Source organism: Trichomycterus rosablanca, chromosome 10 (genome assembly GCF_030014385.1).
Source record: "Trichomycterus rosablanca isolate fTriRos1 chromosome 10, fTriRos1.hap1, whole genome shotgun sequence".
Lineage (NCBI taxonomy): Eukaryota > Metazoa > Chordata > Actinopteri > Siluriformes > Trichomycteridae > Trichomycterus > Trichomycterus rosablanca.
In genome coordinates, this window is record NC_085997.1 from 30,065,863 (window position 1) to 30,185,586 (window position 119,724).

Below are 119,724 nucleotides of genomic sequence, written 5' to 3' on the forward strand. Positions count from 1 at the left end.
GAGGCCTCAGCGAGCTGATCCAAGCAAATGGTTCCGTGTCTCAGAGTAAGCAATCGATAAAAATTGAACTGCGAATCAAACAAAAATTAAGCAAGATTAGGATGTTGCTCTAAAGCACTATCGACGACCTGAACAAAACAACTAGACAAGCTTAGTTTTTGCTTTAACCAAAGAAACGAGCAAGGAATAACATCCACTTTAGTAATCCTTTGCACAAATACGAGCTTTCAATCTCAAAACAGATGTTTTAAAATTAATAAATTTTTCAGGGTTTTAACACATTATATGATAATTATTCTGCTATCATAGATTTTAATGTATTGTCTTGTTCGTATGTTTAACACAAAGATTTATGTTGCACTATGACTATGCACTATGGGGTTTTTTTCGCCAACAAGCAAACATTGTATAACCTCTCAGGCTTATTCATTAAGTTTGTTAATCTGTAGGTTCCTTTGGTTTAATTATTTAACACTGCAAAACATTGCCAGTTAAATAAGCTTTCATTTTAGATTTACTTTAAGATGTTTAATTAAATATCAAATAGTCACCTAACATACAGTCTTTCAGGCTTGTCATTGCTCTGTTTCATACATTCTTTTGTACGTATTTCTGTAAAATGATTCAGGTGAACGTAAAATGAACCAATTGCAGAACTTACAGCACGATTTATACGTTGAAAGTCATTAAAGACAAACAAGTGTGTATCATTACAGTGAGATGGCATCAGTTTATGCATCATTTCAGTGAGTCGAGTTTAAGCTTCACAAAAAATCTCAAAAACAAATAGAGACGATCTGGTTTTGTTATCTAAAAAAATTACACTATAGTCCTGGCTCATAGTCTACCCCTAATTTATTGCTTCAAATGAGAATGTAACACACTTTTAACAATATGCCACAAAACGTTACATATAAAAAAAAAAACTACTCACAGCATAATCATTTCTGTTTTAAATACTTAATTACCTATTGTGCTTCATCATAAAGTTCAACACTTTTTATTAAGCATATAACAAATTGTCAGTTGTCCTTAAAAATGTTTTATCAACACAACCTGATGTAAATATTAATCTTACCCTTTATTAATTAAATAAATCAGTTAAATAAATTACAGTTTGATGTTAATAACAATCAGAACCGTCACTTATTTCCAGTTGGTCTGATCTCTCCAAAGCTGTCCTGTTGAAAAATTACAACTGACTCAAATAATTTATTACTACAGTTATCATTTGCAACAAATGCGTAACACCTAAATCAGTCAATATTGTGTAGATGTTCTGAACCAAACATCTCGGTTTCATAGTCTATTGTAATTGCTGTCTACTGACTGTCTTTGGATCGATACCCTATTGGACTGGGGGCCTTTGATCTCTCAAGTTGATCAGCTATGTTCCATTCTCTTGCTCCAGTCTACACAGAGGGGTTAATATCTAACTTAGGCAACCCTTACTTCACGTCACGTGTAAGTAAAAGTCCCTTTTTATGTCATATATTGCAAAACTGCAACTTAACCACTCCGAGCGCCCGTTACACTTACTGTCAATCAATGACATTTGATCTTTCTGTAATTCTCATTTGAGTAGTACCATTTTTTTTATTTAAAGCTCAATATGGTCTATTTCTGCAGCTATTATTATTATTATTATTATTATTATCATCATCATCATCATCAGACGGCTAACATCTTCAAGATTGCTGAAAAAAATAAAAGGCTTCCGAGATTACTAAAAGCTAACGCATGGTGAAAGCACTGTAATCCGTATGGTTATTTGTATGGTTATTTCAGTTAATTGCAGTTTTTCAGTTATAAAATTGAATGCATCTGTTGTTTTAATAGGGATATATATAATGCCTATTACTTAAACGACCTGTCAGCACTGTTATCTCGCATCAGACGATCAAAACATGCCTGCTTAATAATTTCCTCGAATCCCCGCAAAAGATTTTTTTTCATATTTTTTGCAAAGGAAGACGATGAATAATATATATATATATATTAGATAACTGGCCGAAACTGTATGGGTGTTCTTTTGGTGTCCTATGCACCACGAGTGTCCTATGGTGTTTCTAAAGATCAATTTAGTCATCATTAATTAAGATTTTATAGTGTTTAAAACATTTATTGTTTAATGAAGTTATTATTTTTATGTAGAGGGGATTCCCAGAACACCGGGTGCTCCTAACTCTCCTGTCCTTAATCATGTGATATAACAATGACAACTTCTTTCAATCACATACATTCTTCTCTGATACACTTAGTCACAATCTTATTAGCTTGCCTATTTGCAGTAAACGTACTGTATGTATTTTGATTAAGATAACAAATACCTGTGCTGCTTAATATTCGTATATTGTTTTCAGAAATTTGTCAAGAAAACGCCCTTGAAACTACAGTCTCCGCCTGATACTGATGCTTTACATACATTTGCTGCTGTTTAAAAAACACAGAGGTGTGATGTAAATAAGGTGGCTTTCTAAATATCTTCATAATCACATCCAATTGTTTATACTAAAATTACTCACACCCGTACAATTACAAATTGTAAAAAAAAAAATTGTATTTTTTTTACAAATACAAAAAAATTCATATAAAAAAGGAAGACGATGAATTATGACAATCCAATATGAAGGGGGCACAAATGTAAAAGTTTCATAAAGATTTAATCTAAAGTTTATCTAAATCAAAATTGTCTTGACAGCCAATGCGCAAACTATGTACTACATCTACAGCCACTTGTTATTTATGGACAGTCCATACTGCCATCTGACCTTTATTTGGTTTTCGCTTGCATTCTAGTGTCCACCAAGAAAGCACGTGAAGTGTGTCTGGTAGGAAAGCAAAAAGGCCATAAATGACATATTTAGTAGGTCTATGTCAGATCGACGCTGCGCTTACATCAACTACACATTCCCCAAGACACGAATTTGCGAATAAACATGTTTTTACACAAATTCGGATCTACAGGGTATATATAGATGACAGATATCACAATCCATATGATCAAAGTAAAATTACTAAAAAGATGCTGATCAATTGTATCACTGAGTGAAAAAAAGCAAACGAACAAAACACAGTTTTGTTACACAGCACCTGAGTAAACCAAGAATGTAGTGGCAATGGATTATTCCACCATTAATACGGGTTTAGTATGGGCTCTTAGTCAACACATACAGAATAGCTACAAAACAAAGCAGTATGTGTTAATTCAATTCAAACAATATCAAACAAATACTTCATGTTACTTACCAGTCAACATTTACCCAGATGTGTTGGTAGATGATACAATTATAACTAATTAATATATAAATTAATATAACGTCATTGTTTATAAAGTAATGTGTAGTATGTTTTGTGCACACAATCCATGAAAATGTCCCTATATTTTTGGCCATGACACGTTTAAACGCTTTAAGTCTCAGCTTTAAAAACCTAGTGTACACAATGAACGATCCCTTTCGTGGTGCATCGATTCGTTTTTATGGGAATAGGAATGCACACAGTTGCTTTGGAGATACCACAGATGCTTTTGGACGCATCGATTGACAATAAAAAATTAAAGATATCCCTAAGCACGACGCAACTGAGGTATCCCGCCACCGCCATATTTCACACATTATAAATCGCAACACTACACAAATAAGGCTTAATGTTTAAGATTTGCGATGATGGTTACTATCAGATAACCGTTTAGTACACAAAATAGCCTACATAACACGAACAGAAGCAGTTACAAAATATTTTACTTTGCCATTAATTTACTAGTATCAAAGCATGCGTTTCCGATATGGTAAATAAATATTACACATTTGTTGTGAACCGGCATTAATGAGAATTTAGTGCTTTGGTGACCCCGCGATGAACCCACCTCCATGCGCAGAAGAGTGTGCGGCGTCTTAGACTCAGTTTTAAGAGCACAAAAAATATATGCTTTGGTTTAGTAAATGTGGAGGCATTGTGACTGGTTCAACGCAAGGGCAATGTTTCTACAATGTGATAAGATTATAAAACATGCAAAATACTTTTGTACATGTACAAATACCTATATCATTTCACTTATCAGTTCTTGTGAACTGTTCTCTGTCTGTCGGCCCAGATAGCTGGACCCGTTGGTTCTGGATATGGTTAGATGAATAGAATTAATTTGCAAAAATCCCAGTTTTTCAGAAGTAAAGGAGTTTTGTTGATCCAAAGAATGACAAAGCTATTAGGAGGTCGGCTTAAGGCGGGCTCTGCTGGTCAAGTAGCAGCGTTACATCAGTCAACGCCAAAAAGACTTGTCCACACAGATTTAACCTGCCTTACACAATACCGTAAATATTGTGCAGTACACAAGGCTATATAAACATATATAAAATTCAGGAATTGTGTAATGCAGGCTAAATCTGTGTTGGCCAGTCTTGTGGCATTGACTTATTTTAGCATTGAATGATTTTTTTTTCCTAAAAATAATCCAAGAGTCCTTGTGCTTACAAAATAAAAATTTCCCATTTCAGTTTCAAAAAATTGTACATAAATTTGGACAAACTCGAAGGTTTAACTTGAGTGTAAGAGGTAAAATATTTTGGGATAGGCTATATATGTCTAACTGACAGTTTGGCACTGTGCTTGTGCCTCTCTGCGTTAAGCACTAGTCTCCTGACCTTAAAGTGATCCCTTCTCCATGAATAATTGATGAGAACAGCGCACAGATTACCCCTATCAATATGCAAAACACATTATAGAAGTACAATGAGACTTTAATAGTTATAAATCACAGATCTGTGTTTATCAAAAGAGATTTGGCAAAGTTGCATCATGTTTTTGGTCACTCAATTTCAACAGCTTTTTCTAAATATTGCCACACGACATCAATCAACCTTTCCATATTCACGAAATACCAAACAAAAAAATGTAAACAGAAACATAATCTTGTCCTTATTATCTGATACTGGTTTGAGATCAACGTTAAGGTTTCCACTTTGTTACTAACAAATCAACTTCCAGGTTGGACAAAAGATATTTGCACCTGCTATAATGGCATTCAGATAAAAAAACAAGGACAGCTGTATTGACAAGGATATGGAAGTAATCTGTTGACAAGAATGAATTGTTTACGAGCAAATCTGCATCTATTAGCTCGTCAAATGAGCTACACAGTTTAATATTTAAAAATTTAAAAGGCAACAACATATCTGCATTTTATGAATATGTTTGGAACCTAATTAATAATTTTCTGTGGTGTCCAATGCAGCCCAGTAATTTAAAAACAATACAATCATTTTCAAAGTTATTAGAAATGAATATAGAGGGAAAAAACTTACTCTGATAAGTCGGTCTTGCCCAAAGTAAGGATAAAACAAAACATTGAGTTGCCAGGTCAGTGTATGACATGATGTGTCCGAAGGTAACTAAGAGCACTCCACATGCTGTCCACAACCTTTAGAATCCCGCTGAAGCAGTGAAACCGTCACTTTCATTCAAGAATGTGAATTATGCCTTACATTGTCAACCCCCAAAACCATAAAACTAACTTTATGGACCTCACGTGACTGTTTTAGCACTACATAGAACTACAAGTGTGTTTTATATGAAGTGGACTTCGCGAAGAAATAATTACAGTGGATGCGGTATTTTAATGCAATCAAGTAATCATACAGTAATTTATGTAAACAATTCGTAAGATTTCCAGTTTCTCTGATTTGTCATTTCACAAGGTAAGTAAACAGGTTTAGTAATTGTTGTTTACAAGCCTTCAGCAGTTTTTCATATTAAATTTGATGTCCTTTTCAGTGCATAAATTAAACCACAGTACAACAAAGAGGGTGAATTAATTTTAAATGTATTAAAATACTGCGCCCCATGACTCCATGTCAAGGTTGGGAATTATATGTCTATGTAAAGCCTTTTGCAGGCCTCCATAGACTTTAAAAAGGATTAAATAACTTCCATTTCCATTAGTGTTTACAAACTAAACAAGGATGGTACTTCTAAAACTAAACCAAAGGTTACCAGTCATACAGGTGTAATGCTGTGTAAACAGACACAGAAACATGTTAAGACTAAAAAGAACTTTATTTTTTAAAATTAGATTATCCAACAATTTTCGAGACAGAAATGGAAAAAATGCACGCTGGCAAAATTTCCAGCATGTCAACGCCAAAACATTTTTAATTTTTTAACACTGCACGTTCACCACTTGTATTGTACAAATAAAATATTGGTCACAATTGTACACCAAACATATTTCACTCGCCATGGACACATACGAGCGCTAAAACGTTTAAAATGCAACATAAAGTACACAAATGTTGCATAAGTGCGAATATAGAGTTTTTTTCTTTTTCTCAATGTAACAATCAAGAGCAAAAAAGTAATAAACGCGGCACAAGCATTAATGGCCTGAAATACTGGAAAGCAGTTTACACTGACGTCTTTTTACAGGTTCATAAGAATACAACAAAATTTTTTGACTACACGATATAGGTAGTTTGGGTTTATACTGTACATTACTCCTGTTACAGGTCCAAAGTTGCGCACAAAGAGCTTACATGGAACATGCTTTCTTCCACGAAAGTATAAACATGATACGTAGCATTTACACTTATTTTACGGCAGCTGTTAACTAGGCTACCAGTAGCCCTATAGCATATGTGATATGACAGTATTCAACGGTTTACAATTTGAGTTACACCAGTCACACAGAGAAATGACATCTGATAATGGCAAGCAAGAAGGTGCAGTGCTGTAACAGTAGTCGCAATAAATGCGGTCAATTCTGAAAGGCGCTTCCTGCCGTGGCTAGACTCATGCTTTTCAGCTTATTGTCCTTTTTCCATTTCATCCTCCGATTCTGGAACCAAATTTTAATTTGCCTTTCAGTGAGACAGAGAGCATGGGCTATTTCTATCCTCCTCCTCCGGGTCAGATACCTATTGAAATGAAACTCTTTCTCCAGCTCTAGCGTCTGATAGCGAGTGTAGGCTGTTCGAGCCCGTTTTCCATCTGGTCCAGTCATATCTATGGCACGAACAGGAGCAAAAAACAGAGCAGTAAATATCTGTTATAATAGGAATCGAGAAAATTGACTGACAGCTCTAGACTTTAAAAGCTACAGTCACTATTATACCACAGGCATTGAAAAGATTGTTAAGTCTAAAACAATCTTAGCAATATATCTAAACAATATGTCTAAAATAGTCCATCTAAATGTTCTGGTCTATTTTGCCTCTGTAAGTGTTGCCTTTAATCAAATGCATTGCATGTGTGAAGGTTTTTTTTTTTTTTTTTTTGCAATTGTACCTAGTATTCCATAACCCTGTTGTTTTTGTTTTAATGCCAAAGCCAAAATTCTCCAGTTTTCGCCTGTGTGCGTTTAGTGATTTTTTCTTATTATATTAATTCAAAAGCGGTAACCATGCTTAAGTAAAAATTAAACGATTTATACCGTGACTAATGTGAAGCTTCCTCATCCATGGAAAGATTTGCGGCGTTTGGCCATCCCCGGGTGTTGTGGTGGAAGGCGCAGAGGGCTCTTGTTTCTGCGGGCGTTGAGTAGCATGGTTCGGCTGCGCGCCTTCCTCTGGCTCGGAAGAGATGTTGGTATCGTCTGTTTCTGCGAAGTGTGTGTTGTTGCTGCTGGTAAGATTGGTGCTGCTGTTGGCGAGTGTGCTGTTGGTGCTCTGGTCAGTGGAGGCAGAAGTGCCTTTTAGATTCAGAGTGTCGGTGTTAGTGCATGGCAGGGCGTCTGGAGAGGCAAGCGAGCAGCTCGTTTGCCGGTACCTGGTGTTGGTGCCTGGATCCTGGAAAGCACGGCTGTTGTCCCCAACATCGCCAAAGTGGGCATTGTTGTTGGAACGGTTTACACTAAGGTCGATCCCATTGTAGGTGTAACCGAAAGACCCGGAATGCATGCCGGTAGAGTCCCGGTACGAGCCGTTCATTGCACCGTTAGTCCCATAATTTAGTAACTGATAGTCGGACCCATTCGGATAGCGCCCTGAGAAGGAGTTTAGAAAATAGGAGCTCATTTGGATATTCTTTAAAAACGGTCGGAACTAGCAGATCTCAGTCGTTAAAATCCCGCGCAGCCCAATTTATGATGTAAAAATGAATTATAGCAATGCACTGTACTTCGTTTTTGCCATGTATGCGGCCAAATATGGGAGCGCGTTAGGGCATCACGTGCCTTTGTTGACCAGTCGTAAATTCTCTCTGATGACTTCAAGAGGTAATTCATGCTCTGTGGTTACAAATGATGACGAAATGATGATCGTTAGGTTCAACTCAATAGTGCCTCCCTGCTGCGCGCCGCATCCCAACTTAGCAGAGGGCGTCACCTACTGGGAGAACTGCAAAATGCCCAAACACCTGCTTTACTGTTGAAGTTCTCAGTCGAGAAGCACGGTACTGAGATGACCTTTTTTTATCGTCGCTAAAGCATAATTTGCTTTTGTTTTTAGGTATATGACGGTAGATGTATCCGTTATATCGGTCAAAAATATCAGACAAAACAGAAATGATTTATTGGCAGATGCAACAGAATCATATCGACAGACTGTGCTGGGCTGTTCTGCCACATGTTCAGTAATAATTCTTAATAAAATAAAACTAAATTTATATGTAATGCACACGTCTTAAGTCGTTGCATTTGCTGTATAAATAAAACTAATTGTAAACATTGCTATAAAAATTCAGGTTATATAAATATATGAATATATATAAATATTACCATACCGTGAAATACCGCTAATACGTAAATTTTATGTCAACAGAAAGCCTTCACGTTTTTCCCTAACATATTAAATACTCAAATGACTATGTGTTTATTTATTTATTTGACAACATAACACACATGCAAGCACTGTTGTGGTTGAACATGTATTTTATTGGCAATATGGCACCGCTAACAAAGTTTTCTATTGCATTTTTGTCAATGCACCAACATACACAAACGTAACAAACAAAATAAATTACACATAAGAGCATTTGACCACACAAATATCAAATATGACAGTCAATAAGACATATCACCGTATGCTTAACTGCTCACCAGCTTTAGGCTTTATGCTGTAGAATTAAAAAAAAAACAGTGCGGGTTATTTATCCACGTTTTCTACCAAACAATAAAACGAGCTTGGCGGATGTCACACAGTGGGCGAATATTTTTGTTTCCAGCTTTCGCACTTAAACAAAGCCTTAATTAGGTAGCTGTTTTGTTTGGGTACATTTTAATATTTACAGGAAAATGCTATAGGTTACGCATTGTGAGTAAAGTTTTAACCTTGGTCAATATATACAGTACAGTGCATATCTAAGGCGTTTATTCCGCCTTGCCACCGTCCTCCTCTTCGCTGGTCTTTGCAGAGTTTATTACTTTATTCTCCTTCTTCCACTTCATTCTTCGATTCTGAAACCAGATCTTTATCTGTCGCTCTGTTAGACACAGAGCATGTGAGATTTCAATCCTGCGTCTTCTAGTCAGGTATCTATTGAAGTGAAACTCTTTTTCCAACTCAAGCGTCTGAAATCGAGTGTAAGTCTGACGACCCCTGCGGCCAGTGCTGCCTGGAATACCTGTCAAAAAAGAAGATGAAGGATACGGTTACAATACAGATGGGTATTATTATTATTATTATTATTATTATTATTATTATTATTATGATGATTATTATTATGCCGTTAATAAAATTTAACTGCACAAAAAAAATTAAATTAGTAAAGACAGACACGTGTTAGAAGTTTAGAAGTAAGAAACAAAATCGACGATGCCGGCCTATAAATGTGTGTATGTGTGTATATATATATACATGCATCTATAATATGTATGTGTATAAATATACATATATGTGTTTATATGTGCATTACACACACACACACACCATTATACACACACACACACACATATATATATATATATATATACCATTGTATACAAATGTGTGTATGTGTACATCAAATTACATACACACATACACAAATATATATATATATATATATATATATATATATTATATATATACACACACATATATACTATACATATATACATATACACACATGCATACTATACATACATTTTATATATATATATATATATATATATATATATATATATATATATATATATACATACACACACACACACACACACACACACACACACACACACACTCATACATACATACATACACGCATGCATGCATATACTTTTCTGTCATAACACCACACTGCGCTATGTATTTAAGATGCAGACAACTCTTACCGTTGCACGAGTTCATCCTTTGCATCCACGGATAAACTGGAGTACATGGCTTGTTCTCGCTGTAGGTGTATGTGTCTGAAATGTGCTCTGAACTCTCTGTCTTGCTGTGATCCTGTGTAAGAGCCAACGACTCCTCCAGCCCTCCGAGCGGACACGATGAGCGCTCAGTCTCCCTGTATAAACTGGACGCAGCGTAATCACATGCAGAGGCTGAACTGCTTCTCCCGAACACTCCACCAGCTTGTGGGTAGTACGAGCTGGCGTACACCTTCTCCTGGACATTGTTTGCTCCGAAAGTGGTGCTTGGATATTGTCTCAAAGTCTCGGTATATCCAGAGGAATATAATGGTATCTGACCCAGAAAGGACTCTTGTCCCCCGGCTAAAGACACGGGAAAAGTTGAGTTGACGAAGTAGGAACTCATTGGGTGGCCTCTGTTATTGTGCGAGTGTTATGATTTGTTGTGTTTTATAGTCCAAGTGTGTTTTGCCATTACTTTATGTGAGGTTTGGTTTTAGCCGAAGGGGGGTGGCGAGGTGCCAATGTGAGCGAGCAGGGGAACGCACCAGCTGATCATTGTCTGACCAATCGTGAGCATCTCTGCCAACAGAATAGCTTTAAGGGAGGGATATTCTTGTTGCACGGGATGGAATCCCCAAGGCATATAAAACCCCCTTAGATTAAAGAGTTTCTTAGCGGCTTCTAGATAACGTAGAATTATAAGAATTGTTCTATGAATAATAATGAATAATACATTTAGAGGTTAGTTTTATAAGGCTTAGTTTCGTTCACGTAACTTAATAAACATCCCTTATGATATGTAACTTTTTTGCTGTATGCATATATATATATATATATATATATATATATATATATATATATATATATATATATATATGTGTGTGTATATATACATACATACATACATGTATAATGATTATAGATTTGCAAAAACCACACAGGTGGAGACTTAATCTTAATCTCCACGTTTCCACGTTTCTCTCCTGATTTCTCAACATTTCTCAACGTTATGTAGGCTTATATATACACCATGCGTAAGCAAATGCTGATTTCGATATTCGTTCGAATTATTTTACAAGGTCACAACGAATGTTTTCCATAATTTTTGGTGATATATGTTAATTCAAGGTCTTTCATACACACACACTCGCGTGATTTTATTTACCAAAGACAATCGACCAGTCTTTGTTTTCAAGAAAACAAGTACATAAAAAGTTAATGTCTTTAAATGATTCTACCTTTATACCAGAAAAAGCATGCTTGTGTCTTTTTAAAAATCAGTTTCTGACTTTAATTTTAGTTTTATCTTGATGCTTTAATAAACTATTCAATTCACTCCAGAACAAACCTTTTAAATAAACATTTATAGTGGAAAAATGATTTAAACAGTTCTTATAACGCCATAAAAAACATGTAAGTGAGTGGTCGATTGGTTTCTTTAGGAAACCAAACATGGCGCTTTTATGTCATATGTTGTAATGTACTTTTTCTGGCACCTTTATTTTGAAACCGTAGACTATCTTCTGAGAATTTAATTAAACAATTATAACATTTAAAAAAGATCTTGAACTAATCTACATGTGCAACAGAATCGTCTCGTCACAAGTGGCATTGGAATTCGATAACCTAATTTGTTTAAGAAGCATTAAGAATAATGAATCACCCAAGTTAAACCAGTCTTGCAATTTATATTTTTAACTTAATATATGAATCCGAGTCTCTCTAGAAAATATTTTACGGCTAATTAGACAGTTTGCCAAAAAAAATGTTAGACTCCTTTTGCCAAAACATAAAACAATATGTTGATTTCTTGAGTACATTAGCTATTTTAAAAAATGATTAAATCAAAAGTATAAATATAAATTATAATTATAAATGAACAATAGCTTGACATTTAATAAACAGCGAGTTTTAAGTCTTGTTCTCATTGGTTGTTGTCATTATCCATTAGCAAACCATTTAATAAAAAAAACTTACGAGTGGTTTTATACAACGTAAAAGACGAGCAAATGCAAAAACAAAACACTCAACAAAGGTGTCTTTCAGTGGCACAGACTTACAAGGCAAGGGTGCACTGTGCACGGTTAATAAAAAAGGAAATAGGCATCCATACGTCGTCTATCGCATTTACTATACTTCTAACTAACAAGAAACTGATACGTAAATATAGAAACAGTAATACACCAGGCATCGTGACGTAGTTTAATTAACTCTTACTTACAAATGAGGCCTAAATCCTATCTTAAGACATCCCAAAACCTAAACTTATCCTAGGAACAAATTTCCGTCACTAGATGGCATCACAGAGCAAGAAATGAGATGTTATTTTGCCATTGAAGATAAAACGACGTAATTAGATGTTTAACAAGAAGTAATAACACATTTATCTACATCAAATGGTGGCCAAAACAACAGCATAACTCAACAACCTAAATATTAGAACGTAAAGAAAAAAAAATGCAAAATAATATACAGTAATTTCACTGAATATTTAGGATAGCATGTCTGACTTGTGTTTAAACTGTGCCAGAAATTAGACAAAGAGACACTACTAAGAATTTACAAATGAATTTGGATAAATCTTGATAAATACTGTAATTCTCAGACGAACCCACGGGGCCGCAAATGCAGATAACATCGAAATCCTGAATAGCCAAAAACTATGGTCATAAGTTACCTTCTGATATAATATATAAATATGCATGCAGTGTGGAGGTCTATATGCTAAAACAAGAAAGTAACAAATCAACCAAAATGTTTAAAGAAAAGGACAGCGTTGCCCTGATCACACTAATTGTTAAACAGGCATCGTTCACTCTGGTTATATAACCAGCCATATGAAAAATGACAGACTTAATTTTACTGAAATGATATGTCTAAAATGTTTCTTCTTAATAGTGGCCCAATTTAACTCACTAAATTCTATGCAATTCTTATTTAGAGTTTGTGACTACAAAGCCTCAGTTTACGCTATTTTGTTTGTAATTTGACCAGTGACTACAGCCACAAATTCTCAGTCCATAAAAATAATAAAATTATCGTGTGTAGCTTCGCTATGAACAAACTATAAACATAAACACATACAACCACATGCATTCAACTACCTATACCCAATGTCCTTCATGCCAACAACGGCTGTCGAGGGTAATTCAAGAGAACCTCTGGTCTCCGCTTAAAAAGATATGCTACAAATTCACTTCGATTTTGACCGTATAAACATTTAATTCAATATATATCTAATAAGAGGCATGTCTGCACAAGGTGTAGGCCTATCGTCATGTAGTAGGTTAGCAAAACACACTCGCATACATGCACTGTTTAACATCACAAGAAAGAAGAATGGGGTATGTCCTACCTTTCTCGTTTATCACGGACTCGAAGGACTTTTCAAATTAATCAGGCTGCTTCTTCAGTTCTTCAAGTGCCCAGCTGTAACTGAGTGATCCAGTAGAAAAGCAAAATACGTCCAAAAAACGACTTCTCAGATGAAACCACGAACAAATCCACATTAGCATTGTGTTTGATGTGGTAGGCTCCAGCCATATTTAGGGACAATTCGGCGAGTCCAGGTAAAATTTCTGAAATAAAAATTAACATTAACAACAGGGGAAAAAATAATCACGAGAACTGAGGTGCTACTGACTGCGCCTTGACCAAAAGAATGCTGCATTATAACCACTTGGGAAATCATAAAAAGTTCATGTTCAGATGGAGCTGATCACGTGACCATATTGGGCCAATCACAGTGCGTATCCACACATAAAGTTCTGCCAGAAAGTTGTAAATTTTCATAAACAACCGTGAGTTTATTGCTTTGCTGAAGCAGTGGCTTGTTAGCCGCCATCTTTTTCGTTAAAATAAAAAGAAACTTTGGCATATTTTAAATACATTTCTTTACAGAATGTCAACTTTTCCAAGAAAATAACATGAAATATATCAATAACACCTGGAGCCCGTGTTGTGCGCATATTTGTTTCCATTATATGTAGCTTACAGTCTTCGTATTAATAATTACACTATCTATACTATCTGTTATATCTATTATACTATCTGTAGATATTCTTGTACTAACCTTCGAGCATTTCGCCACAAATGTAGCCACGTCTGGTTTTGATTAATCAATTAAAAGAAGAAAATTAATGTTTAATCCTTCTCAGTGGTGCATCCTTTTGTCGGGTGTGCAGACTGCTATACAAAGGGAATAGACAAACGGAAAGTGTAAAGCTTTTACAACACTAAACATGCCTGGCGGAAACAAAGACTTCCTGTAAGAATAAACGCTTAGACTATTTCCGACATTTATTGGGGCAATAAAGCAGTATAACCCAAAAGCGACCTATGGGTTATCTGATCTCTCCCAAAACCAGGCATTATCCATGTGTCCCAAAAGTGCAAACTGACCAAAAGTAAGGCAAAGAAGTAAGACTCTTGTTTGGCGTATTTAAGCCTTTTAACAAAATATATATAAATTAATGAACTGAACTATGCATCTGAGCGAAATAAATAATACAGTTATTTAAATCAATATTTACTAAATGTATATCTAAAGATTCCAAATTGTTCGTCGTTTTAAATAAGTTAAATAAAAAGACTTACTTTTTTTTAACGAGTGTCAAACATGTGCTTAAATGTTTTTTACGAAATAGAACTTCAGAAGGTCTGTTTTATATTGGTTTAAATCGGCTTCTACTATTGTGACTACGAGGAAAAAACCGACAATGTGGTAAGTGTGGCTATTTCTTGTAGTAATATAAAATATTAAAATATAAATATGTTACACAGCATAATGTTTTGTTTAATTGTTTCTAAATACATATATATTAACATATATATTAACTTAAATATCATAAATATTTAAAATATAATCTGACTTACATGCACGTTGTGTATCTTCTTTAAGCTGTTGCAAAAATTTAGTATATTTAAGTTTCACCCTTTTTTACAGTAACAAAAATGTATTTCCTTGGGATACAGATGAACACTTAAAAACGATTTTGGTGTCTGAATTTACTAAAGGAAAGGTTTAAATGCTTATGCACCTCTTTTCACTTAGTTTCTGTTGTTGGTTGTAAAATTTTAGTGGCACGTAAAAAAACAATCCTCAAACCTTTTTCTCAAACAAAAAAATGTGTAACATTTAGGTTCTAGTCTAAATGTATATTTAAAATACCTGAATCCTAATTTAGAATAATTTTGTTTAGATTCCGCTGTTTTGGTTTAGTGTAATTGCTACTTTTTATAAACATGGATGATTTTGTCAAATATAGGCTGCAAGACATCTAAAAAAATTGTGAAGTCATGTATACAAGAGAGCACATTTAAGAACTATATTAAGAACTATATTTTCTCAAAGAATAATATGTAGGCGCATCATCTTGTTATTAAAAAATAATTTTTTTGGTAACTAAAGAAAGTTTTTTTTACAGTTTGAAGCCTAAACAATATCAGTAAAATTAATTTTTAAAATAAGCCCTAAAAAACAGGCGTAGATGTTGGACCATAAACAGCACATACCTTATGTAAATACATAATATGTTAATAGCATAAAGTTTTGTATACATTTATGAACATTCTTTGTTGTTGTTGTGCTGCTAGTACTTTGCCATTCACGTTATTGGTGAGCTAGTTACGTTTCCAGATGCTCATGTAAAAAGAAACCTACTTAAATTAAAATATAATGTAAGTTTATTAGGAAAAACCAAATGTATATGTTGAACGTATTAAAGTAAAAGTATCTAGGCGTTTTCCCACGTTACTAGAACCGTTTCTTTTGTTCTTTATTGGGTAGTCTCTAAAAGGGATTCAGAGGAATATAGTAGAATAAATGAAATAACTTTCAGAATAAAACACACTGTTTTAAACTCTGTGCATATCTGTACATAAATGTATGTATGTATGTATGTATGTATGCATGTATGTGCAAAAGTGCACCTCATATATGTATATGCATAGATGAGTGTGTATATATAATACACACACGTATATATATATATATATATATATATATATATATATATATATATATATATATATATATATATATATACGTGTGTGTGTATTATATATACACACTCATCTATGTATGTACATATATGAGGTGCACTTGTTTTATAATTATATAATATATATATATATATATATATGTGTGTGTGTGTGTGTGTGTGTGTGTGTGTGTGTGTGTGTGTGTGTGTGTGTGTATGAGGTATAAATGCACTTGTTTCCTGTATTCGTATTGTTGCATTTTCCTCAGTATTAAATGAGCCAATGGCCAATGACTGGAAATGTGTAAATATGAGTTGCCTAACGCCTACTTCACATATTTAAAATGTATATGTATTATTACAAAATGTATATGTAAGTATATAAACATATATATATATATATATATATATATATATATACAATTATATGACGTAAACTGGGTATCATTTCATTGCTTTATTATTATTGGAAATAATACATTCTGAATATTTGGCGTTACCGAATACACTTAAGAAACGATACAGAAATGTAGCTGTACAAATACAATTATATACAATATTTAATATTTATAATATTTACTAGTAGTAGTATTAGTAATGATGGCGATTTCATTAATATATTTTTTAGACTGAAAATACAGCTTTGACACAAAAGCAAATGCACAAACGCCTTTTTCTAAACACACCTTTCATACGTGCTGCTCACACACGTCCAAACTCTTAATAAGCTATAACAAATGCATTCTTGGCTATTTTAACCATCTAATGCAATTAAGTCATAACTTCAGCTAATAAAACTATGACACTCAAAGTTAAAGCTATAGTTTGGAATGTACCACATAAAACAACTATCATCACCATGAAAAGACAACTCGCTGAAGTGCACATAGAATGTCTTATTTCTCATTTAAGGTAGACCTAGAGGTTTCAGCTAAGAATCTAAGCTTGTAATGGGGCAAAATACTAGATTACACTGACTCTAAGATATGAAAACAGTCTTTTATAACTGGTTAACAGGACAGCCAATAAATGAAAAAACCCAAAACAATTGAAGGTTGAAGCTATTTACATTTTCCGTTATGTACTAAATAATGTCCAATGGGTAATCATAAGATCTGTAAAACAATTTTATAAAATCACTTATCCCAGCTGTCGATGCATGCCTTCACTCTTATAATTTTAAGGTAAATATTGAGGCGCAACCGAGAAGCTAAGCTGTGAGGGATCAGAACACTAGATTACACTGTTTTTAATGTGTGATGATTGGTGCACAGAAAAAAAGCCGTTTGGTCGCAACCAGACAAGAGATGGCATTTAAAATGGGGAAAATGGAAAAAATAATTGAAATAAAAAGTTTTTATTGTAACATTATTACATACATATCCAACTAGAAGCAACACAAAAAACATCATTTACATACAGGTATATTTACAGCAGCATAATATAAACCAAACCAAACGGATAGTTTATGAAAAGTATGGTAGTTCTGGTCTTTTTTGCCATTTAATAAAACTGCAGTTTATGCAGACTGTACTGTCACTGATTATAGTTTCACTATTATCAGATACAGTTCATACTGTTATTGAACTTCTTTCATTTAAACACAAGGTGATGGTTTTACTGCGCAGTGAAGAAGCAGGTGAGAACACAGTTCTTGAAAAAAAATTCACGTTAATCTGTAGCAGAAAAGGGGTGAGAAACACACTTTAGAGAACTTCAAAAGGAAAGTAAGCTAAAAAAAATTTCAAATATTTTAAGTTAAATATGTTTTAAAACATTGCAATTTGCACTTGCTTAGCTTTTTGTTGATAGTATGAGAGCTCATGTTTGTTACAAATCTCATCAAATGTATACACACTTTAACAAAAGAAAAACCTGACATCTATGAATGAGTATAAGTCACCTCTGAACATCATACTACACAATTAGTACCATAATTCGATTCGAAAAGAAAATATCTATTGAAGTGTGTATCCATTTTGGCTCTATATATATATACATATGATGTAAATAATTGATCAGAGCGATTTTTTATTTACAATGCTCCTGACAGGGTTGCCATTACACAAAGTTTTTGATTAGTTAAGATCTCCTAAATGGTTTTATCCATTTCTGTCTACAGATTGGAGCGTTGACGTTTGGTATACATCAAATTCCTCACCATTTTATACTATGTTGTTTTAATTCAAGTCTCATGAGCAAAACTGATCTGCTAATTACACTAAACAGTGTGACTTTTAGTTATTCATGAGTCTTTCAAAATACAACACATTACGTCTATGCCTTTAAGTATACCGAAGACACACACATAGAGGTCTGAGATATTTATAGTGAACTACTATCTTACTGATTTAGATGCTTACAAATTATTGTTGTATGGTTTTGAATATTTAAACACATTATTATTATTATTAATATTATTATTATTATTATTAATATTATTATTATTATTATTACAGGAATATGAAAGTTACTGTCTAGCAGTGCTTAATTGCAGCTCAAGTCTAGGTACGACATAATACATACACGATGTTTTTTTTTTAATCAGCTGACAAAAAAACATTCATTTCACTTATAAAAGTCACAAGTCACTAAACCAGTCTGAACACGTTTGGCTCTGAACGAGATTTGAGGTTTTAAAAAGTCCAGTTCTTCCTGAAGTTAAGTTTTCTCTTCTCCATGAGAGTCCTCCTCTCTTGGCGAAGCTTTTTCTAAATCCTCTGCTTGTTCTCTCCTCTGTCTCTCGATCTCTTCCTGCTCGGCCCTGTTGCTGGGAAACTTGTCTTTGTTGTTCTCCTTTTTCCATTTCATGCGCCTGTTCTGAAACCATATCTTCACCTGGCGTTCGGTCAGGCAGAGAGCTCGTGACACCTCCACACGCCGTTTGCGAGTCAGGTACGGGTTAAACAGGAACTCCTTCTCCAGCTCAAGCGTCTGGTAGCGACTGTACGTCTGTCTGCCCCTTCTCCGGCCGGCAGCTATAAAACAAACAAAAACACCCATCATGGATTAATAATAATGAATGTGAGCATACAACTGATTTGTTCAGCAACCAAAATACTCTCATTGTAGTCGCTGGTTTCCCTTCTCTTCACAAAGCGCTAAAACGAAGCAGAAGCCCCAGATGGATGTTATTGCCTTTTTGCCTGTCATAAAAGGTTTAATTGGGGGCAATAAGGCCTGCAAGTGTTCAAAGTGTGGTCAAAGAAGATGGGGGGTTGCCTTTATATTACCGTACCTTGCGGTCGCATCCAGGGGAAAAGCTGGGTTGTACAAGCATCTGTGCTCTCCAGATCCTCACTGATGCAGTTTGCTTTGAAGCCATAATCCCCAAATTGAACCAAATCCGGATCCTGGGTGCCAAAAAGGGTCTGTCTCTGTAACGCGTCCTGTAGATTTGAGGCCGCCTCTCCGGTATACTGGCGCTGTTGGTATGTTGAATGGGGAAATGTGGAGGTTCCATGGTGGTAAAATTCAGGCAGCTGAGCTGTGTGTTGAAATGATCCTGCGCTGTGTCCGTACAGCACAGACGGTCTGGTCGCTAACTCCTGTGTGTATCCCGTACACTCGTAGTAGCTGGGATGTAACGACTCGTTTCCTTTGAATTTAGTGAATAGAGAATTGACAAAATATGAGCTCATTTTAATTCCACTCAGATCAATCTTTTCAAAGTAACTATTTTTGGATGTATAAAGTTCAACAGTCCCCAGCTTATAATTGTCTTAAATCATTAAGTCTAACCAACATTTAACATCAGCATGATTTAAGCGCAAAATGTAAATATCCGGTCATTTTAAAAATCACATGGCATTTTAGTTTTGACGTTTAATGAAATTGTTTTTTCTTCTATCCTTTAAAGCTCTGTAATATGTTGCTGCATTTTCATGCTTTTTGATCCCCTTTTCAGGCTTATTGACCCCCCTCATTTCCGAACTGGCTCCAGCACGCTCCTGATGGAAAGACAGCAAGAGAGTGAATAGAAAAAAGGAGAGGAGCTGCTAATGTGTGGGTAGAGGGGAGGTAGAGGGAGGGATGACAGTCTGCTGGAAAGCCAACCAACACAATGCATAACCAACGAAGCTGGAGTAGTCCATTATTTAACGGAATTTTATATTTTACTTTACAAATATTAGATAATTTAAACAAAAATACAGTTTAATATCCACTGATGTATGTGCTGTTTGAAACTAATATTAAACATAACATGGTAAAATACCTCTTGCTGCTGCTTTCTTGCATTTATTGTAAACTCTCTTACCGTATTTACTTAGTCTAGATTACAAGCAAAATGGTTTGATTTCTCGTGTGGTAAACAAAGAGCTAAAATCAGATTGCCATTGTCTTAAACAGTTTTATATTAAGCCTAATATAAGTAAAACAAAATTCAACAACTAAAGCCAATTGTATAGAACACCGTGACTCTTGATGCACTTACTGCCAATAAACAGCTTAAGATAATTTGCTAGTCGTCGCCGATTAGGACTCAGTTAGCTGGTTTTGGAGCCTGGAAAAGTGGGTGTTATTTGTTTAGGTAGATGTCCAGCTGGTCTACCAGACTGACAAGCTAATATCAGCTAGCATTCAGAACACTTCATAAGCCATTTTCCAGTCTGTAAAAGGTGGCGTTAGTCTATTCTGGCTGTTCGTATAGCCTGACCAGTTACAACCAACTTGGTCAATATTCACACACCTTAATAAAAGCCATGCATTTACCCAAATGTAATGCATTTACCAATGAAACCCAATTGCATAGTACTGAGGCATTCGAAAAATGATCATACACATAAACCAGACCAACGTATATTTAATATTGCTTGTTTTAAACCTAATACAAGCTGACGACAATAATGTTTTTTTTTTTATTATATTGGTCTAATTAGGAATATTTATTTTTGCATGTACCATTGTCATAACCTATCCTCTAATTAAAAAAAAGTATTTAGGGGTGTTAAGTGCATCAGTCACTGGGCATGGTATATTAAATAAAAACTAATACATCTTATAAATATTCGCTTAAAATAATTTTAAAAATATCCGCCTTTAATGTACAGTATTTGCAGTTGTAAACAATTGGTCATTGGTTTTCAAATAGTTTATGGCCAGAGAATTTAACGCTGCGTTATCCTGGATCAACGCTGCCGCTGTGCGGTGAAAACTAGTAGTGCAAGCAGTCCGGTTAAAGGACTCAAACAAGGCACCCTCTGAGGATTTTAGCCGATTTATAGACCATGTTTATTCTCAAAGAAATTAATACGAACTATTAAGCTAAATCAAGTATGTAAGTAAACAGGCCAGCCACAAAAATAAATAACAGTGTTTTAAGATATGGTTGTTGTCCACTTGCTGTTTTTGATGATTTGGCATTTAAAAAAGGAATTCACAAACACTCATTGTTTTGTCACCAGCTCGTGAACACCATAGAACTGGTTTGAGACACAATAATGCTTAAATATATAACAATGAAGGAATATCGCGAACCCATTAGGAGATCCGTCTGGTGGAGGTAATTTTACCCTCAATTTAATGACATTTTCATCCACTGCAACATGTTGAGTGAAGTCAGATAAATAGGCCACTTTTTCCTACCTGCTTTTAATAAAGCAATTTTCTTGTATCAGACACATTCTGTTGGGCTTGGAAGTGCGTTATCGTCAAAGGTGTGGGTCAGTGCTGGACCTCTAGTTAGGTCAAAGGTTTACACGTGCAAGAAACATGTTATAATAGTCTTTGAATTTTAATGATATTTGCAAGTGTTTTTTGCATTTCCAAAACAACCCCCCCCCCCCCCCTCCCCAATAAAATAAATAAATAAATAAAATGCAAATAAAAATATTAAGTGCAATTAAGATTATTCAGACTCTTGGCGAACATGTGAATACTGTTTCTCCAGAATATCCTATCTTCTGTTTGAGTGTTCGGGCTTCTTTATGGCTTGTTTATTGTTCTCTAACTGTATCTGTCTATATTGGTATTCATATTTAGTGAATATGAATACAACAACAGTAATAATAATAATAATAATAATAATAATAATAATAATAATAATAATAATACTACGAAGAAGAAATAAAACAACAAAAAAAACAACAATAAAAATGTCTCGATTTTAATATCAAAATTCAAATAACTCAGGAAAACTGCAGAACAAACAGGATTAAAAAGAAACAGTTCGTCACTCCACTGCACGACAATGAGACGAACTTGTGTTAAAATGTATCTCGTTGATTTAGTGTCTGTATGCTATTACAGCAAATTTACTTTAGCAGTAATTTTTAATTTGAAATGAACTTAACGAAAGTAAAAAAAAAAAAACTACAATGCCTCCATAAACATCATAAATGTGTATGCGTGCTTAAGCAACTAGAAATACAGACGATGTATAAAAACAGAGTTAAAAGTCACTTGGAAAAATGAGGCCAGTAGGCTACAAATGATAGACTACACTAAAATTATTACTTCACATATTACTTATTTTAAAAGGAACTACAATGCGTATAACTTGTCTTTGTTGCTTTATAGCAGGTACAAATCTGGGGTGCGTTTCCCAAAACGTTCGTAACGCCAATGCCTTCTTAAGAACATTCTTAACTAACGTACTTAAACTCTTTCGTAAATTTAAGAGTAGTCTGACCCATTCGTAACGCACTAAGTACTTCTTAACTTGAAGTTTGCGTGCACAAAAACGATAAATGCAGCTAATTTGCCTAAAGAAACTCACAGACGCACTGGCAGCAGCACCACTATGAAGAATAAATATTAATTATCATGAATATATAGGTCATTCATTCGTTTCTGAGTATAAATGTGTGCAATATTTATTGTATTTCAGGGTTTCAATAAATTTATTCACGTAAAATTATTAAATAATTTAATTTTATTGAAGTACATGAGATCATTTGTTGTTCAGAAGGCAGTATAAGTGGCACAGAAATAGATGCCTGGCTACCTGAAAATAGAAATCTACTTTGTCATTATATCAAGTTTGACCCTCTTTAATTCCACCAACTCTTTGTGGCGTCTCTCCTTTTGTTGAAGTTCTTTTCCCAACTGAAACCATTCTTTTTCGAGGGCAATTAACTCCTGACTACACCTATATTTTTGTAGTCTGTTGATCAGGTGGAGCTATTTGACTGGGCTGTGCAGAGGAAGGCCCAGGACAGGAGATGACCCAGGACTGCTGCAAAGTAAAGGTTGCACAGGGGATGTAGGCTGAGGTGGGGTAGATGGGAACTCATTTAAACATACATCTACTCCCCTAGATATCCATTCAGTTGCTGTTGGGCCTAGTATTCCCAGTGTTTCTTCCTCTTCCACAGTAAGGCATGTTGCAGATAACCAACCTCCACCCGTCTTAGCCTTCTCTGTCCTGAGTCGTGCCCCATTTCTCATAGCTTGACTAGCAAAGTTATGTCATTTTTTTCATGATCTTGATGCCAGATCTTTTGGTAGCATAACAAGCTGTGATGTTGCTGGCAACACCCCCCATTTATCCTTATTTATTTTTATTTTTTAACTTCCCAGCGCTTTGGAAAAAAGTATGTTTTGGGTTTTTTTTATTTCAGCAAGCATTTGGATAAGTTCAATTTGCAAAAAATTCCATTTGCGATGTAGGCTCGCCATGCTTGTGGATTGATGAAAGGTCAATTGCGCCTATTTATAGGCTTGATATGTGATAGATAGGAATTCTTTACCACTAATTTAAAGACCTATTGGTCATTAGTTTTTTCAAACTTATTTTCTTAATTAATTATTTCCTTTTTGTGATATAATAATGAGAAATTTTTGACTGGTGGTGCCTTTCAAGAGGAGATGCAACAAAGAACTACATAAACCTTGTTCGTAATAACAGGGCTTTTGGGAAACACTTGCAAAACTGGCGTTCTTAAAGTTACGTCGTTCTTAAGGTCGTAAATAGCTAAGATTTTTGTTTTTTAAACACAGACCACAGTAATGATCACGTGTGTAGAGAAGCGCACTTTTACATTGACTATGGAATCCCCAAAAGGAAAAAATGCACTCAATAAGTAAACACAAACATCAAACGTTGTCAGGACACTACACCACAGAAGTCTCTTACACTAACGTAATTATGATGCCGTATAATGATTGACATTACCGCCTCATATTGCACCTCATATTTCATACGCTACCTAAACACATTTCTTAAATTCTGAATTTAATAGCAAAATGCAAATTGCACAGAAAACTGCTCATGTGACGCGATTTTCACGGCCGTGATTTAGGTAGGGCCTTAATTATTATTATGATGGCACAGGTGAAGTCAGTGGCGCAGTTAGCTACGAAGCAGCACAGGTGAGCGTTTAACATAGAAGCATAAAAAGTAGTTTGTTGTTTACATGGGATCAAAGTAGTAACTACATGTCATTTAAGTAAATGTGATTAACCGTAATTATTCTCTTCACTCAATCAAAGGCAAAAGCAGATTACACTAACTTGTTTTGTACTGTTACATCCAACGCTGGACTGTAATATAATATAACAGAATTATTGCATTTTTTACTTTTAAATATGCTGATAAATCCATATTATAAACCAACACGTTTGTCTGAAACCCCTAATACGTTTAACAATATCAAAAAGACCCAAGCAACATTCATCCCTTGCATGTTTTCAGCTAGCTATGGGACATCTAACAAGATGTCTAACAACATGGGATACATTTTAGGAGTAGAAAATCTGAATGAACGTACTTAAAGTTAATTAAAAATTGTTCAACATTATTTAGTACAAACACAAAATTACACACATTTATTTCACTTTTTTTTTGTGATTTTCTTTTTTACTTTTAGCTACTGTATCTATAGTTTTGTTTCAATTGCAATCAGTATGAGTGAGAAAAAACATTAAAGAAAAACAGCAAGGTATACTGTTATTTAATCATTGTGCTTTTGATATATGCTGTTCTTTTACCGGGGCGTGTAAATGTAAAGTGGACTTGTGCTATGTAAATTAATTATTAATTAAATATAATAATAATAATTATTATTATTATTAGATAAAATATTATTATAAAATATTATATTATTATACTTTTTATATTAAGACAGTCATGTAAAATTGTTTGCTTATAATTTTAACTAACATGTTTTGCATTTTAACAAATATTTGTGTAAACAATTAGTTTGTAATTATATTTCACATTGTATAGTTATATCAGCATTTTATTTTTATTTTTATTTCATTTTAATTAACCGCTTTATCCTGGTCAGAGTTGCAGCGGGTCCGGTTCCACTGGGAAACACTGGGTGCGAGACAGGCATGCCCTCGAGGGAGCCAATAATTAATGTATTGGCAATGAGTTTTTACTACCTAGATTTACGTCGTTAGATTTTAATGACCTATTTTATTTCGAAATTAGTTTATTTTTAGGTTTTGTGTTGCTTTTTTCTTGTTAATTGTAAGATATACACAGCAGAGAAAAAAGTGTTTGTTTTGCATTTTTCTGTAATTCAGAACTATGGCTTTCACTGCAAATCATATTCAGCCTAACAAATAAAGTGAAAGGTTAAATCTTAAAAAAACTTACATTTCAGAGGTTCTTAATCAGCCGCACTAAGAAGGCTTATTTGTAAAATCAACCACGCCGATTCCTTTGCACATTATGTCAGATTTCCAGCAGTCTTATCTTATCTAAAACACAAGCTCTGGTGACTTGAAACATGTTAATTTGATTCACTCAGCAGAAGCTCGTTCGAGTTAGTTAAGTTGCAGTCATTGTTTACCTATTATAAATATGGGCATATCAAATACCAATAAATTTTGAAATTCATGCACATTCAACTTTTAACTCAACATTCAAATTTATTCAAATTTTCAAATTAACGTCGAAAATGCACAATAGAAGTATACTGTGTTTATATTATTTAATTTTAAACTTCATGGGTTTGTTAGGTTTTTTATTAGACCTGTTATGTTGCGGTGCATGACTTTTTTATCTCTACACTGCGTTATCGGAGGTTTCAGCAGGAACTTAATACACGGTTAATATTACTACAACCACACTCTTTACTTTTCTTTCATTTTTACACCAAACAGTGCTTATGTGAGTTATGTACATAAACAAAACTGACTGTGTCAAGCATTTTAATAACTTAATAATTCTAAAGTGGAAAAAAGCTACCTGAAAAACTAACAATTTAAATCATCCAGAGGGTATTTGTTGCAAATATCAGTTTTACGGATACGTCCAGGCTTTCAGACAGGATTAATAAGCTGACTATCTACACCATAATGCCAAAAGTAGGTGAACAAATATATAATATTTCTGAAATATTACAGCAAACAGGATACACCTAATCACAATTTGTAGTGCCACAGCAATGACGTTGTGAAAACAATATTTCATTTTCTTATTTTCAGTTAATCAAGACTTAAAATGCTATTCACTTTATCCTCATGGTTGATTCATTGTAGATTGGTAAACACTGCAACTATGTCCATTCAAAATCAAATCCACAGCATAAAGATCCTTTTTGTCTTTGGCAGAGAACTAATTATGCATTTTCCCTAAAACAAGCTGAAACAGGTTTACCTGAGATGAGTCTGGGCCAGTGGACTTGGCAGTGTTTCTGCATAATATTAATGTATGGCTTTTTATTTGCATAATAGTTTCAGAATTCATTTCCTGATGCAGTGGTGGACTGTTTTGTTACAATGGTTTTATTTATGGCTATATTTATTACAGTAGCATGAGTTTCTTATAAGGGTGAGAAGGGCACACATTTAACAATGGTTTCTTGTCTTTGGCTGACATTTCTTTGTATTTCATGAATTGTTTCACAATATTATGAACAGTAGATGGTGAAATTTATTATTATTTGTAATCTTGATTAAGAAATGCTCTTTTTAAACTGATTGGTAAAATTTGGCAATAAGTGATGAGCCATTACCTATTTTCGGACCCTTCATTTGAACACAGTCAAGTTACACTCAACCTGTTCTCCAGCTTATTGTGGAATTCTTCATAACAACCATTCATTTATTGTTTGCTCTACAACTGCTTTATCCTAGTCAGGGTCACGGTGGGTCTGATTCATTGGGTAAAAGACAGGGAATACCCCGGAATTTCAATTTTTTTTTTTTTTATTCAAGAAAAAAGAAATGACAGATTTTTGTTTTTATTGCATTTCCAAACTTTCCCATCACTAAAGACATTCTTTAGTAAGGCCCACACAGAGTTTCAATTAGATTTTGAAAAAAACACGGTTTTATAGTCAATCAGACCAAAACTGGCCTTTGTGGACTAAATTTCAGGCAATATGGTGAAAACCAAATGCAACACAAATTAGGGCACTGGCGACTTTTTTAACACTGTTGTTCTAGCTTTTGTTTTTTTAATAATAATTTCCTATATTTTCTTTTTTTCCATATGTTGTGAGGCAAAATGTATATGATATTTAAATTAAAAAGCAATTTTACTGAATTATTTAGGTGCATAATTATATGATTACAGTTAGAAAACCTTTTTTTCTGACAGTTTTACAAACCATATGTCATTTGCCTTACATAACTATAGGTCTGGAAATATGAATGCATTTTTGCTTATTAAATATTAAAACATTGTTGAACATTGTTTACCAGAATGAAAAAGTTTTTTTTCATGCTGTTGTATGCAAATATTTGATCACCCTGCAGATGACAGATTTTTATATAAATCTTGAGGTAACAATAAGCTAACACAACATCAACAAACAAAAATAGGTAACACATTATTTAAAATATTTGGTAAATATTAATAAGTGGTGAATGCCGATGCAATTTCACCAATGGCTCATAAGTAAGTATTGCTTATATTCAAGTATTTTTGTACATTTGTACATTTATATATTTTCTATACATTTTATATTTTTGTTAAATCTGATAAGGCGAACCTTAATCTTTTTCTTCTTAAGTGTTGTAAACCTACAACAATCATAATTATATGATATAACTTTAATTCTACTTAAAAGATTTTAAAGGGAAGGATGCCAGTTTAAAACATTTTTACTCAGAAGATATTGTAAGATAATTGATTTAGAGATTTACTCCTGGCTTAAAGGATATAAAGCTTTGTATTACATATGTATACTTTACATTCATATCCTTGTACAAATAAACATATCTAACATCTGGAGCAAAACTTGAAAAAATCTTACCTACAGCAGACTCCAGTTAATCTTCTATTCCAAAAGTATTATATAATACTATATAATACTTATACATGAATAAAAAAAAATCCTAGTTCTCATGAGAAAGGTTAGGACATGAAAAGAGAGAAAGAACAGGTAGTACTGGATGGGAAATCCTAGGTTTGGCTTTTTTCAGCAGTGTGCCCCACATCAGTAGCCCTGTCTTTTCTGATTGATTTTTCGTGAGGCCTTGAGAAGGGTGTAGGTAAGATCTGACCGAGGGACCAGGGTTGCTGGAGTGGAGATGATGTACAGATTCGGGATAGTTCCATGCTCAGAAGATACTGGAGCACAGTGCAATTGTCTTGGAAGTTGCACATTTATCTTGGTAGTTCGGGTCCTTGACTCAAGAAAAGATGAGCTAATACTGCCCTGCCTAACCAGAGAGCTAGTACCTGAAAGGACAAAAAACAAGAATGAGATATTTTAAATCAAGGGGAATATTTCCTGCTCTTTTATTATACTGGCAAAACACGGTAAGGGCACAAATGGAGTTCTGAGACAGGTTGATTTCAGTTTAAATGTTCTTACTTTTCCATGGTATGCAGTATGCACTGGTAGTCTTTCTATGATCTTTGATAACTTGCTGCTCCATTTCTGATGCTCCTGTCATTTCAACTGCATCTTTAGAAACCATATGTAAAGGCTTCCAGCCCATTAAGCCTAGTGTTGTGCTCTCCTGCATGTGCCGAGCATGAACATACTGCAGGCATGGCTTTAGTCCTGAAGAAACCTGCCTCTGAATCATAGCACTGGGAAATGTATGCTTCCAAAACTCTGCCATAGACTCCAACTACATAAACAGAAAACAACAGGTTAAAGGACTGTCTGACTTTAATTGTGTGTATGCCATCAACTAGACTGTTGGAAAAAATTAACTTTACCCTAACCGTAGTATAATAACAATAACAATACAATCCTAAAATATACAAAATAACTTTCAAAAGATATTAGTTGGTGTTCCACACAAATTGTTCAGTATAGAACAAACATCACTAAAGACGGTCAATTTGAGTCTCATACCTTGATGGGTCTTTCATGTCTGTTCTTTGAATGACAACATATTTGTTCTTGTGGGTGCATTCCAGGATTAGGAGGTGGCTGGGTACCCTGTAGCAGCCGATGCACCTGATCAACCACACCCAATTTCCGCAAAAGGTTCTCTCTTTGGCAAAGTGCATCGATTCTTTTCACCTCCTCCTCTTCAAACATGTCCACTGGCATGGAAGTCTCTTCTGCTGAAGTCGGAAGTGGGGGCACAGACACCAGCTACAGGAAAGGTCATCAGAGAAATTTACTGAATTATTAACTAGGACTAAAATGGAAAGATTAAAAGTGTTGTCTTATAACACATTTTACTCATTTAATAACTGATTTAATTAATCCCTGAACCTGAAATAGGTCCAAGCACTCTTGATACTGGGCTTCCTTACTACAGTGAGACTTAGTAAAATCACTTTTTATTTTACTCTTAGGGTGACACCTGCAGGTAAAGCATCGGAATTGCATCTCCTTGAAGGGGATTTACAACCTTTTACAACCTTTTGCACCCCCTAGCCTCCCCAACCGGTTACAAACTTAAGGTAAGTACTGTACTATCACAAACATGAGAGGTTATGCAAAACTCAAACTCAAAAGAAGCTTTATTGGCATGACAAATAAGGTCATTCGTATTGCCAAAGCTCAGTTACAGAGAAAAATAAAAATAACAATAAGAACAAATATATACAAAACAGGGTCCTTTCTGTGTGGAGTTTGCACGTTCTCCCCGTGTCCACGTGGGTTTCCTCCGGATGCTCTGGTTTCCTCCCACAGTCCAAAGACATACAAGTGAGGTGAATTGGAGATACAAAATTGTCCATGACTGTGTTTGATATAACCTTGTGAACTAATGAACCTTGTCTAATGAGTAACTACCGTTCCTGTCATGAATGTAACCGAAGTGTAAAACATCACGTTAAAATCCTAATAAACAAACAAACAACAAACCATTCTGAGATAGTGACGGTTGTTTAGAAGCTACCAAATGCTGCATCCTGACAAAGCTTTGGCACAATGTTGAGCTTTTTTTGGTTTTCAGTGGTAAATTAATTAAGAAAAATATTAGGTAAGGATATTCTGATCTAACATAAAGGTCAAGGCTTTATAGGTTCAAGGTTTTATAGAACTGTTTAACAATAAGGCTGTACTCTGGTGAACTTTACCAATATTCACAAATATGTTACATTTTTATGTTTTATGTTTTATATTTTAACTATAACATGATATATTGAGAATATGAGAATAATAATTATGTGTTAGATAATACTCAAGTATAATAAGCTTTTTAGTTTCAAAATGTGTAATTATTTAAAAAATATATTTTTCTAATCTTTAAGAGACAAATCTTTTCCAATTGTTCTGCCAAGTGAAAGACTATAATATTTTCTGACTGCTGAAACCTTTGCTGTTAATGATTGCTCAGAATCTTCTCAGACTAGAAGATAAAAAATTAATCGATGCCTTCTGCCAACAGTTCTAACACAGCCCACTAGGCGGCTGCAAACCCCAGGTTAAAAACCACAAGACGCGAACACAAGTTTCTGTCCAAGAAATAACACTTCACAAAGGGGTCCTACCCATTGTTAGTGTGGTGTTGCTAATAAAGTAAGTGCATACAATCTAAAAAACCATTTACATTCACAAGCTTGTATGCTTGATAAAATATGGAGCTATTTCTACATCAATACCAGAAAATCTGTTAAGGAATTTAGTTAAATTAGTCATTTTACCATTACAACATTAAAAGCTGCACTTGTACACAAACTGTGCTTCCCAGTGTAAAAATAAAAAAAACAAATAAAACAGAGTATTGAAGAGCTTGATTGTTTTTATCTCTCTTTTAACCTTAACTTAATTAAAATAATTACAGGAAACTGCTAAAGGTACTCCAATGAAATGTTACAACTGTTGCAAAAACTGTAGTTGACATGTTTTCTTTAAAAATACGCAACCATTTGTCTTAAAGGTAATTTGTTGTTATGAAAGTTTAAGCCAAACCTGAAATAAAACTGCATTTGATTTGTTTAGGATGATGATGTTTTTTATCATTTACCTAAATAAAAGGCAGGTTTTCCTTTAACACATAGCATTGGCTTGATGAAGACATCAAGGGGATTTATTATTTGCAAAGTGGATATTTTACATATAGAATTAAATTTTGTTATACCACATGCTGCAACATACTGTACCTTTTTCATTTATATTGTACCTAAACTATAATTGCAACCATAACGTGCCTCTGTTACACAATACTCATAGACTGTGACTGTGAACTGCATCTCTTGTTGTAGACATTTTGGCTTTCTCTGGTGGCAGGGCAATATAATGACACCATGTCTAATCCATTTAGGTAAAAAGACCTCGATTTATACTACTAAACAGTAAAAAAGTAAAATATTTCAAAATAAGTTTTAACTACATATATTACATAGTGACAAAGCTAAAAATGTTTTAAGGAATGTTACTCAGTGGTATGATGGAAGATAACTCACGTTGTGTTGTTCAGAGCTCACTTTAGAGAGTGCGAGGTGACTTTGTACTTTGCATGATTTGGCTTTTTCTCCTGCTGATTCTCCCTGTAGATCTTTCTTGTAATTACCTTTCTGCTGTCGTTCCTTCTGGTCTTGCTTCAGGCGAAGCTCCTGTAGCTGCTGCCTAAATGGAATAATGACATGACACTATATCAATATCTTGCTTTAAAATAAGAAATATATATAACATAACTGACATTATTCTACAATAATTAGACTGCAAACAATAAACAATTTTATTCTTAAAATTAATTTAAGTTCAAATCCCAAAAATGTAGTTGCACCAGTGAACATTTTTTGGGTGGTAAAATTGATTAACATACACGTTTTAAAAACTTATATTAAATCAATAACTACAGATAAAAATTTGTTTAAGCATAATGATTTTTCAGTTTACCGTTGATTACTCTTCTGAAACCTAATAAGCCATTGTCCCTTACATAAACCTAACACAATACTTGCATTTTTACAGATGTTGCTTTTAAGAAAGAAAGCATCACTATTAGCATATTTCAGTTATTGTGTGCTTCAGTGCACCAGTGGAGTAATACCTAGAACACTCCTCCCTCGCTTTGGAGGCTGCAGTCTCCTGGAACAGAGAACTGCTGTGTTGAAAGTATTTCTCATATTTTTCAGCTCCCTCTCTGGGGAAGATCTGACGAAACCCCCCAAGGTGTTTAGCTTCATATCTCTGCATCTGCTCCATGCTGGCTGCTTGGCACTGCCGAAGTTCCTCAGTCCTAAACACAGAACAGATAAGTAGCCAAAGCGTTTTTATAAAAATGGTTGGCCATGATGTTTTAGTACTTTTGCTAATGAAATACACAATGTTTAGTTGACTCAGTGCTAGAGCCCAGTAATTTAGTTATATCAGTAAAGTAAAGACTGATATTCACTGGTTGGAAGCCACTGGGTGACAGTTTCCTAGTGCTATAAAAACATCCCTTGCGGGTATGATGTAATGGCGCTGGCACTGAAATAAAAAATCACATTATTCTGTTGTGGATTATTTCTCTCTCCAAAAACCTTATTGTACTGGTATCTAATCGTTACTTTTTAAAATTATAACTCTAAATAAGTCTAAACCAACACCCGATCCATTTCATTATTTCCAAAACTACAAATAAACATAAAGGGCGCTTGGTTGGTGAAGTGGTCTAACACTGCTGAGATCTCTAGCTCTCGAGTTCAAATCTCAGCTCTGCTATCAGCCAGCCAAGCGCCAACACATACATGACTGGTTATGTCTGAGGTAGGGCAGGCCAAAGGAATTCCTTATTACTGTGGCAATTGTGACTTCAAATAGAGGAAAGATACAAGTCGGCACTTGAGTAGTTTGAAAGTAAGGTATTTAGCTTTAGTATTAGCTAGCAGTACCTGTGTGTAACATTAATTAAATTACAAGATTACAGTAAAAAATCTTACAGGTTACTATTATTTCCTATAATACTGATGTATTTTTGAATTATACATTCAGTCGTAATTGTGTATTTACTGTGCACAACCTGGACTCTCTGGAACGATTCTGCTGAAGTCTTTCTTTAACTCTGCGCTTCTCCTCTTCCATAATCTTCTTGCGGTCACATGCACCCAGGTTAATCAGAACCAGTGTGTCATACAGCAAGCTATCTTTCACTTCACGGTCCAGTTGTGAGTCTGTGGTGAAGCTAGGAGAGTGATTGACCTATACAAACACACAAAAAGATTAAAGTCAAGTGTAGTAATGAAAAATTATACACCAACAAAAATAAATATATAAAATGCCATCAGAAGGATGCAAATGGCAAGTGATATAGTGCTTAACCATGTGGCTTTATAAAAGAAAATACTAAATGAAATCTAATAGTCTTTCTATGAAATAAGTTGTTTAATAGTGAATTCACCTCCAGCAACCAGGGTTTAAGTCGATGGTCCAGCAGTACATCAAAGCCCAAGATCTCAAAGCAGGCACTTCCTATCGTATGGTTAGGGAAGCAGGTGTTGTAGTTGTGCTTGAGAACAGGATGAGCTGAGATGAGAGTTTTAATAATGCCATCCTCAATATCTGCCCACACCTTTTCTGGGTTGTAAGACATGTCCTCTAGATGCTTGTTAAATGTAGAAAGCTTCCTGTGAAAGCATTGTTACTTATTAATTGGGAATCCTTGTTCAGGTATTTCATGTCTAATAAAGTGATGTTCATAATCAAGAATTATTACCGTTTACTGCCCCTGTCATCATCGGAAACAAAATTCTTACTGTGCTTGTTGATTGCATAGTTAGTCAAGTGCATGCAAACATCATCCTTTAAAGACAGAGAAAGCTTTTTAATTATTGCCAATGACTCTGTTGTTTAAAAGAAAAACCAAAACAGTTTCAGTTTGTACACTAAATTTAGTTTAAGTAAAAACAATTAATTAATTGTCTGTTTTACCACTGCTTTATCCTATTCAGTGTCACGGTGGGTCTGACTCACTGGGCAAAAGGTAGGAAACATACAGGACCAGCTGCCAGTCCATCACAGGGCATCAAACAAACACACACACACACACACACACACACACAGGGAAATTTTATTTGAATGTTTTCTGCTGCCCCTCACCAAGGTGCTGCTGTTGGGCTCGTTGTACTGGTTCGTGCAGAAACGAGCCAGTCCCTCATTGTACACAAAGATGTGGAATGGGTCACAGCTAGTCACCAAAACGTAAACCCGTAAGTCAAACTTAAATCCATCAATTATAAAGGGCTGTGGAGAGAAAAATGAAATGTTTTAAAATTAGGAACTTAAACAGGTGGAAATTATACAATGGCAGGAAAAAGTGCACAGTTGTACATGTTTTTGTCAATATTGAGTGGACTTTGTTAAGGAACAACAACCTTTTTTGAGTGTTCTGCAGGATTAAATGTAAGTATTATACATTATTGCAAAATACAGTTAAGTTGTGTTCTAGGGTTCACATAATTTTATCCATGATGGGCTATGAAAAATTAATACGTACATTTGGGACATAAAATTGCTTCAGGTCATTCACAAACCTCAACTGTGTATTTGAAATATAAAGGGGAAAATACATGTTGGCCTGTAATGTAAAGTGTGTCTTACCTTGGAAATATACACCTGGCAGATCATGTGTTCACCTGGCCGAATGTCTTTGCTGGACTTAGTGAGAAAGATCCCACGACCTTGGCAACCTGACTCTGGTTTGCAAATATAGGTTTTGTGCTTTTTGGCTCTGGTATAGGCTTGAAAATCACTGTAACTGCAGCATATACATAAAACAGTTAATTAAATAAATAACTTGTCACTCGTTAAGGTAGTGCCATCTATGGTTAGGTCTTTAAATTTTAGAACTGTTGCATTAATATTACATGAAAATGAAATGTACAACACTCACTCTGCAGGAAGGCACCAAGTGCGGGGAAAGACGCTATAGTCTTTGGGAAAGAGTTTCAACATACGGTTTAGGTTTCTTGCAAGAAGATCTTTCCTACAGATCTCACTCATTCCTGGAAAATGGTTGATTTTCTATGTGACAGAAAAAAAAAAAAAAATTAAACACAGAGAAGTAAATTAAAGTTTGGTGAAAACTAAATGTACTCACCTGATATCGCTTCATTTCCATGACTCTATCCAAAGAGACAGAACAGTCTGTCCAAAATAAGGTCCAGTCTTCTCCTTCCCCGGCCTCTCGCAGGCCATATCTGCGAGAAGCACGACGTACTTAAAATAAAAAAAAATAAAAAGCATTTGACTATCACTCAAGATAAAGTCATATTAATTATTTATTAAGGTCAACTATGTAATAATACAGCATTACATATTCTATATACAATAAAAACTAAAAACTTACCACTCTCATATTTACAATTAGTCAAATTAATCAACAATCCTCTGAAAGAAAAGAGACAGACAGAGGGACAGACTTGTCAGTTAGTTGTCAGGAATGAATACAAGCTCCAACTAGATGTATTTCAGTTGCTAAGTTTAAAAACACAGTATTGTCATTGTTCTGCCACTCATGCTTACATCATGGTTACAGTAACAATGCAACACTGCAACTTAAACATTGATGTAAACAACTTACTTTTTCTTCTTCTTCTTTTTCTTCTTGCTTTCAACAGATAAAAAGGTTGAGGTGCAGGATTTGACATGGCCATCACTGCCACAGCCCTCCCCCTCCTCCCCTGCATTAGGCTCATCGTGAACAGAGTTTTGGGGCTCTAGACTGTCTTCAGGAGACCCCATGCTCAGAGACTGAAACAGATATAGAAGTTGACGTTTATCACAATTCCTTATCAAAATTATATTGTACTTGTACAGAAGTTAAAATAAAACTAATTGAACAATTCATCTATTAATACATGTATTAATTTATATGTATTAAAAAAAGCAAAAAAGTGCAGTTGCAAAAATGGGTGTCACACAGCAGCATGCTTCCTTGGGACCTGGGTCTGATCTTCACTTTTGGTCACTGTGTTTCATTCTGTGGTGATGTGAATGCCTTCTGGGTACTCTTGGTTTCCTTCTTCATCCCCTGCTCTAAATTGATCCTAAGTGTAAGTGAGTGAGTAAATGTGTGGTGCCCTATGAATTGGCTCCTGACTCTTGGCAATAAACACCCCGACTTACTTAATCGAGTAAGTATGGGAAAAAAATTCCCTTTCCCAACAACAAGAAATTGATGTAGTTCCCAGACAATAAAACAGTGGTGTAAAAAAAATGATGGAATGAAGTTCTACACATGCCCCGTCCCAGCTTTTTCACAATCTCTTGCAGCTATCAAATCTTTAATTAGCATATATATCGGGAAAAAATTAAAAATCATCCATATGGGGAAAGGTTCTTACATTAAAACATTATTACTTCTTGATTCTGTACTGTTTTCAGTTAAATACATGACAAAAGGGATTTACAAATCATTGCTATCTTTTTTATTTAGAATTTTCTACCGTCCTATTTTTTTCTGAAATTTGGTTTGCAGTCTTTATCCCCTGTATTTCTGTAAATATTTATTTATGAAAATGAATAAAGTAGACACAAAGGCACTTAAATGGATAAATACAACTGCAAACACAAATACATTAATATGTGTCATTGCAGATAGCTTTCTGTCCACCGTTTCCCTCTGATTCTTTTTAAAATGCATGAAAGAGTTGCAATGAGTTCTGGTTATATACTGGGAAATTCAACCCAAGTAGCAAATCATTCTTCATCAACTTTGACTACTGAAACAACTTAAATTGCTGGCATAGTACCTTCTACCTACTGCTTTTCAGGGTTTCGTAGATGTAGTGTATTGTGCCAACTAATTATGCCAAACTGCACTGGCAAATTGTCACATGACATTTTGCCAAAGGTGGAAAGTAATACTACAGCTGATAAAGTCTGGATAAGAGTTACATTATTTTAAATGTATTTCTCATAAACACTGAAATGAAAAGTACACCCCTATGTGATGTCACACCACTGCAATGAAACTTAACCAACCATTTCACTAGTACTGATTTTAACTGCTTTTGTATCTATCAAAATAATTGACTCATCACTGTGTTTCTCTTCATTTACGTGACAATCAAGGGTGTTCATGAACTGAAAAAATTAAATATGCAGCAGATGAGCAGAGACAGACACCTTTCACCTAGCAGGCTGTGGGAGGCCTGGGTGCTAGGTAACCGTATTCTGATCTAGTGGTCTGAATAATCCTTAACACCATTTCTTAGCTCTGAATGTATGTGATTTAACCATGTGATAATATTACCCTTAACATAGTTAATTTTTAAGTCCAGAAATTTGATACCAAGTCCAGGTGTTTCTTCTAACAGGTGTATAAAATAAATTATATAAATAAAATTGTATGTTTTAAATTTGAGGCAACAGGTTGGGAAAGGCCCTTGTATGTTCCAGCACAAAGCGCAGTCTAAAAAGGCATTGGTTTGATGAGTTTGGTGTGCTAGAACTCCAGTGGTCTGCACAAAGCCCTGACATTGATTCAACACCTCAGAGGTAAACTGGAACACTAATTGCAAGCTAGGCTTTGTTATCTAACATCAGTGCCAGACTTTACAAATGAGCACAGTGAGCACAGATTTTATTTACAAACACAATCAAAACACCCCTGAGAACAGCTCAAAAAAGAACCCAAACACTTAAAAAAGCAAAGAAAAATGTTGTACACTTACTTTTGATGTAGCTAGGAACAGACTGACAATGTTGGCAGAGGCCTCTTAAGCATCAGGTGGGATTAAACTCCATCTACATATCTGTTTGGGCTGCTCATTTCTCCTACTGGGCAGACATATGTATGCCATAGAGCTGGCAAGTAGGCATTTGACAAAAAGGAAACAATGAGTCAGTGCAATGTTTACTCATCACGGATACAATGACATGTAAACACACCAAAATCCCTAAGATCAAGTGACCACTTAAAAACTCAAGACACAAATGTGCCAACACAGATAACAGAAAATGACGAAGGTTAACAAAGAAGATTTTGATACATACATAAGCAAAGGGGAGGTTGGTTGACATATTCACTTATCTATATTATAGGCATGTCACAATAGCAGCAAACAAAAGCTAAGCATCTTATTTAATACAATTTCAGTGCAAAAATAGCATTGCAGTTAACTTGGAATATAAAGTGGATATATAGTCACATGAGACAGAAAGCTTTTTGGCAACTAAAGTAGGTTTTGTGTAAAAAAAAAAAAAAAAAAAAAAAAAAAAAAAAAAAAAGGATAGTTATACAAATCAAGAATCTCTATAATTCCCCACTTTCGTGTGTGGTGGGCAATCGGTGATCTATTAAGTTTTGGGGCTCTCTTTCCACTAAAAGCCATGGCATTATGGGCTGCATAAAGTAACACAAGATATTGCCTTTAGTCATCCAGGAACTTCTTACAGACTCTGGCCACATGAGGCCAGGCATTGTCCTGCACCATGAAGAACCCAAAGATATAATGTTTTGGCTGACCAACATGACTGTATTTTGTAAATATACAAACTTTGAATTTGATGCCTGCAACACACTCAAAAAAGTTGAGATGGGGCGAAAGAGTGAAAAGTTTATTAAACGTTTAAGTTACACCACCTCGAAACATTCCACTCAAGCAGGTGAATTCATAACAGGTGAGGGTATCTTGATTACGTATTAAAGAAGGATCCACCAAATGTTCAGTGTTTTGCAAGCAGAAATGGGCCACTTTGTGCCTAACTTTAGATTTGTCAATCAGTAAAAAAACATTTTACAATGCAGGATTGCAAATAGTCTTTTACCATCTACTATACATAACACTATAAAGATATTCAGGGAATCTGCAGACATCTCAGTCTGCCGGAAACCAAAGCGAAAAAAGAGAGAAGCAAATATTAATTCTATGCAGAAACACAGCAAAGTTTTTTGTGTTCGAGCTTATCTCAGACCGAAACACAATGAAAATAAGTGCTGTGGTCATGAGTCCATGTTTTAACTTGTTTTTGGAAAAAAACAAAGAAGAGGTTGGAGATGTTGATGTATGCAAGGCCAAATGGGAGGTTGGTTGACAACTTTGTTATTTAGTTTTACTGCAAAGCAAATCTATTACAATGTGTGGATGCATCAGTGCCCATGGCATGGGTGACTTGTGCGGCATGTGAAGGTACCACTGACGTATATTGGGATTTAAAAGAAGACATGTACTGCCATCAAGGGTGAGTCTTATTAGTAAGTCTATTCTTATTTCAGCAAGATAATACCAGGCCTTATTCTGAACGCACTGTAGCAATAATTGTTTGATAATATTTATAAAAACAAGACGTGGGAAAATTTGAAGTAAATACACGCAGTAAACTTATTAAATATAATATATTAAATAGAAACTGGTTGAACATTTGTTTATCCCCATTGTATATAATCTGTTATACACAATTTGTTATTGTCAAATCCTACAGTTACTAACTGGGTCACTGAAATCAATTAATCCTACACTGGAGAAAAAGTGTGTTAAGTAATGTATGTGTACAGATAATGATGATAATAAACTCCACAAGTATCACAATTTCTTTGCTAGACTAACAGCACTGGTATAATGACCTATGCATGTATTGCGGTTGCTATGGCAACAGTATACTAAGTTATAAATGCACTAGCAACGCTATTTGGCTAACACGAACAAAACATAACTTTTTAAAGTTAAACATACTTATTAACTTATTAAAATGGATAAAATACGCACCTTTTAATAACAAAGACGTGTCTTTATTATAAATGCCGTGAGAGTCCGCTACACTGTTCCCAAGTCGTTTCACACTGAGTAGATTTGCTCACTTCTTTGCGTTGGGCAGAGCCGTCGATAGAGAGAGTTGCGACACTCCTTGATCTCGCCGCTACGCGGTCACGTGGTTCATGTAACCCTCCAATAGTTCCAAACAAACCCGGCGCTGTCATGTTCTCATATGGGACAGGCAGCAGTAAATGAAATATTAAACGGCAAATAATAAACATTTGTACAATTTCTGGGTATTTTCAACTGCGTTTACATTTACTGCATCTGCTTTAATGTCAATTTGGTATATAAAGTGGAAGATTGATGTTTATAATGATTTGTTAATAGGTCGTTCTTGTTAACACACAGTACATTATATTAGCATACATTACATAATGCCATATCATTAAGTAGTAGAGACAATATACAGTACAGAGATTAAAGTTTTTTTATGTTTTGTTTTTTACATAAACTAATCTCCCTTCACTTTCCTGAGGATTCATAATAATAATCATTTTGGCTAAACACTAAGTCATGTGCTGGATTCATAAGGTTTACCTGCACTGAATGAACAGATTGATAAACACACTACCGTACCTTTAACATTATAGTGCAGGTACATGAAATAGCATTCATTCATTTCTTATTTCATGAGTGATTAATAATTGATTCCTACATGTAATACATGAATTAATTCATTATTAATATGCACAAATTCATTTTGTCTAATGTAAGTGGTGGACAAGGTACACAAACCATGTAGTTGAGTTAAAGTAGAGATATCCAAGGTAACATATTACTCCAGTAAAAGTAAAAATACTCTTTACCTCCACTAAAGTACTAAACTAAATTTACCTTAAAATGTACTTAAGTATGAAAGTAAAAGTATAATGATTTATTGTGGTTCTAATGTTTTATGATCATTTCTGTAACAAGACTCTTGATTAATCAACTCATTTTAGGTGAAAAGACTCTAGTGTCATTAATTAAGCTTAACTGACTAAGCTAAATTGGGTTATACCTATTAATTAAGATAAACATGTAACATTTAGTGCTGAGCAAATGCTAAACAATAACAGTATTAAGTATATTAATGACATTAAATTCATTCTTTTTTTAAAACAAAGCACCATACAGCTAAAAATGTTTGATAAGTAGTGGAAATGAATGGGGCTCTATGGGTTGTTTGGAACTATACAGAGCTCCACAACCCGGAAGCTGCGCAGAAAAAATGTCCCGCCCCCTTTCCAACGGTTCCACTCCGTTCACTCTACCGCTCTGGCGTTGGGTCAAGCAGTCCCGGAGCTGTCCAATCACTGATCGCGCTCATGTAACCCGCGCGCTGATTGGCTACTACCTGGTCAATATAAACGATTCTACCATAAATGGATGTACTATATAACATGCATTATAAATTAATATAATTGTTCACCTCGATTATTATTCATTTTTACCAAACCACATTTTGTTCTCTGAAACTTTAAAACACAAGCAAAAACAAAAAAGAAAGTCAGCACATACTGTAATTTCAGTGCAGATACTTAAATTTAAAGTTAAATTAAATTTAAATTAAAGTTAAATTTACCATATTTCTTTACTACTACACACAACTTACCATATTTATTTTCGATTAATCAGTTCACAAGTTTAATGTCAAACACAGACAAGGACAATTTTAGCATCTCCAATTCACATGACTGCATGTCTTTGGACTGTGGGAGGAAACTGGAGCTCCCGCAGGAAACCCACACAGACATGGGGAGAACATGCAAACTCCATACAGAAAGGACCTAGGCCACCCCACCTGGGGATCAAACCCTGGACCTTCTTGCTGTGAGGCGACAGTGCTACTCACCGAGCCACTAAATGTACCATATAAAAACCCAATATGTGGCATGTGCAAAAGTTTTGACACATTTAATATTTTGTTTTTCCTATGTTGCATTAAAAAAAACCTAAAATAAAATCATGAGCTAAATAAGCCTTAATATTTGCTTTCAGTACGTGGAAATGTATCTTCACTTGGGAAATTAACAAAACATATTTGTCAAAGACCAAAAATTTGATAATACAAACCATGATTAAGAATTAGTAAAAATGAAAAATACACATATACAGGGGTTGGACAAAATAACTGAAACACCTGGTTTTAGACCACAATAATTTATTAGTATGGTGTAGGGCCTCCTTTTGCGGCCAATACAGCGTCAATTCGTCTTGGAAATGACATATACAAGTCCTGCACAGTGGTCAGAGGGATTTTAAGCCATTCTTCTTGCAGGATAGTGGCCAGGTCACTACGTGATGCTGGTGGAGGAAAACGTTTCCTGACGCGCTTCTCCAAAACACCCCAAAGTGGCTCAATAATATTTAGATCTGGTGACTGTGCAGGCCATGGGAGATGTTCAACTTCACTTTCATGTTCATCAAACCAATCTTTCACCAGTCTTGCTGTCTGTATTGGTGCATTGTCATCCTGATACACGGCACCGCCATTGGATGCACATGGTCCTCCAGAATGGTTCGGGAGTCCTTGGCAGTGACGCGCCCATCTAGCACAAGTATTGGGCCAAGGGAATGCCATGATATGGCAGCCCAAACCATCACTGATCCACCCCCATGCTTCACTCTGGGCATGCAACAGTCTGGGTGGTACGCTTCTTTGGGGCTTCTCCACACCGTAACTCTCCCGGATGTGGGGAAAACAGTAAAGGTGGACTCATCAGAGAACAATACATGTTTCACATTGTCCACAGCCCAAGATTTGCGCTCCTTGCACCATTGAAACCGACGTTTGGCATTGGCACGAGTGACCAAAGGTTTGGCTATAGCAGCCCGGCCGTGTATATTGACCCTGTGGAGCTCCCGACGGACAGTTCTGGTGGAAACAGGAGAGTTGAGGTGCACATTTAATTCTGCCGTGATTTGGGCAGCCGTGGTTTTATGTTTTTTGGATACAATCCGGGTTAGCACCCGAACATCCCTTTCAGACAGCTTCCTCTTGCGTCCACAGTTAATCCTGTTGGATGTGGTTTGTCCTTCTTGGTGGTATGCTGACATTACCCTGGATACCGTGGCTCTTGATACATCACAAAGACTTGCTGTCTTGGTCACAGATGCGCCAGCAAGACGTGCACCAACAATTTGTCCTCTTTTGAACTCTGGTATGTCACCCATAATGTTGTGTGCATTGCAATATTTTGAGCAAAACTGTGCTCTTACCCTGCTAATTGAACCTTCACACTCTGCTCTTACTGGTGCAATGTGCAATTAATGAAGATTGGCCACCAGACTGGTCCAATTTAGCCATGAAACCTCCCACACTAAAATGACAGGTGTTTCAGTTATTTTGTCCAACCCCTGTATATATTCCACTCATTAGCTTTGCATAATGTTAGGATCCATCATTGTTCCCATCAGTTGTTGCTAGGGCAGAAATGTTTTAAAATGTCAGGAACCACCCTGCACCCTGTTTTTCTCCCATTCCTGTTTAATTATAACACTTCCATTTTCAAAGAACTTGGGCTCTTGTCATATATTGCACCACGTATTTAATAAGAGACATGTCTGAACTTTTTAGATGAATCCCTGCACTCTTTTACTTTAAAGCAATTCTGTTGCAACATGCAGAATGTGGCTTGGTGGTGTCTTGTTGACAAGCAAGAATGTCTTTGAAAAAGACATTATCTAGATTATAGCATGTCTTACGGTACCTTGGCAGATGTCCCGGTTATCAAAGCCACACTAAATGATTTTCATTATGCACAGAAGAGTTTTAACTTGCATTTCTAGGTGCATAAATGTTATTGACTGCAAATAACTGCATGTCACAAAATGCAAACTTAAACCCATCCTTGCTCTTTTCTTTTATACCCCATCAGTTTGGGTGTTTTTTTTTTAAACATTTAATGGCTTTCCTGTTACAGGGTGTTATGTTAATCACATTAAGAAGTACTGTATATTTACAAAAATTAATAAAGTTTGAAGGTAAATAACTAAATATCTTTTTGTTTTAATTTTATACTTGTAAAGTTTAACCTACTGTCCCAACCTTTCGGGAAGTTGGTTTGCAGAGAAGTCTTTAATTGATAAGCACATTTTGTAGCAACACCCTAAACCTCCAGATGTCTCCACAGCTTCCTTACCCACAAAATATTTATTTCAGTATGTATGTCAAAAGTCTATTCAGGATCTAACATGAAGGCCTGTTTCACTATCAACAATTCAGGCCATCCCAAAAGTGTTCAATAGGGTTTGGTTTAGGGCTTCATGCAGACCACTGGAGGTAAACGAGACCATAATATAATAAACTTGCATTGAGCACAAAGGCACAGCAAAGCTGGAACAGAAAAGTTGGAAGCATTTAATTTATGTTAAATAAAATGTGTGGCTGAAACACCTGAACTCAATGCCCAAGTGTATGTGGACGCTCATCTTAATTATTACATGAATATATACAACTTAAAAGCAAATGACAAAATTGTGTATTTTTGGTCTTTTTATTCAACTGACTTCTGTTGTTTCAATCGTTCAAGTAAAACAATATGGAATTACAAGGGAACAAAAGGAATGTAACAAATTAGAAAAGAGACAAACAACAAAAAAATAATACCATCACCACATTCTATCCATTCACTCAAACAAGTCTTTAACCCCACAATGGGACCAAGACAGCAACTTGTCTGCCAAGGATAAGCTGAAAAGGGGGAAGAAAAATAAATTCTTGCTGGAGTCCTGTGATAAAATGACCAATGCAGAGAAACATTGACAACAGCAATTTACACTGAAAAGATGATTTTAGTTTGGTTGCACCGTAACATAGAAGGGTTAGGTTGAAAAAATGTCTTTATTACATTTTAAACACTAAAATGTTTGAAGCCTTAACTTTTCTGAACAAGGCATACAGGGATCCATTCCCATGAGGATTAACAGGCACTCACTTTGTCACAATGACTTGACTGCTTAACGATGAAATTTAATGAAACGTAGACTATACCAATACTTTAGAAAAGGCGAAAATGAAGTTACCTTTCATATCTCCATGTTGCCAAAAAGCAAATGACAAGCAGACTAAGATTTTGTACAAGCTCAAGAGATATACATACATTTTGTGAGGTACCAATAAAGAATTAATTTGATTGAATTGTATTTAAAAAAACAAATTACAATACATTTTAATTCAGGGGGCATTATGTGAGATGTGCAAATGCAGGCTGGACTTAAAAGTAATTGATAGAAAAAAATACACAAAAAGGTCTTAGCAGAGACTAACTCCAGCATAGTGCAGCAAAATCACATTTACAGACCTGCTTTCTTCATACCCTGGAAGAAACCGCAGAATATTCTTAATTTATCAATCATCTTTAACCAAACAATAGTCTACAGTTGGGCAACATTTCGTTGTAAGCCAACTGTTTAAAAGCATCAACAATTGAACTCTCAATCTTACAAATGTAGCATAAATGACTTTGCAATCCTCTGTGCAGCACAAATAAATTCTGTATAAGGGTACAATCTAAGTGACCCATCCTCACAGATACTTCTATTAGTATTCCAGTCTTTAAATGATTACAGTACATAGTGTGATCTAACAGCTCTTGCCCCTTGCCCAGCTGTCCAAACTCCTTGTAGTATATTGAGGTACTGTCCTTGTGATCTCATTTAGGACTGTTTTGCTGTCATTTTAAATGGGTACTTTCCCATCCATTCCCTCAGCACACTGAAGATGGCTTAGTATCTGAAAATGCACCCAAAGCAAGTTAAGCTTCTACCAAAAAGTGCAACAGACTATCCATCCCCTCAACACCGACCAATGGTTAATGACTAGCAAGTTTGATCCCCATTCCTTAAGACCCGTAAAATCTCTTTTCTTATTACTGCAGTTCTAATACATGATTATCCACCAGCTAACAGTTATGTTTCATTTTCTAATCATGTTTTGGTTTGCCGGTGATGACTGGCAGATGAACGGGTGTTACTAGATGGTGGGCGTGCCTGGGCCACTGCCAATGCAGCAACGCTCCGCAGAACTCGGTCAGGAGTTCCCTCACTTGACCCAGCACTCAGTTCCGGCTTATCATGCTTGTGTGAATGCCTTCCTTTCCTGCTTTCACGGCCTCTGCTCTCTCCTGTTTTCTTCAGCTTTCCTTTTCCTCTTTCGGTGTCACTACCCGATGAAGGAGCTCTTGAACGAGAGTACAATCGACCGGTGCTCCGAGAGCTAAGGCTGCGAGTGCACTGGCTGCTGTTGCTACTGCTCCGACTTCTACTGCTGCCTGCCCCTCTTTCGCTGCTAATACTACTGCACGCACTGTGGCCTCTCGAAGATCTCGTCTCCCTCTTTTCATCCTCCACCTCCAAAGTGTTTTTCTTTTCTTCTTTTTTTAATTTTTTTGTTTCAGTGTCTAAGGGAGTGACCAGGTTTCCTGGTCGCTGACGAGTAGAACGAGCAGGAGAGTGACCTACCCCAGGAGCAGTTGGGGAATCTGTTAATCGAGAAAAGCTTTGCTGACCACTACTGATTTTATCACTTGAATTTGTCTTAGGAAAGTCTACTTCAGTCTTGCCTTTAGGTTTAATGTTTTTTACAGAAGCCATTTGTTGTTCTTGTGACATCTTACCCTTGCCACTAGAACTGGGTGAATCTGGTCCCCTTCCCCTCATAGCCAAAAGCTTGGCAGCAGCATTAAGGGCTGAGCAGCGTTTGCTTAGTACCTCAGGCTCAGGTGAGGTTGGAGCTGACAGCTGTAAAGACTTACGAGTTAGTCTAACAGGTGTAGCTCCAGTGCTTTCCTCTTCTGCAGCCACCTTCTTGCCTGACTTTCTTCGTCCTTTCTTGTGCTCGTTATCTTTGTCACACTTGCTCTCCTTTTCCAAGACTTTTTGTGATGAGCGAGTAAGGCGTCTCTCCTGGACAGCTGAGTCTTCTGAGTCTGAGAAAGAGGAAGATGAGTTGGAACACTGTTTTCTAGCAGGTGTCACTGGCTCCTCATCAGTCTCTCTGTCTGCACTTGCTTTTTTTGAGTCCCTTTCCACTCGTTTTCGCTTTGCAGGGACACCACTTTCTTCAGCATTTTTTGACCATGATGAACGAGTATTGCAAGAGGAAACAGAGGACGGAGAGGAGGAGCAGACCGATTCCTGACTACTTTGTCTGCTGATGCTTTGTTTTCTGCACTCATTTTTTCTTTTCTGCCCCTCTGTCACACTCTCCTCCTCTAATGACTTATCTGCTCTATCACTCTCAGACGTAGTTGGCATTTCTGTTTCCAAAACTGTGAGTTCCTCAAACATTTTATCCTCTTGTAAGTTTTCCATTTTCCTTTTTTTTCCTTGTGATTGGCTATTATTTTTCTCTAATTGCTCAAACTTCCCAGAATCCTCCACTTCCATTTCTTCTGTGTTTTTAATCAAACTGCTTTCTGTTGATCCCCTGGGTTCCTGCTGATTCTTAGTTTCAGGCTGTTCCGCAGGGAACTGAATAGATGAAGTTTTCGGGCAAACAGCTGGTAATGGCTGAGACACTTCAGTTGTCATTTTAGGTGATTCTGGGGAAGTTTTAGATGTTAATGTTTGGCTTGAATCTGTAAGAGCTGTTTCTGCTGGTTGACTTGAAGCTGGAACAGTCTTTGGTTGGCTGGAATTACTTGTATTTTGCATCATGTTACTGGGTGCAACAAAAGGTGAAGTCAAGTTATCAATTAGTAATGGCTGTACAGTGGTGTTAATGGGTTCAGATGTGGGCTCATCAGGCATGGTTGGGGACTTTACGGGACTAACAGATGCTTTTATTGAAGAATCTTCAGTTGCCGAGTTTTCAAGGGAGGGCTGTGACGACGATTCGGCAGGTATAGTTGGGACTTTTGGAGGAGCTTCACTCTGATTAGATTGCATTGGAGAGTCTTTTGCTTGGTCATTTGAGGGCGCTGTGGTTACAGAACTACCTTGAGAAACAGATTTTATAGAAGATGTAGGTTGTTGGTCAGGAGTAGACCTTGGGGTTGTATCGGGCTGTAGTGAAAGCTCTGTGTTGGTTTGACTGAAATTGGATGTCTGAAGGTCCTGCGGTAAAGCAGTAGGTGAAACAGCTTGCGAGTTACATTCCAGAGCTGAGACCTTTAGGCTTGCATTTTCAGATGGCAGTTTTGAAGTAGAGGTTTGCATTATGCAAGAGTCACAAGGTGGTGAAGACGGGGAAATGGGTGTAGTGAGTTGATTTTCAGAGTCTGTTTTAGGCTGCTGATGCAAATCCACAGCTTTAGATGAAGCAGAAGAAGCAATCGCTGGAGAGTTTACTACTGGGCTCTCGGAGGGCAAAACTGTAGGCTGAACAGGAAGGACGCTTTCCTCTGAACTGGGTATGGATAAGTTCGTAGGACTGCTTACCCCCTCACCAGATTTACCACTGCCTATATTTGGTGATAAAGTTTTGCGTGGACGACCCCTTTTACGTTTTGGTGACAAGGGAGGACTTTGTGGACTTTCACTTTTTTGCTTCTGGGCCACAGAGGTGTTGTGTTCTGTAGCTTCTGGTGTGGTGGGTTGAATCCTGGGAGGTCTACCCCTTTTACGCTTCAAAGGTGTAGTACTGGTTGCACTTGAACAAGACACAACATTAGGGGTAGCAGTGTCATCCTTGGATGAATTGGGCTCCTGTTTCTTTGGTGACAGAGGAGTGCGTCGGTCATGCCCCCTGCCTCTACCAAGGAACTGTTCACCTAACTGAGCAGCCATTCGAGACTCTGTTTCTAAGCGCCGACGCACTGGTAAGTTCCGAAGAACAGGCATGTCTGGTGAATGATGTGTAGGGGAGTAGGGGTGGTAGCTTCTTCCTGGACTTCGCGATGATGGTGAGACCTGTTCCTGTCCTGGCTGCACCTGTGAGGGGGATCTGGATGGTGATTTAGGTAGAAAGTTATCTTTGACTGACTGGCTTTGTCGATCAGGAGAACAGGGGGTTGCATCTTGGGTGAACTCTGCTTGCTCAGTCTCTTCTGATGAACCTTCGGTATGTACTCCACCACTTCCACTCTCACCCCTCCTCCTCCGCTTTGGTTCCTTATCTTCCACCACAGTGACAAGGCGGCCAGGAAGCTTTCTAAGAACCTTAGCAGATGGTGAATCCTCTGGAAGGTTCTTTAAGACTTCTCCATCAGCAGACTGGCGCTTACGCGGTGAACGTGACTGTGGAGATGCCATTGAAAATATGGGTGAATGCTGGCTGTTCTGCTCTGGCTGAGGTTCAGGTGAGCATACAGAATCAGAAGATAGTGATGCCTTCCTCTCTCTTACCCCCTGTTGAGAGGTGTCTGACTGTGCCCCTGCTTCACGTTTATTGGCAGAAGTTCCACTGGGACTTTTTTCCACTGTTGCAAAAGCAGCAGCTGAAGGCACTAAACTTGGAGAAACGGGGTGCTGATTTTGGGATGGTGCTAAAGTGGGTTTTGAACCAAAGACTTGTTTAGGTGAAACCGATGTTTCTGAATCAGAAGGCTGCTGATCAGTTTGGGGTTTTTTGTGCTCAGTCTGGGGTGGTGTTGCTGAGGTCACTTGTTCCTTGTTTGCCCCTCTTCCTCGCAGAGTACTACGTTGTCTTTCAGGCACTTCTCTGGGTTGAGGAGACTTGCACCTGGAGCTAGACCCAGGAGCATGGCTTGCACTGGTCTCAGAGATCGGCGATTCTTTTTTTCTCCCTTTTTCCCTTTCTGGCGATTGATGTGTTGCAGGCAGATCGTCCAGTTTAGCAGGCGTTCCTCTAAGTCTGCCGCTGACCCTTGTAGAGGGGGCACCTTTCTCTTTGTGTTTGCGTGTGCGACGAGCTGGGTGGTGCTCCTCGGGACTGTGAGGCACAGAATCCTCATCATCGTTATCCGATTGATGCAGTTTTAGACCCTCCTCCTTGGCCTGATCCAGTCCCTTTCTTGCAGCTTCAACTTGCTCCTAATATAAAAACAAAGCAATTATTGTATTGTGTGTAACTATAAGGGATCCATGACACAATTATTCCATTTTATTTGTTACTTATGCAACAGTGCATACACCAATCAGCCATAACATTAAAACCACCTCCTTGTTTCTACACACATTGTCCATTTTATATCAGCTCCACTTACCATATAGGAGCGCTTTGTAGTTCTACAATTACTGACTGTAGTCCATCCATTTCTCTACATACTTTTTAAACCTCCTTTAACTCTAACTGTTCTTCAATGGTCAGGACCCCCACAGGACCACTACAGAGCAGGTATTATTTGGGTGGTGGATAATTCTCAGCACTGCAGTGACACTGACATGGTGGTAGTGTGTTAGTGTGTTGTACTGGTATGAGTGGATAAGACACAGCAGCGCTGATTGAGTTCTTAAACACCTCACTGTCCCTGCTGGACTGAGAATAGTCCACCAACCAAAAATATATCCAGCCAACATCACCCCGTGGGCAGCAGCCTGTGACCACTGATGAAGGTCTACAAGATGACCAACTCAAACAGCAGCAAGAGATGAGCGACCATCTCTGACTTTACATCTACAAGGTGGACCAACTAGGTAGGAGTGTCTAATAGAGTGGACAGTGAGTGGACAAAGTATTTAAAAACTCCAGCAGCACTGCTGTGTCTGATCCACTCATACCAGCACAACACACACTAACACACCACCACCATGTCATTGTCACTGCAGTGCCAAGAATGATCCACCACCTAAATAATACCTACTCTGTGGTCCTGTGGGCAGGGTATCTGCAGGTATTGGGAAATTAAATGTAAGACTTTTCAAGACTTTTTAATACCACTCTGAGACAAAAATTAAGACCACTGTCGCAGTAACAAAGCAGCAAAAAGCACACACCAACATTATGTTTACAGACTTTATTGTAAGCATGCGAGTGCTGTATTTTCTGTTTAACCAATATTTAATGATTTAAACTTAAATGAACAGTTTTGTATAAACCAAAACCATTTATACTTTTATTTTGTATAAACCAGAACCGTCTGTACACTGAAAACTGGGTCTCAGTTCCACAGCTTTTATTCCCATTGTACCAGGCTTGAAGATCTTCTTGCACAGTGTGCAACGCGCTTCGTACGGATTGCCTTGAACTGGATTTAACCATAAAGCAAAATTGGGGTTATCCAACCAGTTATTATTAAATTTACACTTCCCCATGCCAGCAGTTGCGTTTAGCAAGTAATGAGCGCAAGGTTACCTCAAATTAGCGCCCCTCGGAACCATTAAGGCTGCTGTTGGTTCCGCTTAGTTCAGTTTAAACAGTTAAACAACTTGCATACAAAATCTGGAAATTACGAGATACAATCCGCGAAAATAAAACCAAAATTATATTTACACTCTGTGGCATTTTTAAGACCAGTGGCAGATGAATTTAAGACTTTTTAAAACAAATTAAGGTCTTTTTTTTAAGATAAACGAATTTAAGACTTTTTAAGATTTTTTTAAGGATCCGCGGACACCCTGTATGGGAGTCCTGACCATTAAAGAACAGAGTAAAACGAGGTTTAAAAAGAATGTAGAGAAACAGATGGACTACAGGCAGTAATTGTAGAACTACAAAGTGCTTCTATATGGTAAGTGGAGCTGATAAAATGGACAGTAAATGTAGAAACAAGGAGGTGGTTTTAATGTTATGGCTGATCAGTGTATACTACAAAGGCAGAGAGTCTTTAAGTTTTAATGGATGCATATTCAAGTATTCCTATGGTACATGCCAATGCAGAGTACCTACACCAGTTGAAACATTTTTTTTTTTTTTTTTAATTAATAATAATTCTAACAATTATACAATAACACTTTTAAAGTGTTTTATTTATAATATAATATGATTGCTCTAGCTGTATCTGTTGGTGAATTACAGCTATCCACACTATACAGGTGTCTATTCCATTCTTTAGCTTGCAATACTTTTTTCTAGATTTTTCACCTTTCAGCTCTCAGTTGTCATTTCCAATTACTAATTACTAATTGTGAATTCTACAATTCAATCTACCCTCATTTGAATGTAAAATTAATACTGCAGATGTGTACAGGTAATTTAAACTTTGAATAGTTTTACCTCTGCTTGTTTCAGTTCTTCTTTGCAAATATCCTGAAGAGATGCCTCCAGAAAATTCATGGCATATCGTTCAATGGGAGTGAGCTGTTGGGAAAGGAAAAAGGCAAAAAGAATTAAGGGGCAGTGCAGGACAGAAATACATAACTTTACATAACTAAATATTACATATATAATACCTGTTCAACAAGAGCAGCAATTTCCTGTTCAGCCTTGGAAAGCTCCTCCTCCTCCGGGTCTCTGCTCTCACCGTCATCCAGAGGAATATTTTCGTTAAACTCTGCAAGTTCAGCCACCTGCTCTGCTTTGGCTTGGGATGCGGCTACTATGTCCTCCTCATCCTCAGCACGGCATAAAGCCTGGAACGGAAAAGGTAAAAACGTGGTTTTGCCAACCATTAATAGGGTTTAACTGTCTACCATAGTGAAATGTTATTTAATCTTAGCTTTAAACTTGGGATGTCATTGATAATCAGTTAACTGATAATTGACAGAGAAGTCAATGCTCAAGTAATGCTGTGAGTTAAAATGTATTTAAAATTTACTTCATTTAAGAGCGCAGCTACAGTCTAGACAGAGTAAGTATACCAATTTGAAACACACGCCAACCAAACTTATGTGCACATGCGCCAGCTCTGTGTACAGCCACCTATAGAGTTTCTAATCTAAAGGTTTTTTTTAGGCATATAAATAATAAAACATTAAACTGTTTGCTAACGACTCTGTATAAAATCTACACTTATGATGCTGACCTGGTTTTGCTCAGTTTTCATGTTAATCTTACTGTTCAACATTACCACTACATTAACTACATTACTATGTTTTGTTTTTTTTATTAATAAAAGATGCATCTTTTATATTTTAATGGGACAATACATTTACATTTTTAGTATTTAGCAGACGCCTTTATCCAAAGCGACTTACAATTGAGAGTATACATTCCAAGCAATTGAGGGTAAAGTGCCTTGCTAAAGGGCCTAACAGTGACAAGCTGGCAGATGTGGGGCTTGAACCAGCAACTTTACCAACCAGAATTACTAGTCCTGTACCTTAACCGCTGAGCCACCCCTGCTTTAAACATGCACAACTGCAACATTTAGCAGATGTTTTTTTATCCAAAGAGACTTACAATTGTGAATGAATACAGTTTGAGCAATTAAGTGCTGGAGGGCCTTGCTCAGGGGCCCAACAGTAGCAACTAGGCAGTGATGAGGCTTGAACCAGAAACCTTCTAATTACTAGTCCAGTACCTTAATCACTAAGCTACGATTGTCCAAGTTTATTAGTTATCCTGTCGACTAATGGTGTTCGGTTATCAGTTATTTCTATTCCTATTCAAACTGTGCTTAGCAGTGAAAAATCGGCTTGTTTCAAAAAGGGTGAAATGTACCTGCTCTAAAATATTTGTTTGTTGTTTATTAACGGATTCCTCCTCATCCAGCTGTGGGGCAAGTGCTTCCGTTTCCTTTTTTTCTGCCTCACTCACATCAAACAACTCCCGAATGGTTTGCTATTGGTGTATAAAAAAGACACATGAACAATAGATAAACGTTCACATTAAACTTTAAGACTTGAAATACTGAGACAGAAATAAAACACAACAATTTGTACCTCTTTGAAAAATGCAGTTGTGAAGTTACCACCTTCAATTGCCATATCTCCCAACATCCTCTTCTGATTGGCTTTTTTAAGAATGTTCTCCTCCACAGTGCGTTCACTGATTAGTCTAGTTTTTTCACATTAAACAAATTCAGTGTAAAAAATCTAGAACTGCTTTTTAACAAAAACAAGCATTTGACAGTTGCAAAAGGCAAAATAAACTTTTAAGAAATTTCTAATCTCTACCCAATAATTAAGTGTCTGATTATTTATTAGCTGTTTATGGGAGACACCTGTAAATGTGAACATCTCTGGTTTGTCCAATTCGATGGCAACGATCCTGAGCCTGAGCGTCCATGGTAGGGTTCCAATCACTATCATAAAACACCACTGTATCCGCCCCTGTCAGATTTACTCCCACACCTCCACTACGGGTTGACAGGATAAAACAGAAGATCCGGCGGTCTGCATTAAAGCGCTCCATCAGGGCCTAAGCAAGAACAAAATCTTAAATTAATCCAACAAAATTGGGAGTGGTATAAAAACTGTCCTGATTATTGGTAATTGAATAAATTTGCTAAACATAACTACATTATTGGATGGTGTTACGGGTGGGGTTTAACTAATTTCCAGCCAGAAGCATTCAAATGTTTACTCGCCTGTCTCTGCTCCACTCGTGTGCTACCATCCAGTCGTAAGTAAATGTGTCCATGATAGTTGAGAAATTGTTCCAGTATATCCAGCATACGGGTCATCTGAGTGAAGATAAGCACTCTGTGACCCTCAGCCTTCAATTTCCGGAGCAGGAGGTGAAGAGTCTGCAACTTACCTAATTTAATAAAATACAGAATTTTGATATTTATTTAAATGCAGGCTAAAATAAATCTAAAATAAAACTCTTCATAAGAATATCAATCATACTCAGGAGACATTTTATACTAGTTGTAAAAGCTAGCGTGGGTTACGCACCACAGTCATACTGGATGAGTCTTAGGTCAGGGAAGTGGGTCCGCATATTGCATTGGATGTGGTGCATCAGATGCATGAGAGGATAAAGATGAGCTGAGAGAACCGCAGAGACAAGAGTCTGTTGATGGCTGAGGGAAGGTGGAGGATGGCAGCAGTGCATGGTGATGGGCTTGGCCTCCACTGGAGGAATGACAAACGTGAACCTGTAGAAAGATAGAAAGAAAGATATCCTTTATTTGTCATATATACATATACAGGTGTACAGTACAATGAAATTCTTTCTTCGCATATCCCAGCTGGTGTTGGAAGCTGGGGTCAGAGCGCAGGGTCAGCCAACTTACGGCGCCCCTGGAGCAGACAGGGTTAAGGGCCTTGCTCAAGGACCCAACAGTGGCTACATAGCAGAGCCAGGATTTGAACCGCCAATCTTCCGGTTGATAGCCCAAAGCCCTACCCACTAGGCTACCACAGGCCCCCTGTAGGGTGAAGTAAGGCAGTGGTTAGATGTTAAGTCATACACAAGCCATTTACCAGATCACAAACATGTACAATAAGTAAAAAAATCTCCATCTCCAAAAATGCACCACCCTTGTCCTGACAGAGGACAGCTGAAGACTGTTCTGTTCACACGCCAGAGTCTCACAGAGGGTTGTATCATGTACAGAGTGTCTCACTTTGCCCTTCTGTGAATCATCCACCCCTGGTGCAGGTGTCTCGTGCATTCAGCAGAGGTGGCGTTTGCAGTATCAATGAAAGACCCTGCTGAACTTCCTGCCTTAAGAACAGTCAATTTGATTTATACCCCAGCCAGATCGATAGCACAGCAGAGATTCGCAGTGGTGGGCTGATCCATTGGACTAAGCCACCCGAGCACCCCATGAAGAACAGACTTTTTTTTTTATAATGGATTTGCAGGCATACCTGTCTAGGATCTCGCTCATCATCTGCAGTCTTTCCTCAGAGCTGTGAATGACTTTTCTCAAGGTTTTGCAGCTGTCCTGGTGATCATGCTTAAGCTGGGATTGAGAAATGAGGCAAGAGCTGTAGCCTGAATGGCTCCATGTGTTAAGTATGGGACGGGTTGGAGTTGGATTAGGTCCGGGTAGAAAAGTGAGAAAGTCCAAAACCTCTTTTCCATACACAGGTTTGCTGTTACAGTGCAATTCATTGATTCGAAAGATCTGAGATATCCGATCATCCCGGTGAGCCTTAAGCCGGTCCTCAAGCAATGACTGTCAAAAAAAAGCATGTCAATCAAGTAGGCTGAAATTAGGTACTTAAAATATAAGAATGTTTAACTTGATGTACATGCATAATGTAGTTATACCATGTGGAAGGGAGATCGTGGTGGAGGTTGGACTCGGGGGCGCTGACATCTAACTGCATTGCTTTGAGATGATGCCGCAGGCTTCTGATTGCCTACATGCGAGGTGACATTACTACTGCTCTCCTCAGGGCCTGATGAAGCTTTCACCTTAGCTACAAATAAGGAGTAATATATGTTACTATAAATTAATGCAAGTTTGATACACATAGTAAAACTTTTGTACTTTATGTTTATGTCTATGTGGCAAGTTTTACATGCCAAAGCTGGTATATTTCATACTTAAGTGATACACTTCTCAGATCATGGTCTATCATTAATTTAACTGTCTGCTCATACCAAAACATATTCAAGATTTACATTTTTCCAAAATAAATACAGCTGCACATTTCACTTTATTTAAACCAACTATAATAGATATTTTTCTGTTTTATTATTTTCTTCTACACAAAGTATAAAAATTGCTCTTACAAATATAAAACACTGCCCTTTAATTTTAAACAAATATTTGCTTTAAACTTGGATACCAGATTAAATGAAAACTTACCTCAGTATTTTTCTAGTTAACCAATATATCGACTTTTGTTCATACATTAACGATGTGGTATTCACACGGCAATTGTAAAAGCATTTTGATTCTAGGATACCTTTTTACATAATGCCTATCAGATAAATTCTTACTTAATACCTGCGTTAATCCAGGACCCTCTTGCTGTGAGGCAACAATGCTACCCACCGAGCCACCATGCCGCCTCTTTAATAGGTAAATGACCTGCCTGTGCCAACCACAACCCTACAGCTTCCAATGAAACTTGCGTCTATTTATTGCCTACCTAAGTCAGAGCTTGTTGTCGGCTCCTCCTGCACCTTGACCACAGGACGGGTAGGTGGAGGTTGACTAGGGGTTGCGGTAGAGGCTCGAGGTGAAGCAGTGTAAACAGGAGGCCTCTGGGGAGGCGGTTGAGGAGTAGGCAGTCTCAACACAGGGCTTGGAGTACCATGTGGGTGCAGCAAGACAGACTGAGGAGCAGCAACACGAAGAGAAGGAGACACAGCCAGAGTGGGGACCTGCCCACCCTCTTTGCCTGGTGCTTGACGAACAACAATCTTAACAATTCCTGGTCCACTTACTCTGGATGATGGTACTGAATGAAAGAATGGGAGACAATAAGTAATTCAGCATACCAACCTAAGTTTATGCACAGAAAAAGTTTGTTTGTTTTGACTGGGCACCATACTATGGATTACAGTAGCAGAGCTGAGATGTATGCAGGGTCTGCTGAATCCTAGATTAGTACTATAAAAGCTTAAACTACAATCCAAAACGTGTTTTAGGTAAACGTTGGAACATTGTATTTGTTCCTTATTAAGTGTATTTGAAAACAAACATGTTAGATTATATCCGGCACAGCCCACTTACACCTAATATAAGGAAGAAATGAAAAGAAAACCTCATCTCGACAAACAACCAACAAAAATAAATCATCCATGAGCTAAAACAGTCCATTCATCTCTAATATTTCTCCTGTGCTTTTTTAAAAATGTAATAGTCTATGTCTAAGAAAAAAAACCTTATCTATTGTAATATTATTTACACTTTTGGGCAAAACTGATCAATTTTCGACTACCCATGTCTTGCTCTGCTGAGTAACAGGTAGTTTGGTACCCAGACTACAGCACTGCAGCAACCACGGTGACAATGACTGGGAGTATAAACTCAAGGGCAGCACCAGTACCTTGAGCGGCAGTGAGGGGTAACACTAGTCCAGAGCAGGTTGGGGTAGTGCTTGCTGGGTTGGGATTTGCTGAGATGCTACCTGACTGACTAAGTGTATGGAGAACTGCAACCTGAGCTGGCTGACTAATAAGGTGGTGCTGCCCACCGCTGGATACCAGATGAACTACATTTCCTAAAGGGAACACATCCACATGAGAAATTGTTAGGCCATCAACTGAACCAGCACTAGCACAGAGTACAGGCATGCACGAAATCAAACCCAGCCCCAGCTGCTAATCCAAGAGAATGAACTAAAACAATCCAGTAACCCACCTTGAATGGCCTGTGGCTGGGGAGGAGGTGGGGCACCAGAGAGTGTGAGCTTGTTGCCCTGCAACTGAAATGTGACTGGCTTGCTGCCCTGACTGGATGATACTGGACGACCGGCCAAGGAGGCAAGTTGGGCGATACTAACCACCTCTCCAGCTGCATGGAAAAAGACAAAGTTAATTTTTCCCTTAGTTTATCAACACACACCCACACACAAAGAGAGAGAGAGAGAGAGAGAGAGAGAGAGAGAGAGAGAGAGAGAGAGAGAGAGAGAGAGAGAGAGCGAGAGAGCATAAAAGAAGCAATTGGAAATATTCAATCCTCCTAACCTTAAAAGGTATCAAGGTGATTTGCATAGAATTAAACAAAAACAACAATGATCGAACAATATGGCTATACATCCTATAGTCACCACTAAAACATTTGTCTCAGCCTTTATCATATTCAGATTTCAAGTTACTCAATGCATGTATGGTGTGTAGATAGTTAAAATGTGTTTTCAGTCCTGTTTAGGTGTTTTTTTATATTTTATATGTTTATTTGCTGTATCCTTTAACATATTTATAACCTTATTCTTTCAGAGGTTGAATATTTTTTCATTGCATATGCTGTAAATAAAAGAATAAACAATAATAGTTAGGTAAGTTTACATGGCAATCTGGCCTGCATATCAGGGCTGAGAAGGACCCTTTGAGTCACAACATTACTGGCAGGTTGAGTGGAAGCCAGTGGAGCAGGGGCAATGGACGGTGGTGGGGGTCGAACACTCATGATGGGATTTGCAGCTCCTGCTGAAGAGACACTTTGTGACACTGACGGTCTTGGAGTAGCAACTGGAGTAGCAGGACAGACTAAAAAACAAAACCTTGACTTAGGTCATATAGGTAGCATTTAATGTACCAAGTGGTCATATTTTAAAATACAAAAAAAATAAAATAAAAGAAGAATTTAAACAGAATCTAAACTGACCTGGTGGGACTGGCTGTGCAGGAGCAGGACAGACCTCTGTGTTAGGAGGAGGCCTTGGAGGCTGGACAGTAGGCGAGACTGGACATGTGGGCTTTGGGTTGTTTTCTGTCCCTGCTAAACGCCCATCAGACTTAGGGAGTGGCTGAAGCATCCTTTTTCATAAACATAAACAAACACATTGCTCTAATGAACCATTACTAATTATGCTAATTATATTAGTATATTATACTAATATATTAGTAGCACAATTAATTGTTTAGTGTGTTTTTAAATGTAAAAACAAAGTTAGCCTAAAACATCAATAAATCCACAAATATCCGTCAACCACAATTAAAACATTTAAGCTGCTCAAGAGTCCAGGCTCTTTATTGAAGCATACCTGTTGACCTTCATGCGAACAGGTTTGGGTCTGGGTGGAGGCTCGGGGGACTCCATGATCTCCTGAATGAGCTGGCGAGTCACTTTTCTATGAGGAAGGTAAACATCTGCTTGATATCGAGAGACGCATCCCTCCAGATTGACCAGATCAAAGATGGAAATGTCACAGTGCTGTGAGAGAAGATGGGCACAGAGAATTCATAGTACAGCTTAAGACGACAAAGACATGACTAGTTAGTGATATGATTTTAAACCAGGGAAAAACTAGAAAACTAGGCTCCTAATTATACCATACAGACTAACAGTTTGTTTCTAGTTGCACAAATACAAAAAAATATTAAACAATGCACAACATTCTGTTACGTACCTAAAATCTGAGACTCACCTGAAAAGGGGATTTGTCCGAGGCCTGCAGAACCAGGGAGGCAGTGGAGTAGATGATAGGCCTAATGATGAAGGGAGAGTGGATGGGCCGAGGGTCAAACAGGTTGGGGTGGTTACACACTTTACGCAGCTGCATCAGGATGTTGATCACAGACATGAAATGACCACTGGCGAGAGTTTCCTTTGTTCTGGTAAATAAGTTGCACACAAAAATAGTGAAAAACAGACAAACACTACATCTACAAAAATGATTAATCATCAAGAATTCACAAAAGACACTCGGGCCAACTCATACTTAATTATCCGAACACTTACGAAGCCTGTGCCATAAAGTCATCGTAAAGGAAGCGCTGTCGTTTGGAGAGGCGACATCGCACAACATGCTCGTACTTTTTGGGCATTTGTTTTTCCACATCTGCTTTGATTCGTCTGAGAAGAAAGGGCCTCAGCACCTAAAACAGGCAGAATGATGTTTGGAATCTTTGAATTAGTAGGCTGTATGTTATTGCAGGACAACTATCCATGTGCATTTTTTTTTATTTATACATATGTCTGCGTGCACACATTGTGTTTAACCTCTACTAAAGTAAGAGTACCCACCTTATGCAGCCGTTTCACAAGTCCCTCATTGTACTCCTGGCTGCCTTCAATCATACCAGTCAGTGGGTTGGAGAACCACTCCTTGAACTCACGGTGCGACTGGAAGACGTGCGGCATGAGGAAGTGCATGAGTGACCACAACTCCATTAGACTGTTCTGAAGTGGCGTGCCAGTGAGCAGCAGCCTTCGATGACTGGAGTTACAATCACAAAGAAAAGACATATTTTAAAAACAAAAAAAGCTACAGGTCCAGTGAAGTCCACTTAATATGAAAAAGGTCTGGCAACATGAAAATTCTTAAAAATAACTGCATATAATAATACCAAATTTACATAAGCACCTGTTAAAATTCAGCAGGCTTTGCCAACGCTGGGACTTGAAGTTTTTAATGTTCTGTGCCTCGTCCAGAATGAGATATTTCCAGGACTTGCGTCTGAATGCTTGATGGTCTTGCAAAACTAACTTATATGAGGTGATGCACACATGGAAGGCATTTGGTTTGGTCCAGCCCTGTTAAAAACATATGAGGAGAAAAAGTTCACAGCAATCAGGTGATTAAAATGTGTAAATAAAAAAGGTTGCAGCATAAAGCTACATTCACATAATAATTATTAAACTACTTTCCTGCTGCCTGTATAAATGTTTTCTATAAAGTGACGCAGTGCGGCTTACCTTGCCACTTTGATGCTCAGTTTTTACCGGTTGTCAATGATTAAACTCTAACCCAGTTGAGCTCCCATTTAGACAAAGTGTTTATATCAGCGGCCCCAAACCTTTTTTGCACCACGGACCAGTTTTATATAAAATATAATTTCGCGGACCGGCGGGGGCGGGAGGATTTAAAATAGAACAACTATACTGCTCACAAATGAGCTTTTTTCACTGCAACAAGACACTGCTTCCACCCGGGGGTGATATGAGACGATAAACACCCATGTGTTGGAAATGGAAGCAGTCCATTAGGGTGAACTTTATTCTGCTCAGTATTAATGAGATTTTTTTTTTTATTGCCTACATTTTACAGTTCCGATAAGCTGTTACTGCTAAGAGTAGATGTTACAATCAGAAAATGAAAAGCAGTAAAACAGTAAAGCAGTAACTGCTCCAGTCCTGGATGTGTAAAACTTTATAAAAGGTCCGTGTTGGTTTGCAGTTTAGTTAGCGAAGCTTCAGATGTGACGCTCTGCATCATTCAAGTTCTTGTATTTCTCTGTGTTTAGTACCATAACGGCGATATAAACCCTAGATTTACAGCTTAGATTACAGCTTTACACCTGACTTTTGAAGTTCATGTCTTGTTAAAAACTCTATCGTCTCAGTCAGTCGCGCTCAGTTCTGTTCGCCGACACATCACGGTGAAGCTCGATACACTCGCCTCGCACACACATAAATCGAAAGTTGCGGAAATTCAAAGAAATAGCGCTCCCGTGAAAATAAAAACAATCCTGTTATATGGCGTGTGATGTACATTTATTTACGTCTGATTTTTAATTGCCACTGACCTCATGCGGGCCGGTTGGGGATGGCTCGTGGGCCGGATGTGGCCTACATTATTTATTTTTTCTGTGCGGCCCGGTAATAAATTACCCACGGACCGGTACCAGTTCTGCAGCCCGGTGGTTGGGGACCACTGGTTTATATGATGTAGATAGAAGAGAAGCACAAACATGGCAAAGGGAAACCAATTCTCACTGCTTCCCAAAACCCTAAGCTGCTTTAATTCAAGCTTAAATCTTGCAAGGCATTGTGGGGAAAATACAGTTTAGCAACTACTGAGCTGCGAAATACAGAGACTGAGTTTGCATTTTAGAAATGCATCCTAAAATGGCTTGTTGTGGCTTCATAGCTCTTCAATATGAATAACTCACCCTTAGATTTAGGAAACAATAAAATTTCATGAACCGCTTTCTAATCTTGTTTTGGGGACCATCACAAAGCTTTCTTGTGTTAAACTAAAACACATTTCATACAATACTATGCAAATGAAATATTTTAAGCATACCTGTCTTTTAAGTTTGCGCTCTTTCTGGCTACCATAATAAGTGAGAATTTTAAACCCAGGGCACCAGCGCTTCAGCTCCATCTCCCAGTTCAGCATCACACTGGTGGGCACAATGATGAGATGAGGTCCCCAATTACCTGTGCGGATCACAAGATGTTTAGGATTCCCCATGTTTCTAATGTGAAATGCAAATCATGAAAATAATGTATTTAATTTTCTAACCTTTTTCACAAGCAAGATGTGCCAATACAGCAATAGTCTGAATAGTTTTACCAAGACCCATTTCATCCGCCAAGATACCATTAAGTTTTTTTTCATACATTGTGACCAACCAGTCCAGTCCAATGTGCTGGTACTCACGCAGGCTGCCATGAAGTAAGAATGGAATAGGTGTTTTTACCTTTAACAGAAAGGAAGAGAAGTTAAAATGATTACTTACTATACATTGTCAATCCTAAGCAACCTAAACAGTTGTGTATCACAAACAAGATCATCAATTTAATTTTAGGTTAGGGTCTTACCTACTTTAATTAGGCAAGAGTTTATTTGCACAGCATGATTGATCAATCAATGTCTCTTAATCACTCTTAATAGCCAATCATGTCTGTATGCAGACAACAAATTCAAACCCTGGATCCCAGTGACAGTGGGCTAGCATAGTAACAGCTGTAACATTAATATGCAGCTTTTACTTTGTATTAGACCACTGCACTGTAAGGCGTTTTAAGAAGAAATTTATATAGGCTTATATATTCACTCTCACAACCAGGCGTAACATCACTTTTTGAAGTCAACAGTCGGTAATGTGAATAAGATTAATTATATTATTTGTCGAAGCTGCTTTTTTGCACCTACTAATTTGACATGATTTTTTAAATAAAATTTTCCCCTTTTTCATCTGGTACATATTGATAAGTTATTTGTTAAATTTAGGGTAGGTAGGCATCAATGTTTAGAATGGCAGCTGCATGCATAAATGTACAGGGGTTGGACAAAATAACTGAAACACCTGGTTTTAGACCACAATAATTTATTAGTATGGTGTAGGGCCTCCTTTTGCGGCCAATACAGCGTCAATTCGTCTTGGAAATGACATATACAAGTCCTGCACAGTGGTCAGAGGGATTTTAAGCCATTCTTCTTGCAGGATAGTGGCCAGGTCACTACGTGATGCTGGTGGAGGAAAACGTTTCCTGACTCGCTTCTCCAAAACACCCCAAAGTGGCTCAATAATATTTAGATCTGGTGACTGTGCAGGCCATGGGAGATGTTCAACTTCACTTTCATGTTCATCAAACCAATCTTTCACCAGTCTTGCTGTGTGTATTGGTGCATTGTCATCCTGATACACGGCACCGCCTTCAGGATACAATGTTTGAACCATTGGATGCACATGGTCCTCCAGAATGGTTCGGTAGTCCTTGGCAGTGACGCGCCCATCTAGCACAAGTATTGGGCCAAGGGAATGCCATGATATGGCAGCCCAAACCATCACTGATCCACCCCCATGCTTCACTCTGGGCATGCAACAGTCTGGGTGGTACGCTTCTTTGGGGCTTCTCCACACCGTAATTCTCCCGGATGTGGGGAAAACAGTAAAGGTGGACTCATCAGAGAACAATACATGTTTCACATTGTCCACAGCCCAAGATTTGCGCTCCTTGCACCATTGAAACCGACGTTTGGCATTGGCACGAGTGACCAAAGGTTTGGCTATAGCAGCCCGGCCGTGTATATTGACCCTGTGGAGCTCCCGACGGACAGTTCTGGTGGAAACAGGAGAGTCGAGGTGCACATTTAATTCTGCCGTGATTTGGGCAGCCGTGGTTTTATGTTTTTTGGATACAATCCGGGTTAGCACCCGAACATCCCTTTCAGACAGCTTCCTCTTGCGTCCACAGTTAATCCTGTTGGATGTGGTTTGTCCTTCTTGGTGGTATGCTGACATTACCCTGGATACCGTGGCTCTTGATACATCACAAAGACTTGCTGTCTTGGTCACAGATGCGCCAGCAAGACGTGCACCAACAATTTGTCCTCTTTTGAACTCTGGTATGTCACCCATAATGTTGTGTGCATTGCAATATTTTGAGCAAAACTGTGCTCTTACCCTGCTAATTGAACCTTCACACTCTGCTCTTACTGGTGCAATGTGCAATTAATGAAGATTGGCCACCAGACTGGTCCAATTTAGCCATGAAACCTCCCACACTAAAATGACAGGTGTTTCAGTTATTTTGTCCAACCCCTGTACATGTCAAGTACAACTACAGAATTTACTGAGGCGTAAAACTGTGTGGCACTAAGCTTGGCTTTGCTACCATAACAGAGTTACTTACACTAGTTGTGGCGAGTGTGTATCCTTTAGGCTGCAGGCTTTCGGCAGTAGCAGCTATATGGCTGATTTCCTTTTTGGGACGTTGAGATGTGGAGCTAGAGGGGCTTTGATCACCTTCCCTCAGTAAAGCCTCCATTCCTTCTCCTGCATCATCATCCCCATCTTCCTCTTTGCTTTTTTCTGCTTCTGTTACCTCCTCTTCATCAGTGTTTTCAGCTGAAAAAGTAAATTAGAAACATTTTTGTTACATATATGTTTTTAATGTAATAAGTTGAATTTCAGTATTTCAGGAATATAATGACTTGTTTACAGTTGAAGTGACAATTATCCCTAAAACAGCACTAGTATTTCAGACAAAAGTGTAACTACTGAACAATTACACTCGCTTTGTTAGGTGCACTTACATGGTACATACAGTGTATCACAAAAGTGAGTACACCCCTCACATTTCTGCAAATATTTCATTATATCTTTTCATGGGACAACACTATAGACATGAAACTTGGATATAACTTAGAGTAGTCAGTGTACAACTTGTATAGCAGTGTAGATTTACTGTCTTCTGAAAATAACTCCACACACAGCCATTAATGTCTAAATAGCTGGCAACATAAGTGAGTACACCCCACAGTGAACATGTCCAAATTGTGCCCAAATGTGTCGTTGTCCCTCCCTGGTGTCATGTGTCAAGGTCCCAGGTGTAAATGGGGAGCAGGGCTGTTAAATTTGGTGCTTTGGGTACAATTCTCTCATACTGGCCACTGGATATTCAACATGGCACCTCATGGCAAAGAACTCTCTGAGGATGTGAGAAATAGAATTGTTGCTCTCCACAAAGATGGCCTGGGCTATAAGAAGATTGCTAACACCCTGAAACTGAGCTACAGCATGGTGGCCAAGGTCATACAGCGGTTTTCCAGGACAGGTTCCACTCGGAACAGGCTTCGCCAGGGTCGACCAAAGAAGTTGAGTCCACGTGTTCGGCGTCATATCCAGAGGTTGGCTTTAAAAAATAGACACATGAGTGCTGCCAGCATTGCTGCAGAGTTTGAAGAGGTGGGAGGTCAGCCTGTCAGTGCTCAGACCATACGCCGCACACTGCATCAACTCGGTCTGCATGGTCGTCATCCCAGAAGGAAGCTGACGCACAAGAAAGCCCGCAAACAGTTTGCTGAAGACAAGCAGTCCAAGAACATGGATTACTGGAATGCCCTGTGGTCTGACGAGACCAAGATAAACTTGTTAGGCTCAGATGGTGTCCAGCATGTGTGGCGGCACCCTGGTGAGAAGTACCAAGACAACTGTATCTTGCCTACAGTCAAGCATGGTGGTGGTAGCATCATGGTCTTGGGCTGCATGAGTGTTGCTGGCACTGGGGAGCTGCAGTTCATTGAGTGAAACATGAATTCCAACATGTACTGTGACATTCTGAAACAGAGCATGATCCCCTCCCTTCGAAAACTGGGCCTCATGGCAGTTTTCCAACAGGATAACGACCCCAAACACAACCTCCAAGATGACAACTGCCTTGCTGAGGAAGCTGAAGGTAAAGGTGATGGACTAAACCCAATTGAACACCTGTGGCACATCCTCAAGTGGAAGGTGGAGGAGTTCAAGGTGTCTAACATCCACCAGCTCCGTGATGTCATCATGGAGGAGTGGAAGAGGATTCCAGTAGCAACCTGTGCAGCTCTGGTGAATTCCATGCCCAGGAGGGTTAAGGCAGTGCTGGATAATAATGGTGGTCACACAAAATATTGACACTTTGGGCACAATTTGGACATGTTCACTGTGGGGTGTACTCACTTATGTTGCCAGCTATTTAGACATTAATGGCTGTGTGTTGAGTTATTTTCAGAAGACAGTAAATCTACACTGCTATACAAGTTGTACACTGACTACTCTAAGTTATATCCAAGTTTCATGTCTATAGTGTTGTCCCATGAAAAGATATAATGAAATATTTACAGAAATGTGAGGGGTGTACTCACTTTTGTGATACACTGTACATTCATCATTTTATGAACTACATCTACCATACAGATTTGTGTTGATATAAAATTACTGACTGCAGTCTATCTGTTACTCCGAACACTCTGTCACACCCCTGTAGTCTATTTATTAATCAAAAAGATTCACAATGACCAAATGAAGTCTGGGTGGTTAATGATGTTCTCAGCACTGCAGTGACACCAACATGGTAATGATGTGTTGTTCCATGAGAGTATGAGATGCAGCACTGTTTTCAAATACTGTTTAAACTTACTAGACTTTTTTAAGGAACACATGCTGGTGTTAGCACCCAGCTGTACAACTGGTATGCAGTTACGAGACTAGAACAATTTGTTTTCCAAGCACAACGTGTTAATCTGTGTTAATATTCCTTTAGTCTTTTATTAGTGGACAGGATGCTGCTGGCTTTATATTTAGGTTGGAGCAATAATATTCTTCCAGCATTGACACTGAGGTGTTTAAAAATCCCAACAACACTGCTGCACCTGATACACTCATACCAGTACAACACACTACTGTGTTAATCATTGCAGTGCTGAGAGTGGTCCACCACCCAAACATCATTTGGTCATTAAAGGTCCTTCGATGGTCTCTTTCTATTGATAAACGAGGTTAAGGGGATGTGCAACAGATGAGCTAAAATCAGTAATAGTTAACGCACAAAGTTCATCTGCATGGTAGGTAAAGCTTACAAAAAAAACAACGTGCATACCAGAGAGGTGTACCTAATAAAGTGCTCACTAAATGTGTATAACTAACTATACAGCAATTAGTGCAGTAAAGAAAAGCACATTCTTGATTGTTGTTTTAAGGTCATATATAGAATCACTTATGCATATATTAACAGCAATGCCCAGTCATTAATTTCATCTGTATATTCTCGTGGCTATTTTAGAAACAGGCAAATCCGAAAAGGCTACACTGTCAAGAACCTGAAGATGCGGCACTTTCGTCCTCACTGTCATCCCTCTCAGTCTGTTCCTCTTCCTCATCATCTGTTCCATCAGAGTCTTCTGAGGGCTCTGGTGATACTGAGGGCTCTTCAAAATCGGAAGCATACGCTCCCGTGTACTTCTCCAGCAACTCTTCAATACTGATTTCACCTAAAGACAATATATTACCAAGATATTACATAAAGAAATTAAACTTATTCAGCTTGGCTGTAAGAAACAATTAGAACTACATGTAAACACAATTTACCCTCTCTGGCCAAGTCATCAAGTTCATCTGCATGGTTTTCATCTCCCTCAATCACCTCCTGGGCTGCTATGGTGTCTTCAACATCTTCAGCTTTAATTTTAATTGAGAATGATTACTAAAGTTGTATTTTCAATAAACAAAAAAAACATATTTGAGCGGTACACTTATTCTTTACAAGAACAATTCAGTGTTTTATGGCTTATTTGACTTCTAAATAATATGAACGTATCCATATACTCACAAACCATTTATAACTTAAGTCTAAGGCTGCATTCATACTATAAGATGTTTTTTGCGCTTCATTTACCACAAGGCTAGGCGCATATTAGCGCTTACCAGCACATTTGCCTTTTGCATGATACACAGCAAAAACCACTGTCTGGTGGCTGTGCCACTGCGCGGTAAGCCTTAAAACAATACATAATATTGACGAAAGTATTGACAGGTTTGTGAATAAACAGTTTTTGTGCATTCAAATGTGTTTTAGTTTAAAACAAAGATGCTCTGCAGTGTTGTCATTTGAAGACATGCAAAGATAAAAAAGTGGGTTCATGATAAGCTTTTTGATTTAAACAATAAAATGATAGGAAGCCACAACAAATTATTCCAGTAAATGAGGGATTGCCATATGTATTGCAAACCCAGTCTCAACATTTTACAGTTCACTAGTCACCATGTTGTATTTTTTGCACACTGTTATGTTAAATACAACAATTTAGGAAACAGTGATACCCCTTTTCCACCGACACGGAATGGTTCCGGTTCCGGTTTGCGAACTTGATTTTGAATCGGTTCCGCGTGTTTCCCCCGAAAAAAAAGAGGTTCCAGACAGCGAACTAGCGGGCCAATGTGGCACCACAGAATACTTGATTTTTCAGCGCGAACCGTGACGTCATTGGTGGGCGTGTCAAAGTGTAAAGGTTTGGGTGCTTTGCTAAACCACTGTGCTGGTGTCTCGTATGGAGCTTGTCGCTGCATTGTTTATCTTTTAAAGTTCACTTGATTGGATTTTGATCCAGTTTGCCGCTGATATTTTCAAAGAGCCTTAAAAAAAGATGAATTGTGTGATATGACGTGGTAAAAGTGACCCGGACAGTACGAACAACGCTTAATGTCAAAAATAAAGCATAACGTGGCTTGTTGTACTAAAACAACGACCGATGAATTTGTGCATTACAGAGCGCTTATAACCAGTAATAACAGAAATTTAGTGTTTGTGTCGTACTTTTAGTACATTCAGCCACGTTACGTTTTATGTTTTACGTTACGCTTTTTCGACTCTCCCAATAAGATTCAGCCACACGCATAAACACCACACGTGAAGTAAATCCAGCTAAACACAGATACATGTGTTGTATTTTAGAGTAGATTTGATGGTTATTTCACACAAACGAATGTTCGTGTCGTGGAACTATTTGCGCCGAGGGTCGCGGTGAGAGCGAAGCGCAAAACGCTTCTCACGTCAGTGAACTAAAGAAAACAACAACTGCGACAAACACATCTACGTCTTCTTATCACCAATAGCTGAGTGATGCTTTTCACATAAAATCGAACATCTGTAACAACAGCACAAATGCTCACACATAATCTACACACTCCGCCATGATATTACTACTCTTTACATTCGTTAAGCAATGCCCATCTTTGATGACGCTGCTTGGTTCTCAAAAACTGGTGGAAACGCGGGTCGGTTCTCTACAGAACACCAAAGTTCTAAGAAACCTGAACAGAACTGGTTCAAGAACCATGGTTCTTCTGGTGGAAAGGCGCTATGAGAGTCAGTTTCTCTGTGCCATGTCTGTGCTAGGCTTCTGACCGCGGCATTTGTCTCATAACAATTGGTCTCATTAGTGGTGCTTTAAAAAGGTCAGTGGCAAACTAGGTCAAAGTTCAATTAGACTGAACTTTAAGCGTGTTGGCCAGCAGTAAAAACAGTGTCTGGGCTATCTGAGACATTAAGGGAAGAGCAGTGGTAAGATGTAAGCGGCACCACCTCACTACGTAGGACACAATGGCACAGCCAGCAAGCCACTGCAGTGTATCATAAGAATGCAGTCAATGGACAGTCTATAAATCCTAACACATTTTATTGTAAAATGTTTAAATAAACTATTAAGTCAGCAGAATAAATTCTGTGCTCTTTCAAAAATGGGGATAGATTACCACAACAACTTACAAAATGCATAAGTGCCAATAATTATTTTTATTGATTTAGTGTTAGAAGGTTAAATAAAACTAAACTAAAATACACTAAAATAATTACACCTAGACCTTGTATTTTGAGTACACAGCTGTTTTACATTTTACATATTACATGGTAATGGTGGATAGAAATTATAGTCAATGCTGCTGGATGCTTGTGAATTATTGTTTAGTGATTAATGCTACATAAAAACGTAATTGTTACTTACAATCCTCCTCATTAGCTGAAAACTCCTTGTCATCATCTTCAACAGCTAAGCAGGAATCATCCGAAAGCTCTTCCTCTGTCAGTGAGCCCTATGAGAAAAGTGCGTTTTAACATAAAAGGTTTAGTAAGTTTAGCCCCGACCACGCAGTAAAAGCGTTTGAGCTAGACAGTGTTTACTTATGTAGACAAGTCTGCAATACCTGGGGAAGAGTGAGGGTACTGAGGAGCTCATCCAACGGAAGCATGCTCTCCTGCTTCAGTAACTCGATCTCTTTTCTTTGGGTCTCGGCATCATTTCCATCTTGCTGCTCCTCCACTTCGATTGTCTCCTCGTCATCTTCTTCCTCACATGGTGGTTCGAAGTCTATATCTACAGAAAGAATAATGAAAGAGAGCATTTTGCTGGGCTGGAAAATATCACCAATTTCACAATGCACACAAGCATGGAATCATTTTCTTGAATACTAACATAGAAATGTAAAGTCTGCAGACATACACAACCTGTCTAAGCACTACAAAATCTTATCTACAATAAAACCAGTATCAGGTCAGAGCAACGACCAGTTTTTAGTCTTACCATCCTCATCAGCAACGTTAAGCTGACTGGGTCGGGAAGGAACACTGGAAGCTGCAGGAGTGGCCTGCAAGGACTGGCTGAGCAGATCTGAGTAGCGCTCTGTTTGGCCAACAATGAAGTCCAGCTGGAGATCCAGGGCTTTTTTGCGCTTCTCCTCCAGGCGAGACTGTTGTTTATACTGGACTAACTGCATGGGATCACATGAAGGAGACCAATATTGTAAACATGAACGATAAAATTAACAACAGTACAAATGGGTTTGTTAAAACAAGCGTGACTATAATTTCAAACAGAAGTAAAATGGAATTTCACAATGATAGTTTATTTGTAAATTAATTGTAAACAGGCATATCTGAAGTGATTTTAGTTTTGCATATTAATATGATGTCACCTTTTCTACACTGCTCCAGAACGTGCGAACCTCCTTTGCAATAGATGAAGCAATCCTTCTTAGTTTAGCCTGCTCTTCACGCTTAGCCCTCTCCTCCTTCTGCCTTATCTCTTCATGGTGTCGCATAACCATCCGTACCACCTGCAATTAGAAATGTAAATTTACACTGACTGAACTCTTAATCTTTCATATACACATTACAAAATGAACATAATTATTAAACAGGTAACTGATCTAAAGGAAAACTGAAATTGTTACTTTTCTGGCAACGCCTCTCTTCCAGCGTCTTTCCTGTGCAAAGTCAGCAGAAAGCCATTGCATTTCCTCACAAAGATAGTCCCAGTGCACCTTTGGCCTGACTGGTTCTGCCACACGAGTCAAACGTTTTAGGGACCAAAAGCCCTCTCGTTTCAAAGCGAGTGTCCGATGCTCAATCTCTGCTTCCTAGGATTAAAGAAGACATTTAATAATCTAACCCTAAAACAATTAATCAGTGTGTCGTAACTGACTGACAAGAATGTACAACTTCACTCACATGTTTGGCAAGTTCTGCCATATCACTGTGTTTCTCCAAGCGAGGCCGCTGGTATAATGACTGATCGGACTGGGAGGCTCCACTAGAACTCTGTGAAGTGTGTTTGCCAGGAGAGCTGCAGCTAGGTAAAGCTCTGTCGCTGTAAGGCTGGATCCAGTCACTGCATGATGAAGTAGGAGGTGGTGACGGTGTACGAGAGGTAGAGGGAGTAGAACCTGTTGTACCTCGACCAGCTATCCACCGATGAACCTAAAAACAAAAACAGGTAAAAAGTGAGCAGACTGTATTATGAGAGCATCAAACAATAGGATACAGTAAGAAAGTAAATGAACTCTTAAAAAAAAAGGCTAGTGCTGTTTTCCAAAGATCTGCAGACCTTTGTGGACAAAATGTTCAAGAAAGGTGTTCAGTTTGTTTACAGACTTTGCCAAAAACCTTATTAATGGAATTACATGACATAAAGAATTCTTATAAATTCAACAGTTTGCATGAGTCAGATTTCTGAAAAAGTGTTAAATTACTTTCCAGACTTTCAAACCCCAGCCTCAGTACTTGGTGGAAAATCATTTTGTCTTGATAACATGTAATAATTTATTTCAGTAAGTGCTAGCAAGCTTCCGACACCTCTCCCATAGAATCTCTACTTGTTCCTCTGACGTAAAAGTTTCTAGCGTGTTTTTGTTTTGATGGCTTTCATGCTACAACTGCTTTCCTCAAAGGCCACCAAATATTTTCTTTGGGATTTAAATCTGAAGCCGTAGAAGGCCACTCCCGAATATTCCATGACTGATTCCTTAACACAGCTTTGCTTGACTTGGAAGAGTGCCTGGGATTATTGTCTTCCTGGAAAGTCCAATTTTGGTGCAATGATATAATATCTTCTCTCAGCCTTCGTGACAGCTCCATAGTTTCACCATGCTAACAACACACCTTAAACACTTGAATATCTGGGTGGTGTTCATATAACACATTGCAGCTGAAGCAAATTAAGGGTTGGTATTAAGTTTCGAATGGTTTCATTAGGTTGTAACCAAACGTTTAGGTCATACAGACCAGAAGTCATTTATTATTTTGTTCATTTACTGTATTATTTAAAACTGTCTCTGCAGAACAGGTTAATTTCTTTTAGGAGGCTGAATATTTCTGATTTTCACAGTATACCCTTAATCAAGTATTGGCTTAAAATTCAGGTGGCTTTTATTAATTGCCTGTAATCTGATTGATCAGATTATTAGTGCACATGTAAACACACTCTTGTAAATCATGCAGTTTGTGAGTATCTGTTACCTGACGTTAGGCTCTTGCCTGGTTAGTATTAAGAGGTGAAGTCAGCTTGCAAAAATCAGATTAATGGTCTCAGATTAAAGTCCCTTTTCATTACGCGGTACCCAACAGTACAATACAGTACATTCAAATCCAGAACTATTGGTGCTTTACCTAATGCGCTCTTGTCCTTTTGCAAGTGCACAAGAGTACTCGTGAAAGTAGGAGGGGTTTGCTGATACTGAGGCTGTGACAGTGTCTTCCACCAGACATGGAAAACTGTACACAATCGCAGCAGCTACAACAGGACAATTTGTGTTTTGTCCTTCTGCAGTTGTTGTGGTATTGATTTTCTTCAGTGTTTAAGTTTTTTAATAGTTTTTCACAACACTTTGTATAAACTCTATTACAGTTTGATTTTACTTGTGTATTGTCTTACACTGGTGAGATTCAGTTTAACCAATTAACAGTCTGCGGTGTCTTGTGCCCTACTTCAGTATGCTTGGTGCATGGTCAAGAAGGGTAACCAAATCAAGCTTGAAAACTTAACACAGGGGCGGCACGGTGGCTAAGTGGGTAGCACTGTCGCCTTACGGCAAGAAGGTCCTGGGTTCGATCCCCAGGTGGGACGGCTAAGGTCCTTTCTGTGTGGAGTTTGCATGTTCTCCCCGTGTCCGCATGGGTTTCCTCCGGGTGCTCCGGTTTCCTCCCACAGTCCAAAGACATGCAAGTGAGGTGAATTGGGAGACACTAAATTGTCGATGACTGTGTTCGATTTAACCTTGTAAACTGATGAACCTTGTGTGATGAGTAACTACCGTTCCTGTCATAAATGTAACCAAAGTGTAAAACATGATGTTAAAATCCTAATAAACAAACAAACTTACGTACAGAATGTATCACTTGGCAATAGAAAAAAACATTGTGGGACAGAAACATAGTGTGTCGTAGAATACTGTGCAGTGGAAAAGGGGGACAAGATTCTAGCAAAAGGAAGAGTGCAAAAGGAAGCATGCACAAAAGGTTGTCTAGCTGACAAAAGCCTGTCTTTGGTTAACAAATGGTTTATGTCTATTTAGAAACTAATTAAATTAAAAAGCTTGAGCGCTTAGACGGATTTTTTAATCCCCTAGTCTATCCTTTAATAAAAAGGAACAGCCATAGAATACCCACATTCTTAGCACAGCAATAATTACAAATACATATTACTAAGACACATTGTACGTGAAGAGGTAGAGAATAAGTAGAGTAATAATTTTCTTTATTATATATAATGATTTTTATCATTGGGCTATTTCCGATTACAGGACATTAAATTTCAGTTAAAGCACTATTCTCCTTATTGCACTGAATTAAATGACAATGTACAGAGCCACTAATTGGGCAACAGCCAGTAACTAAAGGGATAAAGATATCAGAATCATGATGGTATCAGCCAATAATCATTAAACATGTATTACTGGCATCGGCCAGAAGCACAGATTCAGCTAGTAATTCTAAGTGATATGTAATGATGCAATGGATCCTAGTTGGGTGCTGTTCTAAAATTCAGAATGGGAAACTTTGAAGGTGAGGAATGAAAAAATAAAAATGCTTCCTACCTACCCTTACCTAAGTAAACAGATCTACTTGTTTATTAAGATGTCATGTTTTCCCACACTTTGGTAATATTCATGACAGAAGAGGTAGTTACTCATTACACAAGATTCAGGATCAAGATCAGTTCACAAGTTCAATGTCAAACACAGTCATAGACAGTTTTGTATCTCCAATTCACCTCACTTGCATGTCTTTGGACTGTGGGAGGAAACCAGAGCTCCCGGGGGAAACCCACACAGACACGGGGATAACATGCTAACTCCACACAGAAAGGACCCAGAGTGCCTCACCTGGGGATCGAACCCAGGACCTTCTTGCTGTGAGGCGACAGTACTAGTCTCTGAGCCACCATGCCGAAAGCATGTTCATAGATTCATTCATTCAAGTTTGAAACTTTAGTCGGTTTCAAGGTAAGAAAAATGGTAATCAATCAAAACAATTAAGTCCCTACCATTTGTATATCAGTGCAAAAAATGGCAATGGTGAGTTTCATATGGTGGGATAATTAAATAATTAGGGATAATTAGAATTAGTGTACGTAAGGTTTCTTAAACTGAAAACTATCCTGCTCTTAAAAACAGAACTGGAGTTTGCGTTTATGGACTTTGGTCCCTTCTCTTAATTACATGAATTGCCGAGGGGGATGTTAATTTAAATAACTTATTGATGACCTTACCTTGTTTTGTGAGGGACTGGAAGTAACCATGCTGTTGTTAGTCTGGGTTTCCAAAGAGCTGTCTCCTTCTCCCTCACTGCTCTCTTCCATAGAAGCATCAAGCTGCCCCACACTGTTGTGCTGTACACCTTTCGTTTTTCCCAAAAGTTGAACTGGTGAGTGCTGCTCCTCCACTTCCACCTCCCCTCTCAATTTCATGGAATCTTGGCATGGTTGCTTGGCATGACATTGTGTAGACTGGTTTTGTTCAGTAATGGCACCACACTCACTGACTGACCTTCGAAGCAGGTCAGGTGAGTTTTGATCTAGAGTAGACACAGACGCATCTAAGAGAGGCTTTTCTTGGGGGTTTTGGTCCTCACACTCAGTAGATTCTAATATGAGTGAAGACTCTCTCAGACACTCATCTTTTAAAGATGAACAAGTAGGAGGCACAAAGACTGCCTTTTCAGATGCAATCTCCAGGGCTGAGTCATTTTCAGAAAAGCCCTCAATACAGACTGTGTCTAGCCCATCACTGGGGGTGCCTGATAAGACAGAAGGACTTTGCTTTTTGGAAATTACAGATAATGTTTGAGGGTGTTTAAGGAAAGGAGTCTCACCTTTCTTCAAGATAAGAAGCTTTGGATCTATAACACCAGCTGGGAGAGAAACTGGAGACACATCTGATTTGTGTTCTGTCAGTTTCTCTTGCACAGTAGAGAAATTGTTGATTGGGGTAGGATCTAACACCGTAACTGCATTTTTAACATTTGAGCAAACAGTGGAGTTTGGAACCACAGTCCTCATGCAAATATTGTCCACAGGGATTAAATTGTTCTGATAAGGTGAAACTTCTTGTGGAGTTAGAGCAGTTTGTTGATTAATGGAAATAATATTAACCTCCTCATTCAACGTTTCTGTTAAAGGCTCAAAAGCCAGTTTGTGCACAGAATCTTCCATTTCTTTATCTGTTAACAGCAGCTTAACATCTTCATCAATATCCCCCGCAGGAAAGCAGGGCACCGTACACTCATAGACAGAAACAGACGTCTGAGTTTCGGGACAATGCACCATGGTCTCTGTGCTAATGTCCATCATGTCAGTATCCTCAGTGCTTTGCCCATCTAACAGTGTAGAGGACTCACTTACTACTAACCATGTGTCCTCCATTCCAGGCTGAACCAAAATGCCTACGTCAATGAAATCTTTCACCTCAACCGTGTGTAGTCCAGAGGAAGCCTCTAAACCCTCCTCTTGTTTTTCATCCACAGTTACATCATTTAGACATACTATTTGTTGGAGCTTATGTTCTGTTGGAATGGATTCTTGCTCTTGTGGAATTAAATAGTCGCTGTTGACCTGACCCGAGTCTAACCCTAGATCCTCAGAATTTGTAGGTTTGTTTTTATGCAAGAGCACAAAGCTATCACTCAGTTGGTGATCTTGACACAGAGCCACCTGCATACTGTTGGCACAGTCATTCTGTTGAATAATCACATCTGAAGAGGTACAAACCACTATATGGGACCCTTCGGTCACATCAGGAGCCTCCACAGTTTGAGAGCATGTCCCATCCTTTGGTTCTTCAATAGAAATATCATAACACACTTCTGTATCAGCCACACTGCCAAACTGATGTCCATCGAAAGACTGAGACTTAATCTCCAAGCTCCCACTTGCACCAGTCTTGTTTTCTGTTAAGAGAGATTTAGGCGATCCAGTACAATTCACACAGTCCTGACTCAGCTGGTTCTCTTGTGTGGCGTGTGTGGTTTTTGACTGGTTAGAAGGACCAGGTGTTTTCTGAGAGAAGGTAGCATTAGCTGGGGAAACTGCAATAATGGGCGGTTGTTGAACACTTTTGGGGAGGTATCCATCATGCTCATCGGTGTAGTTTGGGTTGTCATTTCCATTGCCTGATGAAATGGGTAGTCCAAACAAAGTCTGTCCTTGCTTAGCTGACAAGTCTTTTGAGTCTGATTTTGTACTAATAGTACTTTCTTCCGTGACTGCAACCACTTCTTTATTGGGTTCATCCATGACGTTTTCCACATTACTAAATATATCTGAGCTGGGTGAGATGCTTTTTGCTGTGAGGGGCTGTTGCTCAACCTGCTGGACATCAGACTCAGGCAAAACACTGTCTTGAGTTGAATGCATAAGCGTTGTCGTTTGGATCTGCTGCGTGTGGTCTTGGTCTGTTGTTTCACAGGCAGTGGAGACTGTTGAGCTAGACTGAGTTGGTGGAATATATGTGGTTTGTTGACTTGTGTGCGTTGTTCCACATACTTCTTCCTTACCAGTCTCTGGTTTGTATTCTGGATATGCATTTTCTGGAGCCATGGAATCTCTTTCCATTCCAACAACAGCAATGTCCCCGGCAACTGCTGGATTAGAAGTCCTATCTTGGCAATGGCCGGTACCAATGTCCTCTGCCATGTTGATATCGGTGTGTGCAAGGCTTGCTTTCTCAATGTTACACCCGTAATGTACATTTTGCTCTCTAAGACCTTCTGCCTCACAGGCTGAAAGTTTGTCTGACAGATTTTGTGAATGTCCAACAGGTGATGAAATAAACTGTCTCTGGATAGCCTGAGTATTGAAATCCAAGTTAGATTTTTGCCCTGGCTCCATGGTGTTGGAGTTTTGCTGAGACACTGTGGTGGTCTTCTCTTGATCTGGAGCCTGTATGTTGGTTTTCGGCTGCTCCATCTCATCGGCAGGGTCAACCAGTGTAGGTGGTAGTGAGGCAGCTGCGACCGGCTGCAGGGCATGCTGGGGTGGCCCGGCCACATTCTGCGTAGCCGCAGGGATGCCACCCGGCACAGCCACAGCCGGAGGGGTGCACTGCTGCACCACCTCCTCCCCAAGACCTCCTCTTTCGGAACTGCCTTTGCTATACAGAGGACCTAAAAACAGCAAAAAGTGGAAAAAAAAAATTTACACATTACACACATACACGTCCACCAAACAGGTAACTAAATCTCATAGGGGGAAAAGTAAAAAAAAATCATTACACACACTGACTGCCTACACTACAATACACTATATAGACAAAAGTCTGGAAACACCCTGTCAAATGTTTGAATTCATGTGTTTTAGCCACAAAAATTGCAAACAGGTGTCATAAAGCAATTATATAAAGAAAATTATATTCTTCTAATTTTGCAGCAACAGCTTAGGGAAGGCCCTGTCTGTTCCAGAATTACTGTGCTTCTGCACACAGGACTATAAACACAAAGAAAGCTTGGTTTGAAAAAACTTCAGAGGCAGTTTTCCCCACTATACAGCTTTGGAATGCATTGTAACATCAACTGAGGCTTTCTTGACCAACATCATTGCCCATCCAGACAAATGCTCTTTTGAAATAAAATAGCCCAAATTCCTACAGACATACTTTAAAGTCTTGTGAGAAGCCACCTCAAAATAGTGGCTAGTTTCTATACAATTTAATTTTGAAAAGTGACAACTAACAAACACATATTCATGTGTCCAAATATTTTTGGCCATACAGTGTATATGAAAAAGAGAATTAGAGCGTAATGTTGTTACCTGTATGTGGTGTAGGCTCAGTCTCTTCTGTACCTTCCACTTCCAGGATGCTGAGATCTATGTTACCACTGCATCTGAGGGACAAAATAATTTCAAACAAAAAAAACAATGAACCTCTCACAACCTTGACAATATATTTACTCTTTAAAAAACTAAAATGTTCAAGGAAATCGATGCATAATTAATTAATTTATTTGGGATTTTTACGCCATGTTAAACTCGATGCATAATAAAATGGTAAAAGAGTTAACTTTATCAGTGGTTTATAAATGTGGTACGACAAGTGAAGATTAAGATTGTTTTGATAATGTTACAACAAGTTCTGCAAGGTTTTTTTATTTTTATTTAGAAGGTCAAACAGATGCACAATGTTAGGTTAGTGCATGTCACAAGGACAGGGTGTAGTTGATGTTAACACTTGGCTGAAACCCAGCTTTCATTAGGGTTGACCAGGACTAGAGAATGGACTTGATGGCCACAATGCATTCTGTGGTTTGTTTGCCATCTGTCTGCATAAGACCTCAGGTTTTAATTAGCTGGCATACAAAGTTTGAAGAATGCTTTTAATAGCATTATAAACATTCATGTATTATGACAAAGTTAAAAGAACGTTATCTGGGTAAATTGATAACATCATTACATGTAATATTTAAATAAAAAGGAGAAAACTGATCCAGCCACAAATTATAGACTCATGCAGAACACTGTTCAAGTGCAATATTGCATTATCTTCCCACTGATTTATGCAGCTTTATCTTGCCTGTTAATATATGTTTCGTTTATTGTATAGCTCTATGAATTAAATATGCTCGCAATTTTATGAATATTGTTATTTAATTCAGTACTCAAACACTGTAATCTGGGCTTTATAAATGGGTCGCTGTTTGTCAAACCATTAAAGCTCTATGAATTAAATGTTAATGTAGCAGACAGGTTTACCTTCATGCTCACAGCAGCTGATTGTTAATATAAGACAAAGACAAAACTCAACCCAGCTGATAATGTATGTAGACATGTGCAGCCAGTTTATTGTGTGTTTCGTTTTAACACATGTAGCAAATTCAGTTAGCCGCGACAATTGTAATTCTTTGCTTCTATGTGGCGGGCGGTTGCATTAAAAACGTGCAAGCTTAAAAAGACGACAGTTTAAAGTTTTTCAATTCGGAACAACACAACATTCCGCACTTTAATAATTAAACATCACTATCTGGCTTTAATTGTTGAGTGCTTCATGCATCATTGAAGGAAACACATGAAGAAAGAATTGCTAACGCTAGCTAACCAGTTAGCTTTACACCGTCTCGAGGAACCGGTTTCATCTGAGGACGCGTACTAGTTGTGTAACATAAAACAAACAGATCAGTAGGGTTTATTTATTTACGGTAACCGAATAAATCATAAAAGTACACACCACTCGTTTTTTCATACAACGCTAGCTAGCTGGTTAGCTAACTGATATTAGCAAGGGTACAGCCGGATGACGTCACTGCGCGGGGTCATGTGTATTATCAAAAAGTAGTGATGGACAATCCGGCTCTTTTCAATGAGTCACATCCAAACGATTCAGCTCAAAAGAAGAACCGAAACTTTTGGCTCCTAAACATATTATTTTTATTCGGCATCGCTGACAGTTTGTTTACCGATATGATTACTTAGCTCATCTGTAATACAGTACTTTAAATCCCAATTAATAATTTTAATATTTTAAATATATTTTTTTATTTTAAATGTATATGTTATACAAATATATGGGTATATATCATTAACAAATATTCGTTTAACAAATGTAACCAAGTTGCACGCTTTAATGATTTTGAGTCCTACAGTTGTCATATACATCTACGATATATCTACTGAGCATACAGAGAATATAAACTGAACTTCGACTTTGTTTATTTTCTGGTGCAAAAGCACACGAATCGATTTGACTTAAAACGGTTCCTAAACACGAGTCGGCTCCCTGAACTGAATCAAACAGCCGAGGACACATCACCCATCAAAAGATGACAGTAAACAATTCTACAAAATAACTTAAATTTAATGTTGAGTTACCAGAGATAAATTAATATATGTTCGCTTCTAGAAATGTAGTTAAAATGGTGTAGCGATAAACACTTCTGCATAAAGTAATGCAAGCATTTAGAGTGATACTGCAACTCAATTACGATTACAATTTTAATGTTTATATTTCTATATCTATATTTATAGATGCTGAATTCAAACTCTAAGGCGACTTTTATTGTCTTGTTGTTCACAGACCCGCCATGTCCAAGTCCTCTACTTCCTCCAAATCCCCCCTCCCTCTCTCACCGTCCCCCCTCCTCTCACCGCCGCCGCCGCCATCTTAAGTTCCCACCTACCTGAAATTTCCGAGCACTTTTCTTTTACTAAATTCTTGTTGAAGGAGTCGCCATCCGCCTCAAATCGCACTCAATCCGTAACGGCAGCTTTGCAAACTGTCTCTCGGTACCCAGCGAGGTACTGGCAGGTTCGTTTGAGCCAGTTAAAGCCCGGTCGGAGAGAGACTGGGTTCGGATCGCAGAATCGAGCGGGCTGGTGGGGAGGAGACTTTCGACGCAGCGAAATGGAGGAACGAGCGACTGCTGACAAAGTGCGGAGCTGCTTCACATCTCGCGAGACTTTAGTTACCGCGGGATCATCGCGCCGCCGGTCAGCTGTGGATAGCCCGATGTGTTTCTGAAGCTGTTGCGTCGTGATTGACTAGATATAAATATATTTAATATTATAAATTATTATAATTTGATTATATTAAATATTATTATAAATTATTAATGTTGTTGCTGCCTGCTACCTTACACCAGTTAAACTTGTGAGAAATGTTGCAGGTTAATGATAGCTGGCTGTCCATGATACATTCTATTGAGGTACCACAACTAAGCTAACATCAAAACATTTACAAGGATTTTCACATTTATTCTTAGATAAGGTCATAAAGTTCTAACAAGCTTAAACATGTAGTGTAGCAACATAACAAACAGTGGTACAAACAATAAAACTTTCCTGTCTTCAGTAAGGTCACAGTATTCCGTACAGTTCTCTGAACAATATGCAGGTAAACTTCATAATTGCACTTTAATTATCATTATAATCCAAACTGATTTTTGATCTTAATGAATGCAGGCTCTTATATAGTTATATCCAAATTATGACATTTATGACTCATTTAAAATCATGCTTACTTAAGGCCCTTCCTTGTCACTTTAATTGTTTTATGAATTAATGATTGTGGATTCTAGTTCATTAACCTGATTTGCTGATAGCTCCACTTACCATATAGAAGCACTCTGTAGTTCTTCAATTACTGACTGTAGTCCATCTGTTTTTCTACATACTTTTTTAGCCTGCTTTCACCCTGTTCTTCAATGGGTGGACCACCACAGAGCAGGTATTATTTGGGTTAAATACTGTGTCCACTCACTGTCCACTCTATTAGACACTCCTACCTGGTTGGTCCACCTTGTAGATGTAAAGTCAGAGACGATCGCTCATCTATTGCTGCTGTTTGAGTTGGTGATCTTCTAGACCTTCATCAGTGGTCACAGGACGCTGCCCACGGGGCGCTGTTGGCTGGATATTTTTGGTTGGTGGACTATTCTCAGTCCAGCAGTGACAGTGACGTGTTTAAAAACTCCAGCAGCACTGCTGTGTCTTATCCACTCATACCAGCACCATGTCAGTGTCACTGCAGTGCTGAGAATGACCCACCACCCAAATAATACCTACTCTGTAGTGGTCCTGGGAGAGTCCTGACCATTGAAGAACAGCATGAAAGGGGGATAACAAAGCATGCAGAGAAACAGATGGACTACAGTCAGTAATTGTAGAACTACAAAATGCTTTTATATGGTAAGTGGAGCTGATAAAATGAACAATGTGTGTAGAAACAATGAGGTGGTTTTAATGTTTATGGCTGATCTGTGTATATATAAAAGTTTCCGCAGTTTTCTATTTTAGGGAGGAGTAGTAAATTGTCGTGTCTGAGAGAGAGCTTATAGTCCGGATTTAGCACCATCTGATTTCCACCTTTTTGGACACTCAAAGAAGCTTTAAAGGGAAGAAGATTTTCATGTGATGATGAGGTAAAAGCAGCGGTGCATCAGTGGCTACACACTCAACCAAAAACTTTTTTGCTGATGGCATTAAAAAGTTGGTACTGATGCTGGGAAAATGCATCGGAAGGTGACTATGTAGAAAACATGTATGTATATATGATCTTGACTGTGTGACTGTAAACCAAAATATTTTGAGGAACAATGTTATGTCCTCTGTGGTGAAATTGAACCTTGGTAATAATCAGACTATCCAGACACACAATAATCCAAAACACAATTTTACAAAGCTTTCAGATAGTCAAACAAAGCTTGGTTAAGGAATCAGTCCTGGAATCTCTTGGAGTGGCCTTCTCAGTCTCCAGATTTAATTCTTGGTGGGAAAATCTTTGGTGGGATTTAAAAGACAAAGCAGCTGCAGCACAAAAGCCATCAAACCTAAGCAACCTTTTGCGTGAAAAGAATGGGTGAATATTCTACAAGAGAGGTCTCAGAGGTTTGTAAGCACTTGTCAAAATCACTTATTGGAGGTTATCAAAGCAAAAATATTTTTCACCAAGTACTGAGGCTGGGAATTGAATAATAGTGCACTCAACATTTATCAATAACTTAAATAATTGTATTTATTAAAAAGGATTCTTTGTTAACTGAGACTTTTTGTTGTATATTTGTTGTTGTACAAACACATCACATAAAACATTTTAAGGTAAGAGGTTTGAGTTTGAGTATTGCTGTTTCAAGCGACCGGTCTTAAAAGTAATGGCAGCACTTTCAAGAAAACAACATCAGCAATGGGAAGGCCCCCACATTCCTCTACAAGATAGATCAGATGTGTTGGAAGCAGGGAACACTTGTATCTCTGTATACCCAGGGGCCTCTGTGACTAATGCTGAAACTCTGATTTATAGCCTAGTTGCTAAATGCACGTCTTGAGCCTTACAGAAATTAAAGGCTGTTGGACAAAGACACAGGTTACACAAGGACGCAGATTGGTGTAACATCCACCAAACCTCGAGCCACATAAGCAGCCATTTATTCATTTTCATGTTTTACCACTGCTTTATTCTGGTCTGCAGTGGCACAAGCCTAACTGGAATAAATGGGTGCAATGCAGTAACACATCCTGGACAGGACCACCTGACATAGCCAATCGTGTCTGTATGTAGACACCAGACTGACCAATGGGGATTCAAACCATGGATCCCAGCAGCAAAGGGCTAGAACTATTTAATGCTGCTACACCCTCTTAACCAGTAAAAAAGTAAAATAGTCAGGCGCACAGGTGGCGTAGCGGGATATTCCGCTAGCACACCAGCAACGAGTTTCTGAACTCCTTGGTTCGAAACTCAGTGTTGCCACCAGTCGGCTGGGTGCCATCTACAGTAGTGTTCAAAAAAATAGCAGTGATTTTAAAAAAGTGAATAAAGCACAAAATCATTATAACTTTTATTTCCATAAATGCAAATGCACTGAAAATACTACTTTCAATTCTAAATCAAAACATTAACAACATTTAGCCAGTTTGTGTTAATCCTTTACAGAAAGTTAAGAAAAATGAATATTAGGCTGTTCAAAAAAATAGCAGTGCCAGCATTTTTCTTTAAAAACTCAAAAAATGTATCTATAACATGAAAAAATGTTTGAGGTTTCACTTTACTTTAAATTACTGAACTAATATTTAGTGGCATAACAATTGTTTCCGAGATCTGTGTTGCATGGAGTCCACCAACTTCTGGCACCTCTGAACAGGTATTCCTGTCCAGGATGATTACACTACATTCCACAGTTCTTCTGCAATTTTGGGTTTTGCCTCAAAAAACCGTGTTTCAGATATCAGCCCACAAGTTCTCTATGGGATTGAGGTCAGGGGATTGGGCTGGCCACTCTATTACCTCAATCTTGTTTGTCTGTAACCAAGATGTTTTGGGTCATTGTCATGTTAAAACACCCATTTTAAGGGCATTTCTTCTTCGACATAGGGCAACATGATCTCCTCAAGTAATCTGATATATTTAAACTGATCCATGATAAATAGACGTAACACCATGGTATGTAAAACATCCCCATATCATAGTTTTGTACCACCATGCTTTACTGTCTTCACAGTGTACTCTGGCTCGAATTCAGTGCTCGAGGGTCGTCTGACATACTGTCTATGGCCACTTGACCCAAAAAGAACAATTTTGCTTTCACCAGTCCACAAAATGTTGAGCCATTTCTCTTTGGACCAGTCAATGTGTTCTTTGGGAAATTTGAACCCATTCAGGACACGTCTTTATCTTAACAACGGGACTTTGCAAGGAGTTCTTGCTGGTAAATTGGCTTCACTTAATCATCTTCTGTACTCACTGGTAACTTCAGATGTTCCTTGATCTTTCTGGAGGTGATCACTGGCTGAACCTTTGCCATTCTGGCTATTCTTTGATCCATTCAAACAGTAGTTCCACACTTCCTTCTGCATCTTTCAGGTTTTGGTCACTTTAAGGCATTTGAGATCATTTTAGCTGAGCAGCCTATCATTTGCTGCACTTCTCTGTATGTTTTTTCCCTCTAAAATCAACTTTTTAATCAAAGTACGCTGTTCATCAGAACAATGTCTGGAACAACCCATTTTACCCAGTATTTCAGAAGGAAATGCGCTATGACCAACCTGTGCAATATTTGCCACCCTCCTACCTTAAATAAGGGCCAAAATTGACACCCATTCTTCTGCAGAATGAATGACTTCACCTATTATTTTGAACAACCCCCTTTCAATCAATGCTTCGATTACTCAGAATGAACGGCATGCATGTCCTAATTGTTGGGTTTGTTTTGTTTTCAATACTCTACTACACTTTCAAGTCAATTTTTTGCTATGTAGAAATAGCATTTCTACTAAAAACATTGATTTATCAAGTTAATGGTGTTGGACTGCTATTTTTTTGAACACCACGGTAGCAGGTATAATTGGCAATGCCTGCAGTAGATACCACTTGGCCACCATATCTGCAGGGTGGGTATGTATACTATGTATGGGTGGGTGGGTCTTCATATGCTGTGTAAGGACCCTGATTGGCAGAACAGACGCCTGTTCAGAATGCAGGGGCGTGAAGAGGAGGGCTGTACACGTGTCGGAAGTGGCGTGTACAGCGATGTGCTCTCCTTGGATGCAATCTGGTATCTCTCAGCAGTGGAAGACAATATTTAGTGCGCTAAATCGAGAGGAAAATGGGGAGAAAATGCATTAAAAAGTAAAATAACCTGAAAAAAAAAAAAACTACTTTCACCCCTTTTTTTTTTTTTTAAATATATTTGGATGTCCTCACCTTAGTGTCTGTTTATGGTATACAACAATCTGATGGAAATCATTTGCCAGTACTCCAGGATGATGTCTTTATTGTATACTATTTTTTTTAGGTGGTTTGAGCAACAGAATGGGTTTTAAGCAGCTTTAATGACTAATCACCAGAATTAAACATTAAAACTTTATTGTGAAGTTCTGAAAAATGCAAACTTACTCTTTAAGAAATAGTTTGTGGAAGCAAAGGGTGGTCCCTTCAGAGCTCCTACATATAGATATTTTAAATATTTTGGGCGGCCCGGTGGCTAAGTGGGTAGCACTGTCGCCTCACAGCAAGAAAGTCCTGGGTTCAATTCCCAGGTGGGGCGGTCCGGGTCCTTTCTGTGTGGAGTTTGCATGTTCTCCCTGTGTGTGCGTGGGTTTCCTCCGGGTGCTCCGGTTTTCTCCCACAGTCCAAAGACATGCAAGTGAGGTAAATTGAAGATACTAAATTATCCATGACTGTGTTCGATATAACCTTGTGTGAAGTGATGAACCTCATGTAATGAGTAACTACCGTTCCTGTCATGAATGTAACCAAAGTGTAAAACATGACGTTAAAATCCTAATAAACAAACAAACATACTAATACTTTTTTTCTGGGTTGCTCTTTTGTTCAGTTTTCTTTGTCACATGACCTTAACAGATTCATATAATTCTGGAATGTAAACTTACCTTGCATCACTAACATCATAATCCGTTACCATTTATGTAAAGCCTCACACCATAATTGTCCATTCATCTGACACTGCATATAAAGAGTTATATCAGAACTGTTCATTAAATTGTACTTTTACTAGTGATCACAAACCCTTCTCCTAAACATTGTCTCAACCCTAAGACGCCACATGTGTTCCGAGAGCAATAATTAGGTTAAAGCAGGTCACAGTGTTCCATGAAGCTGAGCTGCTATCACTGAGTTCTGTGTTAATTATATCCAAATCTACAAAACAAAAGCACAGCAGATTATCCTTATCTAGAATAAAAACCAAAAACAAAATCTTACTCTAAGTACAAGAATAGCCTTCAAAATAATACTGCAATTTGGTCTAAACTTCCATTAACAGTCTTTAAAGCATTCAATTCATCTTCAGGATACCCACAGACACCCTGGTCTTAGTAGACAGTAATGTGCATAGCCAGGTAACACCGACCTAAAGTAAAACTCCTTTGAACAGAATAATCGGTCCCTTTATCAACAGTAACCTGGCTGGCAGTAACCCCTGATCAGGGTTGCAGTGGGCACCAATACCACATTTGTGCACTGCCATCCACCCTAATTAGTCCAATGCCAGACTAAACATATGTGCCCAAAACCTAAAATGACATTAATTGATCATAAGCCTGTTGATACTCAACAACTGGAGTGTAAAAACAAAAGTTGCTACTTATACCACCACACTGGGTACTGCATACAACGAAGCAATACACCAACACACATGTAAATAAACAGTCTGTTTAATAATTAATCTTTGTCTTTTCAAGGAGAACATTTTAAAGGTATAAACTTGTATTTGCTCAAATGATTAAGCTAGAATGTTCTGTTCTCAGGAATCCTTTTAATCATGTTTGATTAAAGTCGATGCCCCATAATTATCTGAAATGTGTTTGTGTCTCTGTTGATGTTTGATCACATGGGACTTTCAGTGCCCATCACATTAATTTCTCTATTTATAAATATATTCACCAAGCAACAATGTAAGGGACAGGCATCATGATGGTTACAAACCCACTTCACAGGCATTTACTACCACTAGATTTTAAAAGCAGTTTTACTGTGCCAATTCCTGGATAAAAATAATATATTGTTCTAAGAAGGAGGGGGCACCGATAAGACCTGAAACAATGACATTATAACAAACAACAGTGAATATGTTTATTATATAAGGTAAATAACGTTAACAATAATAATTACAAAAGCAATATCACTATTCTACTGTATTCTGTTCCAGCTCATGTATTGAGTCAGAGTGTAGGAAAATGGGAAGTTTTTTTTCCGTTTAAATCTTAAAATATCAAACAAGATGTACAGTTAATAATATTTTTTTTAAAGATTAAAATAAAATAAATTTGCAAACGTTTCTCTGAACGTTCATGGAAGTTGTGCCTCTGATGACTGACTTGCTGTAGACTGATTTAAGCGCAGAAAGTTGATGTGTTAAGTTCATTTTCCATCAGTGCTGTTTCTTTAGTCTAGTTCACAGACAGAACAGAGCACTAGACAAACAGCAACGCACTACTCGAGACATTCTTGGACCTTGTCACTTCTTCATATGTAGACCTCCAACTTCATAGCAGGAATTTTACAGCCATGAGTTCATAGAGGCTTTATAGATATGTCAACTGGTAATGCAATCTTTTTCTCTAAATACAATTTCGAATCCATCAGCCTGGAGGCAGATCTGCAGGGCTTTCATGTGTATCTCTTCACATGACAGAACATAGCCTTAATTCTTTAAACATCCACAGGCATCTTTGAGATCATTCTAAATATATATCAAAAGTACAGAAGGGTAAAAGTACCTTAAATTGCACCAATATAACCACAGTGGATAAATATACTGAGCAGCCCTGTGAAGTCTTTGCCCTCCACTCTGGTCGTTTGAACGCTCATGTAAGATTCACTGTAGCTTTAGCAGGATGCATGCCCTGCCTAACCGTCCCATTTCTAGGAAGAGCAGTTAACCTTTAAACTACTTCAGCCTTGCCTTGTACTATCTGGATTCTCCATCCTTATGTGTGCTAAATAGGGCCAAATCTCCAGCACCACCAAGCCTGGAACTACGAGGTGGAGTGGCGGACCTAGTCGCAGATGGAATTAGTGGAGGAGGTGCACCTACTGACAAGGGCCCAACTAAACTGGGTGTCTTAGTAAGAATTCCATTGTGAACATGAGAATGTGGATGTGGATGCAAATGGCCAAAGCGGGAATAGAGGCCTGGGTGATGTGGAGAACCAGCGGAGCCTCCATGTGGATGGAGCTGAGAGTGAGACAGTAAGCCCGCATGCAGCTGCTCTAAGTGGGCTGCATGAGATGGGCTAGGCAGGTGTGGTGTAGACAGGTGTGGATGCATTGCACCAAAATATCGCACATCATCCAACAACCCACCTCCAGGAGCACCGATTTGAGGGGGGCGGTCGAACGGATGAGACATTAGGCCAAACTCTGGACGAGTTGCTGAGGCGGAAGCTGAAGAAGTGGAGGTAGGTGCCCCTGGATGATGGGGACCCACTGCAACCGCTGCAACCCTCTCTAGGTATCGGGCATGCTGATGTTGAAGTAGACGGGACAAGTGCGGATCTGAACGCAGCGCAAGATGGGGATCTTGCCGCAGTGCCATGACCTCCCTGTGTTGCTGATGTTGCTGCTGCTGGGCAGCAAGTTCCCTCCAGGGATCCCAGGGGAAGCTGTGAGGAGGCTGGGCGTGACCTTGCGGTGGTGTGTGTGGATGGGCCACAAATCTATCCCCTGGCCCTCCTACAACCAGTCCGGCTGAACTACCAGCTGCACCAAGATAAGCATCAATACGGGAGCGATCCAGGAGAGAAAAATGGTGGTGGGGTGGGTGTGGAGTAGGAGGATGAAGAGGCACAGATGTTGGCGTCAATGAAAGAGTTGAAGAAGGGGTTGAAGGATGGTGTGTGTGGCGACTGTTGGGCGGCTCAAAGCTATGAGGAGGCATGGCTGGGTGTGGTAGAGAAATGGGCACTGGCTCAGGCTCCTCCTTTCTCTCTTCTTTAACCTTTACAGATGGATTAAGCACCCCGGGAAGGAGACTAGTTTGCTTTGAGACTGGAGTCGTGGTCCGATCAGGCTTCTTGACTGAGAGTGAATTGACAGAAGATGAGGAGGAACTTGGACCACTGCTCTCTCTTTGGGTTGAATGGGGGTTTTCTGAGCTGAGCCCATGTGGCTGTCTGGCAAACAAGTCCAGAGGAGAGGATGCTGAGGGGGCTCTTGGAGGAGGAGTTGCAAGGACAGATGACGTGGATGAACGAGGTCTGTCTGGTGCGGAGGAGGTTGATGCTGGCGCCCTGGAAGATAAACCGGAATGTTGCCTCTTCTCTGACTCACGTTCCCGCTCTCTTTCGCGATCACGTTCCCTTTCCCGCTCTCTGTTTTGCCCATCAGACTGACCAGCCACCCCACTCAAGGGGCCCAGACCATTCATGTGGGAACTGGGTGTGTTGCTGCGATGCTTTAGAGCACTGGGAGACATTCGCACAGGCTGACGACCATACAGTAGACTGTCCCTAAGAGGTAACGTATAAAGCATTAAGTATGGAAGCTAAGATAAAAACAAAATTAGAACAGACAAAAATAGCAGTGGCGTACCTGTCTTTTTCATCTTTTATGTGGGTTAATTCTCTTCTCTCCATCTCTTTCATTCGATCACGTTCATCCCTTTTCTCTAGTCCTTTGGCCCATGAGGGCCCTGAGGGGAAAGGAGGAGGGGCAACATGCAAGCGATTCCATGGATCATGTGGGTTCCCTAATGGACCTACTGCATTCGTAGAGGATTCAGCCTTGTGGCCAAACACAGAACTAGCACCTATGAGACAAAAATGGGTCAATACATCAATCGACATGATGAAAATAGCTTTAAACAAGCCATGGTTTTATAAAAAATATATATATTTTTTTTTACTAACCCAGCGAAGGGCTACCAAGTCCCCCGAAGGCACCTGTGCCTAAGGCTCCCAAAGGTGGGAAGGGAGGTGAGCGGCCATATTGATCTGTAATACAAAACATCGAGCATAAGCATTACTGATGCCAACCTAAGATGCTATGACAAAACCTTATCCTACTATGTACACAATTATGAACAACAGGTACAATTCTGTTGGTCAGTTTATTGTTTGAAATCACTCATCAACTGTAATTCCTGACCATTTATCATGAATTAAGACAGTGTTAACATTGGCAAGACTAAAATCAGGCTCGTACTAAGCTCACTTGTCCAATCTCTTACCCAGATGTGTTGCTGGGGTGAGGAAAGAGGAGTGGGGCGTTGATGGAGGAATGAAGGAAGTGGAGGACGGATTGACTCCACCTGAGAAGACACAGGGGTCAACTCAAATACTTTACACCCTTTAATGGAGTACCATTGAGTGTTGAAATTGCATTTGTTTAATAAATGTTTTAAATCCTCTCCATTGCATAAAGTTACTCACAACTTGTCACATATCTGTACAGGACAGAATAGCTTTCCTTCATATATTTAACAATCTGTTAATCAATCCTAGCTAAACATAACTTAAGTAAAGCGATAACGTTTTCTGAAAATATAAACTGCATAAATTCTGTCATTACAGACAAAATGTTTCTGCAGATACACAGCAGTACAAAGAAAAAGCACATACTAGCAGCTGCAAAGAGGCTGCCAGGTCTGGTGAGATCGTGGGTTGGGGGCAGAGGACCCCCAAGTCCTGCGAGGCCACCTATTCCTCCCATACCACCAGGCCCAGGAAGGCGTGGCATCAGGTCGTTACGGAAGTCCAGCTTTTGAGGATCGGCTTGCATTAACTAGAGGGGTTAAAGCATAAAGAGTTTAGCAAATGTCCTGTTATAAAACAATTTCAAACTGGATGGATGGAATAGATGAGAAAAATAAGTGTACAGACCTTAACTTTCTCCTGGTGCCTTAAAATCATCCAGGCCACACGCACATGCATAGCACACCACTTTCCAGGTTTCTGTAGTGTTGTGAGAAAGTTAAAAGTGAATGCTATTCCAAAGAAAACTACACAAAAGAGAAATGTTGACGGACGTTGTACTTACATTACTAACTTTTAGTGATGGGGCGAATGGGTCCGTTATCTGTGAAAGTACAAGGTGATATAATTTCAAGTGCTGTTTAACAATCACTGACTTCAGTTTAATATAATAGATAACATCAAGCACCAAATAAATGAACATGCACAAGACCAAATGTGACAGAGTCATTTCCATACCCTAGGGTCTTTAGGTTGCAAGTGGGGAGGTACAACTCCCAGACGTGCTGTCATATCTGGAGCAGGTCCCTGAAGGGCAACAAGCTGTCAATCACAAGACACTTTTGTAAACCATTACAAATACAGATGCATCAAACAGCATCAATTACCTTTTATACCGAAGGACCTAAAAGAAATGTGTTAGTGGAGAATTTATTTTTCAGGAACATGGGTTACGTTTTACTATACAGACGAGTGACCAATTCAAGAAAACACGTAATGTTTGTAAAATCAGAGCAGCTTTAGAGATTCCAATACACCAAAGATTCTTCATTAACTGGTAAGTGACGAGATAGTAGAACAGCTGTCTAATTTCCTGGCCCTCCTAATCTCTCTCCTTAAAATGAAATCTGATGATTGCAAACACCATAGCAAATCATTTACATAATTTGCATTCTTAAACAACTTGGTGACATCTCGGGCCCTGTAAATCAGGGCACCGTCAGCCTGGACGAGATCGCTAATAACCGAATAAAATGGTTATTTTTTTTTATCATAAAATGCTAGGAATCAGGCCAACAAAATGTTCTCCAAAGCATAACACCAAACGGCTGAACACTGAAGGGATTAAGCATTTAGGCTTATACTGGTTTTCTGGTGTACGCCACACATACATTAGTCCTATTAAAACATTAGCTAAGCAGTCTATGCAAATGAAGCTCCTGTGCGCCTATAATAAACTCCAAGTTTTAAGTTACATGGGAATCTGTCTTACCATTTTTTTTACGCGCTACAGAGAGTGGTGGGATTATATCTGCTTAATTGTATCATGCATTACATCCATTTATTGAAGCATCTGCACTAATATTTTTCCACTAATTTATTCAGGTTTTTGTATGGCTAGAACAAACAGCAGCTATTCTAGATGTGACAAAGAATTGTTTTATAGTTACTGCATTGTGCGCTTGAGTGGTAGAGCGGTATAACAAGCTAGCACAGCACTGCACAATGTTCGAACTCACGAGTTCAAATCTCAACAGAGCGACCAACCAAACACAATTGGCCATGTTTAAGGGAGGGAATGTCTGGCAGGGTCTTTTCCGGCTGCAATATGCAATCTTTGAGACTGGTCTGGGTGGCGGTGGTGGTGGAAGGGCGGGGAGGAGGGTTTTATGGGTGGTGTGACATGGAAACGGCTGCGTGTGAGAATCCAACACGGACAGGTGATAAGAAGAAGTGGAAATGACTAGATTTGGAGATAAAGGGGGAAAATCCAGGGGGTTAACAAGGAAGTGGTTACAATCCCTACCTTGGGTTGAAAGGCTCCTTGCATGGAACTAAATGGTCCAGTAGGTGGAAGTACAGGTTGAATTCCAGCCACAGGCGGAGGATACTGAGGAAAGAACTTAGTGCAAAAATAATACAAGCACAATGTCACTTCACAATTCATTTTTATTATGCCCAAATATATAGTCCAAATATGTGGAAACTGCTGAAACTTTTAGCTTTTAAAAGGTAACTTCCATTTATCCGATAACAAAGATAAACATAAATCTTACTGAGTGTCGGAAGAGTCCATCTATCTTGCCTGTATATTTCTCAAACTAGAAAAGAAATAAAATCATCCATGTCTTAATATTTCTATCAGCATAACTAAAGAAATTGCTTCAAAACAAGAACTGTGGTGAAACAAAGATAAACACTTGCAACCTCCTCACCATTGGGGGAGCTGGAGCCGGTGGGTGCAGGAAGTGTTGGTGCGTGTGAGTGTGCTGGTGCTGATGGTTGTGCTGATGAAACTGGTAGGCCATCGGCGGCATGTTGGTTTGGGCTTGCACTGCCCTGCTGGAACTTCCAGAGCTGGAGGAGGAAACAGTGGCACCAGCTGACGCTGAGCTAGCACTAACTCCGGCACTGCTCCCAGAGGTTCTGCCGTCCCGATCGGCACTTTGAAAGTGTGGGTTCAGCGCCTGATCTGTAAAGCAGAAAAAAAGAAATCCAGAGAATTAAATTATGTTCAAGAAAAGAAAAACAGACACCACCTGAAGAGCTACTACCCAGAAACAGCAGAGCAAAACGTACCTGCAGAGCGAGGGGAAGCCTGCATGAGAGGAGGAGGTGGAGGAAGGCCAGGTGGAGGAGTAAAGAGAGCACCGGGGCTCGGGCGGGAAGAGGGCCGCAGCACCCCTGCTCCAGACGGGCCATGGCTTGCAGACACACTAGTAGAAGGAGTGGGTGGTCGAATCGACGAGGAAGATGCAGACGAAGACGGAGGCTTAACTGAGGTACTGTTCCTGATAAAAGCAAAATGCATGGCACATTTAGAATACACATTAAATCATTGTTTACAGTGCCAACTGACATCTTAAAAAATGTGAGGGAAACCCAACTGACAGGCCCAATAGTGACGCATTAAAATATTAAACAACATTGATTTTTTTTTTTTTAGTAATAAGTCATTAATTCATTTAATAGTCCATTTTCGTTTCCTTTGTGTGTGTGTGTGGGGGGGGGGGAGTTAACTACAAGGGCTCACCTTTTCAGATATGGTTTACAAACATCCCCGCCCCTAAATTTCCATTCAATACCAAGTATCGGATATCGACAATGCTATCCAAGCTATTAGCAATAAAAGTAATGTAAAACATCAAAGGCATATATTCATAGGATGATTTGTGCCTGTTTGAGCTGCCTTGCTGTCTTACTGCCTACATAGGCAGCTGTCAACTAGAGAGGACTCTAATAAGTCATCGACTTATAAGTCAGGCTATTTGAACGCACTACTTAGACAGCGATTCCATCAGTTTTCGCTTACTAAACTAACACAGTTAGCCTTATGCCATTCAAACCAATGGGATAAGGTGGCACAACGCGCTAGCATGTCAACTAACATCTCCCTCCGTGTACCGAAAACGGTAAAATTTCGCTGACAAGCCCGAATTTGCAAATAAATGACACTTCAATGATAATTTTTTTACGTTTGAAAATAACTCTGTTACCGTTTTAAAATAGGCTAAAACTAGGCTAAAAAGCCCGCATATTACATCCATATAACATTCATGTGTGCAGGGTTTGATCTGCTACAGTGTGTGGACAAACAGAGACCTGAGGCTGTGTACCAACATTAAAATCCCACTTTTTTTCTAATCAAGTAGATATATCAAGTATTTAATTAAGCACGCCACTTGCCACAAAACTCTACTGACCTGTTGTTGAGTCCCATGCCATAGACGGTTTGAGTACGGCCAGGGAAGGAGAGGAAAGACTTCGGTTTGTGTTGTGGGGGGCTGTCAAGGCGATGGTGCAGCGAGCCATTCCCGTTTTGCTCGACCAGTGAGGTGGAGACTGAGGCAGAAGAGCGGGGCAACAGGAGAGAGGACGAGGTAGAGGTGGGTTCGGGGTAAGGCAACTCCAGGCTCCTCTCCTGACTGCGCTGCAAGCCAGAGACTCTGGGGGTCACAGCCAGACGGCATGGCCCACTGTTTGATGGCAACAGTGTGCAGCCATTGCTCACAGTAGAGGCCAAACTCACTGGGTTAGACAAAACTAGGAAAAAACGGTACAACCGGTAAGTTTGTACAGAAATAATTCTAAACCAAGCTACACATTTGACTTCTTCTACAAGAGGGCCAACAATAAAACAGCTTTTGCAAAGTAAATATTTCAATGTGTTTTTTAATGCCTACATTCCGAAATAACAGCAAAAACCTGCAAAGGTTATTGTACAAGCATAGGTATTACAAATAAAATGTGTTAAGTGTTTTAAACAGCCTGACAGAAATGTGATGGTTAATTGAACACAGCAAAACAATTAGTAATCAGATTTGTAAAATTGGTATTTAACCAGTAAGCTTGTCTGTTGCTACTATGCTCTCACTGGTGGTGTTTGGTTGAAGAAACACGTCCCTTCCAAAGCTGGACTATTTACGTAGAGCCAAGGAACTTTGCATTTGTTTGCATGTACATTATACAGTTCAGCTTCTGTGAAATGACTGGCTTTTACAGAATTCCTATTTTATACCAGCTCCTACATAATCATCTAAAACTACAAAATAATAAACTGTTCTCATCCAATTCATGTGTTTGTTTAGTGCCAACAATGTATTTTTTGTCAGGCCCTGATTTAAGATAGAGCCTCCCGCACAATGTGTAGGTTTAAGTTTGTAAAGTAGGACACCTACCTTCCCTGGTGCTAACGATGAACGTAGGCTCCATGTCATTGTCTGAGGCCTGAAAATGAAGCAAAAGGACAAAAAAGAAATTAGTGACTAAAATTTAAAACACCCTCAAACGGTCAATGCAAAATGAATTACTAACCTTATCTCCCGACTCACTCTCAGCATCACACTTAAAACAGATGACAGGAAACGAAAGCACATAAAAAACAACATACGTCATGTTAAGGTCATGTTAATAATAAAGCATGACAATACATAGTCAAATACAACACAATGTCTGTACTGAACATAACTACTTTTACAATTTCTAGTAAGAGATATTTTAAATAGGAAAACTTACAATGTAACCTGTCTCCATGAGATTTCCTGAAACCTGTTTTAGAAACCACATTAAGTTAGAATTTATGTCTACAGAACGACACCTATTAATCATAGAGACATCTTTAAATGCCATGAGTCAAGCCTGTCCTACTAGTACTTATTAGCAATAATAAACTCTTGTTCAACAATAATAACAGATCATAAATATAAGAGCAATCTTAGACTGACATTACAGCTGTCTCACCTTAGCGTCTCTCTTTTTCTTGTCATTCCTGCTACTACTGTTGGTATAAGTAGCTGGAGCTCCTTCTTCTGGCTCGGACAGAGGCCCTCCGTTCTCATCCAGTCCCCTCTTTCTTTTGCTTCCTCTCCCCAAAAACATACCAGCTCTCTCCGGCAGCTTTAGAGAACAGTCCATCTTTTAAAATGTACATGCAGTACTAGACATTAGCTATGGTATTACTTAAAACAACCCCACAAACCTAATATGTAATATTAAACTGCTTAAGAACCTAGCCAGCCCAAACTGCACATGAATAAATCAATCAAAGAACAATTTGCGTAAGTAGCGCAGTACTAACAGTGTATGGCACATAACTAAAGTCTGTGTTGTGAAATTGAATGACACAAACCTCCAGGGCCTCCAAGCTAATGAAGCTGGCTATGGCAAATCCATCGATGATATCTTCCTCACACGACACTGATTCTCTCTTCCTCCGGCGTGGAGGTCGGTGCCGGGCACCAGGAAAGACAGGCCGACCTTCTCCACCATTAGCACCAAGAAAAGAGTCTCCTCTACCAAGCTCCTGGTCCGAGCCTGAGGATGGAGATGAGGCCCCAAGGTCTGCTCTCCTGCGCCGCTCTCGGTCACGCTGAGAACGGGAGCGCCGGCTCTGCCTTAACCCTCCGCTTCGACTCGGACCATCCATGTCGAAGCCTGCCGCACACGGTCCCGTACAAAAGGCACTAAAACCTTGGCCCTCTGAGGGACCTTACGTTTGCTGAGAGAAACCAACACTTCCTGCAGTGATGTAGGTACCCCAGTTGAAAGTGGAGTTAAAATTTCTGCTTAGAAATGTGTGGCCATTGAAGATGATGTGGCATCAGAACACTGCTGCCAGATGAGTGTTGAATTGTGGATGTGTTTTCCATAAAACCTGGCTGCAGAACACTTTAGGTTATTTCCTTTGGTGTTATTGTCTTCGTGTCAAGACATTTTGAGTTTTATCTGTGAAAAATAAAAAAAGATTTTACAATGAGCTCACATATATTTAAAAAAACAATATTCAAAGGTAATACATGAGACTGGACACACAATTTGGAGATGATGCCATATTTATTTGTTCCCTGTAGAGAATGTTAACTTTTTTGCTCAGAAAAATCAACAAAACTAAGGTATTCATACTACCAACCTATTAATTCTATTTTTAATGCATTTTACTCAATTCTCCTCCTAATCTAGTCATATTCGATTACCCAGTTGCATTTCACTTCCTCTACTGCTGCAGACTCCCACTCCTGACCAAGGAAGGCTGTGACTACCACGTCAACCCTAACACATGTGCCGACCACTTCTATTCACCTGCATGAGGCGCTGAAGATGTTCGCTCTGGTGTGCTAGTGTGTTTTACTGCTGCACCACACAAGTGCCTAAGAACCTATTACTTCTTCATAATAATGCATGTTTAACAATAATAATTACGTTTAACAAGTCAACCAATGGGTAGATATGGTGCAAACAAGATTTTTTAAATACAGCTTATTTTACCCAAGTACTTAGACTCAAAGTAAGCTCAAACAAATGGTTGGGCAGTCCATTAAAGGGTTAAGTTCATGGGTACCTGCCTCCTAGCCACATCAATTGCAACTGGCTTGACTCACCAGTTCAGAAACGCTGATTGGAAAATGATCAACTTTGATTTGTATTTTTATAAATGCTCACAGAAAAAAGTTGTCACTGTTACTGACACTCAACAACTAAAGTCTTGATTAAAAATATTTCCTCATCAAATAGTCTGTTAAAAAGTCAACAAGGCAAACTGCTCTTAGAAACGTGAATGGATTCCACATGGTTTGACTGCTAGACGTAAATACCTGACCAGCCAAGGTCTGAACATCTGATATTATCATTGTTTACTGTTAAAACAATATGGAAACATTTACTATTTTGATATGTCACACTTTCAGGATGAATAAGCATCACCACATTTACTTTTGCTAGCAAAGCACCAAGAAAACAGTTGCAACATATGACAAACACAACTGACAACTTATCAAAGCACTGACACAACCACTAAATTAAGAGAATATATATACAAAATACATCCTACAAATATCTTTATCCAGAATGGAACACCATTTTCTCTAAAAACATTACCTAAATTCATGTTTTAATGATAGTGGTAAGGAAAGCCAGTTTTTACACACATTACCTGTGCATGATATGAGTAATGCAGTTACAGTACTGCTACAGCTTGAACACTTTACACAGTAAGTTTACTGTACTCTGTTGAGCGCAGTGTTCAGCGCGCAGAAACAAAACAGTCCTGATGCCTAATTTTTAGACACCATGCCGTGTCAGAGATGCTTTTGGGACACACTGCTCACATGTGCCGTGTTAAGCTGTCACTTTGTCAGCACGCACAAAAAAAAAATTTCAATTACAATATACATCATTTATAGACTCATCGCACCATTCAGTGGCCCTTTGAGCCTGTGGCATTATCTTCCTGGAAGAGAACACTCCCAGAAGAAAAGAAATGATTATTTTATTAAATATTGATGCACCTGGCAAGTCAACTATGGCCAACTACTTAAAAAGTAAGATTCAGTAGGAACTTCCATCAGGTTTGGATCCCAAGTGGCACAGATATCAACATTTTGCACACAGTCACATACTGATTTGCTACATATGCTTAAAAAAGCTTGTAAAAAAATTTAACAAGCACTCTAACTTCAAATATAAGAGTTTCTTGTCATCAATACTGATTAACAGCACCTAGTGAAACTTAAGTTTAAAAGAACGTAAACTAAATTTTGTCTTCCTCGCCTTTTGGATTAGCCATAATAAAACATGTCCATGCACCTTTAGTAGATATCAGCAGCTCAGATCACATGCTTTTGCTGTGTAGCAACACATTATCATAGTCTATGGATGTCCCTTACTGACACCAAGTATCCATCCTGAGATACCAGTAGTTTAAAATTAATTGACCAGTATGGGCTCAGGCTTTCCATACTGGTCAATGTGATTCACGGGCACACTTTATCCATAGGATTAATATTCACATAACAGAGACCATTCAACTAACCATGAGAGTCAAACAGTTTTCAAGCTTTTACCATCACGCTTTGACATGGTGCCTGGCTTGCATGAAGTCGGTTTGTTTTGTTATTGTGAGGATGTGAGTATTCGATACATATTAACTAATATTTTTATTTATAAAGAATATTCATGCATTAATGTTTATATTATTTATTAATGCATGCCTGTGCTGTATCTTTAATTATTAATAATAATTAGCAACAACCCAGTCATGTGCATTTAATCATGTAGAGATTTTAAGAGATCAACTTGACTGGTACTTAGAACATGACATTCAATCATTTGAGCTCGGGTTAGGGTCACAGTGGGTTACTAGGTACAATCAGGGGTACACCCAAGACAGGGCATCAATCACATTTATGGAGTCATTTACTAACATCTAAAGGTAATGTGGAGCTGCCAATCCTTCACTTGTTTGTTTTTGATAGAAGAATGGGAGGAAAAACTGAAGTACTCAGGGGAAATCCAAAAACATGGTAAACACCTTAAAATCAGTTTACAGTTAACTTTACATATATTTCCAGGGACTCTTCTCTCTATGAGGACACATAGACACAACGGTTTAAAATGCTGTATTGCCCAGCTTAAGTGTTTAATGTTAAAATTGTGTAAATGGCCTTGCTTTTGCTTGCTTAGTTAACATGTACAATCCATGTAAATGTAAAGTATAAAAAAAAACCTCAACAATCTGGTGATATTTCTTCAGTACTGCAAAATTATTTTAGGATTCTGAATAGAATATATGACTAAATAGTGCATGTTGATTAATTAAAATGACAGCTTCGTTACAGCAACATGAACATCCATTTTAGTGCAACTGTTTAGAAAGTAAAAGAAATGAACTAACGCGGAGCTTTCTTTGTATTTAAAACGAACTAAGAAACAAAAAAAGTCCAAGTTATCCGTAAATTACGTGACTACTTTTAAAAACAATGACCAAATCTAAACAGTTTACTGGCCTATTGCGAGCTAAACTAAATACATTAATGACGGTAAGGTAATTACCATATCGCTAGCTCGCTGCACATCTCGACAATATCCAGTGTATACATCACTAATACACACTAATACCGTCTTGCTCCTCAGTGTCTCATTCTGACACACACCATTCAAAAACACACTCACAAATTCGACAACCCGACCGTGTCTATTTCACACAAAACATGCTGCAAAACTGCTGGGTAGCAGGTCAATAAATGTTAGCTATTTGCTATAGGTGCTAGTTCAGGTTGTTTGCTAACCAACTACATAACACATTCACACTAAAACGATGACACACAAATAACGAGTAGCTTAAACATATTAACACCTCGTTTACAAACCCAAAATACAAATCCTTACAAGCATTTTACATCGAAGCAGCTGGTAGAGCAAAAAGTAAAAAAAAAAACACAAGTAATCAGGGCTGAGCTAACAGCGCTAGCAATCTATTGACGAGTAAAAGAGATGAATCAATCTGAGCCACTACGAAAAATCGCTTTACTTTACCGAGCATTTTCCAACCACCTTTACTGTATTTACAGAACTACTGAAATGACAGAAAATCATTCAAACATCACCCACCGATTGAATCTGTCCGATATGTGTGATTGGTTTCTCCTTCTTTCTGCTCGGGCTCCATTAGACGACAGTAGCGAAGGCCGCGCAGCCCCGGGCTCTAGTTACACGCACATGCAGGTTGAGCAGCAGCGCCTCTAAAGCAGGCCGGCCGCCTCCTCCTTCTCCTCCCGCGGCCCACTGTCTAATCCACTCAGTCCGGGAAACTTCACCGATCAACCTGCTCCCGTAACTCAGATATGGCTCTCTCTCGCATGTAGACTTCAAAGGAATTCATAAAACGTTGAACTGAACACCGATCGTCAAAATCAGCCGTGTGTGTATTTTATGTTATGTGAGACGCTGGCAGTGAGCTGAGTGCTGGGTGGATGAGGCTCCAGTCAAACTGCATTGTGTGCCTCAGTCGATTTTTTTTCCTCTCTGATTCACACACGGCAGCGTAACACCAATGCCAAGGCACTACTGCCTCCCAAAGGTGTAAGACTCAGGAACTGATCCTCCACAGCACCACTAACTAAAGAGTTATAACACAAATTACAATAATACAAACAAGCATAAAATTCTTCATTTATTAATGTTTACTATTAACTAACATTCTGGTCAGGGACGCGGTAGGACAGGTACCAACACACTGGGCGCAAGGCACATTAAACTTTCTTATACTTTGGGTCAAACAAGAGGTGAGACAAGGTGTGAACTCGAAGAAAACGACCTTATGCCAGCCCCATCGGGGTGGGATGACATCCCTGACAGTGGCTCTAGTCAATCACAGGCCATTACACAGTTACATTTATATTTTTAGAATTTAGCAGATGCTTTTATCCACAGCAACAGTATAAAGTCTAAGCGATTGAGGGTTAAGGGCCTTGCTCAAGGGCCCAACAGTGGCAACCTGGCAAAGCAACCTTTCAATTACTAGTCCAGTACCTAGTATGAAACCTGGCAGTTGTTTCATACCAACATACCAAATTCGAAAGAAACAGAAGGCTGGAAGATCAAATCAAGTTACCTTTAGTAATACAGATTATCTATTTTGATACCAACAGATTGTACCCGTTAAAATGCAATGTGGCACTACTCTGTTCCTTCCAAATGCACAAAAATAAAGATTTACCAACTACTAATGTTGCTGATTGTTGATGTAGTTATTATCATCTCTTTGACTAGTCACTGGAATGGAAGGGAATTAACAATAATGCACACCAAATTTTAAAACTTACAAATAAATAAGTACATCTGTCAACTCTCATTGATGCAAAGTTGATTCAAAACTTTGCCAAAATTATTGCTAAACATTGGTGACTGTGCAGGTTTCAAGCCAGATCCATGAGGTGTATTTGCAGCTCACCATGTAGGTCAGTTACATGACAAGCATTTTTATCCAGTTTTTATACATATATTTTTTCAATAAGCATCCAAATAAAATTAAAAAAACAACACATTTTGTTACACGTTACATACTGTATATGCACAATATACAGTATATACACAAAAAGTAAGCATACATGTAATTTATGTATACCATTATTATTCTGAATAAAGGAGGTTAATGTGATTTTTTGAGTGAAACCATTTAACATGACATGCAGTAAAATATTAAAAGCATCCAAATGAAATACATTTTGTACGAAAAAATAAATAAATAAATATAACAACACTGCTCCTTTAATTTCCTCAAATATTTAAGAAGAATGACTTTATTTGTCATATATACATCTACAGGTGTACAGTACAACACAATTCTTTCTTTGCATGTCCCAGCTTGTTTGAAAGCTGGGGTCAAAGTGCAGGGTCAGTCATCGTACGGCGCCCCTGGAGCAATGAGGGTTAAGTCCCTTGCTCAAGGACCCAACAGTGGCTGCATGGCAGGGCTGGGATTCGAACTCTCAACCTTTCAGTTGATAGCTCAAAGCTCTTCTTACTAGGCTACTAGAAAATAGTGGGTAGGGTAATGAAGAAGACCCAAAGTGACTTTTGTGGTGAAGTAACAAGACCATTCCAGACTTGCACTGTGGCACTGCATTCACTGTGACCTGTCACTGTCCAATAAGATAAGATTAAGCAAAAAGTCTACAGAGATTTGCCAATATTCCTGGCAGGTGATCTTAAATCCCACCCAGAATAAATGTATTAACACATTAACACATGCATCAATACATTTCAACGATATAAAATGTACATTTTACGTAGTTACAAAATGTAAACGGGCGGCACAACCATTTTAACTGAATTTTAATGATCTTAATTTGCCAGTTAACAGATTGAATAGAAATGATCCAACAGGCGCGTTGACGACCGATGACGTCATGAGAAAGCTAGAGACACGGAAGTGGAAAAAGGAAAACAAACGAGCAGTTACTCGGAGTTTGTGGATAGACGGTGGAAGCGCTGCGTGGCTCGACTGTTTCAGTTGTTTTACTACACATTTAAAGAAAAATTAAGGTAAACCTTAAAGTTTCATGCTTTCGAACTATTTCATCTAATGAACTAGGTAAATGTTATTAGTTAAGCCTAGCTAGCTGTGCTGTTAGCTGCTAGTTCACTTCTGACTCTTGTTGCTAAATGACGATAGCTAACTGGTTTGTCCAAACAGTCGGACCTTTAATCTCTAATTTTATAGGAGCTTAGGAAGCCTATATGTCATTATAGTGTCCTTTTAGCTTTACATAAAAGTACTACCTAACCATAGTCGCATAGTTTAATATTTACAGTTTATTACACTTTATATTACAGTATAAGTGCACACACGTTTAAAACTTTCAGTGGCATTATAGTATTTTAACTGTTAACATTTATTTAAAGGCGTTCTTTAAAACTGTGCTCGTGTTGTCTACACATTTGTTAGACATCTATATTTAGCTACACATCTACACACAATAGTGGATCTAATAGGAGTTCTCTGCTTTAAGGTGTGTTTCTTTTTAATCATGATGTCAGAACTGCAAACGCTCATCTGAGTCACTGCTCATTCAGTCCTGGTTATCATGTGATCACCCAAAAACAGTCATTTATATCTCACCCCTAACTGATATCAAGTAGAATAAAATCTAAAGTGTCCATATTTTTAATGCCACAAATCCTATGAATATGCTCATAACGAAAATCACCATATCGTTTATTTTTGATTAGATTATTCAGTGCAGTTAACCATGTCAAATCACAGTGTAATCATTTTTTAGTCATTTTTAGTCAAGGCTTTTGAACTACAAAGTATTTGTAACTATAATTAAATATTATTTCTATCATTTCACCTAAATAATAAATAAATACAACTTTGTCTTTAGTTGCATCTCTCAGCTACAAAGACAGATGCTCCCCAAACCTTATTTTCCTCATAGATAAAATGTGTACATTTTCATTGAACATTAAAAAATGCTAGTTGACAGTAGTTAAATTGCTCTATTAATATCACAAAATGCTAAACTGGCCTCAAATATTGGTATCTAGCTAACCTGAGTGAGAAGTAAGATTGACTGTAAGCTCATCAGTTTAAACTTGTGGTCTTGCTAGGGTGTTTTTAAATTGTCATTTTGGCCTGAAAATGAAGTTTATGTGACATATTCTATTAAACTTAAAATAGAAACAGAAAGATGTTTCACCTTACATTTATACCAACAGGAGAATTCAGTGTAATAGTTTTAATTAATTTAAATTTTGGCATTTACCTTTAAGCATGCAAGGAAACAAAGACAGAGTAAAGCTTTACTTATTTATAACTTGCATATTGGTCAAATATGTAATGGATCTGAATGTACACAATGCAGTGTAATTACATATTGGCAAATATTTTTAATAAATGATTTTCTTTTATTGTGGTAAGAAAAATAACACAAAGTGCATTTGTATTTTTGTAATGATCTTTTTTAATATTTGGCTACCATGAGTGTCGTGCTCTTGGATAAAAAAATACTTTTGCATTCGAGGCACATTATCTTTCCACCTAAGGCCTGTAAATTTCTTTAAGTACATGTAGCTTTTTAAATTACTGGCTAAAGATTAAAATATCTAATGATGGTAGCTTTTTAAGTAACTGGCTAAAGTAAGGATCCAGGAATCAATAGGTTACTTATTAAAGTATTGGCATGTACAGTGTTTACATTGTTCATGTTGATAAATTACTGTTCTTCATACAGTGCATGCATTATGATACTATCAGGCTAATAATATGAGCTTTTTAAGTCAACAGGAAACTCTGTTCAATAAAAATTGTTTGTATAACAAATCTAGTTTAGTCAAATCAAAAATCTGATCAGTTGTGACAGTTCTGAATTTTAATTCATCTTTAGATGGAGTTCTTATTTGGGCGAAGAAAGACCCCGGAGGAGATGCTGAAACAGAACCAGAGAGCACTAAACCGAGCCATGAGAGAGTTAGACAGAGAACGCCAAAGGATGGAACAGCAGGAAAAGAAAATCATAGCTGACATTAAGAAAATGGCCAAACAAGGACAGATGGTAACATTATGTCTATGAGATTGCATCTTCACATCATAAATATAAACCCTGAGCTGAGATATACTGTAACATTTTTATGGTTTTAGGATGCTGTTAAGATTATGGCTAAGGACTTGGTTCGCACCAGGCGATACGTAAAGAAGTTCATCATGATGAGGGCCAACATCCAAGCAGTCAGTCTCAAAATCCAGACCCTTAAATCCAACAACAGCATGGCACAGGCAATGAAGGGTGTCACCAAAGCCATGGCCACAATGAACAGACAGGTTCGTTAATCTAATGTACTTTTAGTAAATATTTACCAGACCCTAATTTTCACTTATAATTGCAGCATGCTTTTTCCAAATAGGATACATTTGAAAGCAGAGTAGTAATTCAACACAGCACTAGAGCTGTGGGAAATATGTGTATTAGTGGGGTGTAGGTGCACTGGAGGTAACAAACTTTAGCAGAGCTTCTGCACTCTCAGTGCTGGTGTTTGCAGTCCCACTCTTAAATCATCCATCAGATCTTTTCATTTGCAGGGGCCTGAGTAATTTAAATATTATAAACATTCAAAGGGATGCTTACATGCTATAATTTATTGTGTGCATGTATATATATGTAAAACATGAGTAACATGTTCATTACTTACCTTTGCATGTACAAGCTTAATTAATCACAGTTTTTGCATACAGTTTTGATAAATTAATAAGTAGGAACTAAAATTGAGTTTTAAAAACATTTTAAGGTTTTCATTACTGGGTGCTCTAGCACACCACTGCCAAGTGTTTGAACTCACAAGTTTGAATCTCTGCAGAGCCACCAACCTGGTCGGGTGTCCACACAAACACAATTGACCATATTTGAGGTAGGGAAGGTTGGACAGGGTCTCTTCCCTTGGCCCCTACAATATGTGATTTCTGGGAATGGTTCGGGTGCTTGAGGGGTGGGGGGTGGACATAGTGTTTAGCTTGGCTTTCAATACGCAGTATGGCTCTGTATGGCCCACCACTAAGTAGCGACCACTTGGAAATGATTAGATTACATGATAAAGGGGAGAAACAAAAGATATTCATTACCTAATGAATTTACTGAAAACGTTATTTTAAACAGCTGAAGCTGCCACAAATTCAGAAGATCATGATGGAGTTTGAGCGACAGAGTGAAATTATGGACATGAAAGAAGAAATGATGAACGATGCGATTGATGATGCAATGGGAGATGAGGATGATGAGGAGGAAAGGTAGGAGGAAAAAATCCTAGCACAGAAATGTGAATTTGTGTATGTAGACTGGAATTTAACATGCATTTGTTTTTGTTTGTAGTGATGCTGTGGTTTCCCAAGTGCTAGATGAGCTGGGCCTTAACCTTTCAGATGAACTTTCAAGTATGAAATCTTAATAATATAACAATTGTTAATACAGCTGACAATGCATTATTATGCATGTTATTATTATATCTTTGTCAAGATGGGCATTGTTGAAAATTATTTTAAAATCTTTTTATGTTTTAAAACAGCTCTGCCATCAACCGGGGGAAACCTTTCAGTCGCCACAGGAAAGAAAGCTGAGCCACAGCCCACTCTGGCAGATGCGGATGCTGACCTGGAGGAAAGACTAAATAACCTTAGAAGAGACTAAGGCAGACAGCACTTTAGGTTAATGCTTCAGTACAGAATGTGTTCAGTAAGCTTACTTAAATGATAAGAGATTAAAAGCAGAGAATAGAGGAACGCTGCAGTATTTTGATGCAGTGTATGAGGGTTTTTTTCATAAGGTATTCTTATGTTAATGTTTGTATTTTTTTTTCCTACTGCATATGTGCTGTGCATTGTTATATTACCAAACAAATGCTCCAAACAAAGATGTTTGTTCTTCAAACAGATCCTGTTTTGATAAGAAAATCTCAAAGCCCACTGCCTTGCTGAGAATAGCTGGAAGCTGGAATAAACACTAAATAGTACCCAAACAAAAAAGGATTGGTTCATTTTATTAAATACGAACTTTAATTCCAGAAAAGCTAGCACAGTAAGTGAAAAGAATTGGTTGGTAAATCCACTTTAACTTGTATTTAACTTAAACCTTACAAAGACAATACATAAACACTTCAGAAAATAATGCCTGCAACAAAAAGGTTTTGATGCTCCTTTGATTACATCACTGCACCACTGTCAGTAAACAATGCTAGTTGCTGCATCCACAAATGCAGGTGAAAACTGTCCTATGCAGAAGTCAACAACATCCAAAAATACTGCCGGTCTCTCTGGGCTTGAACACACCTTATACAGACTGCACAGTGGAAGCGTGTCTTTGTCTGACAAGTCCACTTCTCTGATCGTGTATGGCAATAATAAAACATATCTGCTTATATTAGAGTAACATAGCTGGTGTTAGGATGGCTTGTCCGCAGCCCAGATAGAAAATGTGTGAAGCATTATTAAGCATAAAATCCCACAACAACGGCTCTGAATGGCAGTACAGCTGACTTGCCTAATGGAAGAATGACAATAAAGTTTGCTTTTTAAACTGGACCAGCTGCTGTCTTCAATCCCCACGAGAAAGGTGATGGAACATAGTGGTAAATATACTCCTGTTTTACATGTTCCAGACATGAACACTGGAATTAGTGTATATTTCAGAATTAAAACAAATATGTTGAAAACAATATGTTTTGTACTGTTTTTAACATAATACTGGTTAATGCGAATGAGCAAATCATTGCTTTTTTTATTCTCATTACACCCTCTCACTGATCTGTAGATCTTGCAAACACAGTGGTTCATATACTAATCATAATGTGTAACATTTGGCCTGGTGCCTGGTCCAGACATGGAATTTTATATAAATATATACTCCTAAATTTTTACAACAGTATGTCATGGACCACTGGGTTTTATGTATCTGTAAATATATCTCTTCTTCATCATACTAAAATACCTATTAAAAAGAATGACAAAGCTCATTGGTGATAAAGGTTTCACACAAAATCATGATTACTGTTTAGTATTTATCTCAGAGTAAATGAATGAGGATGTTAAATTTTGCATTGTTCTTTCCTCAATAAATATCTTTTTGTTTAGCAGTTTAGCAGAAATTTGCTTTTAAATCCAGCAGTTAAGGCAGGATGATGACTGAACTACAGCTACACATAGAATTTTTACTGTAATAAGGCTGAATGTAAGATGCTGCCAGATAATGCATTTTTATGGTATATGGTGGAGCATCTTAGGAGCTTTTACACATATTTATATTAATATACAATAATGCATAGATTATATTAGTTTACGGCCTACAAGACTTGCCCTTAGACATTGTTGCTGCCCTGCTGAATATGACTGTTCCAATATTTACAGAAAAATACCAAGTCCCAAGTCCATCAAAGCCTATTAACTATACTGTATAGCGGTGCTTTTTAAACCCTGGGTTACGATTTTTAGGTGGGTCACGAGCCGAAAAGAAAAAAAAACTAACAATAATTAAATAAACTTGTACGCGAACGCCCCCTTGTGGAGGCTTTATGTTACATCTTGTATAGAGAGTATGGACAAAATGTGGGTCACTTGAAGAGTTTGAAAAGCCATGCTGTATAGAATACTCTGTACAAGCAAACAAACATGTACATTTTATGTAACATTCTATTTATGCATGTTTCCTGTTGTCTCCCAATCTAGTATCCATTACTTAGTTGTATCCCACCTCTACTGCTGCCAACCTGGAGACCCTGACCAAAGGAGGCCTGTACCTAACACACACACACACACCCTCCAACACGTGTAGTAATCAACCAGTTCTTTCATGCAGGTTCATACATAGAACAGTATCGCTTGCTGAAAGTTACGCACTGCTCTCCATTATTCACCGTCTCTGTACAGGTACCTTCAACCAGCCAGCGAAGGCTGTAATTGCACCAGTAATACGGTCCTCCCACCATCAGATATAGCCAATCATGTCTGTGTAGTAGCCTAGCTGAGATTAGTACATATTAATACAGACATTGGAAGAGCATGCCAGTGCTACCTGCTACAACTCTGTCGCCAATTAACATTGTTAATTGTATAAATGTTAAAGGTGCTTCAGCATTTATCTTTATTTACCAAAGTAATTATTATTATTACTACTATTATTATTCATTAACAAGTAGCAGTTACTAAAACTGTTGATATATTACAGAAAGAAATATTACATTATGTAATAGTGGGAGATTTATAAAATGTTAAAACAGAGAGACTTGGGCATTTAAAAAAAGTTTTGTGTTATATTCAGGTAAATATGGGCAGATCAGATTTCACACAAACCATTGCATTTACATGCGTACACTAAAAGAAAGACAAAATAGAATTTCTATTCTTTTCAAAATCAACTGACTTTAGTTCCTATCAGTATCTACACTGAACTTACTACAAAAACATTAAATAATACAAAAATAACATTTTGCTTATATACAACCAAGAAATAAAATAAAGCTAAATATAAACACACACTTAGAAAAGAACAAATGTGTTGGCAAGACAAATAAATGCTAAATTAATACAGGAATCACAGGAGGCCAGGTATGACATCACAAAAAATAATGCCAGAATGCCACACAGAGAAAAAAAAAGAGAAATAACAGTGACTGACGACCTATTTGATTAATGAAAATTGTTTTTAAATGCCCTTTAAGTCCACTCTCGTGGCAATATCACTATACAGACCTCCAGTTCGGGTTAAAATATAACAAAAGCACACGCCTGTTAATGCAACTTAGACATTTGTGAAGCTTGAAGTCTTTTTAATAGAATACAGATTCAGTACAATTTGTCAGGAGACAACCATGCATTCCAAAACTAAGCATTTCAAGTTCTCACTGTGTTCTGCACTCGCTGTTATACTCTTCATGCTGCTTGTACACTCAAGTGTGCGTTTAAGGTTGTTAGACCATTGTTTGCAGCATATGAGAATTGAGGCATTACATGCAAAATATGCATCAGATACTCAACATTCACAAATGAACACAAAGAGCATCACTTAAAGCGGTGCTTTCATATCATTATATATATTTATGTTTATATAAAAATAAGCAGGACCAGAACTATTTTATACAGAACCCGATCAAAACTAAACACAATGTGTGTTTTAAAAATACAGGGCATTCTAAGGATGGATTTGTCCAGATGAGTAGTAATATAAATTAATTTTGCAATACTGCCATTTTCACATGGCAATCTTATTGCAATTGATCTGTAAACCCACACCAACCCATGAAGTCGTTCAAGTATCCAGCAGCCACAAATGTGTCACCTCCCTCTGCGACGTTTAACATTCAACTGCCATTCAACATTCAGGCCGCCTCATTTCCGACAGGTCCTGTGAGGAGTTTGTTTTTTCTGATTTTCTATACGGCAGCGACTTTTTTCATCAAGCCAAGGCAACTCAAAGTTTCTGTGCGTGTGAGAATGAGAGAAGGGGGACAAAGAGAAAGAGAAATGAACAATCCATTATTGAAATGATAGACACAAAATGCTGCTAGTGAGGCTTAAATAAAACATGCTTACTGTGGGGTAAGCTTGGGTAAAGGCCGTCCGAAGGCCACAACAGGCAGGAAGGGTGTTATGACAATCGACTCCACTGTTGAGAAATTTTGGGTTTAGTTAACAAATTACAATCATTTTGCTTTGATAGCTTTGAAACAAAACATGTTTTAAGGTAAACATACCCTCATCACCATCAGGGTAAAAAGAGGATATCTCCGGCTCACATTCCTGAACATTAAGCTTTCTTTTTTCCATGCGTTGCTGCAGTCTCTGAAGCATTCGCTGCTCTCGTATTCTCTGAATGTCCCATCTAAAGTGAAACAGAAATCAGTCAACACGTTTGCATGCAAAAGTCGTATCCAATTACCCAGTTGTTTATCTCCTCTACTGCTGCAGACCCCTACCTTGACTGAGGAAGCTGTACCTAACACACACATGCAAGTGCTTTCAGATTGTAATTATCTATGCTAATTACTAACAAAACTGAGGCCTAATCCACACAGACATATCAACGTTTTAAGTGTTTGTACTGTGACCACATTAGTGTTTCCATTTTCTTTATTTTTATTACTTTTATTTATTGAATTTTCAAATCAATTATTGAAATCCCAGAAGGTTTCTTACCCTCTTTTCATGCACTAAATGCTATAATATAAAGGCTCCTTCTAAGTAGCCAGTAAGATGTCATTTAGGATTTGCCTTATTGACTTGGATGGTTAGAACGGTGACATTTTTTTAATGTTTTCCATTAAGCTACTTCACTATTAAGGTCAGAATTTCAAAGTGATGAAAACAGCAATATTATTCATATTAATATAATAGCATTTCTATTCAATATATAGGTCTAAGTCAGAGCTGAACCTACAGATTTGGACTATGTATATCTGTCAGAGTGCTTACTTAATTGTATGTAACAGAATTGGAAGCTAATGGGTGAGTGTTTTCCAAATCCTGTGTTTTTTCCCCATGGCCAAAACAAACAGGTTAATTCAATGTGAATAAAGAGATGCAGTAAACCATGTCTTGATTAGATTGCGTGTAAATATACCTGCTAAGAAAAAGTTTTTAAAAATTCTTATATAACATTTACCTTTTCCTTCTCTTTTCATCCAACTCGTGCTTGGAATGGCGCTTCAGAAACACCCCATTGTCAAGATTCTGTAATGAACATATAAATTGCAGGTATGGTTTTAAATGTCATGCATTTAAGAGCTTTGACCTGAAATGTGTAAAATGTACTGTGACAAACCTCCACAAAGACTTCATCTCACCTCAGAGATGTCAAACGCATCCTTCTCCCTCAAAGGTTCGATGCTGTGCTCCCGCCAGGAAGGAACTGTGCAAAAGATAAAATATTTATTATTTACCGTTATTTGTCAGCCTTCAAACATTTTAAATTTAAATTCTGCATGTAAAACACCCACTGGCAACATCTTCCTCTTTCTTGGGGGATGGTTCAGAAATTGGAGAGTCAGGTGGTTGTTGCCAGCAGCACAAATACATTTCTGTTGTTGTCATGTACGGTAAGTCTTCATCTTCACTGCCAATGTCATCGAACATGGTCTCTGTCTGGCTTATATACCTCTGAGGTGCCGTCTTCTCTGGTGTTTCTTTGCTTCGCAGCTCCCTTTGGCATGGTGAAGCTGCTGCAGTTTCAGACTTTTGCGGGGTAAACCTTGAAGACTTGCCCTGTGATCTCTGCATTTTGGCATCCAATAAGCCACATTTTCTAAATAGTAAAATATGTAAATTACACACAACTTAAATAAAATGGAAGGGAAAATTGTATACAAACAGGCAACATTTGTGGATGCCGGGATATGACAATTTTCTAGAAATCTGTCTGTAACCAATAACAAATAAGGGTTTGTTTGGGGGAGAGACTTTACCTTTAATTACACAGCTTTGTGTTCTCCCCACATGCTGGCTTAACACAGCAATTTAAATTATGGCCCTTTACTAGGCTAGTGTCTTTTTGCTGATTTGATATTAAAATCACCTGCCTCAGTATTTCTCCTGCCACTATTCTAGTAGATTTTGTTTACACTTGAACTAACATAGTATTTATACAGTAATTAAACTTGATCAGTTTTCGCTCTGAGGTGCATTCAAACAAATCTCTGTCTTGATAAATTACCAGTTAGTATCCGGGTAGCTGTGCATGAGTAAAAGTGGCTTAGTAAAAAGAAAGGGGCTTTGTAAAAACAGTCATATGTTCACAATTTGCAGAACAGCTTACCTCTTTTGCGCCCTATTGCTTCGACTAAAGGGAGTTGTCTTTGATGTCTGAGGACTGTCTCCTAAATCTGAATCCCAAAAGTCATTAGTGTCTGGCACCCAGCGTTCTAATGGTTGAAACAGGCGCTTATCACGTGGTTCCTTACTGGTCAGTTGTAAACGCCTTTCCATTCGTTCAATCCGTGCCAGCAGCTGGGAGATGTGTCAGAAAGAGGTCAAGTTAATGGTCACTTGTCTGTTAAGGGTCATTTTAAGTTAAATACTTGACAGTGACAAAGACAGCAATATTGGTACATATCTGGTACACTGTTTAATTTAAACCACCTCACATACCGTATCTCTGTCTGCTTTCAGCTCATCTATTTCCTTGTCCTTTGCCTGCAGCTGCTGCTGCTGTTGCTCTATCAAGTCAAGCTGAAGCAGGAGAAGTTGACGAAGACAGTTGGCCTGTGAATTGGGATGGCCAGGGGATTTCCTTGCATTTTTTCGTTTACCTTCTGCAAGTTCCTGAGTTACTGCACTAGAAGCCCCCATGGCGTCTAACCCCTTTGTGTCATTTCTGGAATTGTTGGAATTCATTAAAACAAATTCTGCCTTCTCAGTAACACCGGTTTGTCCAAATGGATTTTTGCTTTTAACAGGGGTTCCTTCGCCTCCCATTGGTTTAGCTTGAGATGTGAGTGGGTTTGTGCTCTCAGAGCTTGCTCCAAAAGCAACAGTGTTGTTCAGTTCAACCGGCAATAAAGGCCGAGCAGCTTTCCCAACCAGGTCCTGGTCCAGGTTTCTTGCTTTAATAAAATGCTGTCCAGTGCTCTTAAGAGTAATTCCAAGAGAGTCTTGCGTTTCTGTCACCAAACCGTGTGGATTTCTTGGAACACTGATGGTGCGTCCTAGTCCTCCTTTTGACAGGTAATAATTCTTAGATTCTGTGTGCAGTCTCACGTTGGAGATGGACTCGGTCCTCATATTCATGATGGAAATAAGCTACAGTATTAACCATAGCTCCAACAGCCTAACAAAACACAAGAGTGCCCATATACCATAAAATATTAACCTACAAACGACACTGTGTCAAACACAAATTAAGTAAACACAAATGATCTGACCTGGACCTCAATGGAAACAAAGTAACAAATCCTTCATTATGCTATTGAACACTGCACTGCACGCTGGTATACTGGCTTGCTAAACAAGTTGGTAAGCTGGTAACTGAATAACATGCACAGCTAATCACCATACAAACCCTACAAATTACAAACTGCTGATTTTTTAAACAATTCAGTACTTCATTAACTGATGCTCGCCTCCATTTTGATCCGCAGTACTGGCCAACTAGCGGCTGTATGCTAAATGCTAACTAGCTAGCAGAACGAGGAGAGTGAAAACAATAACAATCACTTTAACATCATATTGGTTAATATCCACCGACTTTAATGCGCAGTTTGAACGCGATGTTAAACTGTCACGTTATGTTTCAAATTAGTACTCAGTCTGTTGAGAAAATAGCATTTAAATTAAACGTATGTCCTGCTGTTGCTGATCTCCCCCATTTTCTGTGATCCTCAGCACCATGTTGTTCATCCGTTCTGATTTAAACACCAAACAATGCGCATGCGTAGAACCGAGGCGTGTTTACAACATTCAGCGGGCGGGGTCTGCGCTGGTTGTTTCACGAAGCTGTTCGAATCAAGAATCGACTCCTACTGCGGTTACTCAGTGCCTTCAGCAACAGCAGTATGACGCGTGTTTACTTAACGCAAGACGTCGTTTTACTGTTAAGTAAAGCTTTAGCAGCATGCGTTTGTTTATGGGGTTGAAGGAGGCAATTGGTTCTTCTACCCGGATCTTTTGAATGATTCGAATTAGAGAATCGAATCCCATCCACAGTGTTAACCTTTTGCATTTGGGGTTGGTACACCTTATGTAAAGGGCACATCGTATGTATCTCTCTTCACTATCCTGGTCAGGTTCGCAGTGGGTCTGTAATCTATCCCAGAAATACACCTAGATTTGTTCACGCATTCACACTCCTAACTTACTGGAGCATCTAGGGTGCTCAACTTGGCAGACTTGAACCAGCGACCTTTTGATTACTAGTCCGGTACCTTAACTGCTAGGCTACAGTTGCCACCAGTACCTGCTGAGCTACAGAGCAACCTCATATGTTTTATGCAATTTGAAAAATTATAATTGGCCAAGGCACTGTGGCTCGGTGGGTAGCACTGTCACCTCATAGCAAGAAGGTCCTGGATTTGTTCCCCAGGTGGGGTGGTTGTGTTGCCTGGCGCCCATTGAAATGCTGGCATAGGCTCCAGCACCCCCCAACATCCCCACCCCCCACGACCCTGATTGGATAAGCAGTTAAGAGAGTGCGTGAATAATGGGCCAAGGTCTCGATGGGCTATATTCAAGTCTAACGTTATATGGATCAGAGAGAACTGGCTAGTACTGGGACATATAAGGGCCATAAAAGGGAGATGAATTTAAAAACTGTGAGTAGAAATAAAAAGGATCCAGTAACTTGTTTAAGGCAGGACACTCAGTGCATTGACCTGTCTGAAGACGTAACATTCAAACGAGCACCTTTGCTTTGTCATTAATTTGCTGTTTATACATTTTTTCCCCACACTACTTCCTAAATAAATGACAAACATACAATTTGTCATCAATTTATAAGATAATCTACATCTGTGCTTTACATCACAGTTGGCTTAATGACTACTTCACTTTCAAAAATATTACAGTAAATTACTACTTTTTTTAATGTTAAGCAGACAGACTTCCATTAACAGTTCAGTTTTTATGTACATAAGCAGCTAATAGATTTGAGACATATGGGTGCTGAATGTTGTCAGTGTTTACACCTGCATTTCTGTCACATAATTAATTGCTTTAATGATGTGGAATGTAATTTTTTGCCATGAGTTCTCACATATGTAATGTATAAAAGGCCTCTACGGCTCAACAAGTCACTTTATATCATCACTGTTACAGTGCCAGAGCTGTGTAGGATAAAGACATATTTTTTTAACAAAGGTAATGCATTCTATTTTTTTGTGTTGTCATCGCAAAAATGATATAGTTATGTTATGATGTAATAATCTGTCTACTTAAATCTGTCTATTTAAATTTTAGATTATATTAAATAAGGATGAAGACAGAGTTGTTTGCACTGATTTTTCTTTGCTTGGGTGGTAAACTGGCAGTTGGTGCACTGTCGGTTGATTACAGGTAATCGTATTTCACAGCATTGTTCCTGTAATGTAAATGTTATTCGTACTTTTTAAAAATGCATATTAGGTTAAAGTCAAAGATTTATATACACCTGTAAGGGACATGCCCTATATGTCATGGTAATCTTTGGATTTTAGTGAGTTGTACAAATACTATTTTCATGTAACTGTGAATATCTGGAACACATCCTTGTCCAAAAATATATTTACAAATGTAAGTTATTTAAAAAATAAACCTATGGCATCTGGAACTATTGGAAAAATACATACAAAGAATAATGTAGTGAAAGTTCTGTAATGTCAAAATTTTGTGGCATGGCCATCGGATTCCTTGTAAGTGATATAATTTACTACAGCTAATGACTTTTTTGGACCCATATATAAAGAAACAGCCTATACAATATTACAAAATACATAAAACAATGACCCATATGTCAAAAGAAAAAGCCCAAGCTGACACCCTATGCTTAGACAAATTAGTCTGCCATGCATTTGAAACTGTCTGACCATCAGTCTATGGTGATGTAAAGCTAGTTTAAATGTGAACAGTGTCCACTAAATACATGTCCACTAAAAATGTATGTAAACTTTGGATTAATGTAGCCATATGTAGTTTTTATTTTTCTGTTATATATGCTTCTTTTCAAACAAGATCTGATAACACAAAAAACATTTTATGGTTTGTGTACCGCTAATAGTTCAGCAGATGAGGGGCAACAGCTGGAGCGACGCTATGCTGAATCCACCATTGCAAGTGACATCAGTAAGATAATGGACTCCATGTTACAGAAGAACTTTGTGAACTATCTGCTAAGTCAGAGACAAAAAAAGAGCGAGTATGAGTGAAAAGCATGTTACACATTTATTATAGCATTTAAAAAATATATACACAAAAATCTACATTATTTAATGCCTATTTTTAAAGACTAACCATGATGGCAGAGGATCCAGAACTCCATTTCTGTAAGGAGCTTCTGAAGAAAGATTTCAAAAAGGGAATAGAAGGATAAGAGGATAGAAGAAAAGAGAATATACCCAAGTAAGTCTTATCCTAACCAAAATAAGTAATATTAAAATGTGATATTGATATTGATGTTTGAAATGTGATATTGATATTGATGTTTAGGGACAGTGGTAGCCTAGTGAATAGAGCTTTGGGCTATCAACCGGAAGATTGGTGGTTCAAATCCAGGCTCTGCTAAGCAGCCACTGTTGGGTCCTTGAGCAAGACTCTTAACCCTGTCTGCTCCAGGGGCGCCGTAAGGTGGCTGACCCCAGCTTCCAAACAAGCTGGGATATGCAAAGAAAGAATTTCATTGTACTGTATATGTATATATGACAAATAAAGTATATATACTGTATATATTCTATCACAAAAGTGGTATATACAATATAAAAATAAAATATGTTCTAATTTCTGTTGTGTCCTATAGGAATCATTTATGTTTGGTAAGACCTGCTGCCAACAGCCTGAATCATCCAGAAGCAAGTGATTGTGGATAAAAGCATTCCTATTTTACTCATGCTTTATAGTAAATATGAATTTTACAAAGCCCAATAAAAGCATATTTAAAAAATAAGTGAGTTTTGTCTTAAATTGTAGCCTGACATTTTTACTATATCTAAGAACTTGAAAAATACACATTATTATCTTTGGGATTACTTAATCCTTATGTTCTGTTTAGGTTCCCTGAGACCCCATAGCCTCTGTAACCGCTCACAAAATATAAGACTTTTTAATATATTAGCCTTTTCAATCAGCTTGATACCTCATGACTTTTTCTAATTTTATGAAAACTGCAAATAAACCACATTTCCATATTTTTACGTTGATATTGTTTTCCAAACACCCTCTAATTTCTCAGAGACCCCAGCTAGAATACATGATTAAAGGCAACAGATTTTCTTATGTTTTTAGTTTCTGTCTGGTTTTCTTTTAAAATCGTAGCATATAAGCAGTTACATCAGAATGTTACTATATTCTGATAAATTCTGATGTTTTAAATACATGGCATAATACAAACATAAAATTTGAACTGCTACACTCTAACATAAATGTTTTATGATATAAAATGCATGATCAAATTTCTTACCAAATAAGCACATTTAAAAACGGAATGGGGCAAAATATGAACAATAGTTTATAGAACATTCATGAGGCATTATTTACACAAAAAACAGGTGAATTGGTAACAGGTGAGGGTATCATTATTTGGTATAAAGGGGAGTTGTAGGCTCACCACTTTGTGTCAAACCTCTGCATCTTTAATGTTTAATATAATGGCCCATAAAGAAATCATGTGCTTTTTAGTATATCAAAATTGTGAAGTTTTGTTTATTACTTTAGACCACCACCACTGAGATTCGGGTTCCTGCCTTGCGCCCAATGTTACCCGGGGCTTTCGCCCAATGAATCAGACCCACCGCGACCCTGTACAGTATAAAGCTGAGGTAAAACATTGAAGGATTGAATGAATGAATCATTGCACATAAGTCCAGTAGGT

At 38.1% G+C, this 119,724-nt stretch overlaps 8 protein-coding genes across 13 annotated transcripts; 1 reads left to right on the forward strand and 7 right to left on the reverse strand.

Moving 5' to 3' along the window:
• Positions 1-6,082: 6,082 nt before the first annotated feature.
• hoxb5b (homeobox B5b) lies at positions 6,083-8,009 on the reverse strand. The gene is made up of 2 exons (XM_063003092.1): positions 7,427-8,009; positions 6,083-6,999 (listed from the first exon to the last, which is right to left on the reverse strand). The coding sequence occupies exons 1-2, from the start codon at positions 8,007-8,009 to the stop codon at positions 6,752-6,754; spliced, it is 831 nt and encodes a 276-aa protein (XP_062859162.1). The 3' UTR covers positions 6,083-6,751.
• Positions 8,010-8,959: 950 nt separating this feature from the next.
• Positions 8,960-10,667, reverse strand: hoxb6b (homeobox B6b). 2 transcript variants are annotated; one of them, XM_063003094.1, is made up of 2 exons: positions 10,244-10,667; positions 8,960-9,555 (listed from the first exon to the last, which is right to left on the reverse strand). In XM_063003094.1, exons 1-2 carry the CDS (start codon positions 10,665-10,667, stop codon positions 9,302-9,304), a joined length of 678 nt encoding a protein of 225 aa, XP_062859164.1. In that variant the 3' UTR covers positions 8,960-9,301. The 2 variants fall into 2 exon arrangements, with proteins under 2 accessions (XP_062859164.1, XP_062859163.1); XM_063003093.1 differs by having other exon boundaries at positions 10,238-10,667.
• An 8,129-nt stretch (positions 10,668-18,796) lies between these two features.
• hoxb8b (homeobox B8b) lies at positions 18,797-19,886 on the reverse strand. Its single transcript, XM_063003099.1, has 2 exons — positions 19,484-19,886; positions 18,797-19,223 (listed from the first exon to the last, which is right to left on the reverse strand). The coding sequence occupies exons 1-2, from the start codon at positions 19,884-19,886 to the stop codon at positions 18,907-18,909; spliced, it is 720 nt and encodes a 239-aa protein (XP_062859169.1). The 3' UTR covers positions 18,797-18,906.
• Positions 19,768-40,286, reverse strand: ttll6 (tubulin tyrosine ligase-like family, member 6). Of its 2 annotated transcripts, XR_010013845.1 has the most exons (17): positions 40,199-40,286; positions 38,165-38,297; positions 36,070-36,239; positions 35,836-35,876; positions 35,587-35,705; positions 35,380-35,510; positions 35,088-35,244; positions 34,587-34,730; positions 34,204-34,289; positions 33,889-34,114; positions 33,511-33,689; positions 32,557-32,745; positions 31,967-32,129; positions 29,457-29,702; positions 28,965-29,226; positions 28,401-28,828; positions 19,768-19,843 (listed from the first exon to the last, which is right to left on the reverse strand). XR_010013845.1 is itself a non-coding variant. In XM_063003098.1 (16 exons), the coding sequence occupies exons 3-16, from the start codon at positions 36,228-36,230 to the stop codon at positions 28,584-28,586; spliced, it is 2,349 nt and encodes a 782-aa protein (XP_062859168.1). In that variant the 5' UTR covers positions 36,231-36,239; positions 38,165-38,297; positions 40,199-40,286; the 3' UTR covers positions 28,298-28,583. The 2 variants fall into 2 exon arrangements, 1 of the variants encoding a protein (XP_062859168.1); XM_063003098.1 differs by lacking the exon at positions 19,768-19,843 and having other exon boundaries at positions 28,298-28,828.
• A 4,422-nt stretch (positions 40,287-44,708) lies between these two features.
• On the reverse strand, positions 44,709-81,498 carry srcap (Snf2-related CREBBP activator protein). 2 transcript variants are annotated; one of them, XM_063003096.1, is made up of 34 exons: positions 81,454-81,498; positions 79,094-79,167; positions 75,560-78,450; positions 72,022-72,270; positions 71,745-71,930; positions 71,487-71,627; positions 71,096-71,282; positions 70,719-70,888; positions 70,520-70,607; positions 68,109-68,198; positions 67,841-68,011; positions 64,897-65,111; positions 62,780-62,957; positions 62,558-62,694; positions 60,896-61,065; positions 60,556-60,748; positions 60,271-60,407; positions 59,957-60,143; positions 59,573-59,742; positions 59,194-59,345; positions 58,875-59,075; positions 58,228-58,380; positions 57,914-58,087; positions 57,011-57,322; positions 56,181-56,332; positions 55,775-56,085; positions 54,854-55,056; positions 54,544-54,713; positions 54,178-54,374; positions 53,897-54,011; positions 53,676-53,795; positions 52,466-52,645; positions 52,290-52,373; positions 44,709-50,167 (listed from the first exon to the last, which is right to left on the reverse strand). In XM_063003096.1, the coding sequence occupies exons 3-34, from the start codon at positions 78,251-78,253 to the stop codon at positions 46,160-46,162; spliced, it is 11,895 nt and encodes a 3,964-aa protein (XP_062859166.1). In that variant the 5' UTR covers positions 78,254-78,450; positions 79,094-79,167; positions 81,454-81,498; the 3' UTR covers positions 44,709-46,159. The 2 variants fall into 2 exon arrangements, with proteins under 2 accessions (XP_062859166.1, XP_062859167.1); XM_063003097.1 differs by lacking the exon at positions 57,914-58,087.
• A 6,849-nt stretch (positions 81,499-88,347) lies between these two features.
• Positions 88,348-102,201, reverse strand: fbrs (fibrosin). 3 transcript variants are annotated; one of them, XM_063003102.1, is made up of 19 exons: positions 101,807-102,201; positions 97,551-98,146; positions 97,163-97,318; positions 96,938-96,970; positions 96,737-96,766; positions 96,601-96,649; positions 95,626-95,965; positions 94,502-94,713; positions 94,138-94,394; positions 93,979-94,023; positions 93,729-93,824; positions 92,441-92,524; positions 92,268-92,306; positions 92,111-92,182; positions 91,850-92,012; positions 91,459-91,539; positions 91,139-91,222; positions 90,822-91,038; positions 88,348-90,739 (listed from the first exon to the last, which is right to left on the reverse strand). In XM_063003102.1, exons 2-19 carry the CDS (start codon positions 97,845-97,847, stop codon positions 89,200-89,202), a joined length of 3,795 nt encoding a protein of 1,264 aa, XP_062859172.1. In that variant the 5' UTR covers positions 97,848-98,146; positions 101,807-102,201; the 3' UTR covers positions 88,348-89,199. The 3 variants fall into 3 exon arrangements, with proteins under 3 accessions (XP_062859172.1, XP_062859171.1, XP_062859170.1); XM_063003101.1 differs by having other exon boundaries at positions 92,441-92,509; positions 97,163-97,336; XM_063003100.1 differs by having other exon boundaries at positions 97,163-97,336.
• A 1,924-nt stretch (positions 102,202-104,125) lies between these two features.
• chmp2a (charged multivesicular body protein 2A) lies at positions 104,126-108,767 on the forward strand. Its single transcript, XM_063003103.1, has 6 exons — positions 104,126-104,242; positions 106,087-106,254; positions 106,341-106,520; positions 107,350-107,480; positions 107,563-107,624; positions 107,756-108,767. Exons 2-6 carry the CDS (start codon positions 106,087-106,089, stop codon positions 107,875-107,877), a joined length of 663 nt encoding a protein of 220 aa, XP_062859173.1. The 5' UTR covers positions 104,126-104,242; the 3' UTR covers positions 107,878-108,767.
• A 1,710-nt stretch (positions 108,768-110,477) lies between these two features.
• Positions 110,478-115,558, reverse strand: msl1b (MSL complex subunit 1b). The gene is made up of 8 exons (XM_063003780.1): positions 114,321-115,558; positions 113,989-114,179; positions 113,174-113,478; positions 113,021-113,085; positions 112,840-112,907; positions 111,932-112,059; positions 111,771-111,843; positions 110,478-111,657 (listed from the first exon to the last, which is right to left on the reverse strand). The coding sequence occupies exons 1-8, from the start codon at positions 114,957-114,959 to the stop codon at positions 111,567-111,569; spliced, it is 1,560 nt and encodes a 519-aa protein (XP_062859850.1). The 5' UTR covers positions 114,960-115,558; the 3' UTR covers positions 110,478-111,566.
• Between the last annotated feature and the right edge of the window lie 4,166 nt (positions 115,559-119,724).

Bases quoted from the DNA above. Each gene is read 5' to 3' on its own strand.
- hoxb8b (XM_063003099.1), bottom strand. From the start codon at position 19,886: ATGAGCTCATATTTTGTCAATTCTCTATTCACTAAATTCAAAGGAAAC. The intron at 19,224-19,483 runs GTACGGTAATAT...TTTGTTTTATAG, and splicing joins CCCCTGGATGCGACCGCAAG to CTGCCGGCCGGAGAAGGGGC.
- srcap (XM_063003096.1), bottom strand. From the start codon at position 78,253: ATGGAGCAGCCGAAAACCAACATACAGGCTCCAGATCAAGAGAAGACC. The intron at 62,695-62,779 runs GTTAGAAAATTA...TGATCCGCACAG, and splicing joins ACATCTTGCTTGTGAAAAAG to GTAATTGGGGACCTCATCTC. The intron at 56,333-57,010 runs GTAGGCAATAAA...CCTTATTTGTAG, and splicing joins GACAACAAGCTCTGACTTAG to CTAAGGTGAAAGCTTCATCA.
- ttll6 (XM_063003098.1), bottom strand. From the start codon at position 36,230: ATGGGGTCTCCTGAAGACAGTCTAGAGCCCCAAAACTCTGTTCACGAT. The intron at 33,690-33,888 runs GTGAATTCACTA...GTGTTTGTATAG, and splicing joins TTAAACCCTGGTTGCTGGAG to GTCAATCACTCTCCTAGCTT. The intron at 29,227-29,456 runs GTATGAGACTCA...CTGTTTATGTAG, and splicing joins GACATGAAAGACCCATCAAG to TTGGAGTCTATGGCAGAGTT.
- fbrs (XM_063003100.1), bottom strand. From the start codon at position 97,847: ATGGATGGTCCGAGTCGAAGCGGAGGGTTAAGGCAGAGCCGGCGCTCC. The intron at 93,825-93,978 runs GTAAGATTTATG...TTTTGCACTAAG, and splicing joins ATGGACTCTTCCGACACTCA to TTCTTTCCTCAGTATCCTCC. The intron at 92,525-93,728 runs GTAGGGATTGTA...TGTGATTGACAG, and splicing joins AAGGAGCCTTTCAACCCAAG to CTTGTTGCCCTTCAGGGACC.
- chmp2a (XM_063003103.1), top strand. From the start codon at position 106,087: ATGGAGTTCTTATTTGGGCGAAGAAAGACCCCGGAGGAGATGCTGAAA. The intron at 106,255-106,340 runs GTAACATTATGT...TTATGGTTTTAG, and splicing joins TGGCCAAACAAGGACAGATG to GATGCTGTTAAGATTATGGC. The intron at 106,521-107,349 runs GTTCGTTAATCT...TATTTTAAACAG, and splicing joins TGGCCACAATGAACAGACAG to CTGAAGCTGCCACAAATTCA.
- hoxb5b (XM_063003092.1), bottom strand. From the start codon at position 8,009: ATGAGCTCCTATTTTCTAAACTCCTTCTCAGGGCGCTATCCGAATGGG. The intron at 7,000-7,426 runs GTATAAATCGTT...TTCGTGCCATAG, and splicing joins GAAGCTTCACATTAGTCACG to ATATGACTGGACCAGATGGA.
- msl1b (XM_063003780.1), bottom strand. From the start codon at position 114,959: ATGAATATGAGGACCGAGTCCATCTCCAACGTGAGACTGCACACAGAA. The intron at 111,844-111,931 runs GTATGTTTACCT...ATTTCTCAACAG, and splicing joins TTACCCTGATGGTGATGAGG to TGGAGTCGATTGTCATAACA. The intron at 111,658-111,770 runs GTAAGCATGTTT...TCACACGCACAG, and splicing joins TTACCCAAGCTTACCCCACA to AAACTTTGAGTTGCCTTGGC.
- hoxb6b (XM_063003093.1), bottom strand. From the start codon at position 10,667: ATGAGTTCCTACTTCGTCAACTCAACTTTTCCCGTGTCTTTAGCCGGG. The intron at 9,556-10,237 runs GTTGTCTGCATC...CTTTTTTGACAG, and splicing joins GAACTCGTGCAACGGTAAGA to GTATTCCAGGCAGCACTGGC.